The sequence below is a fragment of the Lynx canadensis genome, chromosome C1 (genome assembly GCF_007474595.2).
Source record: "Lynx canadensis isolate LIC74 chromosome C1, mLynCan4.pri.v2, whole genome shotgun sequence".
Classification (NCBI taxonomy): Eukaryota; Metazoa; Chordata; class Mammalia; order Carnivora; family Felidae; genus Lynx; species Lynx canadensis.
In genome coordinates, this window is record NC_044310.1 from 104,227,008 (window position 1) to 104,363,545 (window position 136,538).

At 42.4% G+C, this 136,538-nt stretch overlaps 3 protein-coding genes, 8 non-coding genes and 2 pseudogenes across 11 annotated transcripts; 6 read left to right on the plus strand and 7 right to left on the minus strand.

Moving 5' to 3' along the window:
• Positions 1 to 10,810: 10,810 nt before the first annotated feature.
• On the minus strand, positions 10,811 to 10,884 carry TRNAN-GUU. Its single transcript has one exon. It is a non-coding gene; the product is annotated as a tRNA-Asn (tRNA).
• Positions 10,885 to 16,437: 5,553 nt separating this feature from the next.
• On the minus strand, positions 16,438 to 16,509 carry TRNAH-GUG. The gene has a single exon. It is a non-coding gene; the product is annotated as a tRNA-His (tRNA).
• Positions 16,510 to 17,207: 698 nt separating this feature from the next.
• On the plus strand, positions 17,208 to 17,281 carry TRNAN-GUU. Its single transcript has one exon. It is a non-coding gene; the product is annotated as a tRNA-Asn (tRNA).
• A 1,633-nt stretch (positions 17,282 to 18,914) lies between these two features.
• LOC115521506 lies at positions 18,915 to 19,660 on the minus strand (annotated as a pseudogene).
• A 2,248-nt stretch (positions 19,661 to 21,908) lies between these two features.
• On the minus strand, positions 21,909 to 21,981 carry TRNAV-CAC. Its single transcript has one exon. It is a non-coding gene; the product is annotated as a tRNA-Val (tRNA).
• A 2,204-nt stretch (positions 21,982 to 24,185) lies between these two features.
• On the plus strand, positions 24,186 to 24,257 carry TRNAE-UUC. The gene has a single exon. It is a non-coding gene; the product is annotated as a tRNA-Glu (tRNA).
• Positions 24,258 to 26,606: 2,349 nt separating this feature from the next.
• LOC115519790 lies at positions 26,607 to 56,763 on the plus strand (annotated as a pseudogene).
• Positions 56,764 to 57,204: 441 nt separating this feature from the next.
• Positions 57,205 to 78,947, minus strand: LOC115522094 (myomegalin). Its single transcript, XM_032594373.1, has 7 exons — positions 78,740 to 78,947; positions 67,395 to 67,630; positions 66,249 to 66,300; positions 65,042 to 65,229; positions 60,108 to 60,341; positions 58,684 to 58,815; positions 57,205 to 57,397 (listed from the first exon to the last, which is right to left on the minus strand). The coding sequence occupies exons 1-7, from the start codon at positions 78,856 to 78,858 to the stop codon at positions 57,306 to 57,308; spliced, it is 1,053 nt and encodes a 350-aa protein (XP_032450264.1). The 5' UTR covers positions 78,859 to 78,947; the 3' UTR covers positions 57,205 to 57,305.
• A 20,089-nt stretch (positions 78,948 to 99,036) lies between these two features.
• On the plus strand, positions 99,037 to 99,108 carry TRNAH-GUG. The gene has a single exon. It is a non-coding gene; the product is annotated as a tRNA-His (tRNA).
• Positions 99,109 to 102,054: 2,946 nt separating this feature from the next.
• On the minus strand, positions 102,055 to 102,446 carry LOC115522099 (60S ribosomal protein L35a-like). The gene has a single exon (XM_032594375.1). It carries the CDS (start codon positions 102,438 to 102,440, stop codon positions 102,099 to 102,101), a length of 342 nt encoding a protein of 113 aa, XP_032450266.1. The 5' UTR covers positions 102,441 to 102,446; the 3' UTR covers positions 102,055 to 102,098.
• A 5,108-nt stretch (positions 102,447 to 107,554) lies between these two features.
• Positions 107,555 to 107,626, plus strand: TRNAE-UUC. The gene has a single exon. It is a non-coding gene; the product is annotated as a tRNA-Glu (tRNA).
• A 5,986-nt stretch (positions 107,627 to 113,612) lies between these two features.
• Positions 113,613 to 113,683, minus strand: TRNAG-CCC. Its single transcript has one exon. It is a non-coding gene; the product is annotated as a tRNA-Gly (tRNA).
• A 13,232-nt stretch (positions 113,684 to 126,915) lies between these two features.
• FCGR1A (Fc fragment of IgG receptor Ia) lies at positions 126,916 to 136,296 on the plus strand. Its single transcript, XM_032594374.1, is given in 7 exon segments — positions 126,916 to 127,022; positions 127,427 to 127,447; positions 128,185 to 128,439; positions 133,153 to 133,404; positions 134,586 to 134,870; positions 135,866 to 136,068; positions 136,071 to 136,296. Coding segments are annotated over 7 exon segments (1,125 nt in total). The 5' UTR covers positions 126,916 to 126,991; the 3' UTR covers positions 136,149 to 136,296.
• Positions 136,297 to 136,538: the final 242 nt, after the last annotated feature.

Below are 136,538 nucleotides of genomic sequence, written 5' to 3' on the forward strand. Positions count from 1 at the left end.
ACTTCAGGTTACCTCTACTTCCACGCATCCGCTGGCCTGCTCATCTGGCGCCTCCGTCTGCCCCACGGGCTCACAGCGACCGTGGCTCTGAAAAGCAGCACGTTCTTCCCTGGGCGGCACACTTGCGCAACAGGTGTATGTATTTATTTGCCTGACAGAACGCAAAGAACACAAACCAGCTGCACCTGGGACCCGAGCCAAAGACGCGTAGGTGAGGCGTTTCAGGCTCCACCTAATGAGCCCATGGGGACACCAAAGGAGCCCGTCCCCGCGCCGTCATCAGGACAGCTCTGGAGCTACTTCGGAAGTCGCCAAGTAGAGGGACTCCGCCCCCCCCCCCCCCCCCCCCCCCCCCCCCCGCTGAGAGCCGAGTCCGCACCTTACCCATCAGCAAACGAGGCTCAGAAAGAGAGCACGGCCTTGGCTCTGCAACACACACGGCTCAAGCTGGACTAGAGTGTGGCACAGGCCAGTCACCTTGTGGTCAGGGCCCAAGGGGTCGCTGAGGCTGGAAGAGGTGGTGAGCAGCAGGGCAAGGGCTGGGAGCCTTGTGCGGCTGCATTCAGCCCTGCGCCGCTGGGAATCGCCTCCGCTTGTGCTCTGTCCGCCTGGGAAATGTCACCTTGACTTTCAGGGTTTTCATCTGCAGGGGCCGAAGCAGGGATCCTGTGTGGGTGGATTCCCCCCGGGATCGGATCGGTGGGATGGGATTTGGATTTTTCACCGCTACTGCTCAGGTTCGATTCCAATCCAGGAGACTTTGTGGTGCTGTCTCCATACTTAGGATTTGCCTTTTCATCCCCCAAAGTCTGGTGTGCACCCAGGGACGCTTGCAGAAGTGGCTGTGCACTGAGCCCCTAAAATACGGGAGGTCAGGAGTCCGGGTCCTTGTAATGGCCAGGCTGGGAGAGGAGAGCTGGGATGAGAAGCCAGGCCAGCGGCTCCCTTCCATTCACCTCAGAAACCCAAGGTCTCACTTCAAGCGTTTTCCTCTAAAGAGAACCTGGGACTTGACTTCGTCCCGCCTTTCAACCAAACAGACTCGGGCTTAACAGCAGTGGCAGAACCGAAGGTTTTCAGGGTTAGAGCAGGAAGCCAGGCTGACTGGTTTCCATAGTGAAGTGGTTATCAAGTTCGTCTCACACGCGAAAATTTCGTGGTTCGAAACAAGGTGGAAACAGCTTCCTTTTCTTCAATGTTAATCCTCCTAACAGAAGGAAAAAAGGCAAGGGATTGGGAAATTGGGAAGGACTAGCTGTACCTGTGATTCTCAGGAACCATGAGAAAAAGTACAATTACTACTCACCACTATCTATGAGCCAGTACTCATTTGTCTTCTCATAAGCAGGTTGAAGAGGAGGCCAGGGTGTTACCACGTTCCCCCCACCCCCGGAAACACAGCAATACCCAATTCAGGTTGGACTTTATATCAGGAAATGCCTTAAAATTCCCTTTGTTTATCTTCTAGCGCCTGAATCTTCTCCATAGGCTCACACTGGATAAAAAGATTGTGTATCTGAAGTATTGCCTAAGGGTACAGCTCAATTTCCCTTGACTCCATAGCAAAATCGCAGAAGTTTATTTCCTTGACAAAGCCAAGGTAAAGATATCTAAATCTGTACCTGGATCTCAAGCCAAGGATTTCCAGAGTCAATATTTCCATATGCATACCAATTAAAAGTATATATTTTTGTATGTTACCGAACTAAAGAACCCAACACTCACTCAAGGATACTATATGTGTTTTTCAACAACACAATCTTATTTACATATGCAAAGAGAAAGTGTGATGAAAGACTTTCAGTAAATCCCTGAGAGTGTAAGCCACCAGAGGTGGACAAGGGAAAGGGTGTGGGGAAGCAGAAACTAACTGAAAGACAAGTATGAAAGCTTAGAGCGCCCGTGTTAATTTTTTCCTGAACTAAGGCACAGAATGCCTGGTCTTATGTACCCAGGACCCAGAAATATATTGGGAAATATATCAGGAAAATGGAGTTTTCTTAAATGCTATAGGAAAACAGAAAATTGTATCTATGTAAACCAGTCTAGTGAAAAACATAAGGAAAAAAAATTTTTTTAATACATGATATAGAAATGAAACCAACTGGGTCAGGAATCCCCAACACAAGACTACACACTACTAATATAATGGCTTCAAGTCTTCTCAGGTTGTTATAAAAGTAAATTTCAGTTACAATAGGATATTAGAAAAGGGCTAAATATTAAGAGCAGTACAAACCTGTACCAAGCTGAGCATGAAAGAACTAAATATGATTCTTAGACAAAGGCAGAGGGCAAAAAAGTATTACATTGAGTAGAGTTGTGTTAAAAAACAAAATTTGAAGGTCTAATTGAAGGAATCACAGGGAGAGCTAAACTATGCCTTTGGAGTAGAAATCCAATATAAAATGATGTAACTTCCAACTAGGTCCCTTTGATTATTGGATTTGACAAAGAAGTTCCACTGGCTCTCATGTTCAGTATGTGAACCATGCCTAATGGTTTCAACAGGGGCTGGATGGGGGATAAAGAAGAGGCTGATAACTATGGAATGATACTTTAGGGGAGCAGAGATGGAATTTTATTTCTACTCTTTCCCTCTCTTGTCTGTATATTTCCCACCTATTATCTCTTATTCTTAGCCCTAAAGAGCCATTCAGGACTGTTTTTTATCTTATTTCCAAGCAAAATTTTATTTATGCTGATTTTATTCTCTATCCTTCCTAACTGTTCTGCTAGGATCTCTCTACTTTGTAGACTGCTTCTCCTGTCTGTCCTGCTAAATTCCTTTTCCTGTGTGTCTCAGAGAAAGAGACAGAGAATTATTCTCTTATTCATTTATCCATTCTTTAAAGCTAGGTCTTGAGGATATATTAGGTATTTACACACACACTTGGCTTTCTAGGAACTTCCAATATTTTGGAAAATAAGGACAAGTAGACAGTTATTTCATTAGGGAATTCTTAATGTCAAAATGTAAATAAATACATCAGAGGGCATCTAAGTCAGTTTAGAGGGTCAGAAAAATCTTTCAAAGGAAATGACTTCTGGAATGAGATTTCAAAAATGAGAATGAATCAGAACAATGAAGAGGAGGCGGGGAGAGACGGTTCCCCATAGAGGGAAGCACGTGCCTAGAAGTGTGAGAGTGACCAACACGTGGAGATCTGAGAACTGGCAAGAGACTAAGATGATGAGCATGTCAGGATATAGATCATAAGGTATCAGCCATTTTAGAGAAGGAATACAGGGACACTAAATGGAGTTGGGCTGCAGGTATGTAGATTTAGGGTGTAGAAGGGTCACTCAGAATGCAATGTGGCAAAATATTGGAGTCAACTAGACTGGCTGGAGGGAGGCCAACTTTATACTGGTTGTATCAAGGGAGGTTAAAGTGCAGGATACCAGGTGTTGGCCAAACATACAGGTACTTTCCTAACCACCAGATAGAATGTCTGATGTGAGCAAATGAGCTCTCCTCACAAGACATTTGAGCAGAAACTACATGATGTGTCAATAGTCGAAAAGACTCTTGCAGGGGCCCTGGGCGGCTCAGTTGGTTAAGTGTCTAACTTCTGCTCAGGTCATGATCTTGCGGTTTATGAGTTCAAGCCCCGTGTCTAGCTCTGTGCTGACAGCCTGCTTGGGATTCTGTGTCTCCCTCTATTTGCCCCTCCCACACTCACACTGTGTCTCTGTCTCTCTCAAAATAAATAATCATTAAAAAATATATATATGTATATATAAAGATTCTTGCACCAGTTGCCTCTTTCAATCGTTTCAACTCTAAGATCCTTTTTTCCTGTGCTTGACAATTTCTTCACCAAATAGATTTGTTAGTTTAAGAGGATTTTACACTCACCTTAACCTGAATTATCATAAGATCTTATCAAGTGTCCTGAATTACTGAGGAAAAATGATTAGTTAACTGTGCCTTGAGGAAATCTGGAGGGCACACCAGGCCAAGACATGTGCTTGTGTAGAGGGTACCTGGTCCAGGATTGGGGTCAGGAAGGGGCCAGCCTGACTCTAGGGAAGGATTTGTATAAGAGAGTTCTGGGAATTAATATTGGATAAGAAAGAGAAGTCACAAGTTAGAAGAACTACAAAGGCAGGGCGAGGAGTTTCGAGTTTGTATAGCAGATGGTGGAGAGTAAGTTTTCATAAACAGAGTGGGGATATGATGAAAATAGAACTTTTGGGTAATAAGATAAGACATTTGATAGTGTGGAGATGCTAGAATCAGAGAAAGTAATTAGGAGAGTGCAGACATGAATGATGAGACTGATATAAGGGACTATCTGGATGACTAAGTGTAAAAGATGCATGAAAGACATTTTATTTTATTTTTTATTTTTTTAATTTACATCCAAGTTAGCTAGCATATAGAGCAACAATGATTTCTTTTTTTCTTAATTTTTTTAATGTTTTATTTATTTTTTGAGAGAGAGAGAGAGAGTGTGTGAGTGGGGGAGGGGCAGAGAGAGAGAGAGAGGGAGACACAGAATCTGAAGCAGGCTCCAGGCTCTGAGCTGTCAGCACAGAGCCTGAGGTGGGGCTCGAACCCACAAGCTGTGAGATCATGACCTGAGCCGAAGTCAGATGCTTAACTGACTGAGCCACCAAGGCACTCCAACAATGATTTCAAGAGTAGATTCCTTAGTACCTCTTACCCATTTAGCCCATCCCCCCTCCCACAACCCCTCCAGCAACCCTGTTTGTTTTCCATATTTAAGAATCTCTTATGTCCCCCTCCCTGTTTTTATATTATTTTTGTTTCCCTTCCCTTACGTTCATCTGTTTTGTCTCTTAAAGTCGTCATATAAGTGAAGTCATATGATTTTTGCCTTTCTCTGACTAATTTCATTTAACATCATACCCTCTAGTTCCATCCTTGTAGTTGCACATGGCAAGATTTCATTCTTTTTGATTGCCAAGTAATACTCCACTGTATATGTATATACCACATCTTCTTTATCCATTCATCCATCGATGGACATTTGGGCTCTTTCCGTACTTTGGCTGCTATAAACATGGGGGTGCGTGTGTCCCTTTGAAACAGCACACCTGTATCCCTTGGATAAATGCCTAGTAGTGCAATTGCTGGGTTGTAGGGTAGTTCTATTTTTAGTTTTTTGAGGAACCTCCATACTGTTTTCCAGAGTGGGTGCACCAGCTTGCAGTCCCAGGATGAAAGACATTTTGAAGAAAAACTTAAACATTGGTGAGAATGAGGATGCATAGAGGGGAGGAGAGAGAGGAGCCCCATGTTTACCTCCTGAGCTGACGAGGCTATTTGAAGACTTCAGTTGGCCACTGTGTGAGAATATACATTCATTTCACAGTAAGAATATAAATATGTTTGATTATGGGTACTGCCCCAGACCCCACTGGAGGGGTATATGATGTAAGGACTATGTGCTGTATTACTCCTTAAAGAACCACAGAATTCTGGTTCTGAACACTTCTGACCCCTACTTTGCTGATAAAGGAATTGGACCTCTACTACATTACTTAGTGCTATTAGTATCCACGGTATGGAAATTGATGTATGTTTATGTCGGTGAATGTGTGAAGGGTGGCCAAAAATTACACACAACAAGAAGTTTGAAAGGTTTCAGAACTCTGACAAATTCACACAATTAGGTGTTTGGTCTACAGTTGTCCAACCCCCTAGCTCATGGTATCTAGAGCCTTGAGGGTTATTCCTATGGGGAAAGATCAACAACTCTCTCTCCCAACCCCTCCTATCTTTGTAGAACCTTCTCTTTAGGTTAGAGTACTAGAGATAATAGTAGCTGAATAATAGGTGTAATTTTGTCTGTCAATCTAAAGTGCCCTAGATTCAAGTGGGTGATTTTCATCACAGGAAAACTCTGTTTTACCAATTCACCGCTAACGGAGTGCTTTGTAGAGATTTTAAAGAAATCTCATACTTAAACTGAATTTTTTTGTTGGCAATTATATTGTGGACCAATTCTGAAACTCTTTTGAATTTACTATAAGACAACAAATGATGGGGCGCCTGGGTGGCGCAGTCGGTTAAGCGTCCGACTTCAGCCAGGTCACGATCTCGCGGTCTGTGAGTTCGAGCCCCGCGTCAGGCTCTGGGCTGATGGCTCAGAGCCTGGAGCCTGTTTCCCATTCTGTGTCTCCCTCTCTCTCTGGCCCTCCCCCGTTCATGCTCTGTCTCTCTCTCTGTCCCAAAAATAAATAAACGTTGAAAAAAAAATTAAAAAAAAAAAAAGACAACAAATGAGCAAATATGCTGATACTGTGGGAATCAGTGTTCTCACTGTGAGAGAAGCAAAAATATGTCATGGGAAAGGAAGAACTGTGTGGTAATGGTTTGGAATCAGAGATATCTGTAGGGTCTCTTGTCTTTATTGCTGAGAGGCATTGACACCACAGTATCAGTGAGAACAGCTGCCATTCAGATCTTGGGTTCTAAAAATCATTGGGGCGCCTGGGTGCCTCAATCGGTTGAACGTCTGACTTCGGCCCAGGTCATGATCCTGTGCTTTGTGGGTTCATGCCCCACGTCGGGTTCTGTGCTGACAGCTGGGAGCCTGGAGCCTGCTTCGGAGTCTGTGTCTCCCTCTCTCTCTGTCCCTCCCCTGCTTGCCCTCTGTCTCTCTGTCTCCCAAAAATAAATAAACATTTAAAAAAATTAAAAAATAAATAAATAAAATAAAAAATAAAAATAAAAATCATTACCCCCAGTAATGACCCAGGGATTTTGAGAAATGGCTGATTTTAGGTCTGGCTGCAGAAAGAATGAAATCCTAGAAAATATAGTTGTGTTATAAATCAGTAAAATACCCAAGACTAATGTGGACATGTCAATGGCACATAGATAGGTAACTGCCTTGGGGGAAGTCATATTGGCCACATTTGTCATCTGTCACCTAGCAGAGATGGATCTCTGTCAAGTAACAAACACGTTTATCATAAGAAGTTCATTTCACGATATGAAAACCCAAACCATGGGCACCTGGCTGGCTCAGTTTGTAAAGCAAGTGACTCTTAATCTCAGGGTTGTGAGTTCAAGCCCCACACTGGGCATGGAGCCTACTTAAAACAAAAAACAAAAAACAAAAAAACAAAAAAACAAAAAAACAAAATAAAAAACCCAAACCATCCACACTGATGTTACTGATGGAAGGGAACATCAACAATGTACAAATAAGATAGTTAGGTAGACAGATAAATAGACATTAAATCCAAGGACCTGACTGAGTGTGTAAAAGCCAAAGCTTTCATTTTTACTGATGAGATTCAACAGAAGGACCAATGGAATATGGGCTGAAAGATCCTTGTCTACACAGATGCATTGTCAGGTACCAAATTCTATTGGCTCTGATGAGTTGTATAAATGGGATAATTTTTGCAGAAACAACCAAACACTGGCAAGGAAAAATGTGAAGTTAGTCGCCCACATGCTAATTCACCCTTCTACAGGAGGGGAAACAGTTATTAGATTGTTTGCATCCAAATAAAGGCAAAAATACAATTTATAAAGAAAGGGGAGGAGGATCATATGTCTGGGAACAGTCAGTTTTTTGTCCTACTGGATAAACTGTTTGGCAGGAAATTATCAGAGAGATTACTCTAGTCACTCTTCTCTGCATGCAGTTTATTGAAAGACTTTCTAAATATCTTGGAAGTTTAGCTGCTGAACATATGCAACAGTGTATCTCTGGATAATGTCCACATGTCTTTCTGTTGTACCTCTCTTAGTTAAGTCAGGAAGGCACCACTCCCCTACTATACAATCAGATGTATAGAAAGTTTGTTGTGCAGGCAAAAGTATGAAGAAAAAGGCCCTCTCACTGAGTTTGAAAAATATATCGGAACATAAATCGGTGCAACTCTTACTAAAGTCAAACTAAGAAAATATAGAGAAGCCTTTGGCTTCTAGCAGAGGGGAAGTAACAGAAACCAGATTTAGCCTCATTTGAAAATAAAACAAACACAAGAACAGATAATATACATGAAATTATGGTTTTCAAGATCCTGGAAATCAGGCAACAAAGGATAGCAACCCCCAAGAGATGGGAAAGAAAGAGGTGAGACCTATGGTTGTCCCAGCTTACACTGTCAGGTGCAAAATCGTTCCAGATGTGGTACAGGAAGGGATCGGAGGCAGTCAAAGAGACTGTATTGAGGAGATGAAGCTGAGGTCTGAGGAGAAACAGCCAGAGTTCATGGGACACAATACCAGTGAGGAGACAGCTGGGCAGAGAGGGAAGTCAGGAATTCCATCTCCAGGACTCTGTGGATCATGAGCTCAGTCCCTGATCAGTGAGCTCATGCTTGTGAAGAAACTATCTGAGGTCACGGGAAGAAACATATGAAAAGATTATGGAACAGGGCCTGGCATTCCCATAGGGCAGGAAAGAGTGCCTGTTCCCACTAGGTAGACTGGAACTATGCATAATTTGTTCTGCTTCAGTAGTAAGAAATAATCAGTCCTAGAATGAACACTGTTCCTGAACCACCTAAAAAATCCTAAAAGCAAGATCCAACAGGATCAGTTTATAAGTCACTTAACTATACCCCAGAATAACAATCAAGAATATGTATAGAAATACCAAAATAGCCAGTACCCAAGAAGCTAAACTTTGACAATGTCTGCAATCCAATCAAACAATGCCAGGCACGTAAAAACGTGACCCATAAAGAGAATAATCAGTCAATTGAAACTGAACCAGAATTTACACGATGTTAAAATGATCAGAGATGACTTTAGGACAGTTATTATCACTTGTATATGTCCAAAGAGTTAAGTAGAAATGTGGAACATATACAAATGGCCAGAATGAAACCTTAGAGATAGAAACTAAATAAATCTACACCTGAAACAATAAATTCACCAAATGGAATTATCAGACTAGACACTGCAGAAAAAAAGATTAGGAACATAAAGATATGAACATTTGAAGATATGCAAAATGAAACTCAGAGTAAAAACAATTTTTTTTTTAAATGAACATAGCATCAGTGAATAGTAGGGCAACTTTAAAAGTCCTAAAACATGAGGGGGCGCCTGGGTGGCGCAGTCAGTTAAGCGTCCGACTTCAGCCAGGTCACGATCTCGCGGTCTGTGAGTTCGAGCCCCGCGTCGGGCTCTGGGCTGATGGCTCCTGTTTCCGATTCTGTGTCTCCCTCTCTCTCTGCCCCTCCCCTGTTCATGCTCTGTCTCTCTCTGTCCCAAAAATAAATAAACGTTGAAAAAAAAATTAAAAAAAAAAGTCCTAAAACATGAATAATGGGAGTTCCTGAAAAGATCCAGGGAGTCAAATGAACCCTGAGCACAAGAAACATGAAGAAAACCACATAAAACCATATCATAATTAAATTGCTCAAATCCACTGAAAAAGATTAAATCTCCAAAGCAGCCAGAGGAAAAAGACATGGTCCATACAGAAACAAAAATAAAGGTCAGAGCTCTTATCAGAACCAGCGTGAGTGAGAATATAGAAAACATCTTTAAGGTTTATATTTTTGAGTCAGAGAACGAGTGGAGAGGGGGCAGAGAAAGGGCGACACAGAATCCAAAGCAGGCTCCAGGCTCCGAGCTGTCAGCACAGAGCTCTTGGGGCTCAAATCCAAGAGCAGTGAGATCATAACCTGAGCCCAAGTCAGATGCTTAATGGACTAAGCCACCCAGGTGCCCCCAGAAAACATCTTTAAAGGACTAGGGTTTCCCCCTAATGGAATGTGGAATTCTATGCCTGCCCGCCATCAAGTTCTTTCAAAAATGAAGGTGAATAATGACATTTACAGACATAAAAATGCTAAAAGACTACATCACCAGGAGGACTCCTCCAGGAAGAAGGACATTGATACCACATGGAAATCCGGAGTACCGAAGGGATGAAGGACAACAGAAATTATATCTGTATGGGAAATTTTATAAGATTTGTTATTATTTAAATCTATTTAAAAACATGACAGTTTAAGGGACCTCTGGGTGGCTCAGTCAGTTAAGGGCTTGACTTCAGCTCAGGACATGATCTCACTGCTTGTGAATTTGAGACCTGCCTCTGACAGCTCAGAGCCTGGTGCCTGCTTCAGATTCTTTGTCTCCCTCTCTCTCTGCCCCTCCCCTGCTCACACTCTCTTTCTCTCTCTCTCAAAAATAAACATTAAAAGAATTAAAAAAAAAAATGACAGTTTCGGCAAAAGTATAACAATGGATTGTGGATTTTATAACATATGTAAAGTAAAAAGCATGGCAACAATAGCATAAAGGTGGGCAGGGGAGAAATGGGAAGAGGCGTGGGATCAACTGGAGGGAGACTGGTAAGTTACACATGTATATGCTATGAAGCCCAAAGCAGTCGCCAAAATAACAAAAAAAGATTTATAACAAGACCACAAAGGAGAGAAAATGGAATCATGTAAAAACTGTGGTAGAGTAATTGCTTTTCCAGGACTCTATGGAAATACCTGTACAAGCGGTCAAAGATATGTCGACAGGAATGAAGACTACAGCATTATTTGTAATGTTAAAAATATAGAACCAAATTAATTTCAAAAGCACACAGAGTGTTAAACACTAGTACAAACGATAGAAGAAACTTCCATGGAAAGTGAGGCCGAGGACAGCTCTGCTTGTTCTTGCTTTTTCATACATATGCTTTAAATAGCTCTTCCCAGGATCAGGGATGACCTTCGCATAAAGGATCCCGAGGTGCACAGGACCCCGAAGTGCTCCAGACGTAGAATGGTAATATAAGTGAGGTCTTCTCCTTCTTAAAGGGAAGGAGATCACAGGACAAAGGCTTTTCAAGCCCAAACATTACGTCCCTGGGTGGGCTCGAACCACCAACCTTTCGGTTAACAGCCGAACGCGCTAACCGATTGCGCCACAGAGACCCGCTCAAGTCTGGCTTTTCATCCCAATAAAGAATGAGCATGCCCTCCACGCGGGGAGAGCCACCCACCTCGGCAGGACCACTGTGCAGGTTCCAAAGCCTCGAAAACCCGGGAGGACGAGTCGACGCGGCTAGTTCCTCGCGTTTGAAATCCTTGCCTTGGGCGATTCCGAAGGCCGAAGGGCAGCCAGCCGGACTGTTCGTTGCTGTGGCGGGAACCAGAAAATTAAAGGGAAGGTTATGGGGGGCGGGACCAGGAGGAGGTGGGAAGGAGATCAGGGGAAAACACGAAACGTGGAAAGGAGAAGTATGGACGAGACGGAGAGACCTGCCCGGATGGGAGATGGGAAAATTGTTTTGTGAAACAGAATGGGGAGGGAGAAATGGAGAAGAGCGTGAAAGAGGACAGCACGAACATCTGTAGGTGTCCAAGAATAAAAGGGCAAAGGAAGTGTGAATATGCTTACGTAAGAACAAACTGTAGGTATCTGGCAGTGGCGGCCCGCAGGCCTGTGGTGCATGGTCACTGTGCAGTGGTTAGGGCGTTTGTGGCTGCAAGTTAAAACCGGTAACGGCAGAGTAGCGTCTGACCCATCTTTTTGGGTTGCTCGTCATCCCAGCGCCAGAGTTAGCAGCAGTTGGAGCACAGCATACTTGGGTGCAGAGTACACGGCTGACCCCACAGAGCCACGCGGCCACAAGAGGAGTAAATGCCACGGTGCACGAACTGGCAGGCCGCCAGCCAAAGCGAAACTTTGGGCGTTTCCTCGTCTCACTACCCAGCAGAAAACATCCCAAAGGTGAAATACCGCCTTCAGGGAGGCTTGCCTGTAGCCTCCACTAACGAAATAGTGCGGTCATAGCCTTTTTTTCTGGTAAAGATATTTCAAATATCTGTGTGTGTGTGGCGGAGGGGGTGGGGAGGGGCTTACACTAAACGAGAACGAGTTTTCTAGTTTAGTAAAATGCCAACAAGCGGTCCTAGTCTACCTCAGCTTGTCTTCATCTGCCATTCATTACTAGTTTTTATGGGAATAGTAAATTACTGAACTATAGTTCACATAGAGTAAAAATCACAAATCTTTAGTGTACACTTTGTTGAATGTGGGCAAATGAAATCATCACCCAAATCAAGTTACAAAAAATTGCCATGATCCCAAAAGTGTACACTGATCCCCTTTCCAGGCAATTCAGACCCTATCTCACTTAGTTAATTATCACTTGGAGGTCTATTTCCTATAGGTTACAATTGCTTGTTCTTGAAATTCAAACAAATAAATGCGTATTTTTTTGCATTTGTCTTTTTTTCATGCAACATTATGTTTATTAAATATGTCCATACCGTTATGTACATCACTTCTTGATTTGGGTATTATTGGAGTAACTTTGGTGTTATTTAGTATTAATTAGTGCTATTGATGAATATTCTTAGTGTTTTGATGCATAGTCTGTGCCAGAGTTTCTGTGTACTTATACATTCATAGAAGTACTGCAGTTGCTGGGTCATGGAGTTTAACTTTATTAGAAATCACTGGGGCTCCTGGGCGGCTCAGTCAGTTAAGCCTCTGATTTTGGCTCAGGTCATGATCTCATGGTTTGCAAGTTCCAGCCTTAGGTCAGGCTCTGTGCTGAGAGAGCTCAGCCTGCCTCAGATTCTGTGTCTCTCTCTGCCCCTGCCCCACTCATACTCTGTATCTCTCTCTCTCTCTCTCTCCAAAATAAAAAAAATTAAAAAAAAAAAGAGATTGCCAATAGTCCTCTAGAATGATTTTGAACCAGCAACTACAGTTGCAATTGCTCTACATTCTTATCAGCATTTGGTGTATTAATTATTTTAAATACAGCCATGCTGGAGGGTGTAGAATGTTATATCTCCTTATATTTTAATTGTATTTCCCAAAGGAGTAAAAATATCTGGAATATTTCTGATAACTTTTGGTCATTAAGATATCTTACTTTCTGAGGAAAGACTATTAAAATATTTTACCTATTTTTATTTGGTTTAGTTTTTTACCACTGATTTATAAAAATAATTGAGACATTTTATTTATTTATTTATCTATCTATCTATCTATTTATTTATTTATTTATTTATAGGGACAGAAGGGGAGGGGCAGAGAGGGAAAGAATCCCAAGCAGGCTCTGAGCTGAGAGTCCTATGTGGGATTTGATCTCATGAAGCATGAGATCGCCACCCAAGCTGAAATCTAGAATTTGAAAGGCTTAACAGACTGAGCCACCCAGCCACCCCTGAGACATTTTAAAGTAATAATGTGACTAATATATTTTCTCAATTTGTGATTTGACTTTCATATGGTGATTTCTCATGAGTATAAGTGTTTAATTTGGGTGAAAATTTTTTAGCTTTATTTTTTTGTTTATATTTATGCCTTTTTATGTTCTATAAGAAATCTTTGTGCCAAATATTGTGAATATATTCTCCCAAATTCTCTATGAGCTCTAGAATTTTAGTCACAATTTAAAAATCTGTGATATGTTCTTCTCAAAATCAAAATAGTCTTAGGAGCTATCAATGACAAGGAATAGAAAATACTTCTAAAATGCTCTTAAGAGAATCTATTAGGGACTTGGGATGATGGTGTTAGCAATACTCCATGTTCACAGGAAGATTCAGAAATTATCCTTCAAACCTGTCAAGTGCTGAGTGAAAATGACTCTTTTGGAAATCTCTACAACGCAGTTTGCCCCTGGTTGCAAGGGCTGTTTACTGGATCTAGTGAAAGTCTGCATAGATAACCTGCACAGGTATTTTCTGAATTACAGTCTTCCCAAGGCTTCACATCTCCAGTGAGTGATTCTCCCATAATATTTGGCTTCCTTTAGATGGCATTCTATTCTATTTTTTTATTAAATAATTTTTTTTTGAGAGAGAGAGACAGGGTGCCAGCAGGGGAGAGGCAGAGAGAGTGGGAATTCCAAGCAGGTTCCAGGCTCTGAGCTGTCAGCACAGAGCCCTACCCTGGGTTTGAACTCCGGAACTGTGAGATCATTACCTGAGCAGAAGTCAGACGCCCAACCGATTGAGCCACCCAAGCACCCTGATTTTATATTTTTTAGATGGCATTTAAAAAAGCCCTGAAAGCCTATCATGCGCGCGCACGCACGCACACACACACACACACTTACACTTGTCATATTTGAACACTTACCTCCTTCACACATTCCCCTTCCTCACTCCTCCTGGGCAGGGACCTGACCCACAATCTATCCAGCACCAATTCCAGAAGGTCCCGGGGTGGATCCAACATCCCCCGGGATTGACAACTCTACCAATTCCGTATCTCTCCTACTCCAGACCTTAACGACAAGCATTTGCAGTTACCCCACGCCCACGTCATAAGGTGCCTTTGCGCGCCAGGTTCACGGCTCTAAGCCCCAGGAGCCCAAGGCCTCTTTGATGCTGGTGTCTGTGCGGGAACACCGATGCTGGGTGGGTCAGGCGCGATTCTCCCTCCTGGCGTCGCTTTCAGCCCTGCTTGGGAAATCGGGTCTGCACTTTCGTCTTCCTGGATCTCCTCTTTCGCGACGGAAGTGCATGCTTGTAACTGCTTCTTGCACCACACCCCCTGTCTGTCCAAAAGGTGCCAGAGCTACACCTGCTCTTTCCCTGCAGCCCGCCCTGTCTGCGGGAGCTCCGGGGCCAGGATCTGGCCCAGCGAGCTCAGCACCAGGCTGGGAGCTCCTCGCAGGCCAGCAGGACAAAGGCCACACGGCGTCCGCTGGTGGGAAAGCACGCGGGGCGTCACCGGAGGGCCTCCGCTCCAGCGCCACATTCCCTTTGGAACCAAGTCGGAAGGAGGCACCCCTTCCAGGAGCAAGGAGGCCAGAAACCTGTCTTCGCACGGAGGCTCCCGGGGCCAGGGCGCCCTTTGTCTTCCTGCCCCGGCTGGCCATGGTTCCTCGTCTCTCACCCGGCTTCTCCTTCCCGCTGCTTCTCTCCCACTCCCGCTGTGTCCTTGGGGACAGGAAGCCGCCCTCTCCGTCCTCCCCGTCCTCTCCCCGCCGTCTCCCGCCGCCCCCCCCATCCCCACCCCTACCCGCATCCCCCGAGGAAAGGACCCGTCGCCTCTCCCATGCTTGCGGAGCAACCTTTTGTAACAACGGGAGGAGAGAGGACCTGCGGTCTGAGGCAACCGGTTCCCGCGCTGGTTCTCACGGCCCAGCCCGTCGAGGGGCCCGGCTCGAGCCCGGAATCCTTGCTTCTCCTTGAGCTGCCAGAGCCTGCGGCGCCCGGAGCTGGCCAAGTCAGCGTCTCTCCCACCGCACCCCAGGGAAGAGCTGGAATATCCTGTGGGGGTCGCTCTTACCCAGAAGAGACACCTGGCAAGCGGTCCAACCGAAGCCCGGACTCTGCGCCCCGGGCCACTTCTCGGCGTCGCTTCCGTCGGCGCGTGCAGCCCTCGCGGGGCCTTGGAGAGCGGAGGAATGATGGAGAAGGACGCACTCTCCAGTGGCAATAAAAAATCCCACTTTCCCCCAACTTGCCTCACCGTCCTCCCCACTCCTCCATTCTAACACCTCCAGGAAAGAAGAATGGTGGTCTTGTTTTTCTTGCAGATTTGTTTTTGTCCATGACTCCCTTTCCTTTAACGGACATGTATTCACATATCCACAAATTACTAGTAGAATGACATTTTTACCAGTCTTTCCCCAAGTACGGTATATTGAAATTACTTAAGTATCTGTCATTGGTCTTTAGTTTTACGCTGGTATACTTATCATTACACCATTATCATTAACACCAGAATGAAAGTGTGACAAATGCAATAACACATACAAAAAACATGATGTGGCTTGATAATGGTTAGTTAGAAAAAGTGTATATTCATTCATGTGAATTTGAAGAAAGGACAAGCCTAATCTGTGGGGGTAGACATCCCTAAAATAGCAAGGATGGATGGGCATTACCTGGAAAGTGTATCAAAGGGCCATGCTTGGATGAGAGAAAATTTGTCTCGATCCTGGTGTGATTAAACATTTCAATATTTAAATAGCTGTCCATTAATGATTTGGGCATTTTGTTCCGTGAATACACATTACTAATTTCCTTTTTAGGATAAAATTGACTATCCAACGTTAGAGACTACAACGTAGACCACGACCAGTTTGGAGTGTATTGCAAACTCTTTAAAATCTGTTCTTTTTGTGTACAGCAGTCTCACTAATGTTTGAAATAGTTCCACCAAAAACAAAACAAACCAAAAAAAAAAAAAAAAAAAAAAAGAAAGAAAGAAAAGAAAAGAAAAAACAACTCTCCATAAGACTAGACCATTTCCTTACTGGAAGCTACATACAGGGATCACTGAGAGCTTCCACTTCATCTTTAGATATTTTCTGTTAAATTGGGAGATGTGGAGCGCGTCCAGGGTTTCTCTGGGACAGCGCTGCATAGAGCTTAGTGCACTATTGTTTGTTTTTTCCTTCCTCCTGACCGTATTGCACTTGGTGGTGGCCTGCGAAAAGTGTGGCTCTTTGCGTGCAGGTAAGGAGAGCGGCCCGTGTGGTTTCAAACACAAAGTAAAATGGAAAGCCTTGCCGTGACTCGGATTCGAACCGAGGTTGCTGCGGCCACAACGCAGAGTACTAACCACTATACGATCACGGCGCGCCACTCTGCCGGCGGTGAACTCAGTTCTTGCTCTGACAAATGGGATGGAATTCATTCCAGTTACTGTGCTGCTTTGTTGTTGGGTAACTGCAGGTACTCGTGCTGTTCCCTCGTGTCTTGCCTTCGTTTTCCCCCTCCCCATTTGAATTCATTTATCATCTCCCCTGCATCCAGCCCAGCCTGTGCGTCTGCACAGGCCTCTGCGGGGTATCTTTGCGGTGTCCATGCCTCCCCCGCTTCTTTCCCTCCTCCATACGTTTCTCCTTTTGATGCCCCACCTCTCACTCCGGCTCCCACCCCACCGACCACGGCTGAGCTGAGCATCATCAGCACAGATGGGCGGGTGAAGACGGCACAACCCGAGGAGCCATCACGAGAACCCACCAGGCGTTCAGCTTCTCTTGGGCACCTCTTGCATCAGGCTCGGGGAGTCGCAGCCCTGGGCATCTCTGGGGGGCTCTGGTATCTGACGCGAGCGTGGAACAAGGTGTGGGGGAGGCTGTTCAGCTGGCTGCCCTTCTGCCTTTGGAATCAACCAACGCACGGGTTTCAAACGGGACAAACACTGCATCGCAACTCTTCTCTGATTTTCCGAGGCTTTGGAGCCTGCAGTGCTGTCCGGAAAAGGCGGTTGGCTCCCCCTAGCGTTGCGTGAGTGCTAGCTCTCTGTTCTATGAAAACGTGTGCTTCCACGGGTCTCTGTGGCGCAATCGGTTAGCGCGTTCGGCTGTTAACCGAAAGGTTGGTGGTTCGAGCCCACCCAGGGACGCACCCATCGGTTTTTTTTTTTTTTTTTTTAGATCGTGAAAGTCGTTCTTTCTATCTTGTCCATCCCCTCCCCTAAAGGCAGAGAAACTCCTCTGCAGAGAAACTCCTCTATTACCCTCCTGTCCTTACTCGTCTTGTGCACAACAGAAGGACCTAAGTCCAGATCATCACGGATCCTCAAAGACGTCGGGAGGAAAAGAGGTCACCAGGAATCCTCAAGAGTAAACATCGTTACCCTGAGTTCGTTTCAACAACGAGGCTTCTTTGCTTGTACTAATATTTATTTAAGCCTTTCCATATAGTTACCAAATTTTAATTTCCATACAGTTACCAAAATTAATTTGGTTTTATGCTTTTACTATTATAAATAATACTGCTGTCATATCCACTCAATACTTGTATACACATCTACATGGTAGAATGCAATTGTTCTATCATAGTCTTTAGTCTTTACATGGTTTCTATAGGATTCCACTTTTTCTCCTTTGATGGTTTATTAGCTATAACTCTCTCTTTTGTTATTTCAGCTACTGCTTTGGGCTTCATAGCATATACATCTGTAACTTACCACAGTTGCCTTTAAGTGATCTCATATCTCTTCACATTTCTCCTCTGCCAGCCTTTATGCTAGTTTTGTCATGCATTTTACTTTGTGTATGTTATAAACCTCACAATCCATTGTCATTACCTTTGTTTAATCTGTCTCTTGGTATTAGGGATTTAAGTAATAAGAAAAAAATCCTATATTTTCCCATGGAAATATCCTTTCTGTTGTTCTTTATCTCCTTGGGTACATACAGATTCCCATCTAGTATCAGTGTCCTTCCCAGAGGACTTTTTAAACATTTCTTGCAATGTGAATCTGTTGGTGATGAAGTCTTTCAGCATTTGTATGTCTGTAAATGTCATTATTCACTTTCATTTTTGAAAGACTTTGGGGGGGGAGGCAAAGAATTCCACCGTTGAATTCCTCCCCCATCCTTTAAAGATGTTGCTCAACTGTCTTTTTTTTTTTTTTCTCCTAAAGGGACATTTATTCCTTTTCCAAATGTTACAGTAAAACCAGGTGGAAGAGAATGTTTTTAACAGTTAGAAAAAAAAAGTACAAATCTAGGGTTTGGCCATTAAAAGTTATTTACAACAATGGGAGGGGGAAAAAAGACAACAAGAAGTTGTTTTACATTACAGAACTCCCCCTCCCCCCAAAGCCTAATACTTGCTTACCAAATCAAAAAAGAGACACAGTCGATTCACAAGCTGGAGGTTTGAATTTGAGTAAGACATTTATAAAAACCTAGACAGGGGCAGTGTCCTCCCCAGCCCAGGTGCCACTAGGCACAGAACAAGAGACTAAAAACTCAACAGGGGTGGGGGGGGGAGGGGGAGGCTGGACACTCAGGGTTTGAGGGTGTAGGCACCCCACATCTGGCTCAGGGATTTGGGGAATAGGGAAAATGTCTTTTCTACTTGGAAAAGAATTGGGGAAGAAAACCAGCAATTGCCTTCTGCAGGGGTGGGGACAGGACAGGTAAGGCCAGGAGCAGGAGCATTTCACTAACCTAACTTGGGAAACTGCAACCTTCAACTGGCCTTAAGAGGAAGGCCAAATGGACGATGGTAGAATCCACAGGAGGGAAAAGGAGAGGGAATGTGGCTGGGAGGGAGCAACAGCCCCTTCCTTTCTGGGCACAGGAAGGCAGTCAGGGGACCTGGTCCAGGCAGTGACCTTACAAGGACAGCACAGTTTTTGCAGCTTAGAGATCACCCACCTGCCCCCACCCAGCTACTCATTCTGCTCGCTGGAGGGTGTAGGGCCACTCTCCCGCCTAGAGGGAGTGGATGGCCCTGCAGCCTGGGCCCCTGCCTCTTCTTTGGTGTCTCCTCCCTTGGAGGCAGCACTAGCCTCTGCCCCCTTGGCCTGGGGCTCCTGGCCCTCCGGGGCCGCAACAGCCTTCCCTTCCTGGGCTGTACCTTCCTCGCCGCATTCACCGATCTCCCCCTGCTCCTGCTCTTCCTCTGTGGGTGAGGAGGCAGAAGAATCACCCCAGCCTCCTTCCGATTTCTCTTGAAGGACAGACCACTCAATTTGAAAGCCTTCTTGAAAGAAAATTTCTTCTTCTTCTCGGGGGTCTCCTTGGCGGGGACATCCGCCTTGACCTCACCGCCCTGGCTAGGGGATGCTGGCTCGATGGCATCGCCAGTGGCCCCGGCTGCCTGCTCTGTTCCGTTCATGGGGGGCGATTCCCCTTCACCCTTGGGGAGAAGTCTCCATTGCTTTTCACGTGGTCATTCTCCATCTGTTGGCCTTAGCAGGGGAAGCGCCTGCTGCCTCCTAGGCGGTCACGTCGCCCCGGGGAGCCTTGGAACTCTGGCTGTCCATGATGGGGGGAGGTCTGCTGGGGGGTTCCCGGAGCCGCCCCGGGCTCGCGCTGCAGGGGATAGATAGTTCAGCCAGGTCGGCCTGGCCGGCGGAGGGGTGGGGCTCGCGCCTGAGGGGGAGGGGGAGGGGTGGGGGGGTGGGGAACCGAGCTGCACCCCCTCTCCGCGCCAGACCCGCTAGCTGTGCCCGCCGCCGCCCAACTCCGCGCCAGAATGCCCTCAACTGTCTTATCATTTGTGCTGGTTCTGATGAGAAGTCTGACATCATCTTTATTTTTTTCTGTATGTACCTTAACCTTAAAACAAAATTGCCAGTTGTTTTACCAGCAAAAGATCAGTTTGTTCAGGAATAGCAGAGAATTACAATCCCAGACAAGCAAGCTAAAGCAAACCCATAGACAAGTGCACAGAACAAAAGAGAGGTATACTCTTTTATACAGGAAAGCGGGAAGTTGGGAAGACTATTATAAATAACTACTTTGGCTCAAACTAGGAGTTTTAAGTATAGGGGCTTCCCATTGGCTGAGTTGTGACTGTTTCATTGGCTGGGCTGTTGCCAATGAATGAGAAAATGAGAAAAGATGAGAAAAGCCTCTCATCATTTCTGCAGGGTAGCAAAAGTAGTGTCCTCCTGCAAGGTCCACCTTTTACAGTTGGATTTGGAACTGAGAGCAAATGGTAAGGCATGAGAGCCCCCCCCCTCCCCCCCCGTTGAACCTCCCCACTACATTTCAGTGAGGTTTCCCTTAACGAATTTTCATAGTACCATGTCTTTTTTCCTCTGGCTGCTTTAAAGGTACCCCCACCCCCACCCCCCACCCCCCACGGATTTGAGCAACTTAGTTATGATGTAACTTGGTGTGAGTTTTTAAATAGTCCTTGTGTTCTTTCATTGTATCCATTTGGCTCTTTGGGTGGGTGAGCTTATAATTTTCATTATGACTGAGGGGCGCCTACATGGCTCAGTTAAGCCTCTGACTTGGGCTTGGGTCATAATCTCGCCCTCCGTGGGTTCCAGCCCCGCATCAGGCTCTGTGCTGACAGCTCAGAGCCTGGAGCCTGCTTCGGATTCTGTGTCTCCCTCTGTCTCTGCCGCTCCCCCACTCACACTCTTTCTCTCTCTCTCTCAAAAAGAAATAAAGCATAAAGAATATTAAATTAAAAAAATAATTTTCATTATGATTGGAAATTTTTCTCATTGCTTCTTCAAACATTTTTACTTCAAAAAATTTTCTCCCGCAGTCTTTTCAGGGATTCCAATCACTCATATATTAGGCCTTTTAAAGTTGCCCTACTATTCACTGATGCTATGTTAAGTTAAAAGCTTTCTGGGAGCGCCTGGGTGGCTCAGTCGGTTGAGCGTCCGACTTGGGCTCTAAGTCATGATCTCGCGGTTTGTGAGGTCCAGCCCCGCGTCTGGCTCTGTGCTGACAGCTGAGCCTGGAGCCTGCTTCGGATCCTGTGTCTCCTCCTCTCTCTGCCCCTCCCATGCTCATGCTCTGTCTCTGTCTCTCAATAATAAACAAACGTTAAGGAAAAAAAAAAAAACTTAAAAAAAAAAGGTTTTTTTTTTCTTTGCGTTTCACTTTGGATATTTCCATTGTTCATGACTTTATGTTCCCTAATATTTTTTTACACAATGTCTAATCTGCTCTTAATTCCATCTGGTGAATTTATTAACTCAGATGTTATAGTTTCCTCCTTTAACTTTGATCCTGGTCATTTGTGTATGTTCCACATTTCCAACTTAACTCTTTGGGCATATGTAACACATAGTATCTATTTTAAAGTCTTCTCTGCTAGTTTTAACATCTTGTCAGCTCTCGTTCAGTTTCAATTGCTTATTCTCCTCCTTTGGGTTTTGTTTTTCTGCCTCTTGCATGCCTGGCAGACATTGTCACAGTGTACCTTCTTGGATACTGGCTACTTTGGTATTCCTATAAATTTTTTTGAGTTTTGTCCTGGGGCACAGTCAAGGGTGTGGCCTGCTCTCCAAGGTGACTGGGAGCAGACACACAGCGACCAGGCCTGGTAGTCGAGTGCTGAGAAGGCTTTCAGGTGGCGGTGGGACTCCGGCCTTGCTTGTGTTGTTTTTTTGTGTGTTAGTTTTCTAAATGGAAACGCAACAGCGCCCGCCGAGGCCGCCTTGGCTCAAGCCATCGTTCTTTCTGCGTTTTAAAGGACAATAGAGGTATGTGTGGGGGGCGGGGCGGGGGGGGAGTGTGGAGGAGGGGGTCGTAAAAGGAAGTTGTTTCCGCCCGGTTTCGAACCGGGGACCTTTCGCGTGTGAGGCGAACGTGATAACCACTACACTACGGAAACGAGGCAGGCGGCTGGGTCTCCGGCTCTAACCCTCAAAAGCGGCATTTCGGCCACACCCGTTGGGCCCGCCGACTTCGCTTGAACTGCCCAAGGCCCTGAAAGCAGCCGCGCCCCTGCGGGCGAGGAGCCCGCGCTCCCGGAGCGGTCCCGGCAAAGGACCCCGCGCCTCCCCTGAGGACGGGACCCTGGCGCCCTCAGCAGCCTGGCCTCGGGAACCGCACCGAACGCAGGGTGTCCGCCTCCAGGACGAGGGACCCCAGGGCAGACGTCGGGTGCACGCTCTTCCTCTGCCAGCCCTTTGGCTCTGCGCCGCTCCGCGGCCCTCCTGGCAGAGGGGTCCTTCCGATTCCTGCCGCCATCGCTTATTCTACTCGGCTCCTTTAGTCCAATATTTTAATCATGCCTGTGTGTTTTAGTCAGTACCGTAGCAAAGGCCACATCTTAGGACATTTGGCTGTTTTAAAATATCGAACACGAATACAGGCCAATCCACGATTCCCGGCCTGGAATGAATTCGTTCCAAGACCACATAGAGTAAGTATAAATCTATTCAGGAGCCAGGGACAGTGCACGCAGATTTCATGATTATTCGATTTCCTCCTCATCCCTCTTGAGATTCGTTTTGAAGAACAGTTTTGTTTTACCTTTCACAATACCTGACACTTCTTTTATTTGCCTTTTATAATTTTCCCGTTCAACAGGTCAAGGAATGCGATTTTTAACCTAGGACAGGTCAAGAGGTAAAGGCGGTTTTCACAGAAAGCATGTGCCTGGAGGGGTTTTCAAGCTCACCTCACAGCAAAATGCTAGCCGACCAATGCTGGGAAAGACTAATGTTCTTTCTTTCTTTGCTTTTCTTTCTTGTCCCTCTCCCCTTTTCTCTTTTTCCTTTAGAAGTACAGCTTAAGAAGTTTAGCGAAGAATATGCCATTTTCTCCAGCGGTTGATGTTAGTGCAATGGTTACCGCGTGGCCTTCTCGCTCAAAGTTCAAGTGCTCCAACCCGAAGGAAATGCGGGCAGCATATCACTGGACACCAGCCCACAGTGCTCTGCTTTGTTCTGCTTTGGCTCAAAATGCAGTTAGGGATGCACCATCGTCACCAGAAACCGGAGGACCTGCTTCCAAAAGATGTGGCCTTCAAAGTAGCTTTCCATCATTGAATTTCTCTAGGTCACCCTCCCCCCTTTCCTTCCCTCCAAATTCTATTTTTCTCCTACCACCCCCAGCCAGGGGAGAGGATTCACTGTCTTTCTGTCGTGTCCGGACCCTCTGTGGTTGTACGTGGACAGGAGGAAGGAGTATTTGAACCTTCCCCTCCAGGAGCAAGACGTGCAGTCGGGGCTGGAGAACCACAAACTAATACACTTGGATCAGCTGGGTTCTCGCAAACCCAGTCGAGCGGTCCTTGGAGCCTCTCTGTTGGCTGAAACGGAAGGCACGTGGGATTCCACACCCCGCAAGAGGAGCTACGCTGAGGGGCCCCGGCCCTAACCCCTTGCCCTCGAGGACAGGCCTGGAAGAGGGACAGAGCCGCCCCCTCACTCCCCCCCCCCGCAACACCACTCCCCCCGAAAAAGAACAATGGCGGCTCAAACCCACGATCCCTAGACTTAGGGACAAGGGAGCCAAGGTGCCAGCGTTAAACTGATCTCCCGCCTGTGTCGGGAGAGTAGTTTGCCCGAATCAGCAAACCGGTTGTGTGGCTCCGAGACGGCAATTAACAAAAGCAGCAGCAGGATTTTCGGACAAAGCAGGCGTGCGGCGTGTGGCTGGGGGGCCGGGGGCGGGGGGGGGGGGGGGGGGGGGACCCGAGTCCAGTCCAGGGCTGCAGAGCCTGCCTCGAAAGCCGTCTCGGTCCGCGCCGCCTCTGTCGCTGCGTCCCAAACTTTGGGGGGGATGTTGGGGACTGCGGGGTCTCACTCCGGGCGCCTCCCCTCCCCACCTCTTCGCGGCGACCTTGTGTCCACTCGCAGCCATGGGTGCGGCCTGGACGGGGCGACTTGTGGACCTGGCGGGGCCCCGGGGCGCAACCGCTGTCCCGCACAGTGTAAGGTCTTTGTTGTGGGGCATTTTTTATAGAGGGAACGGCCTTAGGGGACAATTACTGAGAGGGGTGCGCGTCACCCAGAGCAAACAGACGGGAAATAGCCACCGCTTAACGCGGAGAGTACTTGTGTTTCTTAAAAAGCAGCAGCTGGCGGCTCCCTGGTGGTCTAGTGGCTAGGATTCGGCGCTTTCACCGCCGCGGCCCGGGTTCGATTCCCGGTCAGGGAAGGCCTTTTTTTAATGGTTCTACATGCACGAATCTGGATCTTCATCCCCACGTGGGGGGCGGGCAGGGGCAGGCCTCCGGGTCCAGGCTGTCTCCAGGCTCTGCTGGCAGTTCAGAGCCTGGAGCCTGCTTCGGACTCTGTGTTTCCCTCTCTCTGTTCCTCCCCCGCTTGCACGCTGCCTCGCTCTCTCTATCTCTCTCAAAAATAAACATTGAAAGATTTGGTCAAATAGAATTTTAAAAAATGACAGAAAGCAAAGGGCCCTCTATTTCTGAAAGAAAGGCAAGAGAGGAGCCTTGCAGCTTGAGAGGAATGAAAGGGAAAGACAAGGGGGAGGTGGGGAGTCCCACTGCTCTTGGTTTGCAAGGAGCTCTCTCATGCCTCACAGCTGTGCAAGTCCCCCAGTTTCTGCAGCTTCCAGAAGCTCCAAGGTCCAAGGGATAAAAACTTTCAATTTGTGCTTTGGTCAAAATCAGGAGTCCGGCCTGAGATGTGGGATTCTGAATCCAGGATGTGAAAATCCTGGGCCCTTACTTCCAGGGGAGAGGCAATAAAGCCCCAAAGCAGGGGCCTCTGGAGAGCTGAGCTCTCATTTGTCTGAAGCTGTCTCAGTTCTTTCTGAAGACTTTGCTCCTGGTATATTATGCATATGAATTTTGCGTATCACATGCCCTAAATTTGACACAGCAGAAAGCTCTGTATTCAGGAAGGGGTGAGGAGCCACTACAGTGGAGAAGTTGCCTTACATGTGAAAAATGAAACTAATAATAACACTGTTAGTTATATTTGAATGGAAAAAAAAATATCCTTTCAGAAACTGAGTAAAAACTATTTTCTTTGAAAAACTTTATTCTTTTCTGAAGGACCTTGCTTGAAAATGCAAGAAATATAAGAGACCTCATTTGCATCCTTGGACTCCAAAGAACCCTGGAAATAGATTCAAGCTGGCTGAAGGGGGCAAGAAGAATTGAAAACCGGGTTTGAGCATACCAAGCCTGCCTTCTAAGAAAGCATACACAGTTACAAAGAGCCAAATTCTGGCAATCCAAGAAAACAACTTTGCAGACAAATTCTATCTTTATTTCTAGAGCTCCACATGAAAATATTTCAGTTAAGTCCACCAATACTCCACTCATTAGAGCTTTTTGTTATCTGATTTAAATGATAAAAGCAACGAGAATGAGATCACTGATCAAATGATAGCAAAACCCAACAGTGTAAGGAATCTACCTGAAAAACTCAAAAGGAAGCCTTTGATTCTAAGTGGGTTTATGCCACCAAGCACTGAGTTTATAGTCCAAGGGACAGGTGACCCTGAAGTCTTTGTGCCATACTCTGGAGCATAGAACTAGCTATGGTTGGTGTTTCTTGCTACAACTAGCTGTTGGTGTTTCATCCTATGCCCGTCCAGGGTCCTCTAACTCTGTAAGTCTGGGGAGGCTTTGGACCTTGGAGACGTGACTAGGGAAGTCATATCATGGAACACATTTGGGGGCCTGTGAGAATCCCTGTTAGTTAAGTGATTTCAGGGCTAGCCTGGCAGGCCAACTGTCCTCCCCTAACTTGTTCCTTACCTCCCTCAGAATGAAAGATTCTGCAAATCCCATCTGCAAACTGAGAAGACACCAGAACCCAGTTAAATTTTACTTCCCCTTGCTTGAAGTGAGGTGTCTTGTGGACGCAGAAGCTTCCTTCCAACCAATTTTTACTGCTGTTTCTCCTTAGCCCCATGGTGAATGCAAGAGCTTCAGTTTTTAGCATACTTCCCACAGCTAACTTCACAGACATCAGCAGTGTCACTTCAGGTTTTTTCTTTGGAGGAAAAGCAAATATTCAAGCATTACTTTTCTAAGCATTTTTTTTTCTACAAAAAAGCCCTGGGATTGACAATGAATGCTATCCTTTGAGTTGATTTCTAGCTAGGGAATAAATGTAAACAATATCCCACAAGCTTAAGGGCCACAAGCTTGAAGGACCTACTCCAGGGGCAGGAATAACCAAGAATCTGATGAGAGGAAAGTAGAAGGATGGTGAAGCAAGTAAGACAGGACACTGAGGCCTACCAGGTGGTTCAAATCTTGTCTTATTTTGTTGAGTAACTTATCAGTGTAAATGCCTGATCCAACAAATGGTCAGGAGGGAGTAAGTTGTGTGTGTGTATGTGCGTGTGTGTATGTGTGTAGGCGTGAGAAAGTCACACGGTAGCAGAGATGCAATTTGCTGAAGTTCCCAGTCTTATTTCTTTGTGAGGTGCCATTGTTCTATTGTGTTGAACATTGTTGTAGTGACATCCTCGGTTAGAACTGAGTTACAATAAGTGAAGTGGTCCTGGAAGAATATGAGCTTAGGTATGGGTTCTGAGAATGTGTTCTGGATTATCTGCTATGGGGTCTTAGACCTGTTTAGCTTTGAAGGTATTAAGGACCCTGATGTCAGGGAATACTGTCAGTTCATGGCATGCAGTAGCAAAGCATTTACACAAGAGGCTTTCACTGTTCACTTGCTTGGTTGACAGAAAACTTGCACCAAAAGTGGCCTATTGTAAATGAAGTTTAAACGCCAGAACTTCTTTGGTATATTACAGAGGAAAGTATCCAAAAGCTTAGGGAGATCAGGATACTAGAGAGGATTTATCATGTAAGACAAGCTCACTCACCCCTATCTATATTCTCTGGAAAGGTCGAGAAGAACACACTACTTTCAACAAGGTTGTGAGAAATATATTCAAGAGGGCTGTCTCTGCATCTTCAAAGGACTCTGTAGTGGCTATTTCTTGAAGGACAGTGGGACCTGCTGCCATTGAACTGTGATTCCTGAAATTAGTGGGGATAATGGAAAGATGGCGTTGAGAGGGTCACATGACAATGATAAATCTCTAAAGAAAAAGTGGTCACAGCTAATACAACGGGTAGCAGACCTGAAGCACTAATCAGAATGGCTTACCACTCTTTATCATGAACTCATCAGTGTCCCCAGATCTGAAATAGATGGGTAACCTATTAGAATTTTACTTGATCTGTATAAACAGAAATATTTTAGGTCTAGTGAACATAGGTCTGACTTGAGTCACAATAACCACAAATCCTTAACAAATTCACAATCATAGAGCCCTTTGAATGAAGGAAAGATAGGTTCCCTCAAGGAAAGATACTATTTATACAGCTAAAAATTAACACTCTCAGACCTTTAGCCATATACCATGATCATGCCAGAGTCATCTGAGTAGAATGCTCTAATAGTAAAAGATGAGTTTATAAGAGAATATTTGAAAATTGTGCCATAATAAATATTACTTTACGGTAGCTATTATTGGTTATGTTTAATTGCCAAAAAAATTATATAAGGATTATCATTATGGTTGATTATCATTATCATTAAGGATTATCATTATCATTATCATTATGGTTGATCAGTGAAAATCAGAATGAAGCAAGTTTAGAGTTTGAACATCTGACTGTCATGAGATTTACCTTTACTAGGAAGCACAGAGTAGCTAACTACATATTTAAGCAGCATTTAACAATTTTATAGGAGCATATAATGAAATTCTTTATAGCAGTATTTGGTATTTTTAACTTTAGCCAGTTCAGATACGTGGAATGATATCTCATTGCAGTTTTAATTTGCATTTGCTTAATGGCTAGTGATGTAATGGCTTGTCACATGCTTATTTGCAGTCTTTGTATCCTTTCAGGGTAAATATCAGTTTATATCTTTGTTAATTTTCTAATTGGGTTGTTACTTTACTGTTGAGTTTTTTTTTTTTAATGTTTATTTATTTCTGAGACCGAAGAGACAGAGCATGAGTGGGGGAGGGGCAGAGAGAGAGACACAATCAGAAGCAGGCTCCAGGCTCTGAGCTGTCAGCACAGAGCCTGATGTGGGGCTCAAACTCATGATCTGTGAGATCATGACCACCTGAGCCGGAGTTGGATGCTTAACCGACTGAGCCATCCAGGCGCCCCAAAATTCTTTTTATATTCTAGATACTAGTCTTTCGTGGATATATGGTATGCAAATATTTTCTCCTTGTCTTTTCATTCTCTTAACAAAGTCTTGTAGAGCAACGGTTTTTAATTTTGATGTGGTCCAATCTATCAATCTTTCCTTTAATGGATCATGCTTTTGGTGCCAATATTTGGTGCCATAACTCTTTGCCTAGTCCTAAATCCCGAACAGTTTTAAGTTGAAGCTCATTTTTTTTTTTTGCCTATCAATGTCCAATTGCTCCAGTATCACTTGCTGAAAAAGGCTATCCTTCCTCCATGGGATTGCTTTTGCACCTTTATAAAAAAAAAATCTGTTGAACATACGCGTGTGGGTCTATTTTGTGGGTTCTCTATTCTGTTCCATTGATATATCTATGCTTTCACCAACACCACACTGTATTGCTTACTATATATAATAACCCTTAATTTCAGGTAGAGTGATTCCTCTCACTTTATTCTTCTTTTTCAAGATTATATTAGCTGTTTGAGAGTCTGTTACTTCCTTATAAGTTTTATAACAAGCTTATCTATGTCTCCAAAAATTTTTGCTGGGATTTTGATAGGAATTGCACTAAACCTATAGGTTAGTTTGGGGAGAGTTGACATCTTTAATATCTTGAGATGTCCAAACATGGACAGAGTATATCTCTCCATTTATTTAGGTCTTTTTTATTTCTTTCATCAGTATCTTGTCATTTTAAGCACACAAATCCTTTATTTGCTTTGTTAGATTTATACCTTAGTAATTCATTTTCTTTGGAGCAATTGTAAATTATATTGTTTTTAAACTTCAATTAAATTCAATCAAATAATTCCCAAGTACTCATTGTTAGTGTATAGAAATTCAGTTGATTTTTGTATGTTGATCTTGTATCCTGCAATCTTGCTGAACTCATTTATTAGTTCTGGGTTTCTTTTTTTTCCTTGGAATTGTCTACATAGACAGTAATGTCATCTGCAAATAGGGTTAGTTTTATTTCTTCCTTACTAATCTGTATGCCTTTTATTTCTTTATTCTTGCCTTACTGCAGTGGCCAGAACTTGCAGTATGATATTGATTAAAGTCATGAGAATAGACATCATTTTCTTGTTCCTAATCTTTGGGGAAAAGCATTCAGTCTTTCACCACCAAGTATAATGTTAGCTGTAGGTTTTTTGTAAATAGTTTTTATTAAATTGAGGAACTGCCTCTCTTGTCCTATTTATCTGAGAGTTTTATTCATGAATGGGTATTGGATTCTGTTGCATACTCTTTCTGCATCAGTTGGTGTAATAGTATGTTGTGTCTTCTTTAGCCCGTTGATATAGTGAAATATGTAGAGGCCGCTTTTAGACAACAGGTGTGCGTGAGCAATGGAATGTAGAAAGAGCCCTCAGTGACTCTCTGGCTGAATACAGACAGGCCCACCATGGGGCAACTCATCTCAACATATCCATAGGCCCTGACTAACCAATGGGCTACTTACAACCAGGCACAGTTAAAAAAAAAAAAAAGAGGAAATGCCTTACTTACTCATACTCCTCACCTTCCACATTTAAACACAGCCCCCACCCACTGCCTCATTGCAGACACTCTGCTCTGCTGACCTGTCTGTAGCCCCCTTATGGTGTATTCAATAAACTTCTCTCCTTCGCTCTGCCTTGGGTGAATCTTTTCACCGCTCAAGCCACCAGCTTCCACTGTAGCAGGATTTTCACACAGAGATGGGACATGGAGGCTCTTCTTTCCAGGAAGCAGTTTTATTCATGCCACCACAGGCTCAGTGGGCTAAGACCCCAAAAAAAGCAGAGCCTCAAGTGCAGTGGGGCTTTTATGCAATTTCGACTTCTTTGTCTCCTGTATATGGTGACACAGAGTCTGATTGGACACAGTCCAAGTTGCAGAGTCTGTTAGAGTTATGCATATGTGTATAGGAGTTCATTGGGCCAAGTTGCATGTTGCCTTCCTTTGTTTTGAGAAGGCCTCCACCACATTCCTTAGGGAGGGGCTCTACCACACCACCTGATGGTCACCCCACACTTGGGGACCCCCATCCGATTGAAAGACAGACACCATAAACTATATCAATTAATTTTTTAGTGTTAAGCCAACCTTGCACACTTGGAATAAATCCCACTTTGTCATGGTGTATACTTTTTTTTATACATTGCCGGATTCAATCTGCTAATATTTTGCTGATAATTTTTGCATTTAAGTTCATGAGGGCTATTGGTTTATAGTATTCTTTTGTACTATCTTTGCCTGGTTTAGGTATCAGGGTAATGGTAGACTCATAAAATGAGTTGGAAAGTGTTCCTTCCTCTTGTATATTTCAGATTAGATTGTGTAAAATTGATGAAGTTTTGGGGTGATGGGGGGTTCGTGGGATTCAGAGCTGACGGCCAAGAAATAATTCTTTTTTTAAAATTTTTTTTTTCTACGTTTATTTATTTTTGGGACAGAGAGAGACAGAGCATGAACGGGCGAGGGGCAGAGAGAGAGGGAGACACAGAATGGGAAACAGGCTCCAGGCTCTGAGCCATCAGCCCAGAGCCTGACGCGGGGCTCAAACTCACGGACCGCGAGATCGTGACCTGGCTGAAGTCGGACACTTAACCGACTGCGCCACCCAGGCGCCCCCCAAGAAATAATTCTTGAAGACACCTTTGGTGCAAAAAGATGATTTATTAAAGCATGGGGACAGCACCCTTGGGCAGGCAGAGCTGAGCTATAAGTATGGGGCGACCCTTTTATGGAGTGTGGGGAGATGAAGTCAAGAGGGGGTTTCAAGAGATACTTTCACATGCTAAAGACTTATTGGAGGCCTTGCTGTTGTCAAGCTAAGGTTGTTTTTCCCTCTAGCAAAGCATTAACATTAAGACTGTAGGGAGTTCCTGGACTTTAGGCTATTGATGGGATTGCCTTTTTCTGGTAAACTGGTGGAGACTCTTACCAGTTTTTTGTCATTTCCTGTTTTTGGATAGCCAGGAGAGTCCAAGGAATATCATACCTGTCCCACCTAGTGTGTGGCGGGGGACGGGGAGTGTGCGTGGGGGGTGTTAGCTTCTGTTTTGTCCTCGGTTTGCTTCACGCCCCCTCATCAAAATTCATGTTACTTCTTCTTTAAATGTTTCATAGACTTTTCTGGTGACACCATCTGGGCTGGGAGACTTGCTTATGGGGAGTTATTTAATTACAAATTCAATTCTTCAGGGATGCCTGGGTGTCTCATTTGGTTAAGCATCCAGTTCTTGATTTTGGCTCTGGCCTTGATCTCAGCATCATGTCATGAGTTCAAGCCTCATGTTGGGCTCTGTGCTGGGTGTGGAGCCTACTTAAAAAAAGAAAACAAACAAACAAATTCAATTCTTCAATCTTTATAGGATTTTCAGATTGTCTATTTCATCTTGGTTCAGTTTTGCTAGCTTGTGTTTTTTGAAGAATTAGCCCAATACTTCTAAGTTTTCCAAGGTGTTTTTTGTTATTCACAACAAGCCTCTTCAACCACACCTGAATTTATGTTAATGGAGGGACTTTTGGAAAGCCCCTAAGGATGAGGACTGGTTGCCAGTGGAACTAACTGTGATTAGAAGGTTGGAACTTTCAGTCCTACCCTCCTACCCTTAGGGAGGGGAGAGGGCCTGGAAATTGCCTCAATCACCAATAACCCATAATTTACTCAATCATGCCTATGTAATGAAGCCTCCATCAAAAATCCCAGAACCATAGGGCTCTAAGAGCTTCCAGGCTGGCGAACACAGGGAGGTGTTAGGAGAGTGGCAACCCCAGAGAGTGTGTGGAAGCTCTGCGCCCCTTTTCATACACCTTGCCCCATGCATCTCTTCCATCTGGTTGTTCCTGAGTTATATTTTGAAATAATAAACAAGTAACCTAGTAAGTAAACTGTTTTCCTAAGTTCTGTTAGACACTCTAGCAAATTAACTTAACCCAAGGAAGGGATTCTGGGAACCTCTGGGTTGTAGCTGGTGGGTCAGAGGCGTGGTTAATAACCTGGACTGGTGGTTGGTATCTGAAATGGGAAAGAGACAATCTGAAGGGACTGAACTCTTGTGGGATCGGGCACTAACTCCATTAGTCAGTGTCCGAATTGAGTTAAATTGTAAGACACCCAACTGGTGTTGCAGAATTACTGACGTGTGGAAAACTCACATATCTGGTGTCAGAAATAAATTAGTATTGTAATACTGAGGCTAGAGGAGACACACCAGGGATGTTTTTCCTTTACAACAAGTTCACTTTGGGTAAGTTACTCTCCTAGTTCTCACTGCTTCACTTAGGATGTTCTTTGAGGAGTCCGATGATGCTACAGGCATTCCTTAGGGTTCCCTGATTTTTTTGAACCCAGCCTGAAGACCATCTTTATTCTTGTCATGTTGGCTACCACATGCTCTGCCATTATCTTGGCTTTCTTCAGATACTTTTCATCCTCCAAATTTGCTGACTTTCTTCCATTTTCTCTCTCAGCTCTGGACTCTCAGGGCATTGGTTCAGCTCAGGCTATTAGAGGAAACACACACCGTAGGGCCCAGGTCAGGTCCCAGCAGCAGTTCCCAGGGCATGTTTAATACACATTACAGTTCCCCACGGACTCAGAGAAAACTGAGCGGGAGAAGACCTCGAAGAGCTAGAACAATAACCTTGTTTTACTGACGAGGAAACAGGCCCAGAGACTAAGAGATCTTCCCAAACTCCCCCACCACTAAATGGCATCAGAATCACCACACAAACCTTGGCCTCAAGCTTCTCTGTCCAAACGATATAACACACCCCCCAGGAACCCACATCTAAATTTCAGGGGACCTTGGAACAAACATAGGTATTTCCACTGTTAAAGAGCCTTTCCTGGGACATATTTTAAAATGTTTATTTTTGAGAGAGACAGAGACACAGTGTGAATGGGGAAGGGGCGGAGAGAAAGGGAGACAGAATCCAGAGCAGGCTCCAGGCTCTGAGCTGTCAGCACAGAGCCTGACACAGGGCTCGAACTCACACACCGCAAGATCACGACCTGAGCCAAAGTTGGACACTTAACCAACTGAGCCACCCAGGGGCCCCTCCTGGGGCATTTTTAAAATCACACTTCTATAGTCCTATTATTTATACTCAGTCAATTTTCAGTTGTGGCTGACACAATGGGATGAAGGAACACAAGTATTAAGTAAAACTTATCACAGTCATAATTAAAATGTATTGATGTGATTATCTATAAAATACTGGGCTCCTGTGCCAGGAAACCATCTTCCTGAGAGCAGGCACTCTGTCTGCCTTGTTCATCCAATCTCCCCAGTGCCTCCACAAGAAACTGCCAGATAAAACATTGTTGTAAATAGTTGTTGAATGTATAAGTAACAGTTACTAGGAATAACTAACTCTTATGGATATTGTCCACAAATCCCATCCTGGGTCTGCACTGAAGAAATAAAAGCACAGCCTTGGGAAAAGCAGTCTAAGATGTGAATACCAGCTTCATCACATATCGCATATGCTTTTGTAAGGGTTAAATTGTAGTGTAAGGCTAACGCTTAGCTTGAAAAATAACAACTTTGTTCTGACACTGAAGGCCAAAAGATAACAGCCTTGCTTTTACTCTTGTAAATCATACTTCATACTCTTGTGAATCAGGCTTTACCAATGAAGGAAACAAAGCTCAAAAAAAAGAGCATCAGAGACAAGGTCAAGGAGATCCACTGGTTACAACTTAGCGGCAGAAAGTCTAAAATAATCACCTCATTCAATAACTGTTTCTGACTCATCTGGCAACTGTTTCTAACTCATCTGGGAACTGTTTCTCTGTTCTGTTCCCAGATAATGATAAAACGATGTGATCGGCTTTAAAAACTCTGTACCCCGGCTGTTCGGAGCCACACTCTTATCAAGAGTGTTGGTCCCGATCAGTCGGCCTTGCCTCTTGTTGTAATAAACTTTGTTGTGACTGTCACTGGTGCCCGTAGCATTCTGTTTCAGGAGTCGTGTGGATGCAACACTTTAGTGGATGATTTCACTATCCTCTTTTTTTAAAATGGTTTTATTGTTTTTGAGAGAGAAAGAGAGAGAGAAACAGAGTGTGAGCAGGGGAAGGGAAGAGAGAGACACACACAGAATCTGAGGCAGGCTCCAGGCTCTGAGCTATCTGCACAGAGTCCGACGCAGGGCTCAAACTCATGAACCTAAGCTGAGCTGAGACCATGACCTGAGCTGAAGTCGGATATTAAACCGACTGAGCCACCCAGGTGCCCCTTCACTATCCTCTTTGAGCTTATTCTGCTTACATAGAGCAGGAAGGAATAGAGAAAGAATAGAGAAGGAAAAATAAATAAATAAATTTAATTAAATAAAAATAAAATAGAAGGAAGCATTAACCAGGAGAGTTTCTGGATGTTCAAATTAATGTCAGTAGAGAAAGCTCCCAATCCCAGCATCATAGTCATTGGTGTGCTTATTAAAAATATCTGGGGGAATATGTGAAAAACTCACAGCTAATATTATATTCATTGGTGAAAACTGAGAGCTTTTCCTCTAAGATCAGGAACAAGACAAGGATGTCCAGTCTTATCAGCTTTTTTTTTTTTTTGAGAGAGGGAGAGAGAGAGAGAGAGAGAGAGAGAGAATCTTAAGCAGGCCCCACACTCAGCATGCAGCCCAATGTGGGGCTTGATCCTAGGACCCTGGGATCACGACCTGAGCTGAAATCAAGAGTCAGATGTTCAATCGAGTGAGCCACCCAGGCGCCCCTATTACCGCTTTTACTCGACACAGTCCTGGAAGTCATAGCCACAGCAATCAGACAAGAAAAAGACATAAAACCCATCCAAATTGGTCAGGAAGGAGTAAAATTTTCACTATTTGCAGATTACATGATACTATATATAGAAATCCCTAAAGATTCCACCAAAAACCCATCAGAATTCATAAATGAATTCAATAAAGTTATAGGATACAAAATTAATATACAGCAATCTGTTGCATTTCTATACACTAATAGTGAAGCAGCAGAAAGAGAAATTAAGAAAACAATTCCTCTTACACTGTTGGTGGGAATACAACTTGGGCAACGACACTGGAAAATAGTGTGGAAGCTTCCTCAGAAAGTTAAAGATAGAGCTACCCTATGACCCAGCAACTGCACTACTAGGTATTTATCCAAAGGAAACAAAAATACTGATTCTAAGGGGCACATGTACTCCAGTGTTTATAGCAGCACTATCAACAATAGCCAAATTATGGAAAGAGCCCAAATTTCCATCAACTGATGAATGTATAAGAAGATGTGGTATATATATATATATATACACACACACACATACATTCAGTCATCAAAAAGAATGAAATCTTGACATTTGCAATGATGTGGATGAAACTAGAGTGTATGCTAAGCGAAATAAGTCAATCAGCCATAATTCCACATATGACTTCACTCATATGTGGCATTTAAGAAACAAAACAGGATGAACATAGGGGAAGGGAAGGAAAAATAAAATAAGATAAAAACAGAGAGGGAGGCAAACCCAAAGAGACTCTTCACTATAGAGAACAAATGGAGGGTTGCTGGAGGGGCGATGGGTGATGGGATGGGCTAATTCGGTGACAGGCATTAAGGAGGGCACTTGTTGGGATGAGCACTGGATGTGATGTGTAAGTGATGAATCACTAGACGCTACTCCTGAAACCAATACTACGCTATATGTTAACTAACTTGAATTTAAATAAAATCTTGGAAGAAAAAAAATTCCATTTACAGTTGCACCAAAAAGAATAAAAATACCTAGGAATAAACTTAACCAAGGAGGTAAAAGACCTGTACTCCAAAAACTATAAAATGTTGATGGAAGAAGTTGAAGATGACACAAATAAATGGGAAAAAATTCCATGCTCATGGACTGGAAGAACAAATATTGTTAAAATGTCTCTAGTACTCAGAGAAATCTACAGATTTAATGTAATCCTTATCAAAACACCAACAACATTTTTCACAGAACTAGAACGAATAATCCTAAAATTTTTATGGAACCCAAAAGACCCCAAATACCCAAAGCAATTTTGAAAAAGAATAAAATTGGAGGTATTGCAATCCCAGATTTCAAGATATACTACAAAGCTATAGTAACCAAAATAGTATGGTACTGGAATAAAAATAGACACATAGAGCAATATAACAGGATAGAGAGTCTAGAAATAAACTTATGCTTTACTTATGGTCAAGTAATCTACAACAAAGAAGGCAAGAATATACAAGGGAAAAAAACAGTCTCTTCAATAAATGGTGTTGGGAAAATTGGACGGTTACATGCAAAAGAATGAAACTGGACCACTTTCTTATACTATGTACAAAAATAAACTCAAAATGGATTAAAGGCCTAAGTGTAAGACTTGAAAATATAAAATTCCTAGAAGAAAACATAGGCAGTGACCCCTTTGACATCAGATGTAGAAATATTTTTCTAGATATGTCTCCTTTAGCAAGGGAAACAAAAGCAAAATTAAACTATTCGGACTACACCAAAATAAAAAGCTTTTACGCAGTGAAGGAAATCATCAACAAAACAAAATGACAATCTACTGAATGGGAGAAAATATTTTGCAAATTATGTATCCAATAAGGAGCTTAATATTGATAATATATAAAGAACTTATAGGGGCGCCTGGGTGGCGCAGTCGGTTAAGCGTCCGACTTCAGCCAGGTCACGATCTCGTGGTCTGTGAGTTCGAGCCCCGCGTCAGGCTCTGAGCTGATGGCTCAGAGCCTGGAGCCTGTTTCCGATTCTGTGTCTCCCTCTCTCTCTGCCCCTCCCCCGTTCATGCTCTGTCTCTCTCTGTCCCAAAAATAAATAAAAAGTTAAAAAAAAAAAAAAAAAGAACTTATACAACTCAACACCAAAAAGCCAAATAATCAAATTTAAAAAGGCAGAGGATATGAATAGTCATTTTTCCAAAGATGGCCAACAGACACATGAAAAGATACTCAACATCATTCACTATCAGGGAAATGCAAATCAAAATCAAAATGAGATATCACCTCACACTCGTCAGAATGGCTAAAATGAAAAACACAAGAACTAACAAGGGTTGGCGAGGGAGGATGTGGAGAAAAAGGAACCCTAGTGTGTGGTTGATGGAAATGTAAGCTGGTACAGCTACTGTGGAAAACAGCATGGAAATTCCTCAAAATTTAAAAATAGAACTACCAATATGATCTAATAATTCCACTACTGGGTATTTACTCAAAGAAAACAAAAGCACTGATTTGAAAAGATATGCACCCCTATGTTTATTGCAGTACTATTTATAATAGCCAAATTATGGAAGCAGCCCAAGTGTCCATCCACAGAGGAATGGAGAAAGAAGATGTGGTACAGGGGTGCCTGGGTGGTTCATCAGTTGAACATTTGACTCTTGCTTTCGGCTCAGGTCATAATCTCAGGGTCATGGGATTGAGCCCTATGTGTGGCTCTGTGCTGAGCACTGAATGTGGAGCCTGCTTAAGATTCTCTGCCTCTACCCCTCTCCCTGACTCTTGCGCTTTCTCTCTCTCTCTCTCTCTCTGTCTCTCAAAAAAAAAAAAAAAAAGATATGGTATATATATACAATGGAATATTACTCAGCCTTAAAAAGAACAAAATCTTGCCATTTGCAAAAACATGGGATGGAGCTACAGGATATAATGCTAAGTGCAATAAATCAGAGGAAGACAAATACCATATGATTTCACTCATCTGTGGAATTTAGGAAACAAAACAAACAGAAAAAGGAAGACTCTTTTTTTAAAAAAATTCTTTAATTTTTTATTTATTTTTTAGAGAGATAGATCACAAGCACGGAGGGGCAGAGAGAGTGGGAGACATAGAATCTGAAGCAAGCTCCAGGCTCTGAGCTGTTAGCACAGAGCCCGACGCAGGGCTTGAACTCACAGACTGTGAGATCATGACCTGAGCTAAAGTCAGATGCTTAACTGACTGAACCACCCAGGCGCCCCCCCCAAACCCAGATTCTTAACTATAGAGAACAAACTGGCAATTGCTAGAGGGATGGTGGGTGGGGGGATGGGTCAAGTAGGTAAAGGGGATTGACAGTACACTTATCGGTGATGAGCACTGAGAAATGTATAGAATTGTTGAATCATTATATCGTACACCTGAAATTAACATAATACTGTACTTTAATTATACTCGAATTAAAAAAAAATAGCTGGGTATAGAGCCTGAGAAACCACATTTGAGACAAATTCCCCAGATTTTCATGCAAAGGAAAAACCCCACCATTAAGCAAACAACTTGAGGTGATGACCCCCAAAGCCCTAACTGCAGTAAGAGTGACTCAGCTGAAGCAGGCAAGTCCTTTGTTCATGGTGGTCTTTCAATGGTAGTGTCCCTGTTTGTAGGAAAGAGCATTCCACCTGATTTGGGAAACAAAGGAAAACACTGCTTCCCTAGTATGGGTCTTTGGCTCCTTCCGTTCCATTTTTTTTCCTTCTGCTCTGTTAGGTGATCTCAGCTCTCATATGGATCATTTCTTCATGAAGTCTTCTGTTATTGTCTTCTCTTGGTGAAAGAGAGAACAGAGATTAGTCTGGATCTCCATAGTTCTAGGCTTTTTGCTAAGCCACCTCGGTGGGCTGAAAGAAATCATGATTGATAAAAGTCAGGTCAAAAAAGAGGATCCCAGAGGAACATGAGATCGTTAGAGCAACCCCTCATGGGAGATAGAACAATGGCATGGTTAATGTCAGATCTATTCAGATGGGGAGGACTTATCAACTAACTATGCAGAGGATGCTGTGAGAGGAGGATGAGGACCATCCAGAGGAGTGTGAGACCAAAGACAAAATGGATTAAATGAAGATAGAAACAAATGGGTTTTTAATTGGGTGGGGAGGAGGATATTTACTGTTGAGATAGAGTCTCCGGAGAATCCTATCTGTAGTCAGAAGCTTCATTAGCACCCAGGACAATTAAGAGGGCTTGATTATGGAGCAGGAGCCTCAACAGCCAGAGCTTAGAGCCTGAGGCACTGCTTGCAGTCCAAGCTCCAACAAAATGGCCAGTTAATTGGCGTTACAAGCATAGAAGTAGAATATAAGGAGAGCTTCCTATCCAGGGAGGTTCTTTCCTTTGGCTGTCTAGCCAAGCCAACACCCAAAGCAACGGCTCTAAAAGTGTACACTCTGGGCTTTGCTTATTTTAATAGCCATCTGCAGTTTTCTGGTACCTTTCTGCCCAAACTGCCAACCAACCACCTTAAAAAATCTACAATACTACTGCTTGTTCAATCCTCTATATACAAGTACAATATCTTTCACCTCCTCCCCTCCATTTTCGAGGACTGATATAAAGTCATCCCTCATTCTCTCTTAACCAAAACAGATTTTATGGCTTTTTCCTCCGATAAAAAATTAGAGAGTTTTAGATATTTCTTCTTCTTTGAGTCCTCTCCAGTTTTTAAATTTTCACACTCTTCAAAAAAATACTAAAACATAAATGTAATATTCTACTTAATGATGACTAATTAATCCAGTAAAAGGTTTTATCCCCCTGACTTTTGATATTCTTGTTGATATACTCCAATACCATTGTCCTTTTCCTCACAGTGGGCTATATTGATGTTTCATTTAAATTGAGGTCAGTTTTGGGGCGCCTGGGTGGCGCACTCGGTTAAGCGTCCGACTTCAGCCAGGTCACGATCTCGCGGTCCGTGAGTTCGAGCCCCGCGTCGGGGTCTGGGCTGATGGCTCAGAGCCTGGAGCCTGTTTCCGATTCTGTGTCTCCCTCTCTCTCTGCCCCTCCCCCGTTCATGCTCTGTCTCTCTCTGTCCCAAAAATAAATAAACGTTGAAAAAAAAAATTTAAATTGAGGTCAGTTTTGACCTGCTAATGTCTCACTTCCCACTACCACTTCAGCCTGTGGGATGCTTTTGTGTTTGCTTTGTTTTTTTGTTTGCATGGATGTTATTCTTATACTTGTTGGTTTTACATTTCATTTTGGCTGTCTAAGGTCACTTTACAATTAATCTCCTTTAAGATAGTGGCGGTCACCCATTTTGATGACGACCTGCACATCTGATGACATTCTTTTATTCTTTTATTCAGGTCACCAATACACCGAACGTGACAGGGCTCAGGAGGAATCTTGACTGATTTGCTGGAGGGAGGTTGCCACAAAGCCCCTGGATGTGGTCCAAGAATGTGACCTTTCTATAGAGCATGGTAAAATCTGGCCCTTGGGTATTTGGGGCGTAACCCATGATCTGCATGTGAGTGGTGTTTAGTGATGTTGCCACTGAGCTTGTCAAGGGATGCTCAAGTGTGGCAGGGGAAGGACTTATCTGACCCACCTTATCTCTCCGTTCTAACTGAGGTTGAAGCCTGAGACTGAGGAGGATGTCCTGGAGTAACCATCTGTCTCTGTGGCTCTGCTGCTAGACTGTTGGTACCACATGTTTGATCCTGAGTGCCTCCACACGTGCAGCAAAATGATTTTTATTTTTTTTTCAATGTTTTTATTTTTTTTATTTTTTTTATTTTTTATTTTGGGGACAGAGAGAGACAGAGCATGAACGGGGGAGGGGCAGAGAGAGAGGGAGACACAGAACCGGAATCAGGCTCCAGGCTCCGAGCCATCAGCCCAGAGCCTGACGCGGGGCTCGAACTCACGGACCGCGAGATCGTGACCTGGCTGAAGTCGGACGCTTAACCGACTGCGCCACCCAGGCGCCCCCTTTTTTTTTTTTTTTTTTCAATGTTTTTTTTTTTTATTTATTTTGGGGACAGAGAGAGACAGAGCATGAACGGGGGAGGGGCAGAGAGAGAGGGAGACACAGAACCGGAAACAGGAAAAATGATTTTTAAAAAGCGAAGGCAGAAAGACGAGGGAAAATCACTTTTGAAAGTTGTGCCTTACTCTACCCTGCTCCACATCTAGCTATGCCATGCTATTGCATTGTGAAATGTCTCAAACACATTTCTGAACTCTCTTCTCCAGTAACAATGGGACCTGCCATTGTGTTGGAAAAAGACATTTTTTTTTAAATGTTTATTCATTTTTGAGAGAGAGAGTATGAGCAGGGGAGGGGCAGAGAGAGAGAGAGAGGGATAGAGGATCTGAAATATAGAGGATCTGAGCTGATAGTAGCAAGCCTGGTGGGGGGCTTGAACTTGTGAACAATGAGATCATGACCCGAGCCAAAGTCAGATGCTCAACCGACTGAGCCACCCAGGTGCCCCTAAACATTAACTCATTTAAACCTCCTACTAACTTTGAGGAAGTGTTATTATTGCATCTAGTTTATCAGAAAAGAAGCTGAAGATTACGGAGGCCAAATAACGTATTTGCTCAGGTGCTCAGGTTTTGAGGGTGCCACAGGAAATTGCACCCAGACTACTTACCTCTAAATACTAAGGAACATCCCCTGCCCAGAAGATAATGTCTTCCTTTAATGATGACTGCCAATTTTTTAAGTACTCTTTGTATACATGCTATTGAATTCTATCAACTGAAAGTAGATTCAGATTTTTAAAATATTCTTTATATTTAATGTGATAGAATATTAATACCGGAATTACACCAAAACCATCTTCACAAACTCTCCCATTTTAAGATGAAAGAATATAGGTCTGATTTTTTTTTCCCGTGGCAAATAATGGGTTTTTTTTGGATAATATATTAGAAATTCTTGATTATAAAAGTAGCATAGTAGATGATCAGCAATCACATACGGTCGTTTAACATTTGTATTTAATGTTCGATTACAAATAGTATTGCCAGCTCTAAGCTCAGCTGATCCCCTGATGATGAGGTGACTTTATGAGTCAGTTTGCTTAAGGCTCAGAGCCAGTGGGTGGTGGTCGCATTACGAGGGTATTTAGACAGAGAGATTCAGAGCCCGGCTTCCTGATACTTTGTCTCTTCGTCACTTATGCTGGAGTTACTCCTATTCTAGCAACAACAGCCATTAGTGACCAGGCCACATCCCAAATGGCTGTATTTTAGAATCGGCATCTGTTCATCCTTTGAGTCCCTCTCTCACTCAAGATTGTCACTGAAACCAGAGGGAAAGGAACAGAGAGACCTATTCACAAGGGCAGAAGTAGGCCTAGTTAGGGTAACAAACTTCAGTGAGGAGGACTTAAAACAAAGCTTTTCAAACATAAGAAGTGATGTTCATGCAGGAATTTAGGGGAGGACCAGATGCTAGCTATGGATCTTGAGAAGAGAAAAGACTTCTGGGAAGAAAGGAGAGAGCCTGTGTTGAGGATGTGAGATGTGTTGGTTTTGAAGCTACTGTCTGTTGGGGTGCCTGGGTGGCTGTTGGCTCATCTGACTTCAGCTCAGATCATGATCTCAGGATTCATAAGTTTGAGCCCCGTGTCAGGCTCTGTGCTGACAACTCGGAGACCGGAGCCTGCTTCAGATTCTGTGTCTCCCTCTCTCTGCCCCTCCCCTGCTCACATACTCTCTTTCTCTCTCTCTCTCTCTCTCTCTCTCTCAAAAGTAAATAAACATACAATGAATTTGAAGCTACTGTATGTCAGCTTCAAACACTGATTTCCTGAGTACCTACAAACCAGCTCTCTCCCATTTGAATCTGCTAATGGGAGCACTAGAAGGCAGGAAAATGAGAAGGATTTGCTTCTTCCTGTTTGCTCACTGTTCCTTTTCTACATCACTTCAGCAATAGTGCTTCATCTTGGCAGTTGTTTCCAGTAGTTACAGTTGGCCCCAGATTCTAGTGTTTTCCTCCTATTCCCAGAAGGATTTTCAGTGTGCCCCTTCAGAGATATCTGCGTCAGCAGCCCTGTGCCTCCTGTTCTGAGTCCTGGCGGCAAACGGGTGCCTCTTCAGAGCTCTTGCAGCAGTGTGGCCATGTCCCCTCTGGATCTCAGCGCTGCAAGGGTCTTGTTTAGACTCTGGAGGTTCTACCAAAGGTGGGCTTCCCCTTCTCAGCTGCGAGCTTTGCAGGGTCCCTCCTTCGAATTCCTGAGGAGCCAGCATCAGCCAGGTACTGAGCCTCCTCCCAAAGGTTTGGGTCCTGATTCTGGGGGCTTTGTCCCCTCTGATTGCCTGAGGTAACAGCAATGGCTAGACGGCAGCTTCACCTCACAGCTCCAGGTTCCAGCTTCACGGGGCCTCTCTTCCAAGCGTCCAGACTTTACAATCCCCTTATATATATTCTTTCTGGTTTTCTGGCCCTAGGTATGGGAGCTATTTCCTGCTCTTTCTAGCTATGTTAATTTGGTGTTGGCTTTTTGAATGTTGAGCCTCCAATATCTGTTGAATTCATTCCACGTGGTTTCTGTTTCCCAGAGAGCTGCTCATCTCAGTAGTCAATGCCTGGGCCAAAGCTGTGCGACTCGAAGAATGATCACCTGAGCTCCTCCCATCAGATCGTTTAGCTATCTCCTACTTTCTTACGTAGGAAAAGGAGCATCCTCAGGAAACCTCATCCACCACATGGTTTTCCAAGATAGCTATCACTGGGGGAGAACAAAACCACGCTATTTCTGCAGGAGAACAGACAATGACAATCCACGTTCTATTTTTGACAGTCCAGAGTGCTACATGTGTGGTCAGTCTCGAAGTGACTATTATACAGCACTGGGCGAGTGGGGATGCCTGGGTGCCCTCCCTGGGTCTGGGTGCTTCTGTGAGTGCTCCAGGATCACTGTCCTTGACTTGAGCTCACAGGGCTGGGCATTGACTCTAAGCTGGAAAGATAAGCCAGCAGGCCCTCTTTGGTGATGGGTGAGAGCGTGTCCATCTAGGCTGCCAAATTCTGAGATTCGACAAGGGCTTGCTCTTAATGTTACATCTGCTGGCCCATAAATGCTCACACCCCAGCTTTGGGGCAGTGGTTGGTCAGACTCCCACTCCCTCCCAGCCCCCATCCTTTAACATAGGAACTTCTGCGGAGAAATAGCTCTCTTGTGATGGCACTCAGGTCCCCTTGGAGTTCCACTTCCCGACCAACCCATCAAGGATTCTAAGGATTCCATCTTTCTTTTGGCATTTCATTGAAGAGACAAGGAGAAAAAAAGAAAAAAAAAAAAGGGAGAGAGAGAGAGAGAGACAAGGAGAACTAGCCACTTTCATGTCCAGTGTGCAAATGCTCCTAAAACTGTAGCTGCAGAGGGTAAAAAAGGGAAAAGGTGGGCAGAAGAGAGCAAAGAACAGGAGTGTGAGAGCAGAAGATGAGTTAGAGAAGGAAACAGAGGAAAGGAGTTGGAGCAGGGGTTGGGATGCTTTTAAATACAGTGTTGCCTCTTTTCATATCCAAATGGCATTTTCTGCTGTCAAGGTCCATATGAAACCATCAGAAGAGCAGTATGGCTTCCCCATCCAGAAGGCCCAGGACCTGGGTCTGGCGCTTTCTTGCTTGTGTCTGTTGTGTGCAGCCTCCTGCGAACTACTGTGGTTTGGCTCTGTTCTGCCATCCTCTGTCTTTGCCTGCAGCTGTGTCTAGAAGCTAAGTGCAGAGGAGCAAAGTGCCTCCCTTCAGGATGGTTTCCAGGCAACTTCTAAACATGCATCTCTTTTGCTGTCCAACTCTACTTTCTTCCTTTCCCCACTTGTGCTCCCCCAGGCTACAGGGACAACAGGGAAGACAGAGCCTCCCTGGTTTGCCTACACGGTCTCACTGTCCTGCAGCCCGATTCCAGGACTGGCCTTCTCACTGTACCCATGGAGCTGCCTGTTGGGGACTGTGAGCTGTCACCCCTCTCAGCTGGGTTCAGAAGGCCTCAATTTATTCTCAGCCCTGCCACCATTTTCTTTGTAGTCTCAACTTCCTCTGCTGTTAAGTGGGTCCATACGTGACTCCTTTATTTCCCACCACCAAGTGCTCAAAGTGTCCCTGACTTCATCTTGGATTTCCAAGAACAAACTAAAGGAACTATTTTATGACCAGCCCTGCCCCCTTTACCATGTCCACTGTTGGGACCCAGGCCTGCCATGGACCAATGATCTCTCTCTAGCACTCCTCCTCTGGGAAGTCCCTGTGCTCCAGGTGTCGTCAGGACTCAGGTAGAGCAGCCCAAGGTTTTCCTTGTTTCCTCCTCTGACCTGTCCTCCTTCATCTTCAAGGTTGGTTGTAGTCATTCAAAGGCATAACCTTCAGCACTCTGCTCCAGATGACAAGCGTGGTTCATCCATTCATCATTGCTCTATAGGACCCACTGCTGGAATATGCCATGATGTATTTCTCCTTTGTCCTATTGATGGGCCCTCATGTAGCGTCTAATTTTTGACCTTAACCCACTGTGCCACTATGACTATTCTACTAAATGTCATCTGATGAAATAGTATGATTTTCCATTGGAGGCCCCTTCTAGGTCTTCTGTGGTATTTTTTTTTAATGTTTATTTATTTTTGACAGAGAGAGAGAGAGAGAGAGAGAGAGAGCATGAGTGGGGGAGGGGCAGAGAGAGAGGGAGACAGAATCTGAAGCAGGCTCCAGGCTCTACACTGTCAGCACAGAGCCTGACATGGGGCTTGAACCCACAGACCACGAGATCATGACCTGAGCTGAAGTCGGACGCTCACCCAACTGAGCCACCCAGGCGCCCCTTCTGTGGTATTTTGATATGTCTCTTACATTCTTTGAAGTCTTCCTTGGCTACGATGGTCTAGACAAAGCCCATCTTGACAATGATCTAAATGAGCGGCCCCAGGGTCAGGTGAAGGCTAAAAGCAGTGTTCACTGACCCTGTGCCAGTTTTCCCACCATCTAGCCAGCATTCCAACACCACACAATAGTGTTCTCATACTAGTACTGGAGGGGATCCAGACAGCAATGCAGTGGGCCCATTTAGGGGCTGCCTGATTTGTCATAGGGGCAGGGTTTTCTTTACCTTGAGTTGATTATTTGAGCACAGGAGCTGAAGTAAAAAGCTTGTGCTACAGCCAGTGCAAGTTTACCTAAGCCTCATTAAAAAGCAGGATCACAAATTATGTATGCAGACTAAGTGCATTTTGCTTAGCATTGGCTAATGATAATCCAGAAGTGGAAATGGCTTCCTAACTTTCCACAGACCCCAACAGGACATAACTGACTTTTTCTGGGCTGCCCTGTAGGTTTGCAGAGACAGGGCCCAGATTCTGCTCATGAGACAGGTAGCCCTCAGAGTTGAGAGACTAACCAGGCTGCTACTTCCTGAAGCTTTCGAGGGTAAGATTGTGTTTGTTTGTTGCCTGGCTTCCAGAAGTCTCAGTTCACAGGACTAGAGTATCTGGCAGCATCCACTGAGGTTTGATCTGCAGACAGAAAATGGAAGAAACCTCAGTGAGAGTCTTTTAGTCTTTATCCTACTGATGGCTGGAGTGAGAGCCATGCAGTCCTAAAGACCAAGACCAAGAACACAGTGAGAGGCTGTAGAAGACAGGCTGAGTGGTGAGCAGCAGCCTGGAAGGGGAAAGCATTACCGGTGAATTCGAGGATAAGTTCCCTCCTGTGATGCAGGACTCCATGTTCACTGCCAGGAGTTGGTGATATCCTGCTCACAGCTTCTGCAGACTGGGTAGCCAAATCCCTACCACTCTTTCCTCAGCTGCCAGTTTGCTCTCCAGACCCTTTTTTTATTTATATTTTTTAACTTTAGAGAGTGGGGGAGGAGTAGAGGGGCAGAAGGAGACAGAGAATCCTAAGCAGGCTCCACATTCAGCACCGAACCCAATGTGGGGCTCGATCCCACAACCCTGAGATCATGACCTGAGCCGAAATCAAGAGTCAGACGCTTAACCGACTGAGCCACCCAGGTTCCCCTCCAGATCCTTCTTTTCTAAAGAAAGTGATGGCCTTCTCCCTTTTGCAGGAGGAAGAGAGGTGCTTAATCTTGAATATGCACATTTACAAACAGCCTGTTACATTTTACAGAGAACACACCTCTTCATTAGATTTTCCTTTCTATTTAAAGAGAAGGGAAAGCGTCAAAAAGAGCCCAAGAATGTAAACGCTTAGTTGGCCTTTAGAGATCAAATAAGTCCAGTTCCATCATCCACAGATTAGGGGACAGTGGTTGGAGGAGGCTGAGGGAGTAGCTAAGGACACACAACCATTTGGTGAGAAACGAGAGTCTGGTAGAAGAGACATGAAAGGCTCCAGTCTGGAAGGAGTCAACAGTCATGAGAGGCACTGGGTCACCTTTGTGGGGACAAGGAGTAAGCCTTCACAGAAGTCTTGTGTCCTTTTGGAGAGGTTCAGGAGAGAAAGGAATCATCAGAGAAAGCAAAAAAGAATTGGCAAAAGGATTAGCCTAAACCATGTCTACCAAATTTTTACCCAGAGATCAATATTCTCCAATGGGACTTTATATCTCATTACACTATAGGAACATTCTAAGAATAGCATGAAAAACTTCAGCTGTTGCATTTTAAGCCATCTCTCTCTCCTGTCATCCTCTGGATTATTCATCAGACAGTGGTTTCTTCTTAAGTTTCTTATGGCATGATAAAGGACAGCATAGAGATAAAAATGCTTTCATATGTTTCAATTCCTATTTAGAGAATTGTTGAGGCAAGTAAGTCCTCATAGTTCTCTTTTAAAATATGCCTAAAGAAAACTCTTTCTTTCTTTCTTTCTTTCTTTCTTTCTTTCTTTCTTTTAAGAAAACATTTTAAATCCATGTTTTTCAAGCTATGTTCTCAATTCATGGGTGGATTAGGAAATCAACTTAGTACAAAATTATGAAAGTTCATTGCACATGGTAAGGGTAAGTATAATTTTGCAAAATTTTAACTATTTACATGTATGAACTGAATCACAGTGTAATATGTGTTTCTTATTGTGAGTTGTGGTCAAGCAAATGTAAGGAGCATGTTTCTAGAAGAAGGATATCTGTACAGGAAACACTATTGACATGGTTCATCTGTTGCTTTTCCACTGATCCTTGTTCCAGGCTCTCTCACCATCACCCCTGAGAGGCGAATGCAAACTGCATAAAGGGCCTGATTTTCAGTCTCTGCTGTGAATGAGATGCACACTGCGGGGCGGTTTGTAGCTGGCTTATCTGCAATGCTAGGCAAGTCTTATTCCTGGCTGTTTGTTAAAAGCATCTGTGGAGAATTTAGAACTCTATGCCAAGCCCCATCCCAGATCAAATAAATCTGAATTTCTAATGATAAGTTTTGATATCCATTTTTAAAACCCCTCAGGTGAATATAAGTTGCAGCCAAGATTGAGAACATAAATTCCTTAACCTCACCCTTTCCTTGGCTTCGCCTTCTGTCTTTCCCGCGATAGCACAAAGATAATGCTCTGCCTCTGACAACAAATTATTCTCTCCCTTAGGGCCATGGCTGTCTTAACAATTCTTGTTTCACCTTCCTGCATCTCTGTGCATGTTTATAAAACTGGCCCATGGACTTCCTTTATCCAAAGCTAAATCGTACCTAAGTCCTCTTTCACGCCTTCAAGATTCAAGTGAGTTGCATTTTGCTGTATTGAAAACTTGACATAACAAAGGCAAAGTACAAGAGAATGACAGTAGGAGGGTACACAGAGCAAGCAGTAAGGAGACAAAGAGGGGGACAGGTGGGGGTAGAGATGGACAGTGGAAGGACACAAACCGGAGTATGAGCAAATTGTGGGATGTTCATATAATAGAACAGTACTCAACCATAAAAAAGGAACTACTAACTGATAGTTCAACAACATGGATGGATTTCAAAAGTGTTATGACGAGCTAAAGAAGCAGGTTGCAAAGCAATAAATACTTTATGGTTCCCTGGATATGTAGCGGGTGGGGAGTAGGCTGATGTGATGATGGTGGACTGGTCTCAATCCTTGACTTCTTCAAAATAGCATGTGACCTGGTCATTGTAATAGTACGACTAAGCAGAATTGCAGTTTGGTCCCAAATTTGATATGGAATGTGTTTTCCAAAGCAATTCTCATTCATTCATTCTTCTGTTGTTTCTTGTTTCCTCCATTGCTCTCCTCTCCCTGAACCCACAATTACCCATCTTAACAGGCGGTTCAGGCACACCTGAGATAGTTTTCTCCCTGTCATTGCCCCCTCTGACCTCAAAAGTTGCTGAACCTATAGGAGCCCAGGTGGAGTGTTGGAAGCCCACCTCTTCCCTTTTCCATTTTCTTGGCACTGGGTGGTTGAGAATGAACCTCTTGAGGCTCTCCTTTTGAATATTGGTCTTCAGTTGCCCATCGTTCTTGGAGGGAACTCTCCTGTGTGTATAATTCTCCCTGAAGCCCCAGAGTTAAAGCCCTCATTGGCTCTCCCTGGGAAAGAGGGACAGACTATCAGAGGTAAGGACACTTAAGACATCTGATGCTCCAGGTCTTGAAACCCTGCCCTCTCCATCTATTTCTGGACTGACTTCCCTCCAGTACACACTCTCAAGTCCTCCAGGTGACAACAGCTTCCAATGAGGCCATCAGATGCAGCTATGGAGCACGTGGAAGACCTACGACAGCACAGGTCTAGAACCTAATGCTAAGGAGAAACCTAACTCCAGGTCAGGATTGCCATGAACTCTGACCAACAGTTCCTCTTTAGGCCTAGATATGGGGGCTCTTACTTTCAGTTAGAGCACTTGTGAATCAGATGAACGTGTCAGGAATTGGGGGTGTCTGAGGGCAGGTTTAGTAAAAGCAGACCCTGAGGTGAGGATTTACATGCACGTGATTTATTAAGACAGTCCTCCCTGAGCATCTGGAATAGAGTGAGGGAAGCAGGAAAGCAAAGGGAGGAAACCAAGAAAGATTTCAGGCAGAGTCTCATTGACAGTAGGTTGGTGTGATACTCAGGAGAACTCTGGAATTTGTTGTGCCTCAGAGTTGTCCCAGTCCCAGGCGACTGTCTCACTTCTTCCCACCCTGCACCTTTAAGCTTTCCATTGCACAGAGTTCTCAAGTGCAAAGTCCTTATAGTTTGCAATGGCTCCCCCTTTTCCCATCAACACATTGCACCTCATGCTTCAACCATGCTGAATAAACTGTGGCGCTAATATGGAACGAGTCAAGAGAACCCTGCAGCTTTCAAACTTAGCCCCTTTCTGAAATATTTCCTATTTTCCTAAGAAATGACCCCATCTGCCTTTGTGCCCTCACTGTACCCTAGACAATTTTTGTCACTATGCTTACAGTGCTTCCTTGGTTTTTGAAGTCATGTTACCACTGGTGTGAGGACTTTCTGAAGGCAGAGGCTCTCCTTTACTCATCCATGACACTTCAGTGGCTCTCCCCGTCCAGCATTCAGAGCCTGATTTCACTCAGTCACTAAGATTGATTAGAGCAGTGGCAACTGCTAGCCTTATCCCCACTCAGTCTGGAAACCAAATGGCTGCCAAACCTGTAAACCTTCCCATTTGTGTGACTCATAAGGATGGAAATACCTTCACTTTGTTCTGATTTGCTGGTTTTGTTCTCTCTCTGAATGTCCTGTGCTCACGGGTGTATGCCTGGTGACTATAAGCTAATAAAGGGTGATCAACACAGCATCTTATGTGTTTATGGGCGTAATAAATGTGCTACTAATAACAGACTCTCCTGTGGCTCTGAGGCAGGGTGAGGAGAGAGAAGTAACAGTACAGTTACATCTGAAACAAAACAGAGCTCAAAGTGCACACAGCACACAGAGATGGAAGAGGCTGACAGGATGCCAGCTCTGCCTATTCTAGATTCTCCAGGAAGCAAATGCTGACTAGGATTAAATGTGCAAGGGCTTTATTAGGGAAAACACCTGTGTGAAAGAAAATAGGAACATACTCAGGGAGGATGGCAAGGCCTTCAGGCCACAAAGCAAATCTGAATACAAGAGAAAAGGAGAGAAGGCTGGGGGGAGGGGCCCAAGACTCAGCCACGATTTATAAATTCATCACAGAGTCAATGAGCCAAAGTCAGCCAACAAGGAGTCCTGTGTTGCCCAAGGAATGGGGCTGTCTTAGCATCCCCACTGCGCCCAGCTATTGGCAGGGAGCAGTGCATGGGAGGTGTGGCCTCAGAGACCATTTTAAAGCCTAGCAACGGGGGCCCTTGGTCAATTAAGCTCCATGTATTAAGAAGGTCTGCAAGGCAAATTCTCATGGCCAAACCCTGAAGTAAGACCTCACAAAAGCATTAGTGATTGACAAATATGTGGGATAGAAAAAAGAATAATGGTAAAACTGTTGTGTCTCCTTCCAACCGGGAGGTTTCATTAATATGAAAGCTACTGTCACTCCAATTTCTTTTGCTCAACCTCCACTTTGAGCTCCATGTGGCAATAAGGAAGAAGTGGACCCAAGAGCCACAGATGTGATCACCTCTGTGCCCTGGGCTGACCTCGTGAGAAAAGCCATCTTGTCAACAGCATCTTGATTAAAATGATCCTTTTTCTGATAAGTATGGCTTGGTTTCTTGCTCACGCCTTGATGGTAGGTGAGTGTGCCCAATAGTAACTAAGACAAAGGGTTGGCTCACACTGCAGTAGAGAAAGAGAGAAGACTGGAGAGGGGAAGACCTAACCAAACATCCCTCCATTAAAACAAAACAGAAGCTAACCACATAAGGAGATTGGGTTGCTGAGGGCAATGTCCACATCCTTGTGAAGACAGGGGAGATTGGATTGAGAAGGAACGCTGAGAGGATAAGGTCTGAGAAATCCCTCCCGAGAAAGTAAAGATTTAGTCCACAGTGAATGGAGAAGGCAAAAAACTGATGCATATCAAGTGGAACAGTAATGCATGTAAAAGCATTTTGCAATTTTAAAACACTGCCAAACACAAGAGATCTCAAGTATGAGATGCATTGCCATTATTAATTTGGTGATTTTTCTGTAGACTATCACAATGCTTTCAACCACCAGATGAGACAGATTTTATTATTAGGGTGTTAGGAGATGAAGAATTTGAGACTGGCTTAAATACCTGAGAGCCCACATTGTTTGCCTCAAGCAAAACACAAAATAATAGTGGCAATCCAGACCCTACCACAGATGGTGGAGACAATCAGCTATAAGTAATACAGTGAAGACCCATGAAATCTGATTTGAATCTTTGGGGCCAGATGTTTTTAAGATGTCAGGATTTGTTATTTTTTTAAGGAAAGTAATACAGAGTACAGTCTTTATATTCTATAACCCCTCCAGTGAGGACTGGGATTGTATCCTATGATCAGGTATACTGGAGTCTCTAAATGTAGGTACCATTTGTCTTGCCCTAGTCACTTGCAGCTCATGAAATGAGGGCCACTTTATTTGGAGGCTTTATCTGAAAGGACAATCTTCCTGGAAATGCAAGCTCTTCTGTCGCTTCTCTTTCCGGTTCTATAAAAACTACTGTCACTCCTTTTGTTCTACCTTCAGTCTGAGCTTTTGAAGCTGGGATTGAGAGGATCTGAGAGCCTTCTCAGAATTCCTCGGAGTGCTCTGATGAGCCCAGATTGGGAAGGGGATAAAGAAGAGGAGAATTTGGCTTCTTAGCACTTGGGAGCTGTCAGCAAGAAGGTGAGCCCAGTCACCGCCCACACTGACATTAAGATCTAAGGCAAAGCTGGGGGCACCTGGGTGGCTATTTATTAAGTGTCGGACCCATCTGCTCAGGGCATGGTCTCGTGGTTCGTGGGTTCAAGCTCTGTGTGGGGCTTTGCACTGACAGAATGGAGCCTGCTTGGGATTCTTTCTCTCCCTCTCTCTTTGCCCCTCCCCTACTCGCTCTTGCTCTCTCAAAATAAATAAACTTAAAAAAAAAGATCTAAGGAAAAGGTGGAGGGAGGATCACTATTCGTATCTGAGGTGGAGCTGCTCACTAGGGACATATAATGGCCCCTAGTCACCCTGCACTTATCTGGGTTCAGTGAAATAAGAGTGAAAGCTGAGTTCCAGGAAACTGAATTTAGTATGCAGGCATCAGGGGATGTGCCAGGTACGTTTGTAGGAGATTGGTGAGGTTGCAGGGAGCTGCTGAAGTAGTGCGGGTGCCCTTGTGATAAACTCCTGATAAAGGTAGTATCCTTGGGGTGCCTGGCTGGCTCAGTCGGTTAAGCCTCTGACTCTTGATTTTGGCTCAGGTCATGTGAATAATCAAATGTTAAATTTAGTTCATGAGATCGAGCCCCATATCAGGCTCTGCACTGACAGTGCGGAGCCTGCTTGGGATCCTCTCTCTTCCTCTCTTTGCACCCCATCCTATGCTCTCTCTCTCTCAAAAATAAACAAGCATTAAAAAATAATAAAATCAAGTTAGGCCATGACCATTGTAGAGCACATGGGCCTAATTTTTCTCCCTGGCTCAGCTCTCTGAGGCCAATTCTTCTGACTTGCTAATTTAGTCATGTGGCTTACCTTGGTGAACCCATTTGTGTTATCAGTGACCATCTTTTCTATGTGCTCACATACCATCGAGTTAATATCATTTTGTTCCTGGTTTGCAAAAGATCAAAACAAAACTCACTCTTCTATAGATATTAAAATATATTATTTCCATCATTCTGAAAATTTGACAATTGCTATTCTCCAGGCTTGAGGCAACTCTTGTGATCTTCATGACTTTGAATGACTCCATCGTTCTCTTGGAGTTCACCTGGGTCTGGCAAATGGTCTCCATTAACACTTTCAAATTTTATCCTACTACCTTTTGATGCGTGATAGTTTTTCTGTTCTTTCTAAGCACGTGATGGGGTCAAGGAGTCCCACAGTCCCATTCTCAATAGCTCTAACACTCCCTGAGCCTTTGTAGTCTAGTTGTCTGAAACAGAAATAGCTAAGAGAGGTCACGGCAGACACAGTGGGAATAGAGGTGTGGAAGGGCCCGCACTACCTTGCTCACCGCCCCCCGCTGGGGTCCCATCCGGGCCCTGCAGCTGTGCCAGCACCACACTGGCCCCCAGCTCCCACCTGCAGCGCTCAAGGTCTCAGCCTGCCTGTGTGGAAGTGGGGCAGGATCTCTGGCCACCACCAAACAGGGTGCTGCTGTACTTGGGGCAGACGGAGCACATCCTGCACTGTGGGCTCCAGAAGGATGACCACACAGGTACCAGCATGCTGCTGGTGTTGGGTATGCAGGTGCACTCCAGGCCATGGGATGAATTTCCTCTGCTGACAATAAAACCTGTATCCTAGAAGGGTGTTTTGGAGGAGTTGCTGTGGTTTATCAAGGGATCCACAAACGCTTGGGAACTGTCTTCCAAGGGAGTGAAAATCTGGGACTCAAATGGGTCCTGAGACCTCTTGGACAGCCGGTATTCTGCAACAGAGAAGAAGGGGACTTAGGCCCAGTTTATAACTTTCAGTGGAAAATACAAAGATAAGAATTCAGATTATTCTGGTCAAGGAGTAGACCAACTGCAAAAGGTGACTGACACAATCAAAACCAACTATGATGACAGAAGAATCATCCTGTGTGGGTGGAATCCAAAAGATCTTCCTTTAATGGCTCTTCTCTGCCATTCCCTTTGCCGGTTCTACCTGGAAAATGGTGAGCTGTCCTGTCAGCTGTACCAGAGCTCAGGAGACATGGGCCTGGTTGTGCCCTCCAGTGTCACCAGCTATGCCCTGCTCACCTACAGGATGGTACACATCACAGGCCTGAAGCCCAATGACTTCATACATACTTTGGGAGATGCACATATTTACCTGAGTCATGTTGAGCTGCTGAAAATGCAGCTTCAGTGAGAACCAAGGCCTTTCCCGAAGCTTAAGATCCTTTGAAAAGTTGAGACAATTGATGACTTCAAGGTTAAAGACTTTCAGATTGAGGGGTACAATCCTCACCTTACTATAAAAATGGAAATGGCTATAGCACAAAAACAGACACTCAGATCAATGGAACAAAATAGAGAACCCAGAAATGGACCCACAAACGGCCAATTAATCTTTGACAAAGCAGGAAAGAATATCCAATGGAATAAAGACAGTCTCTTCAGCAAGCGGTGCTGGGAAAACTGGACAGCGACATGCAGAAGAATGAACCTGGACCCCTTTTTTATACCATACACAAAAATAAACTCAAGATGGATGAAAGACCTAAACATAAGACAGGAAGCCATCAAAATCCTAGAGGAGAAAGCAGGCAAACACCTCTTTGACCTTGGCTGCAGCAACTTCTTACTCAACACACCTCCAGAGGCAAGGGAAACAAAAGCAAAAATGAACTAGTGGGACCTCATCAAAATAAAAATCTTCTGCACAGCAATGTAAACAATCAGCAAAACTAAAAGGCAACTGACAGAATGGGAGAAGATATCTGCAAATGACATACCAGATAAAGGATTTACTATCCAAAGAACTATCAGATGCAACACCCAAAAACCAAATAACCCAGTGAAGAAACGGGCAAAAGACATGAATAGACACGTCTCCAAAGAAGACATCCAGATGACCAACCAACACATGAAAAAATGCTCAACATCACTCATCATCAGGGAAATACAAATCAAAACCATAATGAGATACCACCTCACACCTATCAGCATGGCTAACATTAACAACTCAGGCAACAACAGATGTTGGTGAGGATGCAGAGAAAGAGGATCTCTTTCGCACTGCTGGTGGGAATGCAAACTGGTGCAGCCAATCTGGAAAACAGTATGGAGGTTCCTCAAAAAGCTAAAAATAGAATTACCCTACAACCCAGCAATTGCACTACTAGGCATTTATCCAAGGGATACAGGTGTTGTTTCAGAGGGGCACATGCACATGCACATGCACCCCAATGTTCATAGCAGCACTATTGACAATAGCCAAAGTATGGAAAGAGCCCAAATGTCCATCGATGGATGAATGGACAAAAAAGATGTGGTACATATACACAATGGAGTATTACTACTTGGCAATCAAAAAGAATGAAATTTTGCCATTTGCAACTATGTGGATGGAGCTAGAGGGTATTATGCTAAGTGAAATTAGTCAGAGAAAGACAAATATGACTTCACTCATATGAGGACTTTAAGAGACAAAACAGATGAACATAAGGGAAGGGAAGCAAAAATAATATAGAAACAGGGAGGGAGACAAGACATAAAAGACTCTTAAATATAGAGAACAAACAGAGGGTTACTGGAGGGGTTGTGGGAGGGGGGAGAGGCTAAATGGGTAAGGGGCACTAAGGAATCTACTCCTGAAATCATTGTTGCACTATATGCTAACTTGGATGTAAATTTAAAAAATAAAGTAAAAAAAAAAAAAAAAAAAAGAAATGGCTAAAGTGCTTTAATTTTTTTTTAAAATTTTTTAAAATGTTTATTTTTGAGAGAGAGAATGTGAGCATGGGAGAGGCGTTGGGGGGGGGGGTGCGGACAGAGGATCCGAAGTGATGTGGGGCTTGAACTCACCAACCCATGAGATCATGACCTGAGCTGAAGTCAGACGCTCAACCAACTGAGCCACCCACGTGCCCCTACAGTGCTTTTCAGGGAGGTGTTTGAAGGATATTCAGTCTTTGGGGGTTGGACTGAATGCCCAGGTAAAAGCTCGTTTGCCCTAAAGAAAGAAGGAACGAGGTAAAAAATCTATTGGTGATCAGTGATTATTATTAACTTTTAAGGATGTTGCCATTGGCAAACATAACCTTGCCAGTTCTCTTAGGAACAAAAGGCCTTGAGTTTGGTTAACTCCCCAAAGACGTATGAAAATGCTGAGACTGGGAATAAAGTCAGGAGAGTGAAATTTATATACATGAAAAATGTATACATGCATTTCAATCCCACATTTTTATGAAGGTCAGTGAATTTCAAGAATTACATATAAGCTATTCCCCTAAATTTGAGCAAGCTGAACAATACTAGCAGTCCTAGTAATGTACAGTTGTAGTTATAAACATTTAAAGTTATATTTGTTTTATATATTGTCATAATAAAGAAGTGCTCTGCAAAAAAATTAAGTAACTAATAGCGAAATCTCATTTTTTCTTTAACCTTTTCTATGAACTTCTGGCCATTATGGGTTTTATTCTTTCCTCACAAATTTTGCTCTTTATAGGAATTCAATAAATATATGTAAACAATAATTTTTAAATAAGAATTTATTAATTTGATCCATTCATTTAAAGGTGATGTCGATGCCTCGAAGTTCACACCCGAGAATGCTGTTGATAGGGCTGGGAAAGTTCTGGAGAACTTTCTTCCGGACCCTCCAGACATCATGTCACAAGGTGTCCTGAGCAGAGCAGCAAGAGTGACTCTGAGCGCATGTGTGAGGGGTGGCCGGGGAGACCTCTGGAGCTGACTGGGCACTGCCTACGGAAGGAGAGACAGAGCTGCAATGACATCAGGAAGGGCTCAGGGAACTCTCTACACTGACTGCTCCAAACGGAAACTGACATCCCTTTCCTTCCTTATTCACACTCAGCTGGAAGTGGAAAGGGAGGGAGGGAGACACCAAGCTGGTATCCAGTTCGCAGCCAGTGACTCCCTGGTTATTGCACAGAGCAAGGGACAAATACATGAAATGTGAATTTCCCAGAGCTAGTGACTCCTAGAGTTTAGAGTCCAGGAATGTGTAGACAGGCCCTTATAAGAAGCAGCCTTATCCAAATTGAAAATAACTTACAATTTTGGCCCGTGTGGGGCTGGGCAATTTTTTTACTCTCCAGCCTCTTCTGCTTGCTTCTGCAACTGGGTACTGCTGTGGAAAGGTGGAACATGAAAGTGACCAAGTTTGGGGTTTGCCCTCTGTCAGCCTGAAGGCTCCAGTTTGCTTTCCCAAAGGCCCTTTTCTAGTTGCAGAGCTGAGGCACAGACTCTGGGTTCTACCCATGGAAGCCAGAGGTGGATACTGTCACAGGGAGTAAAAAAGCAAAAAACAACAAAAAAGTCATACATCTGGGAAACAGATGCTCTCAAAGATGTACTTTCCTGTATACACCAAAGTTTCAGGCTCAGCCATGCAGAAAACCTGGGGGCTGCCTGAACTGGGAAATGGTTGTGATGTGGATGAGTCACACCACGCTGGACCAAACACTCATGCACAGGGGCTGCAGTTGCGGGACGGACTTGCCCACCACTCAGCTGCCGCTGTGAGGTTGTAGGGGCCCTGGTCGCCATTCTTCTGAGCTTGGCAAGGGAGAAGGGATGTGGAAGTACCAGTCTCCAAGTGAGAGCATCATGTGGAAAGCACAGGAACATGGGCCATTTGCATATAGGAAGTGGCAGGTGGTACCCAGAGCCTGTGGTGGTGGCGTGAAGGTGGGATGTGGTCCACCCTCGGCTGACGTGGGCATCATGGCAAGCCTTGGTTCCACCACTTGCCAGTCAGGCCAGAAGCCAGGTGTGGCACCAGGATGTACAGGGAGTCACAAGAATGGGCATCATGTCAGACAGTGCTGGGCGTGAGACACAGCCCTGCCTCGGGCAAGACAGTGTCTTCATTTATAGAGTAGGGACAATGGCGCCTGCCCTGCTTCCCTCTCTGGTGGACTGTGAGGAAGACTAGGGTACAGCACACTGATGTGCTTTTTAACTGCAAACCTAAATGCCCTTGTGAGACTCTAGATGTGGACGGAACCAGTTTTGGCCTTTCCTACTTTTTCCTCGGTCGGCACTGCTGAGCACGTGTCCCAGCCTCTGCTGCAGGCGGTCGTTGATGTAGACGGACTCCTCCAGGCGCTGGCGCAGGTTCTGGATCTCAACAAGGTTCTTTTCCAGTAGGTCAGCCCCTGTTGCATCCCACCAAGACATGGGAGAGGTAGGAGGTGAGGAAGGCCACTTGCTCACAGGCAGCTATGGAGCCTGCCCAGGACTTCTCTGCAAGATCCCTGCCCATCCCTGTACTCCTGTCAACTTCCTTCTCTCACCTGGGCACCAGGAAGCACCAGGCAGCTTTGTTCAAAGAGCTCCTGGGCTTTCAAACACAAGATGGCCCTCTGGAAGGAAACTCCACAGGGCCTTCTCCCAGATGAAGGCTGAGTACATCTGAGGGAGATGGATCCTGGGCTGGAAAACAAGGGTGGAAACTGCTACAGGTCTCCAGGCAGGACTGGCCAGTTGGTCTACCTCCTTTGGTCACAGTCCAGAGGCCTCCTCTCTACCTCATACCTATCCTACCTGATGATCCCTGACTGAAAACCTTTACCACCCATCCACTAATAGAAAGGCTAGAGTAAATGCATATGAAATTAAATCAGGCAGTGAATAATAAGGGATGCTGAGTATTTTCCTTTAACCACTTTTGGTGAAGAGTGACAAGGAAGGGCCTGGGGAGGTATCAGGACCTGAAGGAGGAATAGGAGAGAAAGGAGCCCCTCTGAAGAAGTCAGAGGATGCACAAAGGGAAGGGGAAAGAGGCCAAGAATAGGCTTCATCCACTAGGACATTTTGCTTAGGGTCAGGTTTTTCTGAGAATTTCAAATGTCTTATTGTTACACTGTCTCAGTCCCAGGAACTGAGCTCCTTCAAGCCATTCTTCTCCATGGGTGCACCCTGGGTCACTGGTGCCAGGATGCCTGGCTCTAAACTACTAGCAAAATTTGAGAGGCAAGACTGACTCAGTAATTGCATACAAAGGGCATGTGTGTATAACTGTAGAAATAGTCTCCCATCCTACAATAAATAGCTCTTCACCGAAGGAAGATCTTCCCCAGGGTAGCTTGAGCTGGGAACTCCAAGAACAGTCTACATGTAGGCCGCAGAAGATTGTAGCACAGGGCAAAGGGAGCATATGAATACGAGGCAACTCATCCTGTCTGTAGAGCACCTCAGAATGCCCGACTTCCTGGATTCTCCTGTTCAGCGTGAATCTCTGGGTAAGGGGAATGGGAGACACACTTAGAAAGGACCAGCACTGGGCTGGAATCTTGTTCTCTGGCTGAGCCACAGGATACTGTCCCTTCATCTCACCCACTTCTGTGAGCCAGGATCTAACAGGGGAATAAGAATCCTTGGGCCCAGGAAGAATGTGTTCGCCCCCATCCATAGGCTCCATTGTCAACATCTACTCTTTTGTGTTTACCAGAAGGCTTGGAGTTGGGCCGGTACAATGAGGAGAAGGAGGAGAGGCACCCAGACGCGTTCATTTTCTGAGGCCTCGTCTCATCCCATGGGCCACTGCTGCCATGGTACCCAGGTTCTGGTGTCCCACTCAGTTGTGTGGCGCCACTCAGAGGATAGGAGGGCTGGGTGGATCTGGCATCTGAATGGTCGCTGAGCAATGATGCTGAATCAGCAGGAGTGGCTGCGCTGACATCTGTCCAGAAAGGAATGTGAGGAAGAAATGGATGGGAAGTCAGAAATAAAGCGTTTTAAAAATAATTATACTGGGTTGAATAGTGTCCTCCAAAGTCATGTCCATACCTGGAACCACAGAATGTGACTGTATCTGAAAATGGGGTTGCCGCAGATGAAATGATTTAGGACAAGATGATATTGGATTAGCATGGACCTACATTCAATATGACTGATGTCCTTACAAGGACAGGAGAGGAGACACGGATAGAGTCACACGGGGGGAGAAAACCACACGACAAGGGAGTCAGGAAGCAGACACCAGAGAGATGTTTCTACAAGCCAAGGGAAGCTCCCAGCAACCACCAGAAACTAGGAAGAAGTAAGGAAAATGGAGCATGGCCCTGCTGACACCTTGATTTCAGACTTCTAGCCTTTAGAACGTGCGCAAAACAAATGTCTGTTGTTTTAAAACATGCAGTTTGTGATACTTTGTTATAGCAGCCTTAGAAAACTAATACAGTAATCCATGGAATTCAGACCAGAGCAGATGTGAGAGACACCCCAAGCACAGGCAGTCATTTCTCTAACATCAGCCATAGCAACATTTTTCATGATAAGGAAGGGAAACAAAAGCAAGATTAAACTATTGGGACTACCCCCAAATTTAAAGCTTTTGTGTAGTGAAGGAAACCATCAACAAAACAAAAAGACAACATACTGAATGAGAATGTTTTGCAAGTGATGTATCCAATAAGAGGTTATTAATATCCAAAATATATAAAAAACTTATATAACTCAACCCCCAAACCCCCCAAGCAATCCAATAAAAAATGGACAGACAACATGAATAGACATTTTCCCAAAGACATACAGATGGCCAATAGACCCATGAAAAGATGCTCAACATCATTCATTATCAGGGAAATGCAAATCAAAACCACAATGAGGTACCACCTCACACTCATCAGAATGGTTAAAACAAAAAACATAAGAAATAAGTGTTGGCGAGTGAGGATGTGGAGAAAAAGGAACTCTTGTGCACTGTTCATGGGAATGCAAACTGGTGTAACCACTGTGGAAAACAGTATGGAGGTTCCTCAAAAAATTAAAAGTAGAACTACCAATATGATCCCATAATTTCACTACCTGGTATTTATACTACGAAAACAAAAACACTAACTTGAAAAGATACATGCACCCCTATGTTTACTGCTGCATTATTTACAACAGCCAAATTATGGAAGCAGCCCAAGTGTCCACCCATGAGCGGGGGAAGGGGTAGAGAGAGAAAGAGAGACACAGAATCTGAAGCAGGCTCCAGGCTCTGAGCTGTTAGCACAGAGCCTGATGCAGGGCTCAAACCCACGAACCCTGAGATCTTGACCTGAGCTGAAGTCAGACAGTTAACCAACTGAGCTACCCAGGTGCCTTGAAGATGTGGTATTTATATATAATGGGATATTACTCAGCCTTTTGTTGCAAAGTCTTGCCATTTGCAACAACATGGATGGAGTTACAGGATATAATGCTAAGTGAAAGAAGTCAGTCAGAGCAGACAAATATCATATAATTTCACTCATATGTGAAATTTAAGAAACAAAACAAATGAACAAAAAAAGAGAAATAAACAAAAAGCAGACTCTTAAATATAGAGAGGAGGTGGGTGAAGGATGGTGGCATAGATGAGATTAAGAGTACATTACCGGGGCGCCTGGGTGGCGCAGTCGGTTAAGTGTCCGACTTCAGCCAGGTCACGATCTCACGGTCCGTGAGTTTGAGCCCCGCGTCGGGCTCTGGGCTGATGGCTCAGAGCCTGGAGCCTGTTTCCGATTCTGTGTCTCCCTCTCTCTCTGCCCCTCCCCCGTTCATGCTCTGTCTCTCTCTGTCCCAAAAATAAATAAACGTTGAAAAAAAAAATAAAAAATAAAATAAAATAAAAAAAAAAGAGTACATTACCATGATTGGCACTGAGAAATGTATTGAATTCTTGAATCACTATATTGTACACTTGAAACTCATATAACGCTGTATGCTAACTATACTTGAATTTAAAAAAAGGAAAAACAAAGAAGTCGTGGTTAGATGTACTATCTGAGGGTCACAATATATGCACAGGAAAAGTACAGGGGCCACTCTCCTGCCTCTCTCTATGGAGGCACTTCAAAAATGTCTCCTGTAGCAGAAATCACTGCAGATCTTACAAATCACAAGGTTAAAGAGATGAGCATTTTGCTAGTCTGTGAACAGGTAATATATTCACTGGACAGTCTATGCCCTTGCCAGTGACACAGTGGCTAATCCTTTCTGAGACTGTTCTCGATTGGGGGTTGTTGGAGGAGGAAGAGAAAGGGAAAATGGCCTCCGGTTATGGCCGTTGTGCAGAGAACTGAGACAGGGTGACGCTCCTGGTGGCTCCCACTCCTCCTGCCTCCTACTCTGGATGCCTACTGAGGCTGAGGGGGTCTCTGAGGAAGGCAAGTGGTGATTTGGATCTCACCCAGAATGGCTCACAAGACTGTAAAAATAATTCTTAAATATAGCTTAAATTGTCTGGCAAGTTTCTCCTCTAAGCAGATAGGAGTGAAGTCCTTGTTTTCCAACCAAGTCAAGTTCCTCTAAGGAACTATGCACTTGAATCAATATCCAGTAGGTCTTCTCCTTCCATTATGTATGGTCTTACATAAAACCAGTTATAATTAGCATCACTGTGAAAAAAAAGCGTAAGGTAGCCTACCATTAAGTCTTTAACACAATGCCCAACAATGTAGGAACTCAATCAAAAGGTGATTCCCAACCTCTTCTCTTTGTTTAATGTAAACTAAATTTATTGTTTCTTTTTTCTTTTTCTTTTCCCACCCCCTTTCAAACCTCCTTTATCCCCTCCCTAGAAAACCAGCTGACACTTAACCACGGCCACAGGAGTCCCAGGTCCATCGGTGACAGTGATCAGCATTTCACGTCCCAGTCTCCCCTCGCCACATGCACAGAAAACATGCCCTATGCTGTACGCAGAAAGCAACAGGGAGCAGCCTTTAGTGAGAAGGGTTTCACCTCACCGGGAAGCTGCCCCACCAGTCACACTGCTTGTTAACTGTTCTACAAAGTTTGGTCCAAAAAACAGAGGAGGAGCAGTGATAAGCCAATGCCCCTCTGAGAGGATAATGACTTCGGATGGAACAAAGAAGGGTTTCAATCTCCCTCAGAGAAGAAGAAGGTGGCAGAAAATAGGGGTGATGCAATGCGATGAGGCCACTTGAGATGTGGCCTTCCCTACCAGTTGTGGCGGGAATTGTCGGTGAGGGGGAAGGTGTGTTTGCCCTTCTGCTGTATCCCAGGATGGCCCTGAGTTCGGGTCAAGTGACTCTGGGCAACTGAATTCAAGGATGTAGGTAAAACTCCCCTGGGCCCCTTGGAAGATGTCACATACACATCAAGGACAGCTCATTCATTCATAAATCCGTGGACGAAAGTGCAATGTCCATAGGGACTTGTCTCATCTGCACAGGCTACACCATTGTCAGAAAGAGTGGAGTGGGGAAAACACCAGCTCCAGAAACCCAGCAAAAGATATGTGCGAAGATGTGACGCCCTCCCTGCTTGGTCTCTGACTGCTCAGGCTGCTGTGCGGTGGACGGTCTGAGCTGTTGAGTCAGGCTCACAGTGAATGCCATCCCAAGCTGGCCACTCTTCAGTAAGTGTCCTGACTTCACTGAGCCTCAGTGTCCTCAGCCTTGTAAAACTGGGACACCACCAACTACTTGAGAGGATGGTTATGCTGATTAAATTAAAGGCAAGATGCGTAGTTAGTAATGTGAGCATACCAGATGTTCAATAAATGTGAATTTCCTTTCTTTCCTTGGTTGCTATAATCCCGGGGGAAACATTATGCTGCTCTGATCCTCAGGGTAAAATGAGAAACAGGAATAGTATCAGGTCAAATCCCAATATGGCTCATTCATTGCTTAAAACAGTCAATTCAGGAAAAAAAAATCAGACTAAGGTTGGTTTCTCAGTATTATTTACACCAGAATTTGATTGATACAGTTCCCTAAAAACAGAAATGCTATTCTCAGGAGGAAAATTAAAGAGAAAGCTGAGCAGGAGAAAATGAAGGTTTGATTTTAAATGTATGCTGCTCCTCCTCCGCACCGAGGCTACCCAAGTGCCCTCCTTGGGGAATTCTGGGGAGAGGCAAGTTGGCGATGGGTTCAGCCTGAACCTGAGACACGTCCCAGATACTGAGGGTTCAGAGGACATTACAGCTGAATTATTAGGATGATGGATGGGATCTATAAATCCACAAATGATAAAGAATGTTTAGTAATAAACAGAAAATAAGAACTGTGACTGTTTACCCCAGAGATTCCAAGATCAGAGACCCAATATTAGTGATGTTCATGCCCATGGCCTGAAACATGATATGATGGGATTGCAGTGATAAGGGAGCATTTGCCCCTTTCCCTTCCCAACTCATGACCCCTCCCCTCAAGTCCAAGACCGTGTATGTGTCAGAGGGGTCTAGTGGCTGATGACGTGTGGGGTTAGGAATGGAGAAGAGCTGCCTGACACCCTTGGGGCCTGTGCTTGGCACCGAGTCCCAGACCTGTGCCCCACCAGGTACATCACAGGGGATCTGTGGGGCCTGGCTGCAAAGATACCTACTCTTGGTGTAGACAAAGGAGCAAGCACCTAGCAACAGGATGCTGTCTGGGTACTCACTGGCCACAGCCACTGCAGGGTGTACTTCTTGCTCTTCATGAAGCAGGGAGGTGCTGCTGGAGAAGTGATGGGCAGCAGACTGGGCATGGCTGCTGGACTGGATCTGGGGCAGAGTCTGGGGCTGGGCCTGCTGTTTGGTCTTTAGAGCTTCTGGCACTTTACCCTTTGTATGCATCTCCCTTAAGATACTGGCGGGGTAAGAAAAACAGAGGGAAAATAAAGGTCACCTGAATGACATAGCTATAGCAATCTGGCAGCCCATGGGAGAAGCCCCAGAAGTCAAGGAGACTGTTCCTTCAGAGGAGAAGGCAAACCATTTGTTTGGGGGTGGAGAGTGGGGGACAGGGGAGGACAACAGTTGCCCAGTGCCTTGGCCACAAACATCCTGAGGAAGAGAGAAGACCCATTAGGCCCCTTAAATAACATTCATGGTTCCTTCATAAGACAACCAGAGGTTCACACTCTGTGAACACGATGTGCTCAGTAGTATTTGCAGTGGCCTGTTTAAAACTGCTTCCCAAGGCAATGCGGCTTCCTAGGTGTCTTGTACTTTCTAGACTTCCTTCCCTAAGTATGGTCATGGAGTATAAATCTCTTTTTTTGCAAGAAAAATTTGTAGCTATTTATCATGTGCCAGTACCTCTTGGGTCACCCTTAAAGAAACCAGATATAATCTCACTCTGGTCTTTACTTTTTTTTTTTTTTAATATCTTTTTTTTTTCTCTTAACGTTTATTTATTTTTGAGACAGGGAGAGACAGAGCATGAACGGGGGAGGGTCAGAGAGAGAGGGAGACACAGAATCTGAAACAGGCTCCAGGCTCTGAGCTGTCAGCACAGAGCCCGACGTGGGGCTCGAACTCACGGACCGTGAGATCATGACCTGAGCCGAAGTCGGATGCTCAACCGACTGAGCCACCCAGGCGCCCCTCACTCTGGTCTTTAAAGATCTGAGAGAAATCAAAGCTGATCCCCGGGGGTACAGGAGACTCCTAAGGTTAGAGCAGCTCTGTATTGCTAAATTGGTGATTGAATATGAGAATGGGACCAAAATAACAATAAATTAAAAAAAAAAAGAAACGAGACCACTTCATCACCAAGGAGACATAATGATAATCAGCCATCTGTTTTTTTATGGGATGTGAGAGCTCCTGCTTATAAATCCTTCACCAGATTATGTTTCACAGCCCCTGAGAATCTAGAGTTACCTGAGGGTCCGCAGCATGTGTCCTGTTTGATTCTTCTCACTTATGCAGTCATCTGAAAACCAGATTCAAAAAGGACCAGTCATAATTTAAGCAGGTCTTATTTCCCAGATTACAAACTCTGAATTTTCTCTGGGATGAGACGTGACTATTTGATGCTCCAGTCCAAGATACTCTGAATCTTCTCAGGAGACATTGGCTCAAGACTTTGGAGAACTTGTCTGGTGGGCTTTCCTGAGCCCACCACAAAGGCCATTATTTTTACTTGCTCTGCCCTGGATCAGAGTCAAAAGCTAAATGTCTCTTTTCCTACAGGTCTTGAGCTACTTGTCTGGTGGCTCTGGACCACTCCAACCAGAGTCTCCCAGTTCTGCCACAGAGCTGGTTCCCAGTCCTGCCTCTGTGTGCTCGGCCACAGTTTTCACGCAGAACCTACTCCTATCTCTGTAGAGGTGACAGACATCCCTGTCCCACCTCTGCACCTGCCACCAGGAGCCCACACAGTGGCCTCAAGCCTATGCGTCCTTGGTGCTCCAGGGACTATTCTATGAAAAAGGCACCTGAACTAATGTTCCCACAACCAGGTACCAGTCTATACAGTGTCTAAACTATGCCCAAATCAGCATGGTTGTTTGATCATGTTTTTGAAGTGCACTGATTAATATTGCTGATCTGATCCCTGGGACAATCATGCTGGCATTATTTGACCTAACTTTTTTTGTGAGGAAACAGAAATCAAGAGAAATATGAACGTGTCCGGAGCTGGCAATGAACACATACAGGCTAGAGCCAGGGTCTTCAGATCCTGGTTTGGGGCTCTGTTCACAGCACCCAGCTGCCCCTGTTCTACCTCCCTTTCTGCCAGTTAGTTTCAGATAAATGCTATCACCTGCCAGAGATGCCTTTTGCCCGAGTGGCCATATCCCATGAGACATGGCAGGGCTGTGGCCTTCATCTGGGCATCCTCAATCCGGTGTGCTTCTCCTCAGTGCTCCTCACCAGCCAGTCCTAACTCCACCACGCTTCCAAGGTGGTGACTACAGAGCGGGACATCAGATTGAAAAGTCACTTGTTGATGGATATGGGCTGGTCTGAGCCTTGGTCCTTGGGAGGGACTGAAAGTCTTCCTGAGCCCTGGGGCTGGCTTACCTGTGCTGAATTTGCTGGCAAGGCTCTCTGCCAGCTGGCTCCCCTTGGCCAGCTGCTCACGGAAGCACTGCTCCATGCAGTGGTCAATTTTATTGCTGCTGAGGAGCTCCTCAAAGGTTTTCACTGTGTTCCTGACATGCTGAATGAGAAGGGAAGAGAAAGTTCTCCCCACTCTCATCTTCTGCCGCAGGTGGGTCAACTCTCGAGCCTGATCCTGGATCAAGGAATGGCATTTCCTAAAGAGGGGAAGAAACAGTAAGTGAGGAAAGAGATGGCTGACAGGTTGTGGTACTTCAGCAGAAGACACTTAGAGAATTTCACCCCCAAAACCCCTACACTGAATTAGCACGTGTTTAGGGACCTGAATGTGGCAAAGGGAATGAAGAAAGGAAAACAAAGCCTTCTTCTGTTTGAAAGCCTCCTTCTAAAAGTGTCTTTCCCCAGGCCTGTACTTCTGAAAATGGAATCAGCTTTTCTTCCCTAGTTCTGCTTTAAAATCTGTTCCCAATCCATCTCTTCAGTTTAATAAACCATTTCAGTACAGTAAAAAAAAGTCAGGCTTTAATTGGAAAGTCGAAAGGAAAACCATCATGTGAGAAGAGACCACTTGTTCTCTCACCAGGATGGACCTATCTATGTTTTTCCTATAAATAGCTAAGGCTCCATTGCTAGGACATCTTCAAGCTCCTTTAGTCTACCCACTGTATTCTACCATGTCTGTATGCTCCGGTGTAACTAATTAGTGCAGTGTTTTGCTTGTAGGGTTCAAAAGAGTGATCTGAAAAATGATCTCCAAGAAATGATCTGAACCAATTTAGTATCCCATAATATCCTGCCCAACACGACTACTATTTGTCATAGAGGAGAGTAGAAGAGGAGGTTTTAGTTCATCTTGTTCCTGAGGGAGGCAACACAGCTGGACGGATGAAGCAGGAAGCAGCAGGCCTAGACTGTAGCCCCAGTATGCTCTATGCTCCCACTGCAAACTTGGAAAGTCACTTTACTACTTTGTGCCTCAGTTTCATCATCTGCAAATGAGGGCAAAAGGACTATTTCGCCTTTTTAGAAATATGGTCAGGATTGACTTTAAGTTAATTTTTATTTATTTTGAGAGAGATAGCAAGCAGGGAAGGACAGAGAGAAAGGGAGACAGAATCCTAAGCAGGCTCCACACCATCAGCGCAGAGCCCACTGTGAGGCTCAAACTAACAGTGAGATCATGATCCGAGCTGAAATCAAGAGTTGGATGTTTAACTGACTGAGTCACCAAGGCGCCCCAAACTTTATTTTAAATGTTGGGATGAGGACAGCAATCCCAGTAGAGCATTTAACTTATCAAAGACATATTATCATTACTTTGGTAATGGTGAGTTTATCAGACCAACCTGACGTCCCCTCGGTTTCCGCAGGTGTGCCAGAGCAGAATCAATGGCTTCTGATTTCACCAGTTTCTCTTGGAGACCTTGGCAGTGTAATCTGTATTGTGCTAACAGGGAGCATGGGTGCTAGTTATTTCCTGAGGAGGTGAAATTTTCCTGAAGCCCAGAGTCACTGGTTTAGTACATTAATCCAGGCACTGGAAAGAGCCAGGATGGCGATCAGGACAGGTCACCCCCAGGAAGCATCAAACTCTATTTGGATCTTCTAAATGATGCTATACTTTATTCACATTTCTGACCAACATTTCTCACATCATTAGGCAGATGCTGGTTCCTAGACTAAGAGCTCTTTCAGAGCCTGGAGTATTTTGGTCATCTTATGGACACAGCCGAACACAAAGGAGGCTCTCAGTAAACATTTTTCCAATTCTGGAAAAGAGAAGTTCTTACAAACCTCCACTCATCTCTCACTGTGTTCCTGTCCTAAATGTCCTCTCAGGGATCGTATGCATTTTCCACTGATGCAAAAAACCCTTGCCCCTAAGAAAGATCCTGTCCTCACTTGGGGAGCTCTGTGAAATATAAATGCCCTCAGACTTGCAGAATATTGTCAGTCCTGGGTCCCTAACCTTTCCTAGTTAGCTTCTCTACTCTATGAACTAAGATTAATGCTCAAGAACCTCTTCCTTGGAAAACAAACGTGAGGAAGCCTTTACTGAAATTAAATGGGCATTACCGAATCTTCCTTCATTGGGACTTCCTCACTATACTAAACCTTTTACGTTGTTTGTTCAAGAATGTAACAATCAGTTTTGGGAGCCCTTACTCAAGAAATGAAGGAAAAAATAGACCTATAGCCTATTATAGCTTATAATTGCATCCAAAGGCCAGGGCATACCCAAATTGTTTAAAGGGCGTAGCTGCATCTGCTAAAATTATGGAATTCTCCTTGAAACTTGTTCAGGAAATGAAATAAATCTATAGGTTCCTCATGCTGTAGAAAGTTTGCCAAACACTGAGCATACATACCATTTCTCAGCTAGTAGACAACATCTTGTGAGATCCTCCTCCTGTCTCCTGAGTGTTCTTTCCTGCGTCTCCTCAAATCTTGCTACCTTCCTACCCTTATTAAACAAAGGAGAGGGGCGCCTGGGTGGCGCAGTCGGTTAAGCGTCCGACTTCAGCCAGGTCACGATCTCACCGTCCGTGAGTTCGAGCCCCGCGTCAGGCTCTGGGCTGATGGCTCAGAGCCTGGAGCCTGTTTCAGATTCTGTGTCTCCCTCTCTCTCTGCCCCTCCCCCGTTCATGCTCTGTCTCTCTCTGTCCCCAAAATAAATAAATTAAAAACAAAAAAACAAAAAAAACAAAGGAGAGACTCATAACTGTTGAATTTGTCTCCTCAAATCAAACTCTTAGATTAGATTTACAAGAAACCCTATTGGCCTGTCTGGATTTAGTACTCTATGCCAAAAACTCTGAAGGAAAATATCAAGACAAATATGCTGTCACTACGCAACATGAATTACTAGAAAGAGGAGCCCTTCCTTTATTTAATTCAGCCCTACCTGCAGAGTTGTTTGGCTCTCACTGGAGCCTGTGAATTGACAAAAGAAAAAACTGCAAATATTTACACGAATAGCAGGTATATCTTCAGAGTAGTTCATCACTGTGGTATGCTCTGGAAACAAAAACTTTTTTTTTCCTCCCAAGTAGTCTCTACACCCAGTGTGGGGCTCACACTCACAACCCTGAGATCAAGAGTCACGTGTTCCACCGACTGAGCCAGACAGGTGCCCCCCAAAACAAATGGCTGACTTTCATGCTAAGGTTCCTACTCAAGAGATTCCTAAGGTACCAGAACTTTAAATAAACGCCATAAAATGGCCAAGGGACAGATACTAAACCTTTTGGTAAAGCCATTCTCCTGAATTTCCATAACCTATACTCCACTGTAGATCCACATCAGATTACTTAAGACAACTGTGTAATAGACAAAAAATGGTATCTGATGCTGAAAACCAAAAGTGGCACCAAGAAGGATACAGATTTATCATAAAAAGAGGATTTGGGGAGGGTACACATGACTGGCTGGTGCCTCCTGAATCCCTCCATCACCACTCTTGCAAGTGCTTCATGTGACTACCCACCATGGAATTGACCAAATGTCTTGAATTCTGAAAAAATATTAGTGGGGTGATTGTTCTAAATTCGCATGATGGGTTTATATTCAATGATTAACCTGTCAATCATATAACCTGGGAGAAACCATTTAACCTAATTCCAGGGGCTGCTCCCCCACTGTCTGGACCATTTGAACAATTTCATTTGATACTTTTTCAAAATTCTCCTTCTGTGGGCTATCACTATGTACTTGTAATGGTATATCTATTTTCTAGATGGGTAGAAGGATTCCCATGTTGGCAAGCTGATGATCACCACAGTCTCAAGGAAATTATTAGAAAATCCTTTTCCACTGTGGGGAATCTCAGATGAAATTTCAAGTGATAAAGGACTCAGTTTACCTGGATAGGTTATAAAACAACTAAACAAGGTTATTCAAACGTTATGACACTATCATTGTCTCTATCACCCTCAGTCTTTAGGGAAGGTTCAATGTACCAATGATATCCTAAGAGTAAAACTGGCAAAATTGACTGAAACCACAGGAACACCTTAGCCTAAAGTGTTACCCTTAGGCCTTATGAGATCAACACCTTTTGGGAAACATAAATTAACACCTTATGAATCCATGCCTTTAATGATAAAGCCCCATGCACATCCTGCCCTTGTAAATTCTAATATGACTTTAAAGTACTGACACAATATTCAAAAACTTATATTCAACAGGTCAAGGAGGTTTTTAGAGACCTTCTGTGCCTGGTGAAAACTTTATACTTCATACACTAGAACCTGGAGACTGGGTATTCTGAAACAGATATAAATGAAAAACAACACTTGAACCTCTATGAAAAGGGCTCTACCAGGTTCTGTTTTTTCATACACTAGTTAAATTACTGGGTATTAAACCTTGGGTCCATGTCTCTCAATCCAAGAGAAACCCCCTCCCCCTCAACTCTTGGACTTGTCAACCTACGGCTAACTTAACATTAAGGATTTCCAGGAAAAAAAAATTTCCCTTGGAGCAGACAAGGCAAAGAACACAGAACAAGATTCTGTTAGATCCCCTATCTTTTTCCAGGACTCATTTTTATAACAATTACTGTGATATTACTGCTTTACAAATTAATACAGAACATTCACACCCATGTTCCTTTTTCTGTTAGGGATTTTCTCTACCCACTAAGGCCTACCATTCAATGCATACCTTCCTTTACTAATCAAAATGATTGTTGGTTATGTAGACACTTAAATGCTCAGGAAGACTCTCAGTGTTAGAACCAGCTCCTATACATGCTTGGATGACCGGAAAATGGCTTTACAAAAAGGTTTGGTATCCATGCCTTGGCCATTCAATTAATACTTACAGCCAGTTAATCTGGTACTGGGAGGAACTTTGGAAGCCAAAGGATGGCCCATAATCATTGCAAACTTCATTGTTGGCAATCTGTCTATGCACAGCAAGCCTTCATGGTACTGGACGTAATTTAGGGCATGTTCTAGACTCACTCTATAATCACACACTTTGGTTTGACTCAGACAATGGAGATTAGACTTCCATATACAACAGTACAGATTTTAAAATAGATAATGACCGTGATATTTTTGTCATGCTATTAGGAAAATTACTGAATCCAAACCTAGCTTATTCTGCAAAACAAGCGAAAATTACCTTGGGCCACTTCTTGCACATGCCTCTGAAAATCACAGATGAAATTCAAGCTGTTCCCCCAAATTGGCATGAGGTGGTCACTTTTAACCAATCCTCAATCATTAGGAAAACTCTAATGATGTAACCAATCATTGGAAATAATAAATAACCTATGCATTCTCACTATATAAGGTGTCTTATAACAATATACCTTTGAGCCTCATTCCACTGTTGGTTTGAGAGCTCCCAGTGGCAAACTACTTTTATGTGCACAATAAACTCTAACTAATATTTTAGTGATCTAGTGGTTTCAATCTTGCTATTTCTAGATTTTTGACATTCAACTCCCTCTAACTTTCTCATTTATACCAACTTTGGCTACCCAGGTCCCCTCATCACCTCTCATTACTCTCTTTTTCTAACCAAGAAGATGCTCCTCCCATCTGTTCTTTCAGCTCTGAGACCTCAGGATATAATATTGACATAGTGTTCTCTTGCAAAAAACACACACGTGGGGAGGCCTGGGTGGCTCAGTTGGTTAAGCATCTGACTCTTGGTTTTGGCTCAGGTCATGATCTCACAGCTCATGAGTTCAAGCCCGCATCAGGCTCTGCGCTGACAGCATGGAGCTTGCTTGGGATTCTCTCTCTCCCTCTCTTTATGCCCCTCCTCTCTCTCTTTCTCAAAATAAATAAATAAGCTTAAAAAAAAACCACACACACACATGTGCACACACACATACACAGATACATACGTGCACAAGGGGCTAAGACTTGGTCCTGATTGCAATTACTAAGTTAATAAACCCTTTAACATCCCAGTTCAAGATGTGGACAATACTAGTGCAGGAAAAGGCCTCATCTTATTTTATAGATGAAGACATCGAGACTCACAAAGTGTAAGAAATGTATCTGATATATGTTGATAATATCTCAGTAAAGTTGGAGTGGGGAGAAATACACCTGAGCTTCCATCATTAGTTGGTGGAAGGATCATTATTACAAATTTTGGTTCCAAACTCTCACTCTAGTGTTCTTTATCAGTACCATGCATCCTCTTGCTCTGAGTTTTAGGGGTCTCTGAGATAAACAAGGCTATTCCACTTTTAAGGCAAGGCCTTTTTTCTGGAATACACTTATTATTCTGGATTCTATAGGTTTATTATTTATTCCCATCCAGTTTCTCAATAATAAATAATACTTATTACAATGACAAAATTTATTTAGGTAATTTTTAAAAAATATGGTTATTTGAAAAGATCAGTAAAATCAATGAGCCTCTAGGCAGGCTAGAGAAAAGGAAAAAGAGAGAGAAGATCACAAATTACTAATACCAGAAATAAAAGAGAGGATCACTCTAGAGCTGATGCGCACCGAAAGGATAATTAAGAAATGCTATGAACAACTCTATGGCCACAAATTTGATAACCTAGATGAAATGGTCCAATTCCTTAAAAAGCACAATCTGCCAAAGTTCACACAAGAATAAATAAACAATATGAATAGACCTATGTATATTAGACACATTGAATCAATAATTAATAACCTTCCAAAACAGAAAGCACTGGGCCCAGATGAGCTCACAGTGAATTCTACCAAACATGTAAGGAAACAATTATACCAATTCTCTACAGGCTTTCTATAGGAGATAGAACCAGAGGAGATATTTTCTAACTCATTGTATGAGGTTAACATTACCCTATTATCAAAACCAGACAATGACATTATAAGAAAAAAAAAACACCTTACAGAACAATATCTCTCATGAACACCGGTACAAAAATCTCCAGCAAAACATTAGTAAATTGAATACAACAATGTATTTGATGAATTATGTAACACACCAAGTGAGATGTATTCCAGATGGAGAGCTGACTTCAACATCTGAAAATCAATTGCTGTAATTCAGGCTAATGAAGAAAAATCATATGATCATATTAATAGATGCAGAAAAAACATTTGACAAAATACAACACCCATTCATGATGAAATGAGAAAAAAATATTTTGGCAAACTAAGAATAGAAGGAACAATTTCCTCAGCTTGATAAAGAATATTTACAAAAAACAAACAGCCAGCATCATACTTAGTGGTAAGAAAGTAGAAGCTTTTCCACTCGGATCAGAAATAAGGTTAGGGGTCCCCTCTCACCACTCCTTTTAAACATCATATTGGAAGTCCTAGATAATGCAATGAAACAAACAAACAAAAGCAAATAAAAGGTTTACAGATTGGAAAGGAAGAAATAAAACTGTCTTTGTTTGCAAATGACACAATTGTCGATGTAGAAAATCGAAAGGATTGACAAAAAAAACCTCTTGGAACTAGAAAGTGATTAAAGTCAGGTTGCAGAATACAAGGTTAATATGCAAAAATCAGTTGCTTTCCTATATACCAGCAATTAACAAGTGGAGTTTGAAATTGAAAACAATACCATTTACCTTAGCACCCCCAAATGACATACTTTTGTAAAACTCTAACAGAATATGTACAAGATCTATCTATATAAGGAAAATAACAAAGCTCTGATAAAAGGAAATCAAACAAGCACTAAATGAACGGAAAGATATTCCATGTTTATGGATAGGAAGACTCAACATTGTCAAGATGTCAGTTCTTCCCAACTTCATCCAAACATTCAAATCAAAATCCCAGCAAGTTATTCTGTGGCTATTGACAAACCAATTCTAAGATTTACATGGAGAGGCAAAAGAAGCAGAACAGCCAACATAATATTGAAGAACAAAGTCAGAGGACTGACACCACGACTGCAAGACTTATGATCAAGGTACAAGTAATCCAGAAAGTGTGACATTGGTGAAAGAATAAACAAATCAGTGGAACAAAACAGCCCAGAAACAGACCCACAAAAATACAGTTGACTGATCTTTGACAAAGGAACAAAGGCAGAACAATGAAGAAAAGATAATCCTTCAACAAACGGTGCTAGACAATTGGATACCTACATGCAAAAAATTGAACCTAGACAGGACTTTACATTCTTTACAAAAATTAGCTCAAAATACATATAGGTCTAAACGTAAAACACAAAATATAAACCTCCTAGAAGATAACAAAGCAGAAAGTCTAACTGATCTTGAGTTTGGTGATGACTCTTTAAACACAAATATCGGGGCGCCTGGGTGGCGCAGTCCGTTAAGCGTCCGACTTCAGCCAGGTCACGATCTCGCGGTCCGTGAGTTCGAGCCCCGCGTCAGGCTCTGGGCTGATGGCTCAGAGCCCGGAGCCTGTTTCCGATTCTGTGTCTCCCTCTCTCTGCCCCTCCCCCGTTCATGCTCTGTCTCTCTGTGTCCCAAAAATAAATAAACGTTGGAAAAAAAAAATAAACACAAATATCAAAAGGCACAATCCATAAAATAAATAATTAATAATCTGGACTTGATTATAATTTAAAACTTTCACTCTGCAAAATGCATGGTCAAGAGAATAAGAAGACAAATCACAGACATGGATAAAATATTTGCAAACGACCTATCTGATAAAGGACTGTTGTCAAAATTATACAAAGAACTCCCCAAACTCAACAACAAGAAAATGAACAATCCAATCAAATAATGGACAAAAGACCCGAACAGACATCAAAGAAGATATGCAGATGGCAAATAAGTAAAAGAAAAATCCTCAGCATCTTATGTCATTATGGAATTGCAAATTAAAATAACAATGAGACACTACTACATGTTAGAATGGTAAAAATCTCGAGCATTGGTAACACCAAATACTAGTGAGGATGTGGAGCAGCAGATCCTCTCACTCACTGGTGACTGAGTATGCTACAGCCACTTTGGAAGATGGTTTTGTGGTTTCTTACAAACCATATATGATCCAGAAACTGTATCCTCACTATTTACTCAAATGAGTTGAAAACTTATGTCCACATAAAAATCTGCACACAATGCTTATAGCAGCTTTATTCATAATTGCCAAAACTTGGAAGCAACCAAGATATTTATCTTTTAGTAGGTGAATTTATAAATAAACTGGCACATCCAGAAAAAAATGTAGTATTATTTCTTTTTTTTTTATTATTTTTTATTTTTTTTATTTAAAAAAAAAATTTTTTTTTAATGTTTATTTATTTTGGGGACAGAGAGAGACAGAGCATGAATGGGGGAGGGGCAGAGAGAGAGGGAGACACAGAATCGGAAGCAGGCTCCAGGCTCTGAGCCATCAGCCCAGAGCCTGACGCGGGGCTCGAACTCCCGGACCGCGAGATCGTGACCTGGCTGAAGTCGGACGCTTAACCGACTGCGCCACCCAGGCGCCCCAAAAATGTAGTATTATTAACACTAATGAGAAAGGAGCAATCAAACTATGAAAAGACATGAAGGAACCAAAATTTGTATATTATTAAATGAAAGAAGCCAATCTGAAAAAGCTACATAGTGTATGCTTGCAACTCTATGACATTCTGGAAAAGGCAAAACTATGGAAACAGTAAAAAGATCAGTGGCTGCCAGGGATTAGGAAGGAGGAAGGAATGAATAGGCAGAGCACAGAGTATTTTTAGGGCAATGAACAGTCATTCTATATGTTTCTATAATGGTGAATACACATCATTATACTTTTGTCAAAACCCGAAGAATGTACACCACCAAGAATGAACCCTAATGTAAACTACTATGACTCTCAGTGATAATGATGTGTCGATGTAGGTTCATGGATTTTAACAAATATACTACTTTGGTGCAGGATGTTGATAGTGGGGGTGGAGGCTATGCATGTGCAGGGACGGGGTATATATGGAAATTCTTTGTACTTTCCACTCAGTTTTGCTCTGAACTTAAAACTGCTCTAAAAATAAAGACTTTATGAAAATAATCATGAGAATATGATTTTTTAAATGTATTTCACAAAGTAGGTATAGGCTTTGTGAATTAAGAGTCCAAGATTTTAATATTATTTCTGCAAAAAAGGCTATTGTGCAACTTTGATCAAGCAACCATATCTTTGGGCTTGAATGTTCTCAGGTCTGAAATGAGGAAATGAGACTAAGTGACTCTAAGGTTATTTTAGCTCTAACATTCTTCTCTGGGTCAGGGAAATTTAAGTGGTACATATTGACAGTACCCAATGGAGCGTGAAGCTGAATTTTATCACCTTTAAATCTGTGCTCCAACCACTAAGCAAGTTAGTTATGATGTAGTATGTCAGTAACTGGTGTTCACAGGTAAATGTATAATGCATTAACTCCATATCATTTTAATGCCTTTGAAAAGCTATAAACATACAGCCATTAAAAACGCTGACAAGTTGGGGCGCCTGGGTGGCGCAGTCGGTTAAGCGTCCGACTTCAGCCAGGTCACGATCTCGCGGTCCGGGAGTTCGAGCCCCGCGTCAGGCTCTGGGCTGATGGCTCAGAGCCTGGAGCCTGTTTCCGATTCTGTGTCTCCCTCTCTCTCTGCCCCTCCCCCATTCATGCTCTGTCTCTCTCTGTCCCAAAAATAAATAAACGTTGAAAAAAAAAAAAAATTAAAAAAAAAAAAAAAAAACGCTGACAAGTCAAGCCAACCAGCCATTATTTGACAATTTTGTAAGCTTATTTTAAGAATTGAACTTATCGGGGCGCCTGGGTGGCTTAGTCGGTTAAGCGGCCCACTTCGGCTCAGGTCATGATCCCATGGTCAGTGAATTCAAACCCCGCGTCGGGCTCTGTGCTGACAGCTCGGAGCCTGGAGCCTGTTTCAGATTCTGTGTCTCCCTCTCGCTGACCCTCCCCTGTTCATGCTCTGTCTCTCTCTGTCTCAAAAATAAATAAAACGTTAAAAAAAATAAAAAAAAAATTGAACTTATCAAAATTGCCAGACCAGAAACCAGGGACAATCTGATTGTCCTGAAATCTCCTGACAGAACAGGAGATTCTTAGGTGTCCCTGTCAATGCAGAAAAGAGACGCTACTCACATGACTGGAAGAATTCCATGAAATCCCAAACATCCTCGAAGGTGATATATTTGGTGAATACATGCATTGTTATTTAGAATAAAACCAAATTTCTCTGAATAACATAAAGTAATTGATACTAAAAGCCATATAGGCTTTTCTGTAAAGACTTTTCAGGAAGGTCTTAAGAGACAGCCCTATAATTAAGCTACAGAGTCTGGATGCAGACCTGAAAGCTGCCGTGAGGGCAATGATTTAATTCTGACGGTGGAGTGTCTAAACAAAGAGTCTCTTACCTGCTGTGGGACACAGCGGAGGACCCTGTCTCCTCTGGCTGAGTCTGCTGCTCACCCACTCTCCTCTCAGCAGGTCCCTTCTCTAGGGGCTGCTGTATTCCAGCTTTCAGTTGCAGCATTTTCTCATGAAGAATCCTCTTATGCCTCCTTTAAAAGGAAAGATGGAAGAGAAATGTGTCTGGGTCTCCACAATGGCCAGGCTTTCTTCCAAAGCTGCCTAGAGTAATCAAAACAAAATGATAGTTTATAGAGCTGGATCATTAAAGAGGATCCCATATGAGCACAGAGAAAGGGAGTGGGGAACCTGCCAGGAGGTAAATAATGAAACCTATGATGTGCTCCTGTGAAGAGTTCCCCCTCAGCCATGAGGACCTTGGTGACCATGGGTTGGAGGAAAGATACAGCAAGTAGGGGGAGATGGTGCCATGAGGGAGAAGAGCAAGACCCAGAGGTATTTTAGAAAAGCAAACAAACCTGGGGCACCTGGGTGGCTCAGTTGTTTGAGCATCTGACTTCAGCTCAGGTCATGATCTCATAGCCCCTGAGTTCGAGCCCCACGTCAGGCTCTGTGCTGGCACCTCGGAGCCCGGAGCTGCTTCAGATTCTGTGTGTCTCTCTCTCTCTGTCCCTAACCCACTCGCATTCTGTCTCTCTCCAAAATAAATAAATATTAAAAAAAAATTTTTTTTAAAAAGCAAACAAACCAACCAACAAGCAAATAATGAAATAAACAAATGAAATCAAATGGGCTTTTTAAAAAAAAAAATTTTTTTTTTTTTACATTTTATTTATTTTTGAGAAACAGAGTGAGACAAAGCGTGAGCAGGGGAGGGGCAGAGAGGGAAGGAGACACAGAATCTGAAGAAGGCTCCAGGCTTTGAGCAAGCAGTCAGCACAGAGCCCAATGCGGGGCTTGAACCCACAAACTGTGAGATCATGACCTGAGCCGAAGTCGGACGTTCAACCAACTGAGCCACCCAGGCGCCCGAAATGGGCTTTAAACTGGAGTAAGAGTTGAGTATTTTTGATTCTTACAGTTGAGATAAAGTTTCCTGGGAGTGTTCCTTTAGAAATCAGAAGGCCTTTTTGTCACCCACAAATTTTGAGAGTTATGAAGGCAGTAACAAAGTTTGAAATGCCAGAGCTCAAATCCGGTCATTGGGACATCAACATGGGAAGGACTCTCGGTTCCCGGTCTCAAATTGTAATCAGAGAATTAGAATGTGTTGGTAGCCACAGAACCTGAGAAAGCCCTGTCTTCTAAAGGCCTGCCATACTCAACACAAAACTGCTTGTTTCTCCCTGGATGTCTCTATCAATGGAGACCACCTCTCTCACCAACCAGTTTTAACATCTGGGTACTCTTTTACTGATACTACCAATTTTTTTAAAGTAATGTCTACACCCAACATGGAGCTCAAACTCACAACCCCAAGATCAAGGGTAGCACGCTCCACCAACTGAGCCAGTCAGGCACCCCAGCCAGTCAATTTATAAAGAAAAATCTAAGCATGTTCTCTTTGTTCAATCTTGCTTTTGCACAGAAAACCTCAAACAACAATCTTTTTTTCAACACCCTTATTTTCTTTTTTTAAAAAAAAAATTTTTTTTAATGTTTATTTATTTTTGAGACAGAGAGAGACAGAGTATGAATGGGGGAGGGTCAGAGAGAGAGGGAGACACAGAATCGGAAGCACGCTCAGGCTCTGAGCTGTCAGCACAGAGCCCGACGCGGGGCTGGAACTCACAGACCGTGAGATCATGACCTGAGCCGAAGTCGGACGCTCAATCGACTGAGCCACCCAGGCGCCCCAACACCCTTATTTTCTTGAAGATAGTTTCAATAAAAACAATTCTGTGGCTCTTCATGCATGAATTTTTAAAAGCCTCTGGTGATTTTTACTGTTCCTCTTTGGGAACTGTCGAAATTTTACCCCCTAGATCCTTTCAAGGGAATAGTTACCAAAAACTAAGTATAACTAATAAATTTAAATAATGATGTCTTACTTTTTAACCCCATAAAAATTAATATATCTTAGTGCAATGTTAAATTTCTTTCACTTGCAGTAGGAGAACATGTGGGCGTTTTACTTAACAGGAAGTAATTAAAAAAGATTTTTTTAATGTTTATTTATTTTTGAGACAGAGAGAGAGAGAGACAGAGTGTAAGTAGGGGAGAGACAGAGAAAGGGAGACACAGAATCTGAAGCAGACTCTAGGCCCTGAGCTGTCAGCATGGAGCCGGATGTGGGGCTCAAACTTAGGAACTGTGAGATCATGACCTGAGCCAAAGTTGGACGCTTAACCAACTGAGCCACCCAGGCACACCTAACAGGAAGTAATTTTAAACTTCCAAACTCCCAACTTCACTTAACTTATAGATGACTGTTTTTGCATTGCTTTAAAAACATCTCTATTAACATTATACTCTGCTATGTCTGTTTTTCATTCTGGCTCTATAAGTTACTTTCCACTTCGTCAAAGTCCTCAAAACACTTTATCTCCTTGAATATGGATACTTAATGTGGTGTTCATTTATAAATCTAATAGATTTATTTATTCTTTCACTCATCTTTGACAGTTGCCTGGGATGCCAAAAAGCCATTGAAAATGGTCTGTGGCAGAGCCCAGTAAAATCTAGCTGATGGAATGGAAGGAATGGGTGGCAAGTGCAAGCGACAGTTTGGTCACCGCAGCTGAGACTGTCAAGAGAATCACAAATATAAAAGGTCACCTGACCTTGTTTTCCACTTCCTTCCGAGGCCTCCATTATTCTCTTTCTTTTCTTTACTTTTCTTTTCTTCTCTTTTTCTCCTTTTTCTTTCTTTCCTTCCTTCCTTCCTTCCTTCCTTCCTTCCTTCCTTCCTTCCTTCCTTCCTTCTTTCTTTCTTTCTTTCTTTCTTTCTTTCTTTCTTTCTTTCTTTCTCTAGGCCTCCGTTTCAATGGTGTGCTGGTAAGTGTTTAATGACAAGTACTCCAAGGGATAAAATCCTGATTTGTAGCATTTGGCTATGTCTGTGGAGTAAATACTATCACCATGGCCAATTTTAAGCTACCAATAAAACATCACTGAATATAGAGTTGGGATATGATATAGTATTTATATATGATATAATCTTTCCACCATATAAATATGATAGATATACCACTTCATATCATAACTATTAGGATAGTTACTATTTTTAAAAAACCCAGAATAACAAAATAACAAGTGTTGTCAAGAATGTGGAGAAATTAGAACACTTGTGCACTTTGGGGAATGTAAAAAGGTGCAGCCCCTCTGGAAAACTGTATGGCAGTTCCTCAAAAAATTAAAAATAAAATTACCATATAATTCAGAAATTCTACTTCTGGGTGTATACCCAAAAGAACTGAAAGGAGATATTTGTATGCCCAAGTTCATAGCAACATTATTTACTGAAACCAAAAGGTGGAAACAACCCAAGTGTCTATCAACAGAGGACTGGATAAACAAAATGTGGTATATACATACAATGGAATATCATTCAGCCTTAAAAAGGAAGAAAATTCTAACACATGTTACAACATGGAGGAACCCTGAAGACAATATGCTAAGTGATATAAGCCAGTCATGAAAGGATAAATGCCATATGATCCCACTCACATGGGAACATAGAATATTCAAATTCATAGAGACAGAATTTATTTTTATTTTTTGAAATTAAAATTTTTTATTTATTGAAATTAAAAATAGAACTACCCAGCAATACAACTATGACCCAGCAATTGCACTACTAGGTATTTATCCAAGGGATACAAGTGTGATGTTTCAAAGGGACACATGCACCCCCATGTTTATAGCAGCACTATCAACAATAGCCAAAGTATGGAAAGAGCCCAAATGTCCATCGATGGATGAGTGGATAAAGATGTGGTATATATATACAATGGAGTATTATTCGGCAATCAAAAAGAATGAAATCTTGCCATTGGCAACTATGTGGATGGAACTAGAGGGGATTAAGCAAAATTAGTCAGTCAGAGAAATACAAATATATGACTTCACTTGTATGAGGACTTTAAGAGACAAAACAGATGAACATAAGGGAAGGAAAGCAAAAATAATATAGACACAGGGAGGGGGACAAAACATAAGAGACTCTTAAATATGGAGAACAAACAGAGGGTTACTGGAGGGGGTATGGGAGGGGGGATGGGCTAAATGGGTAAGGGGCATTAAGGAATCTACTCTTGAAATCATTGTCGCACTATATTCTAACTAACTTGGATGTAAATTTAAAAATTAAATTAAATTAAAAAAAAGAATGTTGTTTATTCGGCTGGGCAGGGGGAAATGGGGAGTCATTGTTTACTAGCGACAGAATTTAGGTTTGCTAAAAGAGGAAAAAAGTTCTATGGATGGATGGTGGTGATGGTAGCATAATAATGTGAACACACTTAATGCCACTGAACTGTACACTTAAAAACGATGAAGATGGTTAAGTTTTTTTAAGATGGCAAATCTTATGTTAAATTTAAAAAATTAATTTAATTAAAAAATATAATACACATAAAGAACCCCAAGAGCATAGATAATAGTAAAATGTTGTGAAATAATTAGAAAGTGATGTGTTCTGGATATTTATTACTTTGTTTTTGTTATAATTTATTTAATTGTAAGTTAAAACACTTCATTATTATTTTTTTTAATTTTTTTTAATGTTTATTTATTTTTGAGACAGAGAGAGACAGAGCATGAATGGGGGAGGGGCAGAGAGAGAGGGAGACACAGAATCGGAAGCAGGCTCTAGGCTCTGAGCCATCAGCCCAGAGCCCCACACGGGGCTCAAACTCATGAACGTGAGATCGTGACCTGAGCTGAAGTCGGACGCTCAACCGACTGAGCCACCCAGGCGCCCCTATTTTTTTTAATGTTTATTTATATTTGAGAGAGAGACAGAGTGCAAGCGGGGGAGAGGCAGAGAGAGGGAGACACAGAATCTGAAGCAAGCTCCAGGCTCTGAGCTGTCAGCACAGAGCCTGATGTGGGGCTCAAAACTACAAACTGCAAGATCATGACCTGAGCTGAAGTTGGACACTTAACCAACTGAGCCACCCAGGTGTCCCTATACTTTAATTTTTAATGATGACAAAATCCTGTGAATTTAACAGCTACCTTGAGAGCTGGTGCTTGTTGGCTGCACCATACTACTGACAGATTCCCATTGAGGGTTTAAGAGCCTAATACTTGGGTTGCCTTGGTTACTGTTTCTATGGCTCTGCTGTCAGGCTTAGATAGGCTGGTAGTAAAACCTGTTGGTGTGACCATGGCCATCTCTACACATCCTTCAAAGGATTTGGAAGAATATGAAGAAAGGTCGTCTGGAAAGACTAATTTTGAAAGTTGTTATTGTTGCCCAATCCTCCCCCAACTCCTTGTAGACTGTGTAATGATACTGCTGTATGGTGTTAGTTGGACTGTAAACTAGCACAACCACTTTGGAAAGCTTTTGGGGAGTTCATAAAGTTAAACATACACTTAACCCTATGATCCAGCAATAATAATAGTACTCCTATTTATTTCCCAAGAGAAATGAATGTATGCATCCAAAAAGATTCCAGAAAATGATTATTGCAGTATTATTCATACTAGGCAAAAACTAAAAACAACCCAAATGTCTACCAACAGGGGAACTGATAAACTTAAAAAAATTTTTTTTAGTGTTTTATTCATTTTTTTGAGAGTGAGAGAGAGACAGAGCACTAGCAGGGAAGGGGCAGAGACAGTGGGAGACACAGAACCCAAAGCAGGCCCCAGGTTCTGAGCTGTCAGCACAGAGCCCAAAGTAGGGCTTGAACTCACAAAGTATGAGATCGTGACCTGAGCTTAACTGACTGAGCCACCCAGGCACCCCAGAACTGATAAACTTTTATATTCTCTGGATCACTACTCAGCAATACAAATGACCAAATGACAAATGCTCACAATAACATGGATAACATGGAAACAGTATGTTCAGCAAAAGATGCCTCTGCCAAAGGATGTTTTTAAATATCTAAAACATAGCTATTTTAGTGTTCCTGTGTGTTACTCATGTATGATTCCAGTTACAAGAAGTCCCAGAAAAGGCAGAACAGACAAAACTAAGTTGTAGTCATAGGAATCAGAAGAGTTGTAGCTTCTCTGGGGTATTTTGATTGGAAGCTTACATGAGGGAAACTTCTTGAGCTAATGTTCTATAAAGTTTGGTCTGGCTAATGGTTACAAGGGTGTATACATTTGTCGAGATTCATTAAACTGTACACTTTATATATGTGCGTTGTTTGTAAATTGTATCACAATAACATATTGTTAGCATAAAAACAAGATTATGTATATATTTTAAACTGTTGGAATTACATAAAAATAATTGTTCAGCGTTTAGTTTCATTCTGATACACATTATTTTACTTTTATGTGTTCTGTAAAATCTAAATGAAAGACTCTAATATAAATTAGAACTTCTGTACTTTCTAAACTATGCTAGTGTTAGAGCAGGCAGTTAAGTTAGGCTCTGACCTGGAAGCCAGCAAAGAGGAAGTCATGGTCAGCTAGGCCTGTCACGCCTGGCGCCACTCCACAAGAAGCCAGATCAAACCAGACAGGCCCCAGATGGTGGGTGCCAGGATGGGAAACCTCTGACCAAATAAGGAAGAAAAGGTGAGAGACTCTGCTTCTAAGAAATCCCTGCCCCAACAATAGTCCATCCCCTAGTTAACAACTGTCAATAAAAAATAGAAACACAACCCGTCTCCCTCCCTCCTTCTTTAGCTCACCTGCTCTCATATCTCATATCTTGAGAGTGCATTTTTCGCTTTAATAATCATTACCACTTGTGTTGCACATCTGCTGTGTTGCATGTCTGTTCTTAAATTCTTTCTCGAGACAAGACCAAGAACCTTCAGCGACACCTTTGGGACTGGCTGGGACAGGGCCCCAGGGCCCTGGGTCTCCCCAGTTCAGTGGGCAACACTAGGGCTTTACTAATTCCATTTACTCTCCTGCCTTTTGAGTTTTTATCATTCATTATATTTCAAAATATGTTCAAATCACACAGTCATTATTTTTGCTTGGGACAGTTATATTTATTTGATTTAATCACATATTTTACATATCCATTGCTTTTCATTCCTTCTTTCATTTTCCATGTTCCCTTGGGATCATTTCTGCCTGAAGAATGATCTTCTGAATTTCCTTTACTGAAGGTATTCTGCTTATCTGGAAAAGCCTTTATTTCACCTTCACTTTGCAAGATATTTTGCCAGGGATTAAATGCAGATTGAAAATTATAGTATTTTAGCCCTTTAATAATGAATATAACATGAGTTGTTTTCTTCCAGGTGTTTCTAGATTTTGTTTGCCTTTGATTTTCAGTAGCTTTACAATCACATGCCTGGATACAGTTCTCTTGTCTTTAATTTTGTTTGGAGTTGACAGAATTTCTTGTACATTTGGCTTGATAGTTCATCAGTTATTTTTTAATTGGCCATTACACTTTACAAAATTGATTTCAACCCAATTTCAATCTCCTTAAAGGAGATTTGAAACTTCAAATACAGATACGTTAGCCCTTTAAAAACATGACTTACACTTTTTAAAAACTCACCCCTCTGAAGCTCTGAAGTTCCTTTCCTTTTAGCTCTTTATACTTCAACTAGGTATTTTATACTTATTATTTCAATTACTAATATATTTCAACTGGGTCCAAACTGCTGTTAAAACTATGTTACTTTTTTTTAAGTTTTTATTTATTTATTTTGAGAGAGAGAGAGAGAGAGACAGCAGATAAAGGGCAGAGACAGAAGGTGAGAGAGAATCCCAGGCAGGTTCCATACTCTTAGTGAGAAGCCCCATGCAGGGCCTGCTGTGGGGCTCAACTCCACAAACTGGGAGATCATGACCTGAGCCAAAATCAAGAGTTGGACACTTAACCAACTGAGCCACCCAGCTGCCCCAACCATATGTTGCTTTTTAAAATTAGTTATCACATATTTTTGTTCTAGGATTTCCATTTGAGTTTTCAATCGATTCCTAATCTCTAATGTAAGTTTCCATTTTGTCATCTACGTCCTTGAATGCCTAAAACATATATATTTGAGTGTTCCTATCTGGTAAGTCCAATAGCTCAATCATGTTGTGAATCAGTCTCTATTGTTTGCTTTCCTGCCGTCCCCCTCTTGTTCATCTCTTTGTATGCCTGAAAAATGTGGTTGAGTGATGGTCCTGATGTATGAAGAACCATGGAGTCTTTGGATAATGTTACTTTTTGGGAGAGATTATAGAGAGGCAGATCACCTCAATCCATTCCATAATTAAGCTATTTGACAGTTTGCACTGCTTGGAAGTCTCAGCCTATATCTGGTTTTGTCTACATTCCTAGGTGGTAGATCTTTAGGGCTGCCATCTGAGCAGTACCTTCTCTTTGGGGAGACCTGAACTTCAATTCATATCTATCTCCTTTGCACCATGTACCACTGAAAACTGCTCTTCTTTCAGCGGTACTCTGCTTGCCTTCATAGCTTCTTGACTGTCTATAGCAGAATTTGCAAATGCCTTGAGGGTGTGAAAATCAGTAACTTGAAACCTGGCTAAGGCGAAGATGGGAGATTTGGTAGGGGGAGCTGTCACAAATTGCCATACCAAAAGGATGAGACAGACCTTGCAAGTGGATATTACTTTACTATTCCAGCAGGAGGAAGAAAGGCTTTCCTCCTCTCCCAGCAGTAGCCCAGCTAATGAGAAACAGTCACAACTCAGCCAATGAAAAGCCACTATACTTTGAACCCCCAGTTTACTCCAATAGATTTTTTGTTTGTAACACCTACCTAACTTCCCCTTTCACTTTATAAAAGACCTTCTCCTTTGTTGAGTGGATTTGCCTATGGTTTTGCTATAGCTTACCTATTGCAATTCTCTACTGTTCTTGAAAAAACACGTTTTTTGCTGGTAAAATAACTGGCAGTTTTATTTTTAAGGTTAACAAGGGCAAACCCCTTCTGATTATCTGGTTCACATCCCAATGCACTCCAGGATCTTGACTCCTCAAGTCTGAATACCTGGACAGCCCCACAAATCTCTCCAGCCCCCTCTATGGCTCCCTCTTCCCCTCCTCATGGATTAAAGTGCTGCTATTTTTTCTGATTCTTAGTAGCTGCCTTCTCCCCAGCTTCTCAGTCTCTGGGTCCTATGCCAAGAACTGGCCAATGCCTGAGGGGAAAAGGCAGAAAATTAGTTTCATTCCAATGAGCTTCTCTCTCTCTCCCTTTCTCTCTCTTGAGCTGGCTCTGTGTGTCCTAGTTGCATTGGTAGCCTTCCAAAGACTTCAAACAATTCCTTTAAACCAGATTTGATCTACTGTTTTCAGCGTCTGTGCTGGTTTACTGCAGATATGCCATCATAACTGAAAGAGGAAATCTACAAATTCCAGGTAAATTAAATTTTCCTACTTTGATTTCTTAAAAGCAACAACAACAAAAGGAATAGGTTACCGGTACATAGTTGGGACTTTTCTTATTATATTTGGGATAAGTCTGACTGGCTATTAAAAGCTCTTGCTAGAAGCAGGTGCAAAAGATTGTCTACCATGAACTGAACACTCATCACGCCTGTCCAAGGTCCGAGAATTTGATCAAGTTGGATCCATTTACCTTCTGTGCTGTCTCATCAGTTAACTCACCATGCAAATTATCAAGCAACCAGTTTTCCAGGTGTTGGTCACTAATACGGACGAGAAGAGCCCAAGTGAACCATTTAACACTCCTCATTTATTCTGGGGAATGCTGAAAGTCAGCAGTGGTGCAGTTAGAAGTGAAAACGGAAGTCTTAGTTACAATGATACTGGCAGTTTTCTCCGAGCGAGCGTCACCGTGTGAGCAGCACGCAGTTCCTCGGTGCTGTACCGAGCATAACCTATCTAGTCCCCATAACAACCCCGAGACGGTGTAGGTTATCAGCACCCCTGCTTGCAGGTGAGGACACTCAGGCACTGAAAGGCTGGTCTGACTTTCCAAGGGGCCCAGCCCTGTGACGGGGAGGGCCAGCACTCAGGGCCAGGCAGTTTGCCTCCAGAGCCCTCGTGTTTGGCCAGCCTGCCAGCGCACACTGAGAAGCCTTCACCAAGATTTGCCGTCCCCTCCTGGCTCAGCCTCCCTGATGTTGAAAAGAAAGAGGTTAAAAGTAAGGCCTACTTTTAACACTGGCAACTAATGGACGAAATGAAGAAGAGAAAGAACAAAACGATTTAGTCCTCCCCAGAAACAGACTCCATGGCTCTAGGGATGAAGGAATCACATCTCCCAACTGGAAGTATTTAGGGACCTTGATATTTCCTAATGGTCTGAACAGAGAGTTCCCTTGAGGGGCACAAAGGAAAAAGTGACTGTATGGAGGAGACAACTGAGCCAACTCCCACCTTCCTGACTTAGGGCAAGAAGGAGTGCGCCTGGAGTGACAAGAGGGAGGGAAGATATCCCATAAAAATGAGCCCAAATCATGTTTTTCAAACTTCATGGAATAACACTTTAATATTTGGCCATATCCATGTTCCTTTACCACTGATAACCTAATGTCTTCTTTATATTGAGTCACCTTTTTTTTTTATTAAGGAAAGATTCTTTTTAAAATTAATTTTGTCACTACCATAGCTGAAATACCAGAATGAATCAATTGTCTTAAGCAGGATGTAACTGAAAAAATAAAGACAAAGGAAACAGAACAGTGTGATTATAGTAAAATAATATTAAAATAGTTAAAAATGCAAGTTAAATAGTAAAAGTAAATTGGCATAAAGTATAATAGGCAATTTAATTCTCGTAGCAGCAATTCAACGTAAATGTTATCTCTGTTGTTACAGAGGAGGAAGCTAGAATGTAAAAACTCAAAATTTGACTGACAGGCCAGAGCTAGTGGAAGTGGCAAGATCAAACCAAACCATCAGATGCCAACGCCCCCAAATTCATGTCCTCTGAGATTTAAAATGGATGTTGAATTACAGTGTATGACAACATTGAAATGAGTGTTCACAGTTAGAGAGGAAGAAGAGAGAACATTTTCCATCAGTCCCTGGTCAGGACCCGAAAGGGGTCTTTTCTGGGGAGGCCGAGGGGTTAGCATTGAAGCAGAGCCCAGGAGCCTCCACAAGCACTCCCTCGAGGAGTGCGCAGAGACAGCCATCAGAGGAGCCTAGAGCCACGCTGGGGTGATCAAATTACTGAATTTTGCAAAGCTAATTTCTCTATTGCACAGATGAGATTGCAGTATAAGAATGGAAGTCACAGAAACAATGTCCTTAGAGGACACAGAAGGATAAAGTTTTGTGGTAGGACCTGAATGGTGATAGAGAGGCCTCAACCTTTAACGGGAGCCAAATGGCTAAGCCCAGAAAAGCTCTGGCTTTGACTCTACATGCTATCTCCCCCCTTCATGCCCCAAGTTACGTCCTGAGAGCAAAAGGGTATCCCGGAGCAAAACAAAAGCAAAATGGATCTCCAAGACCTCTCAGAAGTGGGAGGAGAAGCACAAGGAGGAGAATGCAGAAGCAGAGGTTTAGACACAGAATTAAAACAGGTTTATTAACCATACACTGACTGGGAACTGACTTTAAAGACTAAATTGTACCTGTCTTCCAGTGGCTCAGGGGCTGAATTTTCCATGGAAGTGTGTGTCAATCTTAGAATATGATGTACAGAGATTAATATAAAAATATTTAAATATTAGTAGTAAATAAGGGACTGTGAATCTCACGTTTCCTCAAAAAAGGGAGACCATCATCAAAATGTTGTCAAATAAGTAGAAAGCCAAAAGTATGAGAGCACCCAAAATGTCACAGGGAATACTTTGAACCTACTTTGTGTTCTGGGAGGTTATTAATTGTTGATTCAATTTCCTTAATAGATATATGTCTGTTCAGATTATCTATTTCTCCTTGTGTGAGTTTGGTAGGTTGTGTCTTTCAAGGAATTGGTCCAGTTCACCTAAGTGATCACATTTGTAGGCACAGAGTTTTTTATAATATTCCTTTATTACCCTTTTAACATCCATGGGATCAGTACTGATGGCCTCTTTCATTTCATTTTTTAATTTTTAAATGTTTATTTTTTTATTCTTGAGTGAGAGAGAAAAAAACAACACAAGTGGGGGAGGGGCAGAGAGAGAGGGAGACAAAAGAATCTGAAGCAGGCTCCAGGCTATGAGCTGTCAGCGCAGAGTCCAATGTGGGGGTCCAAACCACTAACCTCAAGATCATGACCTGATCCGAAGTTGGATGCTTAGTTGACTGAGCCACCCAGACTCCCCATATCTTTCATTTCTTATAGTAATAATTTGTACCTTTTCTCTCTCTTTTTTGTTTTTATCAGTTAGTAGCTTGGTTGGAGGTTTATCAATTTTATTGATCTTTTCAAAGAGCCAGCTTTTAGCTTTGTTGCTTTTCTCTGTCTTCCTGTTTTCAATTTCATTGACTTCTGCTCTGATGTTTATTATTTTTCTTTTGCCTACCTACAATTTAATTTGTTCTTTTTCTAGTTTCCTAAGGTGAACCTAATTTGCATCCTAGCCTAGGCTTACCTAGAAGAATAAATTTCAGTATCAGTTTGGCAAACCTTAGCTAATCAAGCAGCCTTTTAATTATTTTTACTTAGAACAAATGTAAAGTACACTAAGTGTGCAGTTAAAAGTTACTTTATTAATTAAAGTAAACCCACCTGAGTAAACCACTACCCAGACTAAGGTACATTATATTTTCAGACTGTGGAAAGCTTCCTCGTGCCTCTTGTCAGGCAACATTCCACAGGGTTAGCCTTCCTTAAATGTCTATCACCATAGTTTTCCTTATTCTTTGCTTTCATGTAAATGCAATCAGAAAGCAAATACTCCAGGGCCTTTTTCATGGGGTGGGGATAATCTGACTTGTTCACTGTAAACTATGGTATAGATACATCCATTTTTTAAAAATTTAAATTCTAGTTAACATACATCCATGTTTTTTCATAAGTTTTTACTGCTGTGTGTGTTCCATCATATAACTACATCACAATATATTTAGTCTGCCGTTGTTGGACATTTGAGTTGTTTCCAGGTTAGAGTCATTTAGAATAAAGCAATTATAAACATTATTTACATGTCTTTTGGTGAACATATGCACACCTCTCTCTAAAGCAGTGTTGTCCCATAGAAATTTAATGCTACCATTTGCAACTACATGGATGGAACTAGAGGGTATTACGCTAAGTGAAATTAGTCAGAGAAAGACAAAAATCATATGACTTCACTCATATATGGACTTTAAGACACAGAACAGATGAACACAAGGAAAGGGAAGCAAAAATAACATAAAAACAGGGAGGGGGACAAAACATAAGAGATTCTTAAACATGGAGAACAAACAGGGTTACTGGAGGGGCTGTGGGAGGGGGGATGGGCTAAATGGGTAAGGGGCACTAAGGAATCTACCCCTGAAGTCACTGTTGCATTATATGCTAAATTGGATGTAAATTAAAAAATATACATATAAAAGAAGTTTAATGCTAGCCACAAATGTAATTTTACATTTTCTAGTAGCCACATTAAAAAAGTAAAAAGAAATAGGTGAAATGATTTTAACAATATAATTTAGCTTAATATAATCCAAAATATTACCATGTCAACATATGGCACTAGCCATAGTGGTCAACAGCTCTATGCAGCTAGTGTTTACCAGGTTAGCAGCATGGTTCTAGGCTATTTAGCTAAAATTGGCATTGTTGGTTCACAGAATATATACATATATGCCTATTTTCCTATCTATATTTATATCCATTTCTATGCTTATATCTGCAGTTGCCTTTAGTAGACACTGCCAAATAATTTTCCAAAGCTGTTGTGCCAAATTACACTCCCACCTGAAGTGAACAAGACAATTATCAGTACATAATTCACCCTTACATATGAGAGGGAACTGTTGATCTTTAAGTAAAGCCTCCCTCCAGAAAATTATATTAAAACAAAATAGGTGCGAGGAGAGAAAAGAAACACAATCAGGGAATAATGGATCTCTCTCTTTTTACTTTTTTTCTTTCTTTTGCTTTTCATAAGCTGATATTCTGGAATCTCTAAAAGGACAGGTTAAGCAATCTGCCCTGGGAGCAATTTCACTGGGTTATGAAGGAAACTGATTTCAGTGATGTGGAGGTTTTCTGGATAGCATTGAAAGTTTAGCTAAAAACTGTACATGACAAGTTATCTCTGCCAGTGTCCATCTGTTGGAACCTCTGTATTGGAAACCAGATTTGAATCTTTTCCTTTTCAGAATTTTTGAGCTACCATTTGGTCAAAATTCTGTTTCAAATGGAGCCAATTTGACCATGAGAGCCTCAGGCTCTTTTTGATACACCAATTGGATATTACCACAGGATAATGGTTCTGTACCAACATTTAAACACATGAATATTAGTGGAAGAAGACCAGAAAAAGTATGAGATCATAAGAAGTATGGAATCCACTTCATACCCAATTTTATAGTCAGCTTTGGCCTAAATAGGATAATAAGGCTCAAGAATCACTTTGGTCAACCTTAGCTAACAGGTGAACTTTTTAAAAATCCTCACTTCAAAATCTTAAATCAGCTTTTGTATGGCTGGTCAGTAAACACTAACTACTTAACTATTCTGATCTACTCTAGGTAGCACATTTTTGCTAATCTGTGGAGTATCTAAAACTTGAGCTGTTTTGTTATTTGAACGAAAGTCGGTGGTAAGTTATACACCACATGTTTCTAGTTTAAGAACAACAAGCCAGAATAGAAATTCTCATACATTACAAACTGGTGAAATTCAGAATCTTGGATCAGATCCTTAGCATGTTAGGTTCTTAATAAAATATGAGAGACTGCCTTTTTTAAACAAAAAGTTTTGTAGTAGTAGTAATAATAGTAAGAATGGCCACATGACCATGGTCCAGGTAGCATTTTGATGTGGTGAGCAGGGGAAAGTCATTTGATTACTTAAAAAGAATAATGTCAGGGAATCACATAGAAAAAGCACAAAACAGTTGCCTGTGAAAATTGAAAGGAGCCCAGTACTCTCTGAAAATTTAAGAACCGTAAAATTTTTTTTGGTTGAAATACTTAATTTCTCTTATTTTCAATTCATATAAGTTATTATTTCAATTCATCTAAGTTATATAAACCATTCTGGGCAGTCCTTCAAATTGCTAGAGACCTAATTTGTCTATATCCTCCAGAAGAAAACAAATTATACCAATTTGTTTTCTTAGAAAGCAGTTTATATTTGTATAATGGAAAAAACTCCTACAACTACTGGGTATTCTAAAAGAACTAATTACAGAAAGCAATAACACTATTTAAAGAAAAAGGGGCAATGATATTTATTAAAAATGCTTATCAGTGAGGAAAATAAAAGGAAATAATTGTTTGCAAGGAAAATAAAAGGAAATAATTGTGTTTGGAGAAGACTCATTGCTGAAAATCTTAGTAATTTTGTGATACCCTTTTCAGTTCAGCAGGACCCTCTCAGAATCTTTTGCATTGTGGTCACTGAATTTTATCCATTTTTAAAAATCCATTGTAAAAGGATTTTCTCTCTCTCTCTTAATAAAAGAATGAACTAGTTAACAGTTCTAGAAATTATTAAATCTTGCTTTATATAATTGTCAGAAGCCCTATTTGTTCATTTAATTGTCTAATTGTAATGACATAAATGTCTTTTCCCTCCTTTTTCTAGCCTGATTTAAATAGTTGTGAAATTATTCTACCATTTAGTAAGTTCAGTATATACTAAGAAAACAGACTAACAGATACCAGAAATTCAGTTAACTTTCTTTTCTAAGATCTCCATTATGTAGAGCAATTTATTAAAGTTAAGAGTTCTTAGGGGAGAATTATTGTGTATGGAGATAATTCTTGTTATATATAGTATTGACTTTGGGGTCCAAAGAATTTTATCTAGTGTTAGATAAGGTGTGAACAAATTCTCAGCACTGCAGACTCACACACCAGGAAATACCAAAACCCTCAGGACAAATAACCAATCAAAAAAGACTTGCAGGTTAGATTATCTGTCATTTACTGTCTAACAGAGAGTGGATCCTTGTGAACCACCACCCAACAGAGATCATCTCTGGATGTTTATTTTATAAAAGCAAAACCAGAATTCCACTTTGATACCACTGGCGGGAGAAAATGATTGAAAATGTACAAATGCTAGAGAAAAAGACTTGTCCAAGAATTACATGTAGTAATATATAAAAGTCATAAAGCTCAATTTCTGCTCCTGAGATTCGACAGAAAAATCAACCTCTAACACAAGGTGCCCCGGTCAGGTGCAGGATTCTCCTGGCTATAATGATGTGTCTCAGGTGTGTGAATTTTTGTGGAAATAGGTGCCAAAAATTATTAAGGAAAAATATAGCAGAGGTGATGGTTAATTTTTTATGTCAATTTAGCTAGGTCTCAGCGCCTAGATATTTGGCCAAATAATATTCTTGATGTTCCTGTAAAGGTGTTTTCAGATGAGATTAACAGGTAAATCGGTAGACTTTGACTAAAGCAGATTGCCCTCCATAATGTGAGTGGGCTTCATCCAATCAGTTCAAGGCCTTAGTAGAAAAAGACTAATCTTTCTGAAAGAAGAGAAAATTTTGTCTGCAGAAAGCCTATGGAGCCAAACTGTAGCCTTTTGTGGGTCTCCAGCCTGCCATCCTACTTTGCAAGGGTAAAGCCTCCATAGTCCTGTGATCCAGTTCCTTAAAATGAGTCTCACTTACCTGTCTATCTATCTGTAAGGGCCAAGGATGAATTAGTATGTTGTCTATATTAGTTCTATATTGATTCATTTTATCTGGAGAATCCTGACTAATATAGACAACCTACTCTTTCACCCTTGCTATTTCTAGAGAAAGGGGAAGAGGAACAAATATTTGGGACCAGTGAGTTTTTTCTCCACCTTGGCCAGTCTTCTCTGGCTCTGGTTGACGAGGTCACCACAGAAATCAATTACAGTTTTACAAAAATGTCTTGGCAGTGTAGTCGAGGAGCAGGTGCAGATATCCTACTGCTTAATGCCCATCATGTCATCTTTGTACCTCCGCCTTAGTTAAGTCAGAGGACAACACTCCCCTTATTAGATTATCATGGATATATTTATGGAAATTTGTTGTGCTAGCAAGAGTATGAGGAAAAGAATTCTCCTAGTTAGAAAAATAAAATGAACGATAAATTGGTACCACTCCAGTGGAAGGCAAATTTACAGGATTTATGATTTACATTAAGAAACATATATGTTGTAACCACTATGATAGAGCAATTGCATTTACAGGACTCTATCCTATAGAAATACTTGTACAAGTGGCAAAAAATATGAGTACAAGGATGATGACTGCAGAATTATTAGATTATCACGAGACCAATTTACTTGAAAAAACAGCATGTAAAAGGCTAAGTAATTGGTACAAAGGAAGAAATGCCTTCATTAAAAATAATGCAGGAAATAATAATGATCATGACTCTAGCACTTTTTTAACTTGTTTTATTTTTTAAAATTTACATCCAAATTAGTTAGAATATAGTGCAACAATGATTTCAGGAGTAGATTCCTTAGTGCCCCTTACCCATTCAGCCCATCCCCCCTCCCACAACCCCTCCAGCAACCCTCAGTTTGTTCTCCATATTTATGAGTCTCTTCTGTTTTGTCCCCCTCCCTGTTTTTATATTATTTTTGCCTCTCTTCCCTTATGTTCAGCTGTTTTGTTTCTTAAAGTCCTCATACGAGTGAAGTCATATGAGTTTTGTCTTTCTCTAATTTCACTTAGCATAATACCTTCTAGTTCCATCCATGTAGTCGTAAATGGCAAGATTTCATTCTTTTTGATTGCCGAGTAATACTCCATTGTATATATATATATATATATATATATATATATACCACATCTTCTTTATCCATTCATCCATCGATGGACATTTGGGCTCTTTCCATACTTTGGCTATTGTTGATAGTGCTGCTATAAACATGGGGGTGCATGTGTCCCTTCGAAACAGCACACCTGTATCCCTTGGATAAATGCCTAGTAGGGCAATTGCTGAGTCGTAGGGTAGTTCTGTTTTTAGTTTTTTGAGGAACCTCCATACTGTTTTCCAGAGTGGCTGCACCAGTTTGCATTCCCACCAACAATGCAGAAGAGATCTTCTTTCTCTGCATCCTCGCCAACATCTGTTGTTGCCTGAATTGTTAATGTTAGCCATGCTGACAGGTGTGAGGTGGTATCTCATTGTGGTTTTGATTTGTATTTCCCTGATGATGAGTGATGTTGAGCATTTTTTCATGTGTCGGTTGGCCATCTGGATGTCTTCTTTGGAGAAGTGTCTATTTATGTCTTTTGCCATTTCTTCACTGGATTATTTGGTTTTTGAGTGTTGAGTTTGATAAGTTCTTTGTATTGGATACAAACCCTTTATCTGATATGTCATTTGCAAATATCTTCTCCTATTCTGTCGGTTGCCTTTTAGTTTTGCTGATTGTTTCCTTTGCTGTGCAGAAGCTTTTTGTTTTGATGAGGTCCCACTAGTTCATTTTTGCTTTTGTTTCCCTTGCGTCTGGAGGTGTGTTGAGTAAGAAGTTGCTGCGGCCAAGATCAAAGAGGTTTTTTGCTTGCTTTCTCGAGGATATTGATGGCTTCCTGCCTTACATTGAGGTCTTTCATCCATTTTGAGTTTGTTTTTGTGTATGGTGTAAGAAAGTGGTCCAGGTTCATTCTTCTGCATGTCGCTGTCCAGTTTTCCCAGCACCACTAGAAGAGACTGTCTTTATTCCATTGGATATTCTTTCCTGCTTTGTCAAAGATTAGTTGGACATACGTTTGTGGGTCCATTTCTGGGTTCTCTATTCTGTTCCATTGATCTGAGTGTCTGTGCTTGTGCCAATGACTCTAGCATTAATTGAGCAGTTATTAAACCCACACATATCCTGCAAGACACTAGTACACATTTGAAAAATTAAAGTATGTAAAATTTGCTACTAGCCCAAAGAAACATGACTTCATCCCAGAACACACCCTCTTGAGGAGAGATTGCATCAGGCCTCTCTTGTTCCCTGTTTTTAGAAATGCAGTGTCTCTTCCAGGCAGATTTTCTGGGAGGTCATGGAAGCGCGGGAAGGGGCCATTATGTCACTTGAAAGGAAGGGAAAGCAAGTATCTTGTCCTTTGCCAGAGTGAATCTGAGAGAACCAAATTGCTGCTGTAAAAATACCCATTATGTCCCTGGGTGGGCTTGAACCACCAACCTCCCAGTTAACAGCCGAAAGTGCTAACCCATTGTGCCACAGAGACACTACACTTTGGTTTCATCAAAATAGAGTGATCTCTTACTCAAGAGATTGGGCAGGCTCCAAAGCCTCGAAAAACTGAAGATTAGAGTGAAAAATCGAGTCGTTCGCCATGTTTGAAACCGGTACATTGAGTGATTCTGAAACTAGCACACCCAAATGGCTTAGCCCCGCCCTGTCCCCTCACCAATCACAGAATCCAGAACCTCCAGAGACCCCCGGGACTGCGACTCCTCCTCTATTCTTCTACCCCCAGCCTGAGTCGAGCGAATCCCAAGGGAAGCTGAATGCCCAGGACACTCAATTAGGACTTGTTGAATTAATAATGCATTGGAGAGTCTGAATATCCAGTTATTCAGGATGTTCAGCTTCTAGTTAACCGCCTAGTTTTCTACGCCAACAGCTTCCAAAGATGGCACACCTTAAGTCTCCCCCGTTCTACTATAAACCTTTCCCAGTGCTCCCGCTGCCTTCGTTTCTTTTAAAACGCAAGTGACCATGGCTGACGCCCTTGCAAGGCGTATAAATAGCCTTTTGCTTTTCTCATTTGGTCATCGTTTATTCCCATACATTGTCGCCTTTAAGCTTTTTGTCCTTTGAGGAACTCTGAGAGCAGAAATAGAAGTGTTTTTAAAAAGGGGAAATTCTTTTCAAAAGGTTTTAGTTTGGTCAATTGATTTCGAAGCCTGCAACATCCCATGGGCTGGGCAATGGAGGGGCCTACAGTGCACCATCTGTGCCGCTGGAGCTCCAAGCGCTCAAATCAACTGTGTTCCAACTTTAGTGGGGCCGATGGGGTCAGGGGGAGGGAGCAGGAAACGGGTCGGGGCCAAAAAGGAAATTTTAGAAGGGAAAGAAGCAGGCGAGACGTTGTGGAACACAAGGAGACCCCCCCCCCCCAAGAGACCTGTGGAGATGCACTGGCCAGATCCTGAGACATGAGAATTTTTTATTTCACTTCAGAAGGCACAGGTTTATGGCGCGCCGTGATCGTATAGTGGTTAGTACTCTGCGTTGTGGCCGCAGCAACCTCGGTTCGAATCCGAGTCACGGCAATATGTGGTGTCCCTTTTTTTCCTTGACAAAATTTGGTACATCTTCCAGCCTCTCTTTTAATTCCCTCACCACTATTTGTGGCCTAAGATCGGGGTTTGCTGTGGCTCTCCAGCACTTTGCAGGCAGGAGAAAGGGCGGTCGGGTATTCGGTTTTCCAGAACCATGCCCCATATCTGAGCTTGCGCAGAACTATCCCAAAAGGTAAAGCGCGGTCGGTAGCTTCCGCTTGTGTAACGGTGTAGTCATAACCGTTTTTCTGGTTAAAATATTTCAAATGTTGATGGGGCCTTTTTAGACACTGTGACAAATGAGCTTTTTATCAGTTTGTATTCGATAAGGTATTTTACAATAAAATCTAATAAACAAAACCTAGATTCAATGCCATTCTCGGCATTCCCCACCCAATTTTTATGCTAACAGTACATATTGAAGTACAATTCACAAAGAATAAAACGCACAAATCTTAAACGCACAGCCCAATGAATTTTGACAAACGCCTGACACTACCGTGACTGGGACTGCAGCCCAGGTTGCTGCGGCCACATGGCAGAGCACTAGCCGTTATGCGATCACTGCGCAGCGCAAACCTGCTGGCAATTGGTGTGTGTGTCCTTTAGTATTTTTGATGTAAACACATCCACACCTAGATAAGAGCTATACAAAATTTCCCTCAGCCCAGAAACATCAGCACAGCCCTTTCCAAAAGATTCCCACCTACTTTCCCTTCATTTAAGCAAATCTTTCTGATTTCTTTTTGTTGTTTTGAAAGGACTTTATTTACATCTTAGCCACAAGTTAGATAAGCAACTTTGTTAAATGGCAATCAAGATTTTGAGTCCCAGCGAGAAGAATTACAAGGCCCAAAACAGGCATAATCATTGTTATTTTTAAAGGTTTTATCTCTATACCCAATGTGGAGCTTGAACTTACGACCCCCAGATCAGAGTCAGATGCTCCACCAACTGAAACAGCCAGGTGCCCCAAATCACGATTATTTTTAAATGAACATTTTCTATATGTAAAATATATACATTCAGTTACAATTTACTTTAGAACTGAATTGATTTAAAAGCAAATCACCCACAGTTCCATGGTTATTAATAGTGTCCAGGTTTTTATCTTTAATACCATTCCCTACAAAAATGAATCAAAATTTCTTAAAGAAATTACCTCTTCCAGGAATGGTGCTGGGGAATTACAGGGTAAGCATGGGAAAGCTTGGATCAGAAACCAGTGATTCACTAACAATCTATTATGATCTTAAAAAAACACAACAAAAGACATAGCCAGCTTGAAGGAATTCCCACTGGCATGAGCTGTGATACTCTGAGCATGAAAAACAACTGTGATCTTTGTGCAGGGGTCATTAAACTATGGCCTGCTGGCCAAATCCCACTCAGAACTTGTTTAGTAAACAAAGTTTTATTGGAATACGACCATACTTACTCATTTATGTATTATCTGTGGCTGCTTTTGTGTTACAACGGTAGAGTTGAGCAGTTGCAAAAGAGACCATATGGTCAGCAAAGCCTAAAATATTTACTATCAGGCACTTTACAAAAAAGTTTGCTGACCCCAGTCAAGTGGACTGAAAGACTGGATTAAGAAATATCGGAGTCAATGAAGTAATTTGCGTACTGAAGTATTTAGGTTCAATGATCATGATATAACTTAACTTTAAAATGGTTCAGCAAAATGGGGCACCTGGGTGGCTCAGTTGGTTAAGTGTCCAACTTCGGCTCAGGTCATGATCTCATGGTTTGTGAGTTTGAGCCCCGTGTTGGGCTCTGTGCTGACAGCTCAGAGCCTGGAGCCTGCTTCAGATTCTGCGTATCTCTCTTTCTGCCCCTCCCCTGCTCATGCTCTGTCTCTCAACAATAAATAAACGTTAAAAAAATTTTTTAAATGGTTCAACAAAAACAAAATTAAGTAGATATAAACGGTTCTGGTTCTGATTTCTGTAGTTTTGTGTTGACTATTTTTAAAATTCACACAATATACTTTTTTTGTGTGTCTGTCTATTTTTTTTGTTTTCATGCAGGATAATAACATTTTTTGAGATCCATTCATGCTATTGAATATATTATTATGGTGTTCTTGATGAGTGTTATTCCTGTGTGACCATACTGCCACTGATGGATACTTGGATAATTTCTAGTTTTGGCTATTGTGAGCAAAGCTGTTATACATATACTTGTGCATTCATTTTCTGAGTATATATTTCATAGTGATATTGCTGGGTCATGGGATAGATGTAAATTCAACTTTATTAAAAACTGCCAGTTTTCCGGAATGACTGTGAGATTTTACCTTTTCAACAGCAACAAGATATAGTTACTGTACATTGTCAGTGGTTGATGTTCTCCCATTTTAAAAGTTTACTAATTCTTGTGAGTGCATACTCTTGTGAGGATCTCACTGTGGTTTTAATTTGTGCTTCCCTAATACATAATGATATTGGCTTCTTTTTTAAACGTTTTTATTATTTATTTATTTTGAGAGAGAGAGCGCACTGGGGAGGGGCAGAGAGACAGGGAGAGAGAGGATCCCAAGCAGGCTCCCCAACTGTCAGTGCAGAGCCTGAGGCAGGGCTCAATCCCATGAACTGTGAGACTGTGACCTGAGCTGAAACCAAGAGTCAGATGCTTAACTGACTGAGCCACCCAGGCGCCACAAGATTCTTATCTCTTTTCCCTATTTAGAAATTATGGTCCATATTGTGAAGAAAGACTATTCTGGTGTTTTGCTAATTTTTAAATGTTTTGGCTTTTATTATTGATTTCTAGAAGTTCTCTACCCATTCAATATCTGAGTCATGTTCAGAGAAGAATATTGCAAACATCTTCTCCCACTCTGTGGATTGCCTCTTTACTTTCTTTTTTTCTTTTTCTTTCTTTCTTTCTCTTTCTTTCTTTCTTTCTTTTCTTTCTTTCTTTCATTTTTTATTTTTTACAAATCGACACCTATATTTATTTACTTTTCAGTTAGTTTAAATCCTTGAGGGGTACAGCATCACACGGATTCTGTGGCCAATGGCTTTAGCAGGAAGGTTGCTTCGGAATTTGGCACGAACCATGCCATTGTTTCTATGAGCACAAGTTACTTTTCCCCAGATTGCTCTGGTTTTATTCAGTTTGCCACCAGGAGTCACTGTGTTGTTCTTTGCTTTGTACATATAAGCACATCTCTTGCCTAGATAGAATTCAGTTTCATTCTGAGCATAAACACCTTCAGTTTTAAGAAGAGCTGTATGCTCCCTCTGGTTCTGGAGACCCTGCTTATAGCCAGCAAAAATGGCTTTGGACCACAGTCTTCCTGACATATTTGTCATTTCAGGAGTCCTGTTCCCAGCAGGCCTCCAAAGGTTCCAAGATGGTGGAAAGAGAAAGGCCTTGCCTTTTTACTTTCTAATAGTGATTTTTGATGAGCAGAAGCTTTTAATTTTGATGAAATTTAATTTCTTTATTTTTCTTTTACTGTTAAGGTATCTTACTGTAAGACATCTCTCCTACCCAAGACTGTGAATATATTTTCCTACATTTTCTCCTAGATGCTTTAATATTTTAGTTTTCAGCTCTAGAATCTATGATTCATTTCCTGACCTCAGCCCAACATTTAATCACTTTGGCTTAAGAATCTTTGGCTTGTTTGCAGATCACCAACCTCCCAGAAATTTTTATAACCTTTGATGTAAAAATATTCATAATAGTTTCCTGCTCTGCTCTTCACTGACTACATATCTTTGTGTTTCTATCCCTTATTCCTTCTTTTGCCTCTCTTTCCTTCTCTCTTCTCCTCCCTACATCTGAGAAAACCAGAAATACCTAAAGCCGAGAAGAAAGATCTGATCAATCTGTGCTTAAGAGCACAGGCACTGGTTTGTAAATCTGATTCAGCCCTTGTGTGGCCTTGGAAAAGCTTAAGTAAAGTAACTTAAACTTTATGTGCCTGAATTCTTTCTGCTGTAAAATGGGGCTAATAAGAGTAATCTACTTCATTCTGTCATTGTTGGCTGTGACTGGATTTAGCAGCTACTCAATCAATAATGTCATTATCTAGTAGAATCATCATCCTCATTGTCATTATCCTCTGCACTATTTTCAAAAATCATCATTCTGATATTTTGCACCTTAATTAAATCATGGAGTACTCATGCTGCTGTGTTCTGCATGATGTCTGTGAAATTTTTTTTTTTAATGTTTATTCTTGAGAGAGACAGAGCATGATCGGGGGAGGGGCAGAGCAAGAGAGGGACACAGAATCTGCAGCAGGCTCCAGGCTCTGAGTTGTCAGCACAGGGCCTGATACAGGGCTCAAACCCATGAGCCCTGAGATCATGACCTGAGCTGAAGTCAGACACTTAACCAACTGAGCCACCCAAGTGCCTCTGTCTGTTTTTTATATCAAAAGTTCATGCCTTTTTATTGCTGAATAGTATTCCACTATATGAGTATACTATGATTTGTTTACCAGTTCCTGATAATGGACATTTGAGTGGTTTCTAGTTTGGATTCTTGTGAACAAAAAACACTATGAACATTCTTGATACTTTTTTTTTTTTTTTTTTTTTTGGTATGGACATATGTTTTCAATTCCCTTGGAAGAATATCTAGGTGAAGAATTTACATGAATAAAGGGATATTTATGTAAATTTATGTTGAAATGTATAAGAAACTGTCAAACCAAAATGGTTATGACATATTCCCACTAAAAATCTTCACCAAGATTGGATGTTTTCAGACTTTATAATTTTAGCCATGTTACTGGGTGAAGTATCTCAATGAAGTTTTAATATATATTTCCCTGGCAATTAATGATATTGAGTACTCTTTAATATGCTCCTCGCCATTAGTATATCTTCCTCTCTGAAGTGTCTATTTAAGCTTTTGCCCATTTTTAAAAATGGGTGCTTCAGCTTTTAATATTGATTATAGGAGGTCATTTTATATTCTGGAACAGGGTCTTTGTCAGATATGTTTTGTGAATACTTTTTCCTAGTCTGCGATTTATTTTCACTTAATGGTTATCTTTTAATGAGAAGACATTATTATTTTAATTATTTTATAATTTAATATTCAATATTTTAATATTAATGTCAAAGTCTGATTTAATATTTAATTAGACTAATGTTAGTTTATTTTTAAAGTTTATCTATTTTTAGAGAAGGAGAGAGTGGGTGGGGGGTAGAGAGAGAGAGAATACCAAGCAGGCTCTACTCTGTCAGCACAGAACCAGATGCAGGGCTTGATCTTATGAACTGTGAGATCATGACCTGAGCCAACATCAAGAGTAGGTCACTTAATCGACTGAGCCACCTAGGAGCCTCTAGTCTAATATTACTTTAATATTTTAAAAGTCTAATTTATCATTTTAATACTTAATACTATTAAAGTCTAATTTGTCATTTTTCTTTTTTACTTATCTTTTTGTGTAATATTTAGGAAATCTTTGCTTACCACCAGGTCATAAGGAGATTCTCATGTACTTTCTTCTAAAACTTTACAGTTTAGTGTGTATGTTTTGGTCTATGATCCAATTTAAATTAGCTTTTGTGCATACTGGGAGGTAGGGAATGCAGGGTTTTTCACTATGTAGATCTCTAGTTGTTTCAGTACTATTTGTCAGAATGATTCTCCTTTCCCCACTGAATTGCTTTAGTATCTGTTCTTGGAAAATAATTTGGCCAGAGAGGGTGGGTCTATTTTAGGGTGGGTCTATTTTAGGTGTTTCAATTCAGTTCCATTTCTATATATAATGTGTCCTTCTGCCACTCCCATACTATCTTGTTTATAGTAATAAACAGCTTAATAGTAAGTCTTAAAGTCTTCCAGGTTTGACTTCACACAGCTCAATAAATTTTGAAATGTATACATACCAAAGTAGCCACCACGCAAATCAAGATCTGTGGCTGCTTAAGTTGTCTCCTTTCATTGTAGGACATATGCCCTTACAGATTGTGGCTGATCCCTTAGCCAAAGATCCTCTATTACAGCCCCCAGGAAAAAGAAATCTCCAGTTACCTTTAGAGCTGATGAAAAAAAAAAAAGTCTGTAACACTTAACCATGAATATAGATTTTTCTTGGGGGGAAAAAAGTTCATTTTCCAGGCCAATGACTATTATTTATGACCACGAATACAATGGTTTGCAATTTTCTGTTCTTTGTAGGGAGATAAAGTCCCAGGGAGGGCCTCTAACTTACTGGACTGATAGTTGAGTGTTAAAGTTGGTTAAACTTTAAAGTTGGTTAAAGTTGAAGGCTGACTTTGGAATTGACTTTTATTGTGTTAGAAAAGATGAGGGGGATGCTGAGGAAAGGTGTAGGGAAGAGTAGGTTGGAACTAGAAAGGTGAATTTTGGGTCTTGCAGTGATTGTCAGATTTTGTAGAAAGAGGAATTTGGGGTATGGTAGTAATTGTCAGATTTGAGGAAAGAGTAACTTTCCACTAAAACAAACAACAAAAAAACTTTAGTGGAAACAACCAATACTTAAAGGCCTCATTTCTCTGAGGCTTTCTCATTTATATACATCGTCTTTCTTTCTCGTTTTTGTAAAAATGGCGGGCTTCATGGGTTTTTTATGTAACTTTAAAAATGTGTATTTAAATTAAAAACTACTAACATTAAAATATTTATCATGAAAGTCCTAAATTCATCTGAAATTCGACCGACAGTATATTTAAAATAAAATGGGCAGAACCTAAGAGACACACTTACCTGGCTGAAGCGCCGTTCCTGGGTGTGTGAGATTCTCAACCACAGTTGCTTTCGCTAGTTTTCCCCACACCTGAAAGTCCTCATCCAAAACTCATCAGACACTGCTTCCTTCGCCAAAAGATTTTAAAGTAATCTTAAAGTACGTGCTTTAAAAATAAACCTGCAAGGTGCATCCTTGGAATCCACAAGAAACCCAGGGAGAGACGTTCAAGGGCCAAAAGGAACTCACTGGGAGCCGGGCCAAGGCTTTGGCTCCCCCCCCCCCCCGCCCCGCCCCGCCAGACGGAACTCACCTTCACCAGCTACTGGACGCCGATTTCATCTTCGGGCTGTTTGCAGAGGAGGAAAGTCGCGTGGAGTTCCTCCCTCCCCTGGGCTCTGTTTCCACCTCTCCGTTTCTGTCTCCTCCACGACGGTTCGGGAGCCTAACACTGGACAGGGCTGAAAGGGGAGGCTGCCCTTCTCCTCCGCGTCCCTCCCTCCGGGGCGTCGGGGCAGCTCAGTCGGGCCGGGACGTTAGGGCCCGCGGGTGACGCCCGCGGGGCCGCGACAGCAGCGGGGGCGGGGTCGCAAGTTCGCCGCGTGCATCCGCGTGCACCGCGCAGCTGCGCGTCGCCCGCGCCGGACACACTGAATCGACGCCGCCGTCGGGGGGCTCATTCGCAGGCCGCACACAAGGGTGCGGGGCGCGGCAGAGGGAGAGAGAGGGCGCAGCGCGCCGAGGGGGCCCGGCCTTGCCCCTGACCCTGGAGGCCAGGCCCGGAAGAGGCTAGTTTGACGGGCAGAGCCCAGAAAGCCTCAACGGCGGCCCAGCCCCGGGTCCCGAGGGTAAAGGCCCCAAACCCCGAAGTCCTAGTGGAGCGGGAGTCGCGAATGGCGGCGTCATTCTCCCCGCCTGTGTCGGGAGAGTCGTTTGCCCGAATCAGCAAGCCGGTTGTGTGGCTCCGAGACGGCAATTAACAAAAGCAGCAGCAGGATTTTCGGACAAAGCGGGCGTGTGGCGTGAGGGGAAGGCCGGCGTCGAAGAGCACTCTGTGTGGGCCCTGAGCGTGCAGAGCAGCAGCCGAGGTAGGTGGAAAGTGCAGGGGCGGCGGGCTGGGAGGGACCCGAGTCCAGTCTAGGGGCACGGAGCCTGCCTCGAAAGCCGTCTCAGTCCGCGCCACTTCCGTTGCTGCGTCCCTTGTCTTTCGGAATCATTTGGGGGATGTTAGGGACCCCAGGGTCTAAGGCCAGGCGCCTCCTCTAGGCAACCTCGTCCACTCTTTGCTGAGGAAAAGAGTCGATGAAAACTGGCTTAAACAAACCAGGTGACTCCAAGAGCCTTCCTTTTCCAGAGTCTCCTCCAAAGTCCAGGGCCGCCGAGCCTGCCTCGAAAGCCGTCTCGGTCCGCGCCGCCTCTGTCGCTGCGTCCCAAACTTTGGGGGGATGTTGGGGACTGCGGGGTCTCAGTCCGGGCGCCTCCCCTCCCGCCTCTTCGCGGCGACCTTGTGTCCACACGCGGCCACGGGTGCGGCCGGGACGGGGCGACTTGTGGACCTGGCGGGGCCCCGGGGCGCGACCGCTGTCCCGCACCGTGTAAGGTCTTTGTTGTGGGGCACCTTTTATAGAGGGAACGGCCTTAGGGGATAATTGCTGAGAAGGCGCGAGTCACCCAGAGCGAGCAGACAGGAAATAGCCACCGCTTAACGCGGAGAGTACTTGTGTTTCTTAAAAAGCAGCAGCTGGCAGCTCCCTGGTGGTCTAGTGGCTAGGATTCGGCGCTTTCACCGCCGCGGCCCGGGTTCGATTCCCGGTCAGGGAATGGGATTCTTCTTACTGGGCTGTTCCCCGCTCAGCGGGAGCAGTGAGTTTTGCTGTGACTTTCCCCCAAATTGGCGGGAAAATGGAGTTAACTATTCGTTGAGGATACATGCCAGAAAGCAGAACTACTAGGTGAAATAGAGTGTGAATTTCAAACTATCAATGACACTACCCACGAACCTATAAGCACCAATTATAAGCCCCCACCTGTATGACGCTTCATTTCCCCCCCTCACCCCCACGTTTAAAATTAACACTAGAAATTATCAATCTCTTAGACATAATTTCAAACTTTACTTACCATCAAGCAACCTCTTCATAGTCAATTTCCCCCATGGGCTCTAAGTCCACAAGAGACAAACTGGAAGTATTTCAGAAATCTTGAATCGGGAGTATTTCAGATATCTTGAATTGAATCTCAAATTGATCTGTTCTGGTATTTACCTTTTCTTCCAGGTAAGATTAGTCGCAGTAAAAATGTAAGTCTGCCTTTTTGCTTACCGTGGTCTCACCAGTTCTAAATTCTGTGGGTATGGAGCTGTTGCTTGGATAGTTTCATGGGCACATTTCACCTTTAGGAACTTTGGAAAAGTTGTGCACAGGAGGGTCCCTAAATCCATCTTTGGAAGTGTTGGCAGAAATAAATGAGCACTTCAACTTGTGAAGACCTAAAAGTGGTTGGAAGCAGAACAGATTTTTAAAAATCAGAGAGTTGTTTCAATAATTTAATTTTCATTTTGATGGCCACTTTATTTTTTTGAAGGAAGATAAGACTTATTTTATCTTTATTTACTTATTTTTTAAAGTCTATTTTGTTATTTTTAGTAATTTGTACACCCAAATGTGGGCTCAAACTGATGATCCTGAGATCAAGAGTCTCTTGCTCCTCCAACTGAGCCAACCAGGCACCCCCATTTTATCTGTTTTATGAGGACATTAGTGGAGGGAAATTGCTTTATCGGATCAGTAATTTTTCTATATTTTTATTTCTCTAAAGGAAATTTAATGATAATAATAAGTTAATATAAATTATAATAAAAAGATTAATAAGATTTAATAATAAAATTACACATCTTACATTATTCACATTGATATAGTTGGCCTATGCTGGTCATGTATTGCGCACTGTATAACATTACCTGATGAGTTATGTTCAACTAGGTGGTAATACATACCATAATGCAGCTATTTATAATTCAAAAAAGGAGGTAAAATGGGAAGGTGTTGTGATCTCTTAGTGTAGTCCTGAGATCAACTGAATTTATACCATGCTCTCACATACTTTAGAAGACTATGCTATAGTAAAATGACATACCTTAGAGCCAGTGGTTGCCCGTTTCCTGACCCAGCATGATATACAGGAGTGACCATAGGGGGAAAATGGCCTTTTGAAGGACTTACCTAATATATCTCTCTTATTGGAATGACATCAGAAAAGTAAAGGGAAGGTTCATATGGAAAAGGAAAATTGTCTGCTTTTCCCTCTTTCCCAACCCTTAATACCCAATGGGGGAGCAAATACTCTGATTCTTCACGTATTAGGATAGATACTGAGCTTCCTTTTTTTTTTTTTTTTTAACTTTTTTAACGTTTATTTATTTTTGAGAGACAGAGAGAGAGACAGCATGAGCAGGGAAGGGGAGAGAAAGAGGGAGATACAGAATCCAAAGCAGGCTCCAGGCTCTGAGCTGTCAGCACAGAGCCTGACGTGGGGTTCGAACCCACAAACTGCTAGATCATGAACCATGAGATCATGACCTGGCCGAAGCCGGACACTCAACCGACTGAGCCACCCAGGCACCCCTGAGCTTCCTTGTCTGATGGTTGAGGACACACTATATTAAAATATTATACAAAGGGGTGTGGCTACTGCTGCCCCTTTTCTATCTGAGCATCAAAACCTGCCGCCTGGCTGGTGTCAAGGAGAGCCTCCAACCCTGCATCTATTTGTCTTTTTTCTGGCTCTCTCCTCTCAGAGGACTTGTAGCATCAGATTCATTTGGGGAAGTTTGGTTAAGGTTGTTTTGTGCTTAGCAGGAAAATCTTCTAAGACCTTGAATTGACCAGTTTACTGGGATTCCCTCTACTGGGGCATAAACCCTACCAATAACAAATTGTGATTATATACATGTTGCCGCTTTTCAATGTATACATATCTCCCTCAGGAACCCCCACACCCACCAGGGAACCTAGGTCATTGGCAGAATGAGATTTGGGAATTCTTTGGTCCTCTGGCCAAACACTACTAGTAAGTGCTCTAATTCCATCACTTTTGAAATTATACTCACCATAAATTAAATACTGTTTATTTTGGAGAGTTTAGTTTGGGGGCAATGGAAATTATTGCTTTAATGTTCTTTCTGTACTTTTCAAATTTTATCCATAATGCAGATTTTTCATCAAAAAGTATGGAGGACAGAAGACAGTGGAAGAACAATTTTTACCGTAAAACAAACAGGCCAAACTTTGTTAGGACTTACAAGTTTAGCTTTACAGTGGTGGCTTCTGTATAGAAAGAGTTCCTTACTTTGTGCAAAAAAGCAGTTTTTTTGTTTTGCTGTTTTTCCTTTTGGCTGCCAGAGGGATTAAGTATTGTCAGAAGGACTTATCTCTATAGTCCCAAGAAACCTCACTTGGCAAGCAAGCTACTGAAAATCGGTGGGGTATATCAGTCACTCTTCCTGGCAGAGATCTGATAACACTGCAGTCAGAGCCATTGAGAGTAAAATTCTTGACTTGCCAGTCAGTATGACATTATTTATACAGTGAAACTTTGGACATCAGCAGGTTTAGCTACTCATGCTAAATTTTGAGCCATCCTCTGGTGCCAAATGTCACCATTTGCTACATTTGCTACAATGGGAGTTTGTCCCATTAGCACTTTATTTAATACATGACAGTGCCCTGGACAGAAGAATCCCCATTAATACTTTAAGAGCATTCATAGTATAATCATGCAACTCATTGATTTCCATTAAACATTTGCACAACTGTACATTGATTTGGTATGGAAGCCATACTCTTAACTTTAATTTCTTTTTCTTTTTCTTAGAAGTTTTACCCAAACTCTGTCAGTTGAATTCACACTCTGTCTCATAGGAACACAGACCAAGGAGTTGAATACTTGCACTTGACCGGTTACACAGCAGCCTGGAGACCATTTTATCTCCTTGACAAAGAGCTCAGGGAGAGCGAGGAGGTGTGACTAGTCTGTGAGGCCCATTGGAGCAGTGAGGAGGCTTCTTATTGCCTGAGGTCAAGGGTGAGGGGTAGAGAGGGATGGAGTGGGGGCCATGGGGGAGCAGTCCCACTAAAGTAAGCACAGCCTGTTTACTTGCTTTTGGTTTTAAGAGGTTATCCACTCAGTCTCAACAAACTTAGTAATAGCTAAAGCACCATTTAGGTGGCTGCTTTCAATCCTTCCTTGTCACTGCTCAACCTCCAACTGTCTATCAACATATGGGGACTATCAAAAGGTCCTTACTCTCCTTTTCATAATGACCACTTAGGGGAGATCATCCTGGGGAGCCTTCTCATATCCCCATGCACCCCCTTCTGTATTTTCGCCGAGAAAGTACTGGGACTTTACTGCCTCTGCACTGAGCACCAAATTTATCATGCAGTCTAGCAGTCCCTAGGCAGTAGTAGATTGTGTTTGTCACACTTCTGTAGAATTGACCAGTAAGGAGACAACAATCTTAAATGAACTGAGGTAGTTACTACTTAGACACACAGCATAAGCAAGTGTAGTATGTTGTCAGCTCCCCACATCTATAATCCCATAGCAGGACACCATACTGGAGGGATCAAATGACAAGAAAACACAAGTGGTGGCTCACTCTGTCATGAAGGAGCTAATTCCATATTGCTGTCAAGCAGTTTGATAGCTTGTAGTTGCATCCTACAGGGGTGGAGGCAAGGTGGAAATTTCCGGGTCTCACCAGAACCAGGGAGACAGGTGAAACTGCCTGCTTATAGTTTGCCCCAGGACAGGCAACCTACTACAAGAGATCAGTGAGAAATAGCCATACAGTAGCACCTCACAAGACTGCCTATCTTTCCATGTTCCAAGGGGATATTCAGCCAAGATTTGGGTCAAACAACATTGAACCTTGCCTATGTGGCCTATGTGGAGAAGTACAGGGTCACCAGAGTGCCATAAAAGAGCCATTCTCCTGTACCTCGAGCACTGAAAAGGAGGTTGGCTGGATATCTGTGATTTGCCCTTCTTTACCGAAGTTTCTTGAAAATGCTGCTCCACTGTTGCCTTGCTTTCTATGTTAGTGCTTATCTAATTCTGTTGCTTTTGTAACTTATTTCATAGTTTTGCCTAGAGCACCTGAGGATGTTTTATTTTTAAAGTCTAGTAGTTTTACCGTGGTGTTGTTTTGAAGTTGATCATCCATGGTCAATCCCTGGTACCTGATGAGCCCTTTCTGTGTGCCTTGTCACATAAGCAATGCATCATTTTCCTTTTTATAATAAAATCAAGTCTCCTAGGCCTGATTCCTGTTTAGAGAAAAATCTTAAAAACAAGAAATTATGTATCACATTACAATGTTTATTGGACAAAGACAAAGATTCTCAGACAAGTTAAAACAAAATAGTAAAACCATCCTGATGATTTCAACACAATATTGCCAAGAAAGGACTTTAAAATATCACCATCAGTTTACAACAAACGTACAAAGACATAATGTAAGGGTTAAATTGTAGTGTAGCGCTAACTCGTAGCTTGAAAAGTAACAGCTGTTCTGACACTGAAGGTCAAGAGATAACAGCCTTGCTTTACACTTGTAAATCACGCTTCATACTCTTGTAAATCAGGCTTTACCAATGAAGGAAAACAAAAGCTCAAAGAAAAGAGCATCAGAGGCAAGGTCAAGGAGATCCACTGGTTGCAATTTAGGCAGAAAGTCTAAAATAATCACCTCATTCAGCAACTGTTTCTAACTCATCTGGCAACTGTTCCTAACTCATCTGGGAACTGTTTCTCTGTTCTGTTCCCAGGTAATGATAAAACGATGGGATCGGCTTTAAAAACTCTGTACCCCGGCTGTTCGAGGCCGCACTCTTATCAAGAGTGTTGGTCCCAATCGGTTGGCTTTGCCTCTTATTGTAGTAAACTTTGTTGTGATTGTCACTGGTGCCCATAGCATTCTGTTTCAGGAGTCGTGTGGATGCAACAATAATATCAGAATAAGGAAACCCTTGAACATGAATAAATTTATTTTTAAAGAGTGAAATGTTGCTGGTTTGAAAATAGATTTTAAAAACTTAAATTTTAAGCTATTCTTAGATGAAAATGAATCACCCGCAGTCTCCAAGGCAGTCACGCACTTAGTGCCCTCAAATGGGAATCCTTTGAAGGAGCGTCCAAGAGGTAGAAAACAAACCCGGATCAACCGTTCCCAGAGTCTTCAGTTCTTTTTCCCTTATTAAAAGTCTACTTTAAGGGCTAACACCTGTTGGGGCGCACTGCCAGGCACGCGCATCCTCGCCGGAACGGCCACGCGCCTGCGGGAGGCGCGCAGGTGGCGGCGGCTGATGACGTGAACCTACGCGTTTACAGCAGTTCCCCTCGGGTCCACGCGAGTTCCTCCTCACCAGCTTCCACCTTTATTCATGCTCAGGGGTGTCTGCGGGGCCCCGTGGGTATTGTCCTCCCGGGATTTTGGTGTCTCCGTCCTCGCTCTGCGCTGACACGTGGCCCGGCGGCCAACCCAGGGCCCAGCACGGGCATCGGTGACCTGCTAGCTTTTTGGGTTCTGCGGGGCCTCCAAGGGAAAGGCTGAAAGTAACTGTGGTCTTAGGTCCAAATCGCAAACCCTTTCCCCCCGCCCCGCCCAGACACTCCCACTTTCAAAGTCAGACTCACTAAATGATTGCTGAATGCCAAGCACTGGAGCAGTAACAACCCAGAACTCTAAAAGACCGTATTTGCCTGTGCGGTGTAATTTTGTGGGATAAACTATAAAGGAAATTACTGCATTGGCCGGGAATCGAACCCGGGTCTCCCGCGTGGGAGGCGAGAATTCTACCACTGAACCACCAATGCTTTCCTGCACTGTGCAGGTGAAGTTTAGGTGGCGTCTCCAGAAAGACTTAGCAATAGTTGTAAGAGGTTTTTTTCAAGTGCTGGCTAATAGCTATTAGCTATTAGCTATGGGTTTTTACAGGCAACTTATACTAGACAAAACTATCAAAATATCTGATTTGTCTGTGCAAATTCTTAACTCTGAAAAAGGCTCTTTCAAACTGCATAACAGACTCCAATAGAAAAACATAAATTCATCCAGGTTCCTTGTTTCTGTTCCTAAATCTTCAGTTATTAACCTCAAACTGTTGTCTTAGTGGTTCCTGAAGGTAACTTGGTTACTTGGGAAGGTAACCTAACTTGTAGGTGAGGTAAGTAAAATTCCAATCCAGGAAAGAAATAAGAATCAGAACCAGAATTAGTAACCAAAAAGAGAGAAAAGGACAGAATCAAGATAGATATAATGAAGAAATACATTTTAGTCCATGTAGTTAATTCTTTGTAGCTTTTTTTTTTTTTTTGTAAAAGAGTAATGATCAGTCTTATAATCATTATAATGTGTCTGCTTTTTAAGGTGTATAAAACCTTAGCATGGATATATGATATGAAAAGATTAGTAGTATTAAGTTTGCATTTAATGTTGGGAGAATCCGCTTTCTCAAGTTAATAGGCTTTGATTTACTAGCTGTATGAGGAGTAGACTATTTTATTTTTTTAAACTGAGTTGAATCCTCAGCAGCTTTTTTTTTTTTAAGTTTATTTTTGAGACAGAGACAGAGCATGAACGGGGGAGGGGCAGAGAGAGAGGCACAGAACCGGAAGCAGGCTCCAGGCTCTGAGCCATCAGCCTAGAGCCTGGTTTCGGGGCTCAAACTCACGGACCGCGAGATCGTGACCTGAGCTGAAGTTGGACGCTTAACCGACTGAGCCACCCAGGCGCCCCAGGAGTAGACTATTTTAAAGAAATACTTTATGTTGAAATATTAATATAGTGGTCTTTTGTTGAAGTTCAAATAATGGAGAGATTTCTTTCTTCAAATTTCCCTGGGGAAATTAAACTGAAGCGAGGAACCTGGAGAGCTCCTCCACACGTTGGGACTAGGAATCATTATGACTTTTTGAAGGACAGGAGCACAGAGGTGCAATGATGCCTCTCTTGCTAGAAGAAGGCAAGCTAGGTGGAGGCCGAGTCATAAACTTGAGCTCAACAAGGAAAACAACCATCACCTCGACCTTGAAGAGCTTTGGCTCCCTCTGCCCAACGCTCAGGACACACACCGGCTCTGGCCAACACGCTTTCAACTACCACCTGCATCAACCAGGGGTACATTTATCCCCACATCTCTCTTGAAACTACAGATCTGCACCTCCAACTCACAACTCCTGATTTACAAGTCACTGCCTCATATGCATCTCAGAGTCACAAGTGCTAAAACTCAAGGCACCAGGGAGTTCCCTGTCAGCATCACACACCACCCTCTGTACCTCTAAGATCAGACCCAGGCACAGTGTGTCCCAAAATGTAGTAGTGCATTATCTCGAATGTTTTAGTCAATCATCAAAACAACAGCCAAATCTGTTCCTGCCCCTGCATAGTACATTTACCCTCACCCCAACCATCCTATTGCCCAAATCAGATCTTGCTATTCTTTTTGGATAAACTCTTCATCCTTCCAACACAGAAATTTGTTCCTAGTATAATTAATAAATAGTGCTTAAATTTATTTGGCTTTCTGTAGGCTCACTGCCACTTCATTACTAAACTCTTCCATCTATCACCTCTTCCTCCCTTCATATAAGTAGGTTAAAAATAATTGGCCCTCCTACAGCGAGTCTACTCTACTCCAATCCACTTGCCACATTGCATTCTGATCACTCCATGATGTAAAGCTGGACATACCTGTAGCCTAAATCCACATCACCCACCACAGTAGCTAACCAACAGCAATCCTCCCTCTCTTGGTCATTGGAGCCCTGGAGACCAGAGGAAGCGTTGGTAAAGAACTGTAGTGGTCAGCCCCTGGAGTTGGTGGGTTCTGGACTTGTAATGGCTTTGAAACACATGTACATGTTGCAGAAGCACAAATCTCTGGCAGAGATTGGAAATAAGGAAGCAAGAACAAAATGCATCACTGTGCTGGTAAACCTGGCTTTCTGACTTTGCAGTTTCACCAAGTCAGTTTCCAGACAGCTGGGTTAAAGGCCACCAAAAGGCCCCTGTAGGAAGTTCCCTGCAGGAAACATTCTGAAACTTGGTCTTCTGGAAATTCTTAGCAGTCAAGCTTCAGAGGTGTCCGAGGAGCACAGGGGTCTCCACACAGGGACAATTTTGTATTCTTCAGCTGAGAATTTGTATCCTTTAGAAGGAGCAGGTCCCACCTGAGGTTCTCATCCATCCCAGATCAAACTCCAGAATGGGCTGCTTAGTGTAACAGGGACCGTGTGTTCACCAAGTCCAGGTATGGACAGGTAGCTCCATTTCTGTAAAGCCCAGGAGATGAAGTCTAAGGACCTGCCATGGGTTGTGAGAGAAGAAACCTCATCCAGTGTTGGATGCATGTTGGATGTGTTACAAGCTGAAGAATGTGGGTGCTTCAACAGCCAGCCTCTCATCTTCCACCTGAGTGTGCCAACTTTGGTTGCAGGCCAATACATATAACTGTTTTTCTTTTCTTTTTTTCTCCACCACAGTAATTCATTCACCTCTACTTGAATCTTTACTTCAAAGGCAAGTCTGGTCTATGCAAGGATCCAACAGACAGGGATCCAACTCACTGCAGTCATTTGAGGAAAGGGAGAAAAAGAATAAAATGGGCAGCGTTTGGGGAACAAAAAACTATTAAAAAGTGTGTCTACACAGTGACATGCTACCTTGGGACTGAGACAGGAATGTGATCATGGAAGGATCAGTGCTTAGCATGAGGTGCACAACTGTTCCTCTAGGGTATGGAGTAAGTTCTGGTGTGTTGCTGGGACATGCATCATTGGGAACTAATATCCTTGCCACAATTGTGTGCAGAACTTCTGATATCATGACATCACCTCCTAGAATATGAAGAATAACTTCGGTGTGTTTCTCTCTTTGGAAATTGGTTTTGGAACAAAGCCAGAATATTTCCCTTCCTTGTCGTGCCTGTATTCTTCTGATTTTCTGTTGTCGTGATACATGTAAATGTATCCGTAGGAGGAGACTTGAGGAACATAAAGAATGTCTTACTCTCTCCTTTAGATTGCCATTCCATAAACTTTTCTTGAACTCCCTATATATTACATTGGACCAGAAAGTTGAGAAATTGGGCAATAAAGAAATTTCTCTCTAAAAGTCACTACATCATGAATGGTCAAAATCATACATTAAGTTAACTTCAGGAACCTAGTATCTGAGAAGTCAGTTGTTCCTTTTGAATGCTAATTATTTGCCTTTTCTAACTGCTTATCAGACAGCTACAGTTACTTTACACATAGATGAGTATTCACTTTCTGCCTTAGGTGGGCACAGCGAATGCAGAATAAAAACTGTTCAGAACGAGAGAGAAACTGAAGATTGGGCGAAGTGCTAGGAAGTGCTAGAGCCAATCCAACTTTAACAGCTGACCACTCAGTTAACAGCTGAACACCCTGATTGACCACTCTTCACAAATGAAATCACATCAAGTGATAATGTGGATAATTGCCAAAGCAGAAGCATGTCCAGCTTATCTCTACTCTGTCCAAAATGGCAGCTCCAGAAGGCTGAAAGTGCAGGACCATATCAAACCTCTGTTTCTTTGCTACATTCATAGGAAACACAGTAATTTCGGGGATACCAAAACAAGTAGGACAGAAATGGCCATCCCCAGTTTTGGTGTTCTGAAAAGACAAAACTAAGGGGGTGGAGGTTGGGGGACAATGTTGGAAGTTTGATGGGGTGGTGGAAGACTGTTCCAGACCAAATACCTCCTGCTGTTGGCCCAGTGATGAGGGAAGCAGTTGGCATCAGAGGAGCCACATAGATGAGCATTTGATACACTGTGGGAGGCAGAGACAAAAGAGCAGCAGAAAACTGGGCAAGGCAGGCAAGGAATTTGGCACCACCATCTATCCATCCCCACTCCAGAGGCAGTGTCATCCTGGGTTCTTTCTTGCGGTCTCCCTTGACGCCAGGCAGTTAGTAACTGAGGATTCACCTATGAAGCAGTTCTGACTTCAGTGCCAGGGAATTTTCCTAAATTAAAACATGACAGTAATCACACACAAATTGAAAGATAAGGTATTTTTAAAGGTTTATTAGTTTATTGTACCTTTACAGTTGGAGGGTGAAGAAGAAAATATCAAAGCTGTTTGTCTAACAAAATGGCTCTTGGAGATTAATCTACATATCGTTACCCATGATAACCAAATAGCGTAAAAAGCAGTTAAAAATAGATAGTTATATCCACTAGAGATATTTACTGAAGTCATGCTTTTTGCCTTTAAGTCTATTAATGTAGCTATCTTTTGGTTAATGTATTTAGTAACGCTCCTTTTCTCTCCTTTTGTTTTCAACCTATCACATTATGGTTTTGGCATGTCTCTTGAATACAGCATATTTATAGTTTTTTTTTTTTAATTAAGTCTAGAAATATTTATTTTTTACTGAATAATTTGGTCTACTTACCTTTAACATAATTGCTGATATAATTAATTTTAAACCTATCTTTATTTGTTCTATTTGTCCTCCTTGTTCATGTTTTTCTTTCTCTCTCTCTCTCTCTTTGGATTAGTTATCTTTTAAACTATTATAACTTTTTTATTGTTTTATATACTTTGCTTCCATTTTTCCTTCTGTTTTTCATTGTATTTCACTTTGCTTCTATTCTTTCAGTGATTAATTTAGAAATTACAATCTTAATCTTTAATTCTTTTTCTTTTTTTGGTTAATTTTAGTCCTTAATTTATCAAGCATAATAATAATTATTCCATTTCCCTCATCCTGAACAGTATATAAACTTTTATTCTATTTAGTCTCATCTACATATATGCTGTTATCCTTTATTATAGTTCTGAGTATTAAGTCCCGAAGACAATTTACACATTTTTATACGATTAGTGTTAGATTTATCCATGTATTTATGGCTACCCTTTCTCTTTGTTTCTTTCTGTGTGTGTCTTTCCATGTGGAATAATTTTTCTTCTGCCTGAGAAACATCATTTAGAAATTTCTTTTGTGTTAGTCTGCTTGTGAAGAACTATGTCAGGTTTTTTTTTTTCTTCTGTGTTTATTTTACTTTAATTACTGAAGACTATTTTTATTAAGTATGTAAGTCTAGAAGGCAGTTAACTGTCTTTCAGAACATAAAGGATATTTGCATTTGATTTTTGTTTTTCAGAAGTCAGTCAATGGTCTGACTGCTGCTGTTTTGAATGTAATGTGTGTGTGTGTGTGTGTGTGTATCTCTATCTATCTATATATTTATATATATATATAGATATATATATAAAACAATTTTTGTCTTTTTTAAAATTTTCTTCAGTTTTACTTTGATTTCTCTAGTACTGGTGTCCCTTTACTCACCTTGCATGGGATTGGTTGGCCTTCTGGAATCTGCTGATTTGTGTCTTTCACATTGTCTGGAAAACTCTCAAACATTGCTTCTTCAAATATTGCCTTTGCCTTGTTTTCTGTCTCTTCTCCCTCCAAGGCTCTAACCAAAATTCAAGGTATACTTTCTCAGTCTATTTTTCCTATTTTTTGTTTGTGTGTTTAATGTTACATTTTTTTTCTTGCCCTACATTTTGAATTTTTCTCCTTCCCTGTATTCTGCCTTACTAATTTTCTCCTCAGCTGTGATTTCTCTCTTCAGCTGTGAACTCTTCCACTGAGTTCTTAATTTTAGCTATTTTTATTTCATTTCAGAATTTCTTTTTTTCCCTTGCCAAGGGAAGAAAATGTTTCCAGGAAGAGGAAAGGATCAACTGTAAAATGTTGATAGATTAGATTAAATGAGGGTCAGAGTTGACCATTGGGTTTAGCAAAATTAATTTTTGGCAGCCTTGACAAGAGCAGTTTCAGGAAAGTGATGGGAAGAAAGGTATGATTATAGTAAATGCTAGATGAGAGACTGAATATGTAAGTGGGACAATGGCCAGACCATATATAAAAATAGAATTCTGAGCCACAATCTGCAGCAGCCAGCCCTGGAGACCAATCTGTTATTTATACTAACTAGCCCAGGAAGTCAACCTACAAGTCATAGTCAGTCTACAAGTCATAGTTGTAGAAAGTCAAAATGTTGTCTCCAGCAAACAGTTCAAGAAGTCAAACAATAACCCCGGTAACAATTGGCCCCAATTGTGAGATTTGATTAATAAGACAGCTTCCCTAGTTTTTGTTCATGCTTCCAATGAGACCAACCAGAGAAAGCCAAATATGCCCTCCTAACCAACTATATAGGACCCCCTTTCCCACCTACCTACAGCTTCCCCATGTCATAGCACTTGTTCCATCAAATGCCTACAAGTGACAGGAGTAAAGATTTAAATAAACAGAAGCTGAATCAGTACAAGAAAGTGGTTTTGCTGTCAAATGATTATAAAAGTATAGGATCGACTTAGGATTTCAGGCAAGCAACAGAAAAATTCTCCACTGGTTTTTATCCTAGAGATGCTTTTGGTGATGACCCTACAGCAGGATAATCCTGGGATCCTTTCCAACTGTAAGAATATATTAGACTGAGAGGACCCAAGAAACCTAATTTCTGGCACTCCTGACCATGACAAAGCCCATATAACAGGTCTGTCCATGATTTAATGTTGAATCTGGGAATGGTCATTACCATTCTTTCCTATTTGAATGGTCATTTCATTTCCTGCTTCAAAAATGATATCCCCCCGAGGGGCGCCTGGGTGGCTCAGTCGGTTAAGCGGCCGACTTCGGCTCAGGTCATGATCTCGCGGTCCGTGAGTTCGAGCCCCGCGTCGGGCTCTGTGCTGACAGCTCGGAGCCCGGAGCCTGTTTCAGATTCTGTGTCTCCCTCTCTCTGACCCTCCCCCGTTCATGCTCTGTCTCTCTCTGTCTCAAAAATAAATAAACGTTAAAAAAAAAATTTTAAAATAAAAAAAAAATGATATCCCCCAAATATATATCTATATCTGTATAGATATCTATCTATATGTCTATAGATATATATCTATGTATCTATATCTATCTATATCTATATCTATAGATATCTACCTATCTATATAGATAGATCTATATATAGGTATCTATATCTATATCTAGCTGGCTTTAGGATTGTAGTCTCAATATTTAGGTGGAAAGTAGTCTCCAGAGACATCAGACACAATTAAGTATATGGATTGGGAATCAGGAAAGGAGGATTGTTCTCTTAGGAGATAGAGAAATTGATAGAACAACTGAAATTATGCTATTCACCCCTCATGTCCTGTGTAGGAAGGAAATTCTTGCCTTACTTGACCCATAGACCGCAGAGAGCCTCCAGCAATAGAGCTACCAAAATGAAACATAAATTTGCTCTGGCTCAAAGCATAGCTGAAGTAGTATTGCATCATAAAATGATCTTCAGACATCAATTTCACTTGTAGTTCCTTACCACTACTCCAGTCTGTCTCCTCTCATAGGTTACTTACTGAAAGGAAAATATCACCGTCATTCATCACTAATTCCTCAGAATATTAAGGAATCACCACCACCAATAGTATCACCAATAGTAAAGTTCTGAGAAATTCTGGATTCTGTTGTCATTAAGGAGGTCATTTCTTTTGCATAGAATGTTGAAAGTTTTGATAGTATGCAGATAACATCTTAGATTTGCATTAAGTTGAAATAGTCTGAGGGAAAAAGTGATACAATAAAGCTCCTATAGGAAGCTCCTATAGGAAGCTTCTATAGGAAACGTTCTATACATTAGAATTCCATAACAATGAGTTTTGGTAATATGTTTTCGCTACTGCCTAGAGCATGAAGTTGGTGAAAGGATTTTTCTTTAAGTTTTCATCCTGGTGATGATCTTTATAATTTCTTATATAAAATATGCATGATATACTTTTAGGAGAATCAGTAAAGAATAGAAATAGCATGTAAAAATTCTAAACCATGAGAAGAGGGAAATGGAAAAAGAAAAACGGCATATAGAAGAAAAAACTCCATATAAAAAGTCAAGGAAATTTTAAAATTTATCAGTAATTGGTAATGAAAATATCATGAGTCCAAACTTATGAAATGCAGCAAAAATAGCAGTAATTACAATAAAAAGAAACCCTTATACTTTTATATTAAGTGTGAGGCTAGCAATCCCTATCAGACTAACTCCAGCATTCTTCACAGAGCTAGAACAAACAACCCTAAAATTTTCATGAAACCAGAAAAGACCCTGAATAGCCAAAGCAATCTTAAAAAGAAAACCAAAGCTAGAGGCATCACAATCCCAGACTTCAAGCTGTATTACAAAGTTGTAATCATCAAGACAGTATGGTACTGGCACAAAAACAGACACTCAGATCAATGGAACAGAGTAGAGAACCCACAAATGGACCCAAAAATGTATGGCCAACTAATCTTTGACAAAGCAGGAAAGAATATCCAATGAAATAAAGATAGTCTCTTCAGCAAATGGTGTTGGGAAACTGGACAGAGACGTGCAGAAAAATGAACCTGGACCACTTTCTTATACCATACACAAAAACAAACTCAAAATGGATGAAAGACCTAAATGTAAGACAGGAAGCCATCAAAATCCTCGAGGAGAAAGCAGGCAAAAATCTCTGACCTCAGCTGCAACAGCTTCTTACTCAACATGTCTCCAGAGGCAAGGGAAACGAAAGCAAAAATGAACTATTGGGACCTCATCAAAATAAAAGCTTCTGCACAGCAAAGGAAACAATCAACAAAACTAAAAGGCAACCGACAGAATGGGAGAAGATATTTGCAAATGACATATCAGATAAAGGGTTAGCATCCAAAATCTATAAAGAACTTATCAAACTCAACACCCAGAAAAAAAATAATCCAGTGAAGAAATGGGCAAAAGACATGAATAGACACTTCTCCAAAGAAGACATCTAGATGGCCAACTGACCCACGAAAAAATTCTCCACATCACTCATCATCAGGGAAATACAAATTAAAACCACACTGAGATACCACCTCACACCTGTCAGAATGGCTAAAATGAACAGTTCATGCAACAACAGATGTTGGCGAGGATGTAGAGAAATAGGATCTCTTTTGCACTGCTGGTGGGAATGCAAACTGGTGCAGCCACTCTGGAAAACAGTATGGAGGTTCCTCAAAAAGTTAAAAACAGGGGTGCCTGGGTGGCGCAGTCGGTTAAGCGTCCGACTTCAGCCAGGTCACGATCTCGCGGTCTGTGAGTTCGAGCCCCGCGTCGGGCTCTGTGCTGCCTGCTCAGAGCCTGGAGCCTGTTTCCGATTCTGTGTCTCCCTCTCTCTCTGACCCTCCCCCGTTCATGCTCTGTCTCTCTCTGTCTCAAAAATAAATAAACATTAAAAAAAAAATTAAAAAAAAAAAAAAGTTAAAAACAGAACTACCCTACAACCCAGCAATTGCACTACTAGGTATTTATCCAAGGGATGCAGGTATACTGTTTCAAAGGGACGCATGCATCCCAATGTTTGTAGCAGCACTATCAACAATAGCCAAAGTATGGAAAGAGCCCAAATGTCCATCGATGGATGAATGGATAAAGAAGATGTGGTATATATATACAATGTGGTATATATATTTTGGCAGTCAAAAAGAATGAAATCTTGCCTTTTGCAACTACATGGATGGAACTAGAGGGTATTATGCTAAGCAAAATTAGAGAAAGACAAATATCATATGGCTTCACTCATATAAGGACTTTAAGAAACAAAACAGATGAACATAAGGTAAGGGAAACAAAAATAATATAAACACAGGGAGGGGGACTAAAACATAAGAGACTCTTAAATATAAAGAACAAACAGAGGGTTACTGGAGGGGTTGTGGGAAGGGGGGATGGGCTAAATGGGTAAGGGGCATTAAGGAATCTGCTCCTAAAATCATTGTTGCACTATATGCTAACTAACTTTGATGTAAAATTAAAAAATAAATTATAAAAAAAGTGAAGGCTGAAATTAATAGCTTTAGCATGAGACTTAAAATTAGTAAAAGGACAAAATAAACCCAAAGAAAGGAGGAGAAAGAAGATAATAAAGATAAGAGCAGGGGTGCCTGCCTGGGTGGCTCAGTCAGTTAAGCCTGCCTCTTGGTTTCAGCTCAGGTCATGATCTCACAGCCCTGAGACTGAGCCAAGCCCTGTGTTGGCTCCATACTGGGCATGGGGCCTGCTTGAGATTCTCTCTTCCTCTCTCTCTGTTACTCCCCTGTTCCCACTTGCGCACACGTGCACATTCTCTCTCTCTCTCTCTCTCTCTCTCAAAAATAAACAAACAAACAAACAAAAAATAATTAAAATAGAAAAATCAAGATACAATAAGTAAATTTACAAAATCTCAAGTTGGTTCTTTGAAAAGACTAATAGTGTTGATAAACTTCTGGTGCAATTTATGATGAATGTAAATGCAGAAATCTCAAGTACAAATCACTGGCAACCAAATTCATTAATATCTAAAAATATAGAATAAATCATGCTGAATAGATTTACTCAGGAATGTAAGAGTATTTTTTTAACGTTTATTTATTTTTGAGAGACAGAGACAGAGTGCAAGTGGGTGGTGGGGCAGAGAGAGAGGGAGACACAGATTTCAAGGCAGGCTCCAGGCTCCGAGCTGTCGGCACAGAGCCCGACAGGGGGCTCAAACCCACCAGCCATGAGATTATGACCTGAGCCAAAGTCAGAAGCTCAACCAACTGAGCCACCCAGGCATTCCAGGAATATAAGAGTATTTTTAACAATAGTAAATCTATAAATATAATTAGCCACATTAGCAAATTTAAGGAGAAAAAGCACATTATCTCAATTTATAGAGTAAAAGCATTCAATAAAATTTAACATCCATTTGTGATTTAGCAAACTAAGAAATAAAACATTATTTCCTGAAAAATATATATATACTCAAATCCTATGGAAACATAACCATATAAGGATCAGAAAGGAAGAAATAAACATTAGAAGATCATATGAATATCTATAAAAAAGACACAAAAGAATTTGATTAGTTTCCTCATTAAAAAAATGTTTATTTATTTTGAGATATGTTTTGATAAAGAGACCGTGTGAGTAGAGGAGGAACAGAAAGAGAGACACAGAATCTGAAGCTGGCTCCAGGCTCTGAGTTGTCAGCACAGAGCCCAACATGGGGCTTTGGCTCATGAGCTGTGAGATCAGGACCTGAGCCAGAGTCAGAGGCTTAACTGACAGAGCCACCCAGGTACCCCTAGTTTCCTCACTTGCAAAATGGAGATGAGAGTGTCTACTCATAGTTTATTGTGAGGGCTAAATAAGAAAAGATATAGCAAGCATATTTGGCTGGCACATAATAAACAGTCTATAAATATATGCAATGATGATTATAATGATAGCAGATAATCAGACAACATCTATCTAAAGAAAAAAATGTACTTTTCTTTGGACTGAGCAATGTTGGTTCTAGGAATGTGTCCTCTGAAAATAATAAAAGATAGGTACTAGACTATTCATTGCAGTGCTGGTGATAACAGTAAAACATTGGAAATAACCTCCATGCCCATTAAGAGAGGTGGTGAAATTATGAAACATCTACACAGTGGAAAACTGGAGATAAAATAGTGTAATAATTATGAATATAGGCTTTGGATGTAAGTTTCAGTGAACTGGGACCCCCTGAGTCCTTCCTAGACCTTTCTTCCTTGCTTTTAATTGTGTCAGTCAGCTATTGCTGTATAATAATCTCAAAAAATCAGTGGCAAATAATAGTATGCCTTTATTTTTCAAAGTTTGCAGGCCAGTTTGGGCAACTCTACTTCAGGCTATGATGGCCAGGACAGCTCTGCCTCACAACATAGCTGGCTAGTCAGAATGTGTTCTCGTTGTGACAATCACAGAAGCACAGGGGGTTTCAGAATGAGCACAATGCTGTTTCTATCCACATTTCATTAGGCACCGAAAGTCATGTGGATGAGCCAAAGTCAAAGGTCAAAGAAGTATCCTTAGCCTCTCATGGGGCTGTGGAGGCAGTGCTGATTGAGGAAGGGGGAGAAATTGGGGCCAGTAATTGAATCTACAGCATTATTTGTCATCATTTTAATTCTCTGTTGGTGAGATTGCTACCCAAGTCCGTGTTTGCACTCATTGGACGCATTCTAGTTTCTGTTTAGTTTTCTTTCTTTCTGAATAGAATACCTAAAAATCCCTCTATATCTAAACAACTCTGCCTTAGGAACCAACTCATTTTGATAGCATAGAGCTTCTCCCCATACTCTGAAGCTCCCCTGTTAGGGACATTTGCATTCATGTATGTGAGTTATTTTTCTTCTCTACAGCATTTACATTAAACAGTTAATTTTCTTTGATGTAGCCAAGATAAACACTCCAAATTCATAATGTCTCTCAGGGAGTGGCTTTAAAAAAATAAAAATGGGACATTGATCCTGCACGTATTCCCAGAGGAATAGAGGCTGGATTGTAGTAGGGGAGCTCTTATAAATGAGTTACTCATCACGGGTCACATACAGGTCGATATAGAATAATCTGGATTCAAATGATAAAGTTTTAGAGGCACTGGCCAGTCTTTGGAGCAATTTTAGAAATGAGGGTTTGCTAGGGTGCCTGGATGGCTCAGTCGGTTGAGCATCTGACTTCAGCTCAGGTCATGACCTCATGGTTCTTGAGTTTGGGCCCCGCATTGGACTCTGTGCTGACAGCTCAGAGCCTGGAGCCTGCTTGGGATTCTGTGTCTCCCTCTCTCTCTGACCCTCCCCTGATCGCACTCTGTCTCTCTCTCTCTCTCTCTCTCTCTCTCTCAAAAATAAATAAAGATTTATAAAAATAGAAATGAGGATTTGCCATATTTTAGACTCAAATAATTAGTAAAGGGAGAATACAGTCAGAATAGAATATCAATAAATAAAATATCAAAATAGAATATCAATAAATAAAAACTTTAGTCTTTCCCTTGAATTCCGAGAGTTTCATAAACCCCAAACCCAGAGTTTCAAACTAAGGGAGATAGGCTAAGAAGTTTGAGAACAAGGAGAGAATGACTCAAGAATTAAGGATGTATTTCCCAGAAAAGGAGTGTGATGAAAGTGGTCAGAAGAAGCAGTTTCCTTCCTCTTTTCTAATCTTGGCTTCAGAGCCTCCAGCAGAAACTCTTCAATGTCTTGCATGTTACAGACTTCACTGTTCCCATCAGCTTGGAAATAACATGTGGCTCTTGACGGCTCTGCTTCTTTGGGGTAAGTTGGGCTTACAGGGGATAGCTAGAAGGGTACTGGCTCTGGCTTTGGGGACTCAAGACTTTTTGTCTTCCTTTGGTATCATAGGCTAGAACTCATAAGTATGGGGACAACCGTATTTGTGCTTCCATGGTTTATTCATGCTTATTATATCAAAAGGATGGGAAGAGAGACTTTGAGGTAACAATAGGCCTGGAAGCATCATGTCAAAATAAAGCCTCATTAATAACCATCTATAGGCTGTTCAATGCCACTAGCACCTGATTTGGGGAAAGGGAATAGAGAAAGACTCAAGAGACTTAACCTGGCCCCTCAGAGTCTACGTTAGTTTTGTCTCCTTGATTCTCCCTTCCTTGTCATCTCCTGCTGACCAATTTATGTCCCTGTTCTTTGGTCTCTTACAGTTCCAGCTGGTGCGCAAGCGGGTGAGTAATCTTAAACTCAATGTCTCTTCCTCTGCCACATCCCTGCACATGGGTTTTGTTATCCTGAAGAAGAGAGTATCAGGAGAGGATAGAAAGAAGAGGGAATTACAAATTATGTAAAATCCCCTATATTTAGGGTATGATTTTGATAAAATGCTGGGTTTTAAGGTTTCTACGATTTTCTGCAAAAGCTTTGACCTCTGAACTGAATTGCCTACGTGTGTACATAATAACAGGAAAAGGCCAGAATTGCAAAAACATAGAAGTAGCTCTGCTGGGTTTTTCCCAAACCAGTCCCTTTTAGGAAAAAGCTGAGTGCTTGGTTTCTTCTCAGAGAGAACCAAACAGGTACCAATGACTTTGAAATGAGGAGTTTGAGCCTTGGTTTCTGATGCAGATGCTAATTAAGGTCTGAGATTAACCCTCAGAGACAGTATAGCCCAGAGTATAAGAGAACCAGCCCCAATCAGCTTGCCTTAGTTTACTAATAAATTAGTCATTTATTTCTCAGGAACCCCAAATCTCCAACAGCCAGATGCAGATTTAATAACATGAACAGAGCTCTCTGCATGGGGTCTGGACACTTGCAATGGCTGGCTTTTATAGGATCCCACTTGCTTATTTTTCCATCTCATCTAAATACATATTTTGTCCTTGTGCTATCCATAAAACCTTACCACTTGTTCAGACTTTCCTTTTGTTCCACTTGTTTGTTGTTGTTGTTTATCCCCAAGCAGACCTTACAAAGGCAGTGATCACCTTGCAGCCTCCATGGGTCAGTGTATTTCAAGAGGAAAACATAACCTTATGGTGTGAGGGACCCCATTTGCCTGGGAACAGCTCTACACGGTGGTTTCTCAATGGCACAGCCTTTCAGACCTTGACCCCCAGATACAGAATCGCTGCTGCCAGTGTCAGTGACACTGGTGAATACAGGTGCCAAACAGGTCTCTCAGTGCCAAGTGACCCAGTACGGCTGGAAATCCACAGAGGTAAGTATGGCATGGAGCAGGAGAGCTGGAAATCACAAGGTCTTCCTTTGTGTTTTCTTCTTTCTGGATGCCACATGTACGTGTTTGATTTATTGGAGTATGTATGAGTCTCAGGTCTATGCGCCTACCAGGTGAAATTAAGTCAAGACACTCAGAAAATCACATTAGGGTCCTTAAACTGTGCCCCAACAGCACACCAACTGGGACAGCTGTGAGCAGGGTGTCTCCAGTAAAACCTAGACTGTAAGGTTTTATTATTTAAAATTATGTAACTTTGTTGAAAAAGTTATGCCTGCACATAGTAAATAAGAATTCAGAGAAATGAACAATGATGAACAGTGAAGTCTCTTTCCCATCCCAAACTCCTATTCCCACAGTCACCTTCTGTAGAAACAAAACTGTTAATATATATAAACTTAAAAAAAAAAAAGTGGTTGGTAGACTACTCTATATACTGTCCTATCACTTGCTTTCATCACTTAAAATACCTTGGAGGTCTGTTTAAATCAATAGAAATCTGCCACGAACTTTCAAATGTCTGCCAGTATGGCTGTGCTGTAACTGATTTAGCCATTCTCCCTTTTACTAAACTTCTGTGTTTCCAGTTTTTTGTTTTTACAAGCAATGTTGCAATACACATCTCTATACATATAGTCTGGGACACATTTCATAGAATATCTGTAAGATAATATTCTGGGCATGAAATTACTGTGAGACTTGAAGCATTTTAAACAACGATGGATAGAAGAAGGGGGAAAAAAAACCCACTACCCACTTAAATCTGTAAAAGGTTTCTATTTGTTAAGAAATGGAAACCGCAATACTGTCTAGGGCAAAATGTTTCATTGTCAATACAGATCATTCAAATGTGTTTTTTCGTTAATCAAAACCATTAGGGTAAAACTTCTGTGTAATTGATAATGTAAAACTTTATGCTGGGGGCAGAATTAGATTAATGTGGACTAGGTTGCCTTTGGCGGAAATGTGTTTTAAAATACTGGGAATGTGAGAGGAAATGCTAGGTGTTCCTCATGAGTCTCTTTGGACTCTGGGAATCAGATCCCAGGCTACAGGTGTGAGGCAAGCCGACAGAACTGTTTTAGCAAGAGACTTTGTGTGTAGTTCAAGCAGAAGCAGTGGTGTTTCATGGTTCAAGTGACAAAAAATGAAGCAGGGCTGGGAAGAGGCCATTTTTCTTTACCTCTGCACAGACTCCAGAAACCCCAGCATTGGTGACTTCTTGAGAATAATAGCTTTTACATTTTTAACATTGTATTATATATTATTATATTATGGATCTCTTACATTTTAATGTAAATTTTTATTGAAGTATAACACACCTACAACAAACCTTAAGGGTACGCCTCAGTGACTTTTCACCAAATAAACAGCACACAGAACAATAGAACATTTCCAAAATCATAGAAACTCCCTCTTGCCCATTTCTTTAAAATTTTTTTTAGTGTTTATTTATTTTTGAGACAGAGACAGCGCATGAACGGGGGAGGGTCAGAGAGAGGGAGACACAGAATCTGAAGCAGGCTCCAGGCTCTGAGCTGTCAGCACAGAGCCCGATGCGGGGCTAAAACTCAGGAGCTGCGAGATCGTGACCTGAGCTGAAGTTGGTCGCCTAACCTACTGAGCCACCCAGGTGCCCCAAGACCCCCCTCTTGCCCATTTCTAGTCACTACCCCCAATGATGACTTCTAACACCATAGGTTTTCGCCTGTCCTTTAACTTCTTCGTATAAATGAAAACGATATGGTAGGGTATGTACTCTTGTGTTTGGCTGCTTTTTCTCATGTTCATTGTGAGATTCATACATGTTGTAAAGTTGCAATTCATTTGTTCTCATTACTATTCAATATTCCATATTAATTCATGCTATTGATGCATTCTTGGGTTGTTTCCAGTTTGGGCTTCTTATAAATAGTACCACTGTGGGCATTTTTGGAGTAAAGATTTTATTTATTTTTTTAAGTAATCTCTACATCAATGTGAGGCTCAAACGTACAACCCTGAGGTCAAGAGTTGCACGCTCCACTGACTGAGCCAGCCAGATGCCTTCACTGTGAACATTTTTATGCATGTTTTTTGGTGCACATATGTACACGTATGTGGAATTGCTAGGTCACAAAATGTGCATATATTCATTCAGCTTTACTATTCAAAAGTGGTTATAGCATATTACACCCCCACCAGTGCACGAGAGTTCTGGTTGCTCCTCCTCCTCATCAACATTCAGTGTATTTTAGCCATTCTATTGCATGTGCAGCAGTTACCACATAGTTTTAATTTGCATTAAAACTAATGACTCATGATACTGAGCATTCTTCATGTTTATTGCCTGTTTGGATGTCCTCTTTTGTAAAGTACCTGTCAAGGTTTTTTGCCAGTTTTTCCTTATTGTTGTCTTTCCTTATGGACTTGTAGGAGCTCTATATTTTGGATATGAATCCTTTTTCAAGTGTTGCAAATATCTTCCACTCTATGGCTTGTCCTTTCACTATCTATGTTGTTTTCTTTTTTCAGTGAAAAAAGTTCTTACATTTCCTGTAGTACAATACATCAGGGTTTTGGGTTGGTGCTCACTACACCCTATTTAAAAATGTTTTGCCACAGGGGCACCTGGGTGGCTCAGTCGGTTAAGCATCTGGCTCTTAATTTCGGCTCAGGCCTGGACCTTATGGTTCATGGGTTCCAGCTGGCAGCGTGGAGCCTGCTTGGGATTCTCTGTCTCCCTCTCTCTGCCCCTCCCCCACTCGTGCCCTCTCTGTCCCTCTTTCTCAAAAATAAATAATAAACATTAAAAAAATGTTTTGCCACAGTTAATCAGCAGTGGAGGATTCAACTGCAGTCACCCTAACTCACAGTCACTTCATTTAAATCTGTGTGTGAGATCACAAAAATACAGCTGGCCGAGGACCTACATCCTAATTATATGGCTTAGAATGAGTGTCCCCAACCTGCTCCAAGGCGATGAGGATGGAGAAAATGTCTTCTGAGTAGGAAATTGGTAATGTCTGCCAAAAGCTGCATCCTACAAATTTTGATATATAATATTCCCATGATCATTTAAGGCTAAATATTTTTAATTTTCATTAGTATGCGTGTATTCTTTTTTCTTTTTCTTTATGAATTATTTACAAGTGTTTTAGGAGGGTGGCTTCTGTTATCGTTTTCTAACTTTATGGCATTTTGGGTAGAATTTATGTTAAATATGATGTCAGGTCTTTAGTATTTGTTGAAAGTTGCTTGTGGCCTAATATGTGGTCCATGCTTGCACCTGTTGCATGTGTGTTTGGAAAGTACACGAATTTTCTCTAAGCTATAGCATTCTATATAAATCCACAAAGTCAACTCTATTAATTGTGTCATTTGAATATTTTATATCATTACTAGTATTTTTGACAGTTTTTGATGGAGGTATATTAAAATCTGTGGATGTATAAAGCAAAAGGGTCAGTGTGTTTGGGCAGTATAGTCTTTGAGCACCATTTTGCCGGGAACGGGAATAAGGGAGGGAAGAGTATTGATTATATTTAGAAACCCTGTGGCAGCATCCAAAACTATAAAAACATGCTATTGTTATTAGCACTGGAGTGTCTGCCTTTCATTCTTAGGTAAGTTCTGGAAGGGGAAAAAGCACTACTGTCCCTTCTCTTTTGTCCTTTAAGAACCTCATTCTCATTTAGCCACACCACCTACCCCAGGGAAAGAAAAAGGAAGCATCTTTAGTTGTGTGTAGAGGTGTGCATCACAAGGGAAGGCTCCTTGGATGTGGGGCTTGTTTTTACCAGCTCTATCACTGATCTGCACAGATGTATGTGTCCTCTATCAATTTAGAAGCATATATTCATCTGGATATGTTTGCTGTTCTGTGTGTTTGTCTTAGCACCTGGGATCCCATTAATAACTTGCTCAGGACTTGGAGTGTATTAGTTTTTCATTGCTGTGTAACAAATTACCGCAAACACAGCAGCTTAAAACAGCATACATTTATTATCTTTCCATGGGTCAGGGCTCCCAGCACAGCTTGGTTGGGTGGTCTGCAGAGGCTGCAGTCAGGGTATTGACTAGGGTGTGTTCCTTCCTGCAACTCTTCCAAGCTCATGTGGTCATTGGCAGAATTCAGTTCCTTATGTGGTAGACATGATGTCCCCATCTTTTTGCTGGCTGTCAGGTGGAGGCTGATCTCAGCTCTGGAGGCAGGCCCCAGCCCTTATGGCCCTCTCCCAACATGGCAGCTCACTTCTTTAAGGCCAGTGGGAGACCTTCTTGGTCCAGTCAGCTAAGACAGAGTCATAAAATGCAACGTCATCATGGAAGAGTCTCCCCACAACCTTTGTTATGTTCTGTTGAACATAGGTTCTATCCACACTATAGAACACAGGTTCTATCCACACTCAAGGGAGTTACACAAGAGTGTGACTCATCCTAAGACTCATCTTAGAATTCTGCTTACCACATAGAGTAAGTTATTTTTGTCCCAACCAACTTATGAAATCTGGAAAGGGAATATAAAAGGGGCTGTGTGCACAACTGCTGGAAAAGACTTTGCTTCCCAGCAAAGCTAAAGATAGTTGAGGAATGGGCAACAGGCCTCAAATTCAACAGAGTTATAAGGTTGGAATGTTATAAAGAGAAAAAGATAAGAAAGCCTCCTTGTACCTCTGCCACTGTATACATACATTTTGGGTCTACACTTTCCAGATTGGCTACTACTCCAGGTCCAAAGCAGAGTCTTCACAGAAGGGGAACCTCTGACCTTAAGGTGTCATGGATGGAAGAATAAGCTGGTATACAATGTGGTTTTCTACCAAAATGACAAGGCCTTTAAGTTTTCTCCTCAGAATTCTGAATTCACCATTCTGAAAACCAGCCTGAGTCACAATGGCATCTATCACTGCTCAGGCATGGGAAGGCATCGCTACACATCACCAGGAGTCTCTATCACTGTGAAAGGTATGTGTCTGAATAGTCATAGAGCTGTAGTTTTAAGGGCCATCATAAATCATCACTTCAGTTTGTGAGTGAAGAGACTAAGTTCCAGAGAGGCAACTGCCTCGCTGAAGGCCATGCAATGACCAGTGGCTGGGCCGGGACCAGAACTGAAGTCTCCTAGGTCTGTGTGTTGCTCTTTCCAGTAAACCACAGCGCCCCATCCGTAATCCCAGGAGCTAAAGTGAAGGCCAGGGCATAGTAAGGATCTATTTCATCAATTTTGTTTCAGGTGCAAGGAATAGAGACTCACTCCAAATGGGTGGGAGAGTTATTAGAAAATAACTCAAAGCAATCTCATAAAATCTCCATAGAAATGGAAGCCATGAATGGGGCGCCTGGGTGGCTCAGTCGGTTGAGCATCCGACTTCAGCTCAGGTCATGATCTCGCGGTCTGTGAGTTCGAGCCCCACGTCCGGCTCTGTGCTGACAGCTTAGAGCCTGGAGCCTCCTTCGGATTCTGTGTCCCCCTCTCTCTCTGCCCCTCCCCTGCTCATGCTCTGTCTCTCTGTCAAAAACAAATGAACATTAAAAAAAAAAAAAAAAAAAAAAAATGGAAGCCATGAAGACATTAGGACTTGATTACATTTTCTATCTGGCAGGGGCATTGAAGCCTCTCTGGTTTTACTTCTCTCTGAACATCTATCTGCTAACTAAGCAGTTTCCTCTGTTCCAGCTTGCACATGGCCTTCATGGTAACTCTTTCATGTTAGTACACTTAACTACTAGCAACTGTTTTCTGTCTGAAAAATAATTCATTCCTATGGGAAAGAGAGGATTTTCCCAGATTATCTTTTGAGGCAGTAACACAAGCAACGAGTCACTGAACTGGCTAGTGTGGGGGTCAGTGTCCACTCCTGGGCAACCATTACCAAAAGGGCACGGTCATATAATCAGTAACATGGCTATTCAGGGAAGCATGGACCGTGTGAAGGTATTCTCCCCAGTAGGAAATGAGGAAGCTGGTAACTGTAAGTATATCTATGAGGAAGCCCCAAGAATGCCTTTCTGCTGGAAGTGGGACAAATTGTCCATGGATGCATTCTCCAGGAGCAGGGTTCCCGAGAAGGAAGGGGGTATATCTTCTGTAAAAAGAACCTTGACACTGAAGCAGGCAACCCTGTCCTCATCAACTTTTTCTTTAGAGCTATTTCTGGCTCCAGTGCTAAAAGCATCCTTGTCGTTACCACTCCTGGAGGGGCATCTGGTCAACCTGAGCTGTGAAACAAAGTTGCTCCTACAGAGACCTGGTTTGCAACTTTACTTCTCCTTCTACACGGGCAGCAAGATCCTGATGAGCAGGAACACATCCTCTGGATACCAGATACTAACTGCTAAAAGAGAAGATTCAGGGCTATACTGGTGTGAGGCTACCACAGAAGATGGCAGTATTGTCAAGCGCAGCCCTGAGTTGGAACTTCAAGTGCTTGGTGAGTGAGAATAAGGGGAATTTCCAGGCACAGAGGAAGATGTGCCCTTTTCTCCTTTGGGGCTGAGGTCTGTTTAAGGGGATTTCATGGCCCACTCAAGAAAAATCCATGAACAGGCCTTTCCACTCTCTCTCTCTCTCTTTTTAATGTTTGTTTATTTTTGAGAGACAGAGTGCGAGCAGGGGACAGGCAGAGAGAGAGGAAGACATAGAATCCGAAGCAGACTCCAGGCTCTGAGCTGTCAGCACAGAGCCTGAGGTGGGGCTCGAACTCACAGACTGTGAGATCATTCCCTGAGCCAAAGTCGGACACTTAACTGATTGAGCCACCCAGGCACCCCTCCACTCTTGATTCATAACTTCCATATTCTCATAAACTTCATTTCCTTTCCTTTCCTTTCTTCACTTATTTCCTTCTTTCCTTCTTTATTTTCTATTTTCTCTCCTCTCTCCTTCCTTCCCCCTCATTCCTGCCCTCAACCCCAAAAGTCTGATCAGCAATATATTGAGTTCTTCCCATCTATTGTCATGGTATGGGGATATGAAGACACTGGGGTGCAATTCTTATTTCCAGGAGCTCACACAGTAAATTGGAGAGATGGGGATTTTGTGGATTGCACATAATACTTGCCCAAGTGTCTCTATCTGGCTGGGGTGCAGAAACTGTGAGCTCCAAAACAAAGACTCTGGGGAAAAAAGTTTATCTTCAACCCAAATTTATTTCAAGCATTAAATGGCACAGAAATAGCATTTATGTCAGAAACTAGGAAGTCCACTGACAGGGCCCTAGCAGTTAAGCTGTAATGAGGAGGCTGCCCACGGTCTGTTACACCACATAACCCAGGTAGAGCACCTCTCTGCCCCCTGAAATGACCAGTCCTCCACTGGGGACAGGCATATCAGGTGTCAGCTAGCTTTCTCCCCCAAGCAGAACTCTCAGCCAGATTCCTCTGGGTTCTAAGTAGCATTTCTTCTCTTTGTCATTTTCTTTTTCAGGCCTCCAGACACCAACTCCTGTTTGGTTTCACGTCCTTTTCTATCTGGCAGTGGGAATGGTATTTTTGGTGGACACCATTCTCTGTATGATTATACATAAGGAACTGCAAAAACAGAAACAGTGGAATTTAGAAATCTCTTTGGGCTCTGGTCCTAAGAAAAATGTAACTTCCTACCTTCAAGAAGATAGATACTTAGAAGACATTTAGAGCTGAAATGTCAGGAACCAGAACAGCTGCAAGAAAGGATACACCAGAAGTCCCTAGAGGGAGGGCAGCAGTAGCGGCCCAGTGGGTGCCCACGGGTCTAGACAGCCCCTCCCTCTTCTTATCCGGGCAAGCACTGGGGCACAAACAGCCGGAACTTTAGACACTGAACTGTGAGTCCCATGATAATCTGACTCACTCAAATAAAGCAAACAAATGAATGGACTTCAGTGGAGATTAACTTGGAATCTGGGTAATCAGGGATGATTTGAGGTGAAGCCTACTCTAAAGAAATCTTGAAAAACTTGCAAATGCAGTCTAACCTGCTTATCCTACTAGCTGGTTTGAGCAATAATATATTTCTAGGGACAGGGTGAAAAGGTGTGTACATGTATACAAGAGATTAAGACAGAGAAAGACAGAATGAGAGGGAGGAGGAGGCAGAAAAAGAGAGAATGGATCTCAGG

What these genes read in the sequence shown, in the direction of transcription:
- LOC115522094 (XM_032594373.1), bottom strand. Translation starts at nt 78,858, where the DNA reads ATGCTGCAACTGAAAGCTGGAATACAGCAGCCCCTAGAGAAGGGACCT. An exon ending in CACATGCTGCGGACCCTCAG is followed by an intron (nt 65,230 to 66,248) that starts GTAACTCTAGAT and finishes TTACCCCGCCAG; the next exon opens with TATCTTAAGGGAGATGCATA. An exon ending in CCCTGCAGTGGCTGTGGCCA is followed by an intron (nt 60,342 to 65,041) that starts GTGAGTACCCAG and finishes CTTTCTGGACAG; the next exon opens with ATGTCAGCGCAGCCACTCCT.
- LOC115522099 (XM_032594375.1), bottom strand. Translation starts at nt 102,440, where the DNA reads ATGACAAATATGTCAGGAAGACTGTGGTCCAAAGCCATTTTTGCTGGC.